Source organism: Rhinolophus sinicus, chromosome 16, assembly GCF_057876585.1.
Source record: "Rhinolophus sinicus isolate RSI-liver-muscle chromosome 16, RSI-T2T, whole genome shotgun sequence".
Classification (NCBI taxonomy): Eukaryota; Metazoa; Chordata; class Mammalia; order Chiroptera; family Rhinolophidae; genus Rhinolophus; species Rhinolophus sinicus.
This window is the reverse complement of record NC_142516.1, coordinates 179,021,400-179,165,578: the sequence shown is the minus strand read 5'-3', so window position 1 is coordinate 179,165,578 and position 144,179 is coordinate 179,021,400.

The window sequence follows — 144,179 nt, the reverse complement described above, 5'->3', positions numbered from 1 at the left end:
AATGAAATCTGTACATCAGAAACCATCAAGAGCTTCGAAGCCATTCTAAATAAACCAAATTTGAGTGAGATAAGAAGTGGTAGAACCAAAATATGTGTTATTACATCTGAATTATCCCAGGCTTCCCAAGTTTCAACCAAAGTCGGAAAGCTAAGAAATATTAGTACCGGTAAAGGATGTGAATAATTTTGCCAGGTAGAGCTGATTAAAGACTTTCCCCGAGGAAAGACTGATATTGAGAGAAAGCTAACACTTTGAGGCAAGCAACATAAATAACAAATTTATTCAAGTAACACTCTTTATTAGGGACTCTATTTGGTCTGTTTGCACCAGTGCACATGTGTGGATGCACTCAAGCATGGAACACTGAGAGCCAAACCACACAACAGCCCACCACACAGCACAGGCAAGGAGTCATTCCAGAGGCAGGAACAGCCAGAGGGAGGAAAAACCCATTGTTTCTCTCAATCCAGCTGCTACTCACTTTCCAACCTAAACACAAAACTCACTTAACGGCTGTTGAATTCCCTTTTAAATGACAATATAGATACCTCAATCTCAGCTAAATCTAATTTTATGCTCATTTCACTTTGCTGCAGCATTTTTTTTCTTCTGTGCTGCATTTTTCTTGAACAATCACCAAACTGGCAGATTCTGAGTACTTTGTCAAAAAGGAAAACAAATTTGTTTCATAGGAAATTAATCTACTCAGCAGAACATTTATAAGAAGACCAAGCCAGGCTAGTTTACAAATGAACAATACCTGAAGGGGAGAATTTTTAATCTCATTAGAATATGACCTTCCAAAGCCTAGGACACAAATGTTTAATTCTCTCTGTTAACTCACTGTGTTTAAAGTTTACTGTGTCTTTTGGTTTTCAGGGAAAATAAGGAAGCTGCAAATCACCTTATTCCAATAAAATAGGAAGCGGGAGGTAAACCAATAATAACCTTTAATACTGTGATGAAAATAGCCTTCATAAAACAAGGATAAACAACATTGCAGTCTAATTTACCTCTGCATAAAATGTAAGCTAGAATTCAACATGCAATAAAATATTAGTATCTTTACTGCCAGCATAATCTTAACTAATCATTTCTTATGTTATTTCTGTAGTTACAGTAAGTCATCTGCATGAAATTTGACTGAATAAGGTCAGCCCAACAACTGAGACTTCTGTGGTTTTTCCTCTCTCAGATTCACAAAATCTTTTTTCATTAATGTCCTCAAACACCCCTAAACTAGTCCAAACAGGATCAGCCTCTACTCTTTTCAGAATGTCACCAACCCCAAACAGCTTTCTTCTTAACAATCCCCTTCTTTGTAATCCATAAACACATTCTTCAGGGGCACTGTAATTATCCAAAATGAGCTTTAGTATTGCAAATTACTTCAGCAACCCTATGATTTATCTGTTGTAAACACACTTTATAATATTTATATTCCCATTAAAACTGCCACTAATAATGAATCTACAATACGTAAACATTTATATGATACAACGTGGACAAATACCGGATGCCCCTATAATAGTTATATTCCGTGCTCTTCCTATCATGTTGGGAAAAACCAAACCTTGGCATTTTGCCGTATTTATGAAAATACCTTTGAAAATGGCTCAGCACATTGCACTTCACATTTCCAACCATTTCCTTTAAAAAGATGGCATTTGTCCATACTTATGAGGTCTGGGTTATTGCATTTTCACATTATGCATCATTACTCTGAGTAGGTGTCTTATCAGCAGCTCCAGTTGCTGTAGAGAAGATTGGAATTAAGCACTGGAAGCTTTTTTTATTTATTTTACATGTTTTATTCCTACAAGATTTTCTGCATATAAGCTTCTTTGTTCGGCTGAGAATTGGATACATTGCCAAAGCATTGTAAAATTTACATCTAGCTTTTTCTCCTGTATTCTTTCCAAAATTGGATTGAAAACAAAGTATAGTTTTTAATTAAAGCTCTGACCGACAAAAGGCATTTTCCCCTAAGCGTTGGCATTTCTGATCAGTGGTGAGGTTTTATAAAAGCCTAATAGGAGATATTCACTACTTATCCGCAATCAGTCTTCAGGCAGTTTATGTGTCAGCTAAAAACTGCGGTATTCCTGACAATATTCATTTAAAAGTAACCATCACCAAAATTGATCTAACTATGATCAACAAGGGTATGGAGAATTCTGAAGCAGATTGACTTAATCCAGACTGATTCTTCTGCTGACTTTAACAGAGAAAAACTGAAAGAAATTTCTATTTTTTTCCAAGCTATTTCAGAATAGACTTTTGATTACTATTTTATTGCTTATTTCAAATTACCATTGCCTATTTTATCTTGAAGTGCAGTCCAAAAGTCATCTTTTTTTGCCTCCAAAATGTCTTAATGGCTTCAATGCCTTCAGTAAGGCCAGTAACCTGTTCATCTGAACATAAGATTAAGAAATTAAAATATCATAGTAAACACTGCAATGTGATTGGAATTTAAGTTAGTCAAGAAAGAAGGGGCTCTATCTTCTCATTCGTAAAATGAAATTAGTAAACACTACTCCAATATGGGGGGGAAAAAAAAACTTTTCTTTTTGAAACGCTCTGGTCTTTGGCTCCTACAACATTATAAATTTATTTTATCCTGCTATACCATCGGCCTCCTGCACTGAGCATTTAGATGTTAAAATTCCTCAGGATTCAATCTTAGCGCTCTTTATCCTCTTGCCATACCTGCCTCTGAGGTGATCTCATCCATTTTCACAGATTTCAAGACACCCAATGCTGATGACACCTATAGTTTTATGTTCTGCCCAGGGCTCCACTGAGATCCAGACTCCTACATCCAAACGCTCACTTGACCTCTTGACTTAAATAAACATCACACAAACGTAACCCATCCAAAATTGGAATACTAAACTTCCCTAATTTGTCATTTACAGTATATTTTTCCCTAATCTGGCTCAGTTAATAAACAACACCATTTTTCACCTGTGTCTATAACAAAAAATAAATAAATAAATAAAATTTAAAAATAAACAAATAAAGCAGGATTCATCACCATTAACATTAGCAAATGTTGTGCATTCAAGCTCCAAAGTACATTTAAAACTGGTCCAAGTATCTTCTTCATTTCTACTATTATCAAACTATTCAAAGTTACCACCACACTTATCTTCCAACTTCCTTGTCGGCCTTTCACCAATTTGTACTCTGTGTATCAGAAAAGGTGATCTTTCAAAACATAGTGAACTTCATGGCAATCTCCTTTTTAAATCCTCCAACTGCATCCCAAAATATTACAAATAAAAGTTAAAACTTATTGCCCAAACCTAGGAAGCCCTTCATTATCTGACATCTGCCTAGCTTATGGAACTCCACTTTCTTCTTTGCTCACCCACTCCACCTTCCTTTCTCTCCCACAGGAGGCCATCTTACCAATAGCCTGAAGCTGAGCTCTAACCTCTATTTAGAATACTTTATCTTCTACTCTAAGCCAGCAGATCTCCTCTTCAATAGGAACCCAGTCAACTCCTCTGAGATGCATTTCCTAACCAGTCTAAAGTGGATCAAAACACCCCTCCCACTTTGTTCTTTCTCACAGTTTATTTTACCCTTCATAGCAATTACTACAATTATGTCGCTTGTATTTCTGTTCCTTGATCTCCCACTTAATATTTTAAAGTTCCTGGATTTTATTCTTAATCCCTACCACGACACCCAGTACATTATAGGTATTCAATGATCCTGCACAGCTTTTATGTTTTGTTTCATTTAGGTTGGCCCCTGAAATATGAAGAAGTTATTGGCAATCTGTGATTGTTATCAAAAAGTCTTATTATTCCAATAAAGGAAATGTCTACAGGAAAGCAAATAGGAGTTTCAGCGGCAGAACAAAACTGATGCCCCCCAAAAAGGTTGAGCTGCAATAAGAAATGAAGGGCAAATAAAGTGGTGAAATCACAGGCATCTCTGAATAAATACCAACTGTGTAAAACAATTAATTTAAGAATTCAATTAAAATGCATGACAAATATACCAATTATTATACTAAATGTAAGTGAACCAATAATGATAAAATAATCACCAAGCTTTAACAATTTAAAATATGGATGAAATTAGTAATATGACATCAAAATGTATAAATTTAAAAAATAATAGGACTACAAGGAGAAAGAGCCAGGGGTACAGTCTGGTGAGAGATAACACATATAAACTCAAGAAAGATATAGAGGAAAAAATTTACTTAATGGATATCAGAGTACCCAATGCTAGGTAAGTTAAATTCTTATAAGAACAGTTAGAACAATTATAAAAATTGAACAATATTCCATGTCATAACACAAGTACCAGTAAGCATGAAAGGTAATCATAATGTTTATGCTCTTTGCCAATGACCAATAATCAAAATATAACTAGAAAATCCCTATATGAATTATGAAAACATATGACATAAAGAAATCAATAGAGAAGAAAATATATTGAACTGACTGATAATAAAAAATACAACATACAAAAATTTGAAAAGTGCAGCATGTAAAAGGAAATGTATAACACACATTTTTTAGAAAAAAAAAAAGAAGAATACCTTAAATGTAATGAGTTAAACATCCATCTCAAGAAATTATGGAAAGAACAGCAAAAAATAAAATAGAAAGAATGGATATTAAAGAAAGGAGTGAATATTGATAATGATGAAATAAAAGGTTAAATGTAATAAAGAAGACAAACAAAGCCAAAAATTAGAAGACTGATATCATTTAAGAATATACACATGAGAAGACTGATCAAAGAAATAATAAAGAAGGAACAATTAACTCATATCAGGGATAAAAGAGGGAAGAGAACATAAATAAGATCCTACAGATATTAAAAAGATAACAAGTGTATGTTATTAACAACTTTATTTTAGTAAACTTGGAATTCAGATGTAACCTCCTAAGATATTCCTAGAAAAATACAACTTACAAATTTACCAAAAAAATAATAATAAAATGAGATTAAAAAAATATATTGAATAATATAAAACTTCCTCAAAGACAAACTCCAACCCAAGTCATTTTACTTGGAAGATCAAGGAAAATTTTATTTTAATACTAGACACTTCCAGAGAACAGAAAAATAGGATAAACTCTAATTCACTGTATCAGACTGGCATTTCCTTGATATTAAAACTCAATAAGGAGAGTATAAAAAAAAGAAAAATATATTCCAATCTCATTTTGAACACAGATGCAAAAATCTTAAAATTTATTGGCAAATTGAACCCAGAAATTAAAAAGGTAAAGATAATTCATCATAATCAAGTTGATTTGTAACAGAAATGCAAGGTTAGTTGAACACTGGAAAAGCAATGTAATTAAAACCTCTTAAAAAAAAAGGAAATGAAAATGAGAAAAATAAGTATATAATTTTATCCCAAAATGCAGTTAAGTGCAGATGATATTAATTATTACACAGTGTATTTGTTTTTTAATAACTTTTTTTAATTATGGCAAATAGTCATGGTTTTATTTTTCATTTATTATAATGATATTAAGTTTTTCATTTCTAATACATTAATTGTAGTACAAAAAAGTAATTGACTTAAAGAAAGGTAGTAAATTAAAGAAGAAGATAGTACCAGTATACAGAGGCATAAACAGTGTAACTGGTGGTAAATTCTGAACAATGCAAAGAGAGAGAGAGAGAATTTTAGATAGATGGGAAAATGTGTGAAGGCCACATGAAAGAGCTTATCTTGTTGAGAGATGTAGAGAAGTCCAGCATGGACAAAGCTCTGAGGGAGAAAGGGTAAGTGTGGGAAGATGAGGCAGAGGAAATCAACAGGGCAGAACAGAAATGAAAAGAGAATGTTCTGAGAAACTAATCTGGGAGAGGTGGAGGAACAAATGACAGGAAACAAAGAAATTGGAAGGTAGGACAACCTGGGTAGTGCTGCATCACTGTAGCCAAGGGGAAAACGTTTCAAGAAGAAGGCAATGATCACCTGTGCCCAACAGCGCTAAACAGACAAGAGGAAATAGGCATGGCATTCACGTCCTGAGCAAGGGAAATGAGACACTGTGTCTACGGTTTCCGATGCATCTCTGCATTTTGGATGAAGGAAGAAAATGGATCTTAGGCAGAAGGTAGGCCTTGATATCTCCCCAGTGTTATGGCCTAATTTTCCACAGACTAGTATTCTTCAAAATGTATTTCCCTGAAAATGGATTGCATTAAAAGATCATAATTTCCATATATTTCCATTGTTAGATTATATGAACACACTACACACACACACACACACACACACACACACACACACATACACACTGAAAGCATTTGAAATAGGTGCTCTATTATTCTAAATGTACTCCCTGACTGAGACCTGGTACCAGCCCGAAGCAAATTATTATAACCTATCTATTAACTCCTAAAAGTAGGGAGCTATAATGGAAACACTTGGAGGCCAAAGAGTGTGCAAAAATACTGTCCCAATAATGATACAGCCCGGAGACACATTTGTCCAGATTGCCATGTCATGGTAGGGTGGTGGCATGTGGCGGCTATCCCTGACTTGTGGCACCAACCAGGACTTCTGGGTTTTTTTGTTTTATTTTTTCCTTTTACGGTAAATTTTTAAAATTTTTTGTTCACAAATTCTCTTTTTCTGTTCCTTTCTCTTCTTTCAACTCTGGCAAAATTCTCAATTCAGATTGGTCCTTTTTAACACTGTAACAAAAAAGGGAGGTGAGGGGATGTGGTGGCAGCGTTTGTTGAAGTAGAACCTCCAAGTTAAAATTGCTGAAGTGATCTGAAATGAAAATGCCGGGACTCTGACCCTTGGCAATTTCACAGGGTCCTTGCTGAGCGTATATGTGAGTGTGCATTTCCTATTGCAAACTGCTAGGTTCCAACCCTTCTCCACAGTCTAACACCATATTCTTGGAGCTTTTGCCAGGGCTACAATATACTGCCATCTAAATTTGTGTTGTAAGTCAGCTGTTTGTTATCTTGTTATTAGGTGGGTTAACAGAATTTGTTTTATATGTATTAGACATGCCTAAGACTTTAGGTAAATTATTCTGTATAGTGCAATATTGTTACAAGAAACTAGTAAAAAAACAAAATATTCTATTTAGCCTGCAGATTTCAAATAAGCACAAATAGATAACTGCAAATTTTATTTGAAATCACAAAGGGAAGAGAAAAAAATCGAGTGATCCAAGATGCACCTCTATTTTAAATTCAGGTATAATTTTACACAATAGAGTGCAGACACCTTAAATGTTATAGTTTGATGAATTTTGACAAATGGGTACATTCACGTGTGCAACCCACAAATCTATTATAACAAGGAATACAGTCATCCTTTGGTATCCACAGGGAATTTGTTTCAGGAGCCCCTGCGGATACCAAAATCTATAGACGCTTAAGTCCCTTACATAAAAAGTCATAGTATTTGTATAAACTGTGCAAATGCTCTCATGTACTTTAAATTATCCATGTGTTTACATGTATCAGTAACTCTTTCACTTTACTGTTGAGTAGTATTTTATTGCATAAATTCAAATTATTTAGCCATTCACTTGTTGATGAACATTTGAGTTATTTCCAGTTAGAGAGAGTCATAAATAAAACTGCTAAGAAGGGGGCCGGCCCGGTGGCTCAGGTGGTTAGAGCTCCGTGCTCCTAACTCCGAAGGCTGCCGGTTCGATTCCCACATGGGCCAGTGGGCTCGCAACCACAAGGTTGCCAGTTCAATTCCTCGAGTCCCGCAAGGGATGGTGGGCTCTGCCCCCTGCAACTAAGATTGAACATGGCACCTTGAGCTGAGCTGCCTCCCAGATGGCTCAGTTGTTGGTTGGAGTGCGGGCTCTCAACCACAAGGTTGCCAGTTCAATTCCTCGACTCCCGCAAGGGATGGTGGGCAACGCCCCCTGCAACTAAGCTTGAACACGGCACCTTGAGCTGAGCTGCCGCTGAGCTCCCGGATGGCTCAGTTGGTTGGAGCCTGTCCTCGCAACCACAAGGTTGCCGGTTCGACTCCCACAAGGGATGGTGGGCTGTGCCCCCTGCAACTAGCAACGGCAACTGGACTTGGAGCTGAGCTGCGCCCTCCACAACTAAGACTGCAAGAACAACAACTTGAAGCTGAACAGAACCCTCCACAACTAAGACTGAAAGGACAACAATTTGACCATTGTTCCCCAATAAAATCCTGTTCCCCTTCCCCAATAAAATCTTTAAAAAAAAAAAAAAAAACTGCTAAGAAGATTCTTATACAATTATATTTGTCAATGTATGTTTTTATTTTTCTTGAATAAATACCTAGGAATAGAATTGCTGAGTCATAGGGGAATTGTAATTTCAAAACATACTGTCAGATGGTTTGCCAAATTAGTTGTATCATTTTACATACCTATCTCCAATACATGAGAATTCCAATTACTATCAACACTTGTCAATATTTAATCTTGTCAGCCTTTTAAAATTTAGTTATTATAATAAACATATACTGGTATCTATTGTGGTTTCAATTTTCATAAGTTTAACAACTAATGATGTTGAATATTTTTTTATGTGCCATTTGTTTATCTTCATAAATGTCTGGTCTTTTGCCCATTTATGAAAAAGTGTGTGGTTTGGGTTTTTTAAAATTGACTTATAGAAGTTCTTTACATAGTCTGACATAAGTCCACTGTCAGATATATGAATTGCAAATATTTTCTCCCAGTGTTAGGCTTTCGATGAGCAGAAATTTTTAGTATTCATGAGTTATAAACTGTCAATTTTTCATTTTAGTTATTGAATTTTTCTATTCAGAATTTCCATTTTTTAAAGTTTCTATTTCTCTACTGGGATTCCCATCTGACTATTCATCATGTCCATTTTTTCCTTTAAATTCTTAAACATATTTAAATTGCTGTTTTCAACTCTGACTTCTGATTCCAAAAATCAGTGCCATCACTGGGTCTGTCTCTACTACAATTTTCCCCAATTATGAGATATACAATTTCTTCCTGCTATGCCTAGGTAGTAATATTTTAAGCTAAACATCCAGAATGCTATGTTGTTGAGAGTAAGATTTTTAAAAATCTTTCTTAAAAGAGTGTTGAATGCTACTCTGGCAGGAATATATTTAATAGTAGATCACCTTAGTTGATAAGGTAGGTTAATATTATCCCATATTCTAAGTCTAGAGTAGCCCTACTCTAAGATATAAACTTTCAGTGACCTACATTGAATGCCCAATGTTCAGCAAGGCTCCAGCTTGTTGCACCTCCCAGCATCTCAGAAATGTGTGACCTCCACAACCTATATTTATTTTCCAGTTTATTTACAGTTATATTTACAGCTCCTCAGATTTCACTATGCACTCAAAACTTAGTATTTTGTGAAAACCTTAAAAATACTTCCTTAGCAGCTTTCCTTCTTTGCACAGCTCCTTTCTCTCTGTCCTTTGTTCTATAAATTCCAGCCCATTTAGCAGCTCTGAACTCCAATTTCTGCCTCTGAAACTCAGCAAGATCATCATGCTCTTTTTGGGTTCCACCTTCCCACTTTACAAGCTGGATACTGCCTCCAAGTAAAAGAAACAGTTTCCTTTTGGGGTTCACTTTGTGTTTCCTTCCTCTCACAGTCTTGTGTTACCTCTTCCCAAATGTCTAAAATAGCTGTTTCATATATTGTGTCTAGTTCAATCACTATATAGAGTGAGTGGGCTCACCCAGTACCAGTTGTGCTGGCATGCTGCAGTAAGAAGTCCCTCAAAATATCTTATTTATGAAAGTTAATATGCACCAGTAGCACAAAACATGGATGCTAATCAGTAAAAGTTCAAGACATATACGAGGTCAGGCAATTAAATTCACGAACTTGTTGCAACGATGTTGCTAACTTTTTTTTTTTTATATCAGAGGGGTTATTCATTATGAATTTGTACCAATTGGACAAGCAGGTAACCAAGTTTACTATTTGGAAGTGCTGAAAAGGCTGTGTGAAAAAGTTAGATGACCTGAACTTTTTGCCAACAATTCATGGCTCTTGCATCATGACAACGCACCAGCTCACACGGCACTGTCTGTGAGGGAGTTTTTAGCCAGTGAACAAATAACTGTATTGGAACACCCTCCTTATTCACCTGATCTAGCCCCCAATGACTTCTTTATTGACCCAAAGATAAAGGAAATATTGAAAGGAAGACATTTTCATGATATTCAGGACATCAAAGGTAATACAACGAGAGCTCCGATGGCCATTCCAGAAAAAGAGTTCCAAAATTACTTTGAAAGGTGGACTAGGCACTGGCATCATTGCATAGCTCCCCAAGGGGAGTACTTCAAAGGTGACCACAGTGATATTTAGAAATGAGTTATGTAGCACTTTTTCTAGGATGAGTTTGCGGACTTAATTGTCTGAACTTGTATAAGGACTTCAAAGATTTAATAAAAACTCCATTAAAATATTCCTGCTTCCATAAGTGTAAATTCCCTGGTTTCATCAACCCCAGTACATAACAGTTTCTTCTGCTTTATGCCCATCAGTGAAGTAAATTTTCAAATATAATGTAAGTAACTTTAAAAAAAAAACACATTATTACTTAAAAAGAGTTAAATATATTTATACTTGTACACTCTTAAGGAAAAGAAAACATACGAAATGTAACATTTGGAAATTGGATCTGAGTTGAACTCTACATGACATTTGATTTCACTTCTTTTCCTGCCTTGACAATCAGAGCATTTCTATTATGGGCATTTACACATTCAAAGTTGAAGGTGAATTCCGGACTCCTTACCCTGTGTTGCTTAAACTAAATATACGCCACTATTTCCTTCACTGAGCTCAAGCTGTTTTACATCCTGTTTCTGTGTGTACTCCTAACCCTTACCACACACACACACACACACACACACACGTTCACACAAATAGCCTTGTAAGGTCAGCCCCATCACTGCCTTTGCCAAGGATGTAGGTAAGCAAAAAGCACAACACAATTTGAATTACTGCTGTATCCATCATCATTTTTTCAAGATTTTATCATGGCTTAGTGTCAGCTAGTTTCTCTGATATGATATACGAGTATACACATTTTTTGAAAGCTGAGATGACAAACACTATTTTATTAACGTAAATTTAAACCATTAAAAATAAGATGACTATGGATACTAATATGAAGATTCAATGTGCAGAAATGTAATTTTTGTTGTTAGAGGGCAAATTCTGCAGCTCTATCTATAAACATTGGCAGTGGTGTCTGGTGGTGATGCAGTTGGATGTAGGGAACAGTGGTGGATGCAGAGAGTGTAAAAATGTTCCTGGACAGAAGACAGAAAATAAAACTGGATCAATGTTAGTGGAGAAACTAGCTAGAATTCAAAACTCTTTTACTAAGAAACCTTCAAAGAAAGCAAAAAATAAGCTAAAAAATGAGCAGAAGCAAAAGGGCATCTGAGTAGAGCACAAGAAAAAGAGATCAAGAATAAGAAGTTTCTTCATCCGGTTTAAAGTCAAAATGGCCCGTGGGAGAGTAGACCTTTAAGTTTATAGTAATGAAGTAAACTTATTTGTGTAGATGAAAGGGAGCATTATAAGGGTTTTCTTGCCTTTCACATACAGTTAACTCAGTAATATAAGCCTGATCACCCCACTTCAAGTTGCTATATCAAACACCATGTCTCTCCTTTTTCTGTCTGCAATCTTTATTTCAGGTAGTGTACCAGATATCCACTCCATTCTGTGGTCCATGATCTGTCCATGGTACTTTCTGACAGTCTTTTACTCAAAAAGATTGAGTGATATCAATTATATTTCAATTTTAAAATAAATAAAAATTTAAAAAAATTAAAAAGTTTGAGGACGAATGGAATTAAGAACTAAGGTTGAGAAAATTTAAATAATCTCTACACTAACAGAGCAAGGACGTGGCAGAGGCACATTTCAGACCTGGGGTCTGTGTTGTTCACATTTGTATTTATTTCGCCATGCCTTACTCTTTTCCTCAAGTTCTGAATATTTTGGAAGATGAGTAGGATCTGTGTGGTTGATCCTTTCCAAAACTAAACATTGACTATGTTTGCACAAATTGTAGTGTATGATGCAGGGAAATGTCACATTTGTTATTCATTAGATAGCCTTTAATCAAAGAGATGAGATTAGGTCTTCCAGTCAAGATGGCAAAGTAGGCAAATGTTGTACTCACCTCCTCCCACAACCACATTAAAACTACATCTGAACTACAGAAAAACCATCATTGAGAACCACCTAGAGGCTCAATAAGCAGAACATATATACAGTGTTTCCCCGAAAATTAGACCTAGCCAGACCATCAGCTCTAATACATCTTTTGGATTAGAATTAATCAACAAAAATTAATATAAGGACCAGTATTATATTATATTATATTATATTATATTATATTATATTATATTATATTATATTATATATCATATCAGTAAAATAAGACTGGGTATCATATTATATTATATTATATTATAAGATCCGGTTTTATATTATATTATAATAAGACCAGGTCTTATATTAATTTTTCCTCCAAAAGACACATTAGAGCTGATGGTCCAGTTTGGTTTTATTTTCGGGGAAACACGGTAGCTAAGGATACAAAGAAGAAGCCACATTGAGACTGGTAGGAGAGGCAGATATATAGAATGGGGCTGGTCCCACACCCAGGTATGGCAGTTAAAAAATGGGGAGGAATATCTAGCTGCAGAGATCCCCCCCACCTGAAAAGAGAGGAGTTCCAGCCCCATATCAGGCTCCCCAGCTCAAGGTTCCAGTGCTTGGAACAGAAGTAACCATAAATTCTGGCTATGCTAAAATGCAGAGATTGTGACTGAGTGGGATTGGAGCCTGGCTGAAGTCCCAGGAGATCCTCTTAAAGGGACTGTGCATGGACTTATTCCCTCACAGACTCATTGGCTCTGAGCTCCAGTGCTAGGGCAATAGCATGAAAGCACCAGAGACATACGGAGAGGAACTGAATTTTCTGGCTTCAGGACAAGGGCTGGAGGGACAGCTTCCTCCTAGATAGAAATGCTGACAGAACCCACTGTTCTTTTGTTGAGCCCTCCCAATACCCATCGTGTAGACACAGGCATCCACCATAACTGCGTCTCCATCAACCTGGCTAACACCATTCTCCCCACACTTGTGATTCCCTTAGACCCTGCCCCAACTAACTTGCAGGCACACCCAAGCCACTTCTGATGGCATTTGCATACACATGGCTTGTTTGGCTCACGGGATGGACTTCTCTAAAATCTCTCAAAGGCTCACAAACCCCAAACAAGCAGCATCTGGCCTCGGCGTGCCCCATATCTCCTACTAGGCATTCCCCAGCCTGATAATAGGAGCAGTCAATCTCAGTTTTCCTAGGCACCTCCAAAGCCAGCAAAAGTGGCAACCATCTGCAGATCACTGTGTAGCTCATACCTGGACAGCAGCTGACTTTGGCCTGCACCAGAGTCCCTCCCAAGAGGTGACAGAAAAAACACACTCAGTAACCAGCTTCAGACCACACCAGAGCATCACCGAACCACCTCCACAAGTGACACACCCAAATGGCAGATGTGGCAGGCACCAGAACCCTATTAAGCAAAGACTGCTTCATAGGATCAGCCCCTACACAACAGCTCCTCCAGTATAGTCATGATCAGTTCTCACCCATGACCCTGATTAGCCTGAGGGTCAATCCCTCATATTAACATACAAACAGCAACCAAAGTTCAACTACAATAGGGGAGCATACACAACCCACAAAAGGGACAGTCCTGCAGCAGTAAGCTCATGTGACCAGTGAGACTGTTACATTGTGCCTCACAGGACACCTACTATATAAGGCCACTCTACTAAGATCAGGAGACACAGAAGCTCTAACTAATACACAGAAAGAAACAGAGGAAGGCAGCCAAAATGAGAAGACAATGAAACATGTCCTAAATTAAAAAAAAAAAAAAAAAAAAAAAGCTCCAGGAAAAGAACTAAACAAAATGGAGACAAGTAATCTACCAGATGCAGAATTCAAAACACTGGTTATAAGGATTTTCAATGATCTCAGTAAGAATTTCAACAATAAGATAAGAAATATAGTAATAGAGATAGAAAACAAAAAAGAAACTGTCAGAAATGAAGAATACAATGACTGAAATGAAGAATACATCAGAGGAATCAACCATAGATTAGACAAAGTAGAGGACCGAATCAGTGTTTTGGAAGATAAGGTAGCAGAAAACACCCAATCAGAAAAGCAAAAAGATAAAAGAATCCAAAAGAATGAGAGTTTAACGGGCTCTGGAACAAAATTAAGCACACATATTCACATCGTAGGTGTACCAGAAGGAGAAGAGAGAGAGCAAGGAATTGAAAACCTATTTGAAGAAATAATGATGAAAAACTTCCCTAACCTGGCAAAGGAAATAGACATATAAGACCAGGAACCACAGAGTCCCAAACAAGATGAACCCAAAGAGGCCCACATTAAGACACATCATAATTAAAATTCCAAAGGTTAAAGACAAAGAGAGAATCTTAAAAGCCTCAAGATAAAAGCAGTTACCTACAAGGGAGCTCCCATAAGACTGTCAGCTGATTTCTCAACAGAAACTTTGCAGGCTAGAAAGGATTGGCATGAAATATTCAAAGTGATGAAGAGTAAGACCTATGACCAAAATTACTCTACCCAGGAAAGCCATCATTCAGACTCAAAGGACTGATAAAGAGCTTCCAAGACAAGAAAAAGCTAAAGGAGTTCAACACCACCACATCAGTATTACAAGAAATATTAAAGGGAATTCTTTAAGGAAAAAAAAGGACAAAACATATGAATAATAAAATGGTAATAACTGTAAACACTTTAAAGGTAAATACACTAAATGCTGCAATCAAAAGACATAGGGTGACTGAATGGATAAGGAAACAAGACACTTACATATGTTGCCAATGAGAGACTTACTTCAGCTTGAAAGACACACAGAGACTGAAATTAAAGAGATAGAAAAAAATACTTCATGAAAATGGAACAAACCAAAAAAAGCTGGGGTGGCAATACTTACACTAAAACTAAAACAAAGGCAATAACGAGACAAAGAAGGACCCAATAATTCCACTTCTGAGTAATCCAAAGAAACCCAAAACACTAACTCAAAAAGACACTGCATCCATATGTTCATTGCATCATTATTTACAATAGCCAAGACATGGAAGAAAAGTAAGTGTCCATCCATAGATGAAGGGATAAAGAAAAAATACATATATACACTGGAATATTACTCTGCAATAAATATCATGAAATCTTGCCATCTGCAATAACATGGATGGACCTAGAGGATATCATGCTGACTGAAATAAGTCAGACAGAGGAAGACAAGTACGATATGATTTCACTTATATGTGGAATCTAAAAAACAAAATAAGTGAACAAACAAAACAGAAACAAATTCATAGATAAGGAGAACATTTTGATGATTGACAGATGGAGGGGACTAGAGGAATGGATGAAAGGATTAAGAAGTTCAAATTGGTATTACAAAATAGTCATAGGAATGTAAAGTACAGCATAGGAAATATAGACAATAATATTGTAATAACTATGTATGGTGTCAGATGTTTACTAGATTTATTGGTGAGATCATATGTAAGTTATATGAATGTCTAATCAGTGTATTGTACAACTGAAACTAATATAATATTATATGTCAACTGTAATTGAAAATCTTTTAAAAATGTTTTTTAAAAAGGAAAACAAAAGATGAGATTAGATGAAACTGAAGATTAACAGCCTTTACTCAACAATGAAGAAATCAAGTGAAAGTGATGATTAGATCATATCATGTCAATAAAATATCTATTACTTTATTATCTGGTATCTTTATCAAGTATCCAAAATTCTATAGCTTTTGGAAAGTTTTTAGTGATGAAACATTACCTTCAATTCACCCATATTTTAGCACCCATAAAAAGTTAAGATGCCATTAATTATTTTAAAAAAAAAATAGCCTTGAAAGAAGTACAAAAACATCATACTCCAGAAGGATATCTTTTTATCACTGCAAAGGCAGTATCACCTAAGAGGGGCCACTGACCTGTTTTTGCTCTGAGGGGACCAAACTCTTGATGGTAATAATCACCTAGAATGCATGGTCCAGGGCTAATATCAGCCAGTACACAGTGTTATGGCAGTACTGATTGTTAAAATATTTAAATACTTTCATTCTGTTTGGTAAACGGCAGCCACAATAAGCAGCAACATGAATTAATAACAGGAATTACAGCACATGTGGTTTATTTTAGAAATCCAACATGCACTGCAATTCCAGGGCATTTTTTCCTAGAGCAGGCACTGTATGCAGAGCTGAAGGCCTGCTCTGAGAGTCTACCATTTATTTTAAATATTAGAGAGTTATTTCATGTTAAAAATATTTGGGGGTGGATGTTCTGTATTCTTTGATGTGATGGCCATTTAGGTGCAGCCACAAGAGGAGGCAAGAGAGGCTCAGGAAAAACCAAACAAAACAAAACAAAACACCAAAACAAACACTCACAGACTCTAAAGACAGAAGTCATTGCATGCCACATGAGAAAGCACCGGAGTGGTTACGAGGCAGAAAATAGGAGTGAGGGGAACATATAGACTGGAGCCTTTATTGAAGTTTTGGTGGGCTCTGGGTATAGGGTGTGGTCCTCATTTGCTTGTCACCTGGTCCTGGAAGGATTAAGGCAGAGGAACACTGCCTCTTGGGGTGCATGTAGTGGGAGAGTCAGGGCTCTGAAGTGATTTGTTTACATATCAAAGACATGCCCCTTGGTTCCTTTGTTATCTCTAGGAATTGCCTAGTCCAGCAGTCTCTGTTCAACCAGAAAATATTTTCAAGATGTCAAAGCATCTATATATATAGATGGGAGAGAAAGCTATGAAGCCAAACTAAGAACCTAGTTGATGAATCTTCACAAGAAATGGCTGCCCATAATCTGCCAAGTGGAGAAGCAGGGGCCATGCTCAGATAGAAAATTGTGAATCTGCTGGGACTATTATCAAAGTCAGGTGAAAGGTGGGCTCTCTCGTGGAATTTTTAGAGCAGTTCTTTTTTGACAACTTGTTTCCTGATGGATAGAGGCCATCCTTGTGAGTTATTAAAAGTCAAGTGGTGGTGGTGGTGGCGGGAATGAGAGGGGGGAGTTCTCTGAAAATCCACTGAAAAGACATTGAACAGCTGAAAGAACACATGTCTCAGGGAGTGACAGTGAAGCCCTAGATGTCACACTCTCCCAAATTTGTCTGATACCATCCTTACCCCTCTTCTTCTGCTTGCGTGTCAGTTCCCATATTCCTGGGAACATTCCAAGCCTGCTTGTCTGCTGGCTAAATAAGCGCTCTACCTTACTTGTCCATCAGAATTGCCATTTGCACTCTCTTCCTTTCTCTTCTTTTCCCCTTACACATATTTTTGTCTCACTTAATATTTGGCACCCATCAGTCACCACCTCACCTGCTGGCACTAGTTTCCTTCCGGTTCACCAACATGGTCTACAGCTCTTACATGCTCCTGAGGAGAAGAAGACAGAAGCCCAGAGTTCTGGCTTCAAAAACCCAGTACCATCCAATCTCTATCTACTTTCTTCCTCTTCCACTTCTCACTCCTCCTCTGGGTCACGTTATTTAAGCATTGGTTGGTTGACTAACACATCAAGGGTGGGAGGATCATGAAAAATGAGGGACAGAGATTTGAAGAGCAATGTGGGGAGTTAAAGCTTAGATGGAGAGGCAGCCTCCTTGTGTCTGAGAGAATTCCCAGTCACCCCGTGACTAGACAATTGAATGGGGAAATCACGGGAAGAGATTGAAGCATGACCTGACAAGGACTTCATTTAACTAGGCACTATACAAACAAATGATCCTATCAATAATTACTAACTCCAAGATTACTTCTGATGTGTGTGCTCTGACTGTTGTCTCTCTAACTGTCCTCTTGGTCTTATATCTATATGTTTGGCACAATTAGAGAAATATTTTCCACTCCATTGATGGAAGCTATCAGAGTCTAATTAGGCGTCATGTGGCAAATCTACTTGGTAAACTTCAGTGTTCTTGTAACTCGCTGAAGAGACTTTCGTCCCCAACCCAATAGTTATTTCTAGCCCTTTCCTCCTTTAGGTCAAAGCCCTAAAGATCTGATGGTGAAGATGCTAGAATCTTAATATACTTAATATTCTATTTTTCCTGGAAACTACTATAGACCCAAAAGGAAGTCTACTGGAGGGTGCCTGGAAACATTTTTCTCCCAGATAAAAGCCTATGTGCTAGGATAAAAGCTTCAGTACTCTCTCCCACCCCACTCTTCAATCACTCTTCCTATTTTTGATACATTTTAGCCTGAAGACTGAGGCTTGAAGCAATGGTAACCTTCTTTTGACTAGAAAGGCAGATCAATGATGAACTATGGATGACAAAACAGAAAGACAAGAGAGGCCGGGATCCTGAACAATGATGGAGGGAGAAAAGCTAACTAGAGACTTGTTATCTGAGACAATAAATTTCCTTTACCTTCAATGCATTTTTTTTTCTGGTGTTGTTGTTACTTGTAGATAAACATGTTCAAATTTGAAATAATAGCCCTTGAAATAACCCCACACCGACATGAGGCAAGGTAAAGCATCTTATTTTCATTCATTCTCAGTCATTGGTCTCTCTGAATACACCACCAATGGAAGATAACACTTACCCCAAAGTGAGCTATGGAATTTGAAATGATCATGGAAATTCAGAACAGGATTAGGTACTTGCCCTCTCTCCTACCTCATCAGTATTCTTTTTTTCTTTTTTAAAAAAAATTTATTGGGATGATATTAGTTTGTAAAATTATATAGGTTTGAAGTATACAATTCTATAAAATATCATCTATATATTTCATTGTGTGTTCACCAACCAAAGTCAGTTTTCCTTCCATCACCATATATTTGATCCCCTTTACCCTCTTCTACCACACCCCCTTACCCTTGGGTAACCACTATACTGTTTTCTATGTCTATGAGTTTTTGTTTGTCTTGTTTGTTGCTTTCAGATTTATATCCCACATATGAATGAAATCATATGGTTCTTGACTTATTCTGTCTGACTCATTTCACTTAGCATGATACTCTCCATATCCGTCTGCATTGACGCAAATGGCAGTATTTCATCTTTCTTATGGCAGAGTAGTATTCCATTGTGTGTGTAGATATATGTCACATCTTCTGTATCCAGTCATCTATTGAAGGACATTTTGGTTGTTTCAATGTATAAAGAACTCATACAACTCAACAACCAAAAGAAACAAACAATCCAATTTAAAAATGGGCAGCGGACCTGAACAGACACTTCTCCCAAGAAGAAATACAAACGGCAAACAGATATATATGAAAAGTTCTCAACTTCACTACTTATTAGGGAAATGTAAATTAAAACCACAGTGAGATACCACCTCACACCTGCCAGAATGGCTATTATCAACAAGACAATAACAAGTGTTGGTGAGGTTGCAGAGAAAAAAAAAACAAAAACCGTCATACACTATTGGTGGGAATGCCAATTGGTAGAGCCACTATGGAAAACAGTATGGAGGTTCCTCAAAAAATTAAGAACAGAATTACCATATGATCCAGCAATCCCACTTCTGGGTACCTACCCAAAAAAATCTAAAAATATTTATTCATAAAGATATACATATCCTGATGTTCATTGCAGCATTATTCACAGTGATTAGTATTATTTTCTATCATGTAGCTCCTGGGATGTCATTAAGTTTATGTTCACACTTTCTTAAAACAGAGGACTCATTACTGCATGAAGCAGCTCAACTTTCTCCTTCCCCTTTGTTTATATTATTTAATTTTCCTACCAGACTATAGGGCCACACATTGTATGAGAGAAGGTGAAATTTACTGACTGATTCTTTCACTAATAAACATTTGTGAAATGCATTGACTGGACTACAATGAAAGCATTTGAGACTTAGGGAAGATAACATACTGAATAACTTCATATTTTTCTTGTATTTTTATAAATCATTAACACATTTTAATTGATTTAAAAGTAAAGAAAGTCAACCAAGATAAACATTATGTTGTACATAACACAACAAACAAACAAAACATTGTTAGTAAAGCAGGCTTGCTACACTCAAATTGTTAATTAATGGGATGTTAACAACAGAAAACAAAAGCAAAAACAATATATACAATATAATAAAAATCACTATGAAGGAATTGGAGATAAATTGCTATAAAAACATCAAAGAAGAAAACTGCAAGAAAGAATCTGACTACATATTTAAAAATTCATATATCTAATGTAATATTAAACATAAATATTTGTTTAAATATTTGTTCAGAATTTGGCTTCACACAGCATTTTATAGTCTTACACGTTTTATGCATTTATTATTTTTCAAATGTTTCCCATTTTATTTTGACTCTTAATCAGAAATTCAAAATAAAATTCACTGAAAAGATTTTCTTGGCTCTGAATTTTATTTTGACGTTTGCTTAAAAGGCCATTAAAATATGTTCAGTTATCAGTGGGCTGATTTGGAATTTTTTATGTGCCTGTAATGTCATAATGAGATATTGCATTATTCTAAGATTCCAAAAAATTTTAACAAAACTTAATAGAACTCTTCCAGTGTTATTCCATCAAGTGTGAGATCGAAAAATTACAGTATATCTTTAGGCCATAGAAATGAATCATACTGTATGAAAATAGAAAACCCAAGAATTATATAGTATAGTCATTGATCTTACAAAAGCATCTGTCTGCCGGAGCAAAGCTGACTCCTGCACACCAAAACAGTCTTACACTTATTTAGTGCTCTCTCAATCTTCTAAAACACAAGCACTCATCTTTTAAGTCCAGAATAAGATTATGTCATTTCAGATTATAAAATTATCTCCACAATACATATTGGGAATTACCTGTTTTGGCAAAGCAATAGACAAGATAACTTGCATTGCATTTCTCTTTGATTCTTTACGTTTTGCACAAAACATACAGTTGAATGGGGCAGGGGTGGTGTGGAGTGGGGGAGAAGTAAACCACATTTAAGGTCATGTACCATTAATGAAAGTTTATTTTCTGAAACAAGTTGTGAACTTGAAAAATCCCACCGGTGTCCAGTAAGTGCCACAAACTATATTAAGACATCTGTTTTTCTTTATCTTTCTAGGACTAAAATTTTAAAGCTAAAATTTGCCTCTAGTGTTCTCTAATTGCAATGTACCAATTACCATGCTAAAGTTTAATGTATCTACAATTTGTTTTAGGATTTCATAGTTCACTTGAATAGAGATGTACTGATTTGTCACAAATTGTGTTGTTAGCTTAGAACTTCCAAAAGTAACATCTGTGAACTTTCATCTTAACATGATATGTTTTATGAGTATTCTATTTTCAGAATTTTTCTTGCCATTATTCCAAACAAAATTAATGATCCCAAAAAAACACAAAGTGAAATGCTTGTGCAATGTGGTATTTAGTTTTTGTTTGTTTTGTTGGCCATAATCTGAAAACTAAAAGGTTAATTTTGCGGTTAACTACTGCCCAAACTAACTTTGAAAAATGTCACCTTTTGGAACATCACTTTTCTCTGGTTGATATCCCTTTATACCCTAATCTGAAAGTCAAATGAGCATTTCTAGCAAGAGAAATAAGAGCTAGGGTGTGCCAGTGGGTTTATTTTTAATTGGAAAAAGAATTTATCTTTCTTAAAAGTCAGGTAATGATTTCAATGTGTTTCTAAGCAAGACCTGAATAAAATATTAGACAATCATGCTCAAAAACTATTAGTGGTTTTCTAATCTAATACAAGGGGAGGTAGTTTTGAAAGTAATTGGAGTTTTCCATATTTGTAGAACTTGTGAGAAATTCACCACGTATACCATTTTTTTGAAATGTCATCAGGCAAATGACTGAGTTTCAAGTTCTTTACATGTGAATAGGAAAAAATATTCCCATGTATTAACTGATAACTATAACACACTGAGAAGTTCTATCAAATATATAGATAGTATTCAAAAGATAAAATCTGTGATAGACCTACAGAGGGGAAAGATATGCCGTTTTGTTCTGTTTCATTTTCAACTACTAATAATATGTATTATTAGTAGAATCGTATTATTAGTAGAATCTTGTAATCATTTGTATATTTCTGGAGTCAACTCAAATGGTAGAATCTAATATGTTCTCAAATAAGGTGATTTTAATTGAATTAATCAACAGAAGTATTGACTTGGAATGAAATTTGGATCTATGCTTTTTCAACTCTGACTAAAAGTTTTCGTAAACCACACAATTTGCTTGTCCATAATGCAGTACATGGCAAAGGCTTGCATAGGAAATTACTAAGCATGGAGAGACAGTTAACTTTTATTAAGAGTTGTCTGACTCAAGCCAGAAGGCAAAAACAATTGAACTATTGTTGTGTGACAGAGCAAGTTGCCGTATTTCCCTCCTCTGAACACTTTAGTATTAAATGTAGAATTTCTTTGGCTTTGGTGGATGCCTGGTTTATCGGGTTCAAGTTTTTAGTTGATAACTTTAACAACTGTGTTGAGTTTCCGGATGAAGAAAGAGAATCAGACAAAGTGCCAAAATACATAAAATTCTAACCATCTTACCTTTACAAATAGGCCTCTGATTCCCCCAAAAGTAAAGCTCTTTCAAGAATATGAATCCAACTGTACTCTCAAACTATAGAGTTTGCATGGTAGAGTTTCAATTAAGGGAGAGTAACTAAAATGTATTTCCATTAGCATACCCAAACTCCGTTTAAGGAACATTTAAATGGTGACAAAAGTGTTGCTCCCCCACTGCATCTTTAAAAGGGCACTGGGACAGTATTTCTCGTCCTGCTGATAATCATTATTTTCTTCCTGCTGTTCATCCAGTCCCCACTTTTAAAGACTAACTGTCTTTTTTTTTTTTTAAGAAAACACATGAAATATTAAAATAAATCCTAATTACTTGACCGAGAGACAAATTATGACTACCATTTTAAATATCATAAACATAATCTAAAAAATTCAAAACTTGATACATTTTCATATACAGTGATGTAGTTTTCATCACTGGCAAGATTCATTAAAACATGTTCTCCTTAAGAGATTTCAAATTCATTACCAGACAGTTATGTTTTCACTTTAGTTTTAAAGGCAGAGCTGAGAGTGCTCTATGAATAAAAATGAAAAGTAAATTCCACAGTCAGAGTCTAGTGGCTGTGAGCCCTTACTCTGCGGAACTTGAGATTACACATTGAGCAAACTAATAGCCTGATGATTCAACCTCAGTGAGTGACAGGGTGGTTAAAATGAAGGGAAAAAAAAAAGCTGAAAATATATTGAGCTCTGGCTACCAAGAGTTTTATCAGCCAGATATAAAAATCAATATAAAAGTTTTGGATTCTCAATGCAGAGATTTTTTAAAGAACATATAAAGGGAATATTATTAGTCTTCCTGTTCATCTATTAAAATGAAATAGGGCTGGAGCTGTCCTCCTCTCCTGGCTAACTAAGTACAGTAAGAGAACTGAGTTTGGATGAGGCAAATGTTGCTTCAGATTCTTAAGTTCTGAAGACTTCTTCATTCATCACCATGTCAGACATTGAGTTAAGAATAAGATTGTGTCTGAATTTCAGGGCTGGAAGGGGGGTTGGAGATCGCTCAATTAAATGCCTAATTTTATAGTTGAGTAAAGACAACCAACACTTACTCAGCTATTTAGTAGTAGAGGCAGAGTAGAACTCAAATCTGATTTTCCATTAACAGTTTTTGTTGTTGTTGTTTTTGTTGTTTTCTCCCCTCCATCATACTCAACAGTGATGTTGTTTTGTGAACCCAAAGTCAATGGCTTTCAAACATTTTGAAGATATCGTGAGAAATATATTCCACATCATCACCCCCTCCACACATACAGAGAGAGAGAACTAAAACAAAAGTTTTTTGAAATAATATTATTAGATAGGATGCTCCAAGGCATTCTTGGTTCCTTTCTCTTATACACTGTTTACTTTTTAATGGTGATCAAGACACAGTAAAATGATTTCACTGCTCACTAAGGAGTCGTGACATACATCTTAAAACAATAACTGTCATCGAACTTTCCTATTTTGTTGTCTTCAAACAGGCATAAAGAACTTTAATTGCAACTTGAGAAATTTATGCCAACAATCAAAGAGGCAATGAGACAGGGCACATGCCTTCCAGATGGAAGAAGATGGAAGATGTAAGCAAAAGTGACTGCTGATTTTACTCATCAGACATGCCACTCTCATATCAATGTCCTCTCAGTCCTGTTTGTTCATGTAACACTCTGACCCTTCCAGTCAGGGAGAGGATGATCTGGAATAGAAGCTTTATTTCCTTGTTCCTGCTTCTACCTTCTCAATTTTTTTTTTTCCTGCACAGAAATATTTGCATTCCAACCACATATTACAGAGATGTTGGAAACTCAGAATAGTTTTCACTGTAATTACTATTCCTCTCACAAGTAAATTGGGTTTCCCACATTTTGCTGGATAATTCCATTTGAATAACCCTTAAATACATGCCCATTCCATGGATCGGGGCAAGCCATTTTTCGACCCCGTTCCTCGCACTGAACAGATGACGAGGAGTCCCATGAATACATACAAGGTGTTTGACTCTGTCTTGGTAGTCATTTGTCACCTCTGTACCCCGCTGTGCTTCCACCATCTCTTCCTGCACATTCCCATCCTCTCTGCCTTTCTCACACAGTCTTATTCTGTCTGTCGCACATACGAACATACCCAGGAGTCACTGAGTGATACAGGGACACTTAGCTGAATCTGGGTTAAGATGTGCAAGCTGACTCGGCTCTTCAGGTGACACACAGATGTACACTGTCCCCATCACCACACACCCCTGTCTACCATGCTCTCTGCACACACATACAGACTCCCCCCAACTACCACAGCCAGTCCAGAGATCAAGTGACCTTTACATGGCTCATTCCTTCTATTGTCTAGTTCTGTGATTTTGTTCACTTGCTTTCACCCAGAGCTGAAGCAAAGCTTAAAGTGAGGGGGGGGGGGAGGAATCCTTCTGGTTTAAGGGGATAGGGAAGGTTCAGAGGGCTTTGTCCCTTATCGGCCTTCCACCCTGCCCCCTCCCTCCTCTACCACTACAAGGCTTGGCTCTTTGGAACAGTTTCAAAACAGTGTAAAACCTGAGGTCTCTCTCCCAATCCTCTCAGATGCTACTAGAAAAAAAAAAAAAAAAAGAAGAAGAAGATAATATTCTGATTATCTGAAATGGGAATGCAAAGGAGAGAATAAAATTAAGAGAAATCAAGGCATATGAACACCTCACAAGGTGTTGGATAACACCTGAAAGAGTTAATCACAAAGCTATGCTGCAGTCTTCACCACAAGTATTATTGGCTATTTCGTATGTATTCGTCCTCATCTCAGTTTGTTTTTGTTAGCAGCCACACAAGTGGTGAAAGGGCCTTCAGAAAGATAGTACTTTATTATGACAAATATCACTCATGGTTAAGCCATCTCTACATCCCTGAAGCATTTACAGGCCCTCAAAAAGAACAAAACAAATTAAATTTAAAAGGATAAACACACATTGGACCACAGTGCCCCTTGGCAAACAAGACATCCTTTTCTCCTTAGTAAAATCATTTTTCAACCAGTAAGGGAGCAGACTGGTTTGAGGCCCTCTCTCTGCTCTGTGGAGCAGCTGCAGAGATGGCAAAGGATGGCATTCCAGCTCTCCAAAGGGTCAGCGAAGAATTTCTGCTGCTTCACATTTGACCCAGTGAATCGACATCAGATGCAACCACAAAATAAAAGCCAGTGGTCTCAAAATTTCCCTATTCCTCCAATTACCCAGTTGATCAGTCTGGTAACGTTGGTTAGAGGCGCTCTAAATTTAAAGTAAGCCACATAGCTCCCTCCCTGTAGTGGAAAGGAACTATTTAATTGATGTACAGTTCTTAGCGGAGACTTGTCATTGCAGGGAAAACTACATAAGCAAAGGTGTGGACAAAAAGATTCCTTGAAAATGTTCTTATTTCTTACATGCATTTCATTAAATATGGATGGAAATATTTGAGGCAAATTACAAAATCAAACCATTACCAAGATGGGTTCTTCTTGTTGAACATGGAGTGAAAGGCTAAGCATTAAGAAATTTGGCAAGTCTTCTTGGCTAGTCTCCGTCAACAATCGGTTTCAAAAGTTATCTGCATTCTGTTTTCAGCCTCACCATTTGTTTGAAGATGATGAGGCACCACTGAGACAGTTTAGATAAGGATGATGTCTGCACCTTCCTCAAACTCAATTCAGCTTACAAAAAAAAAAAAAGAAAGAAACAATAATGGCTGTCAATCTGAAGTGCTTCAAACAAGTTGACACTGGGCAGCAGAGATTTAATTTAGAACTAGAAACACTTAGAGAAATGTGGAACAGTCTCCCTGAATCACAAATTGTTTTCTCTAGAATGAGCCAGCAAAATAATGTGTGCTCTTAACTATGGATTTTTTAGTCTCCTTACCCAGCAATGTGAGTGCTTTGGATGTATTACAACGGCAAACTGGCATGTGCTACACACCTTTAAAGACTTTTAAATATCAAATCACTTCCACAAGACCAGCGACGTTTTAAAGCCAAAGCTTTTATGCAGACACTTCAGAATGTGTGCATTTAGTGTGGCAGGCATAATGCAATCACTTCATTTGAGAATAGCAATGTAATTTCCCCTCTTTTAAACGTATGCTTTATGCACAGATGATTCACGTGAATGTTTGGGGAAGGTTTGGTTCCTGAGCAATAACTTACTGGAGAGTAGGCAACTGATGTATCATTGCTTGTGGTGTTTGTGGCTACATCAACACTCCTGAGCTGAGCAATGGTTTCCGTTATGTGTATTGAAATAATGCAGATGTAGAAGATAACTACTTAGAAATCTCCTCATGCTGGTCTCCACTGACACTAATTCATTTTCCATAGGTACTCGGCGTCATGGTAGAACTTACAATTATTAATTCAAGGAAAACATATATGTATGTGTGTGTATGTGTGTGCATGTGTGTTTGTGCGCATGTGCATGTGCGGGCATGTGCACAAGTGTGTATTTTATGCCAAAGAGTACATAACTGGCGAGTGAGTTGATACAATGGATTAATGAAGACAAAATCATATTTGATCCTTTTTGCAAATTCCAAGTTCATGTATAGTTATCATACATGTGAAGCCTCATTAACCTTAACTGATGGGAATCCTATCATCTTACAGAGTCTGGGCTCCTGCACTTTCTGAAGCCCTGGCAGCCAGAACTGTGTAGGTGTAGAACACAAAGCTACTGGTACTGTCAAAACCCCAGCAGGATAAACTGAGATCACAATTGTTGGAATTGACATCAATCCCAACTGAGCCAACAGTCAAGTCTTTCAGCCTCTGAAAAAGTCACATTGTGACTAAATCTGTTATTTCCCAGCTCTGTTTTCATCAGCCCAGTTCCACTAAATTTCTCAGGATTTTAGACTATCAATATATATTTTTTTGCATGTTAGACTCTAACCTCTCACTTTTAACTGGTTCCTTCCCATCAGCAAGTAAGTGAGCTAAATTTGTCTCTCATAAAATAGATACCAAAAAAAAAAAAATCACAGATGCAAAATCCTCTATTGACTACACATGCCTTCTAGAAAACACTGTATCTCTTTCTTCACATCACAACAAAACATCTCAGAAAAGTTGGCTATAGTTCCTGTCTACATTTCATCTTCTCTCAATCTTCCCTCAATCCAGTGTAGCTCAATCCAATAAATATTTTTAGTGCTTACCTTCTTATAGGTCTCTTTTGATATTTACCCCTGATGCTCACTCCCTATCCTTGCCCCCCTTTCAGAAACTCTCTGCCCTCAGCTTCCATAATTTCCGAGTAAGTTCCCTGCTCTGTCTCCTTTATATGCTCAAACTTCTCTGCCAGATTTTTAAATGTTGACTTGGTCTGGATTCTTTGCTTTTTAAATATAATACCTTCTCCTTCAGGTGATTTAATTCATGCTGATACCTTTAATTATTACCCTACAATAATTTTATCAATTTGTGTCTCAAGCTCTGAGGGTTTCAGTGAACACAGCTTAACACCTCTATAAGGATGTTTAAAGACACTACAGAACCACACCAAATTCAGGACCTGCCACACCCACCCCACCCATCACCACTCCCCCTAACTTCACTCTATTCCTACATTTTCTATCTCATTTTATGGTACCACCTCATTACGTTGCATGCAGCATATATTAAGAATCATGCATAATATATGCTTCATTATTTCTTCAACCAATTCAATACCTAATCTGGCTAATTTTTGTCTCCTAAAATACATCCACTTCTTCCTACCTCTACCATATCTTGCCTGGTCTCTCTGCCTTCATTCTCACCTTCCTCTAAGCTGTTCTCCATTTTGCAACAAACATATTTTCAAAATACAAGTTTAGTCAGGTCATCTTTTGTTAGAAACCCCTGAAAGAAATTTCCATTATGTTCTAAAAACACCATTCACCTCTCCATCCCCCTCTAACCAGCTCCATCTGCTTTCTGTTTTCAAGGCATGTAACCTTTTTCCACATCTTAAACAAGACGTGCTCCGTCCTTCCAAAGTACAGGCTGCTGCTCCCCCCAAATGAAATGCTCTTCACCAAGACAGCTCATTGTTATTACTTAAATCTACTCGACTACTATATCTTAGTGCATGTATCACTTACTTTCATATGTCACTTATGTTGCCTTCTAAAACTACATCTCCCTAAAGTAGAACAAGTTGCATAATATCCTGACCTTTCTTTTGGGGCAATTCTCACATTTGTGATTTTAAATTGTACCCACAACCTCATTTACTGCCTAAAACATATCATAAATGAATAGATAATTAATCAATTAATAACTACTAAGCACTGAGGTGGCTTGAGATGCTTCCTTGGGTCTAGAACGTGCAGTACATGGAGGGTAGTGATAAGGCACACAGGAAGACTGGGATAAAATTGCCAAGGGTCTTCAATACTATGCAAAGAACTTTAGACCACACATTTTTTCTGGACATAGTGGGATCTCCTTCTCTCTCTCTTTCAGGTGATATGAGGCATAAAAAAAATTAAAATGGGGGGTTACCACAAGTAGAGAGTGGAGTGGGGAGTGGTAGCAATATAAGAGTCAGAGACACCAATAGATCGTCCAATGAAGTTGTACCTAGAGCTGTAGCAATAGAATATTGAGAGAATTTTGAAGGTGAGATAAATATGAACTGTTGACCAACTGGAACGTGCGGCAGGAACGTGATGAACAAAAGGAAGAATCACAGATGTCCAGCCTGGGTAACTGAGTAAGTTACAGGAGCACTTACTGAGACAAGGGACACATTAGGAGGAAAATGCATTGTGGAGATGAGCACCACATGTATCTGCCTTTGTGGAGCATACGATCTAGAAAAGAGAGACATGGTATCACTACCTAGACCATGAGAACAATATGCAGTAAAAACTTGTTTTTCTTAGCAGCTGGAGTAAGAGAGAGAGTGTCTTAAGGACAGCCCTCATTTGTTCATGAAGTGTTTTAATAAGTCAGCTTAGGGTCTGGGCTGACAGCTAGGATTTATAGACCTGGGAACAAACTTTGTGGAATTTTAATCCAACACAGAATGGACATGTAGGCAGTTTGGGGGTTGGAGAAGGTTGGAAAGAGGGGGAGACATAGTAACTGGCATCAGAAAACAGATGGCCACTGTCTGTTTCGTGGTGAGATGTCTGTGTTACACGTGGCATAGAATCTTTCCCACTTTCACCTATGAATTCGTCAATAAATTCCACATTTCTCACGAATACCTTGTGAAGTGTGTTTTGTTTTGTTTTTAAAGAAGAGCCCAGGTTTGTTTCATGTTTGATGCACGGAGAAATTCAAGTAGAGCCATTGATGGGCTTCAATGAGATTTAAAAGCCCTATAAAGTGTATAAGGGAGTACACAGAACCATAGAACTTATTAGGAACAGAAGTCTCCTGTTTGAGACGTCCCGATATGGAAGAGGACGTTCCATGGAAAGGGATGAAGCATGAGCAAAGGTGCAGAGACATAAAATGTTAAGTACCCTGAGATAAATAGTGGTGTGAAGGGTGAAAGAAAGAGGGGAAATGAATGACTGACTTCAGACAAAAATTTTCAATTCAAAAATACTCTATATTCAATTTTTCCAAGAGTTTTTGAGAGTGGATTTATGTGCTCTAGTCCACGTAAACATAGTATTCTGATTACTTATGAAAAGCATAAGGAATAAACAATAACCATCTATGAGGCAAACAGAAATTCAGCAAGTCTTCATCACTCTATTGTTGAAAAAAAGTTTTGAACATGTTAAATCTTGTAAATATACCACTAAAGAAAATTTTAAGACAATGCAAATAAGAAACAACCATGTACATAAAATCACTAAGCCCTCCTGGCATGCATAATATCATTAATTACTTCGTGATGCTTCCATGAAGAAAGCCACGTTCTTGCTAAAACTCAATCCTTAGCCATTAAAAAAATGGGTCTGTCTCTTGGCTGAGGAAAAATTTGTAGAATTTGTAGTACGAACACGTGCAAAGGTGGACTTCCTCTTTCTTCTCTCAGAATTGGGGCTAATGCTGGTATCAGCTTCATATGATTTCCTGCTTAGAACCGAAGTGAAGTCTCCTTCACCTCACGGGGTAGATGAGCAAATATGCATGACTAATTCTGAAAAGCTCTCATAAAAGATATAAAGATTTGTATCACTACATTTCCATTATTCTTTAATAATTATGAAAATGAAGGAATTTGTACTGTAAATGGCTCAGTGGACCTTGTGTTTCCTTCCTCTGTGTCTGTAATTAATCCAGCAGATTTTACACTGTCAACAAATCAATTGCTTTCCCCTAACTTACATTACTGTTCACTTTGAAAAGATGAAACATTTACTCTTGTGGGCAAGGTGTGATGACACACTGAATAAATTCGAGGTTTTTATGCAAAGTATTCATAGACAATAGGAAAACAGAAGCGTATCATTTAATATAAAAGTAGTATTAGCCAAAAATTTCATTGTTACAGTTTTTTTTCTCTCAAGTTAATTTTAAAGCCCAAGATTTTGAGCACACCTGTGGTTCTTTTGCATACATAACATATTTAAGGGAAAAACACTGTTCCATCCACAATTCTCTCTCAAAAAAAAATCTTCCACTCTTTTTCTAGACATCAAAAAACATGATATCAATATTTCATCTTTCCTATAACATGTTACAGGACTTCTTGACTGCTGTATAGAATTTTGGTGGTTCCAACACGTTAAATCTAGAGCCATTCCAAAATCCTCAGTGAAAGTGAATTGTGACTGTGTAGGAGAGTGTTTCTCTCACATTTCATTTTGGACTGTCTCTAGCTCCCACTAATATGAGTTGGCTTTTAAAATGATTTTATTAACATTACTTAACCAGGTTAAGGAAAATCACTTTCAGAAAGAATTTCGTCCAACCACACCAACCCTCTGGGAAGTCATTTAGTGAACATGTCAGACCAGGCTAATCATGGTTTGCTAAGTGCCTGTGGCCTTGTTCAAAACCTGCATACACTGAAAACAAACCCCACCCCACTCCCTCCCTTAAACTTATTGCTGTCATGAGACTGGCTAACTCAAATACCTGGGAGATAAATGTGGGGCTCACAGCTCTCACCAAATCTTAATTGATCCCACAGTTACAGTCAGACCACTACCAAGACAACATTTAAAAATAACAATAATAAAACCTTCCTGAATGATGATTGGTTATCCCTGCTGCTGTTTTGAATTCTCTTTGTAAACTTATTTTCATTGCTTTGTCAAGATTTATGACTTCCAATTATAAGTTCAACGGTAGTGCTATATTCAAGAAAACGCTATAGCCCTGGTTTGCGGTGAGGCTGCATTAGTTCAGTAAATCTATCCAAACACAAATCTAGATGCTTTGATGTGGTGCTCTATTTCTCAGTAGTAATATGTCAGTTCTCATTAGGTACACAATAACATTTATTGCAAGACCTTTTAAGTCAGCAACCATCTTGACATAACCTGATATCAGGATGAACAGCTGTTGCAAAGACGTGATTCTTAAGGAAAATAGAGATGTAATCAACCACTATTGAACAAGAAAATAATTAATATACAAAAAAAATTTAGTAGACATAAATTTCTATGTCCTTGACTAATTGGTTAACTATTCTATTTTGTGCAAATATTAGCAAATCTCGGAGTGTAATCACCCCCGTTCTAATAACTAATTTTCCTTCAAACCCTCCACCCACCACCTTCTCTAATAAAGTTTTTCAGTCATCCAAAAAGCAGTGAAAATATTGACACACATTGCATTTATCACACCAAAAGCAAAATTGTGGAAAAAAAAAAAAAATTAAAATAGAGCCAGGAAAAAAAGACTTGAACTTCTGAATCACAGTATCAGTTTTTTTTGTTGTTTTTGTTCTGTGTTTTTTTTTAAAGATTTCTACACTAATGCTCTTAACCCTGTATATCCCCAAACACGTTTGAATAAATGTAGCAAAAGATAGCTAAGCCACACAAAGTGTTAGGGAAAATGTCTCACAAAAGAAAAAAGTAGAGGACTAAATAAGGATGAAAAAAGAGAACAGGGAGACAGCACAAGTTATCTTCATAAAAACAACTCTGTTAATTAATCTTCAATAAATATCAATGTTTGCAATTATTTTTAAATGCATGCAATATAAAAATGGCACTTAAATAACAACTAAAATTACTATTATTCAATTAATTTCTGCAAACTTTTTTGTTTTTTAAATAGAACATACTTGCTTACTGTCAGTTTTTTTGTTGTTTTCATTTATACTCAAATGACAACCGCATCTACTAGAACAGCCTCCTATTTATTCAGAAAGCATTTTTGAAACTCTTGTATGTACCAGAATCTGTGCTAAGCACTCCTATCAAAAGAAATGTGAATAGCTACCATTAGTGTATTTTTGGTAAGGTTAGGTTTTGCATATTTGATTTCTTAAAGAGGACTCAAAATACATTAATATGACATATACCAGCAACAGCATTTGCTGAGATGGGCACGCAATGTGTGGATTTATTTATTGTGAATAAGAAGTAGAAGACCTGAAAAATATCAGCCTGGAATCAATTACGTATTAATACAGGCTGAATGGCCCGCACGAGAAACAAGACAGAACAATCAGGAAAGGCAACTGTTCTGCTCTGGTAGCAATACAATGATGGAAAAACAAAGTATTTTTATAAACATAAAGATACCATCACAGTCTAAAAGACAGCATTGCAATCATGACCGTTTGGTTTAATGTTGTTTAGACTTTTAATCTCTTGGCCTGTGCAACCAAAATTGTAATATTAGAAAGGTAAGGGGGGTGGGGGGTGGGGGGTGGGAGATGAGGGTAAGGGGGATCGAATATATGGTGATGGAAGGAGAACTGACTCTGGGTGATGAACACACAATGGGATTTATAGATGATGTAATACAGAATTGTACACCTGAAATCTATGTAATTTTACTAACAATTGTCACCCCAATAAATTTAATTAAAAAAAAAAAAAAAGTTGAGTTAAACACAAAATCAACTGAGCATCGTGATAGTCACTGGGTAAAGTATTTACGTTTCTTCAACAACCACAAATAACTCTTAAAAATTATCTCAGTGAATATCACCGTTGAAAGATTTTCCCTCCTTAGCCAGGGAAATTTGACCACCCCCTTTATGCCCCATTCAAACTACTCACATGACACATAACATTGTATTGCACGTACTTGGTAACCTGCCTCATTTCATATGCCATGATCATCTGGAGGGTAAGGACCTTGTCTTATGTAGCTTTGTACCCACCATGCATGGCACATAATAGAACGCCCTAAATAAGAAAAATAGAAATTTATATTAGAATCTGATTTTTTAAATAGCATCAGAAAGGGAGATAAAACCAGGAGTATTACCAATATTTTACTTTGGAAAAATCAGAGTTGGATTTTAAAATGTGATATTTCTTACTGGTATTGGTATGGTTCTATTGGTTAATACTGCAAAGCCTGTACCTTTAAATTCTGACTATGTAATTAGCTCTCAGCTAAGTGACATAGAACAAGTCATTCAATTATTCTAATTTGCCTTATAGGAAGGTTGGGAGAAACCAGCTATGAAGTAAATTTTAATATAAAAATCTATATAAAGATTTATGGGAAAGACTGATTTATAAAAAGTAATAATAATGAAATAAAATAATTCTGGATTTAACAGCAACTTATATTAAAATTAAAGCTGCTGTAAAACAACTTTGAATTTATGTCAATTACGATTTATCCTGACAGCATTATATCCAGATCATAGTTGATACTTTTTCTTATAGCTCCTGAATACATTTGAGATTACTTGTCTAATATGCCCTTTGTAGTAATAATTAACTCATTGAAGTTATAAAGATTGTTTTAAAATTCACAACTCTTAAATAAGACAATGAATTTATAAGCTACAAAGAGATATTACTTAAAGTGAGATATATTTTGAGAGATATGAAAATCCAAGGGTCTGTGGGGTGCAAAGATTCCTTTGTCTCAAAGCATCTTTTGTCCCTACTTTTTTATTTTGAAAAATATTAAGCTTATATAAAACATAGTACAATAAATACCATAATCCCTTTACCCAGATTCACCAATATTTATTATTTTGCTACCATGTTTTACATGTACATACACACATAAACACACACCCACTTTTTTGTTGGTTTTTTTTTTTTTTGGCTGAATCACTTGAAAGTAAGCTGCACAGATCATAATTTTCACCTCTAAACATTAAATATATGTTGTAACTCGTAAGAAGCGGGACAAAGACATTCTCCTACATAACCATATGCCATTATAACATTCAAGAAATAAAGCATTGATATAACAATAGAATCTAATACAGTGTTTCTCAATTTATCTTTGAAGGATCAGTATTCCTTACTTCCAATCAATTGAGAAACAATACTTTAGTAAAATAAAACAAAAAATCAATTATTAAAATATGAGCAAGAACTAGTGTACCACAACGTCAAAATACTACAGAATTTCCTAATTGCATACTCTTAATTTTTGTATTTATCTCTTTTGTATTTATCTCTAACAATAAATATCCATTCACTGATCAGCACTGAATTAACGACTACCCTTTCAGTAGCACTATTATGATACTTAGTAAATATTCAAATGTACCCAGTTACCCCACCAACTACATTTATGATGTGACCAATCAAAAAATCTTGTCTCTTTATTCTCTTTTAATCACTAAAAATGACACTTCCTTTTTTTCTTTTCTTTTTTTTTTTTGACATTTATGACAGTGACCTTTTTGAAGAATCCAAGCCAGCTGAATTGTAGAGTTGCTGAATTGTCCCCTTCTATAGTTTTATCTGGGGTTACCTCATGATTATTTTCACTTTAAATTCTTTGTGCCAGAATATGACAATAGACGATTCTGTGTCCTTCCTGGTGTGTGACATCGGGGGCACATGATATTGATCTGTCCCAGTATTGGTAATGTTAATGAAGCACCGTCAGATTTTATTATGGATATAGCTGTTTCCTTTTATAATTCACAAATAAGCTGTTTTTTAATATATTGTCATGGTATAAATATCTTGATCCCCAACAACACTTCACCCAGTGTTTTTTAGGATCTATTTATGAGTCTTGCCTGAATAATTATTAATATTATATTTTAGATAAAAATGATAATTTTTAATTCTATCATTTTCTTTATTTATTAGCTGGCCTTCTGTAAAGAAGAGCTTCCTTCACTTCCTTCATTTCTTTATTTGGAGGAAGTATCTCTGTGAACTCATGGATTCTTTTATTCTTTCTCATTTAATGTGTTATACTCCATTATCATCATAATCCATTTTGAAATTCAAATTGCTTGAAATTTGGCCCGTGAGAATTTCTTCAAGCTAGATCCTATGCCTTTGTGACACGTCCCTATAAATTGGTGAGTACTTCCTCACTTTCTGATAGAATAAGTCTTACCATGTATTTTTCCAGCCCCAGACCTAGAGTAAATCATTTCTCCAATAATACCTGTTTTTTTCTGAGTAGGGAATGGTACTTAGAAACCAAATCTGGGTACTAGGTATGCTTATGACTCTTGGATATTATACTTTTCAGCTAAGTACAAAGGAGCTGACATCTTTTTAAACCCTCCTCTTACTATCCCAACCAGTACAAAAAAGAAAAAAGAAAGGAAAAAAAGATTGTTTCACACATGGAAAGACTGAGGATGAGATCTATTAGAAAACATTTTTCTTGAGAGAGATTCTTGAATTAAAATGTCATATGCATTTAAACACTTACAACTAGAGCTGCAATGCCATATATTTTAGAGATGAAGTTTATTATGTATAAAGATGCAAAATCTTGTTTAGATTTTTTTCAGTAGTTACAGTTTCACACTTTCCAAATCTCCCCATTAAGATGTGATAGAACGCTTTCTCCCTATAACCCTAATAGCATATTTTTTCTTAATATCCCATTATACATAGTACACTACATCTCACACTGTGACTGTTTCTGGTTATTGTTCATGTAACCTCTTACTAAATTTGCACCTTTGAAAAACATGTTACTTCTCAAAGTATCCATTTTTTTATACGGAAATAGGAATAATGTTTCTTTATAGGAGTGATAAAGGAATGAACGTTCATAAAATGACCTCATAAATTTTCACCTTAAATCAAACAAAATCAAGGGAAATATGCAAAAGCTAGTTAGTGGTATTTTCAATATCCACAAATGCTTGGAATCCTGAGAATGCAGGAGTCAATCAAGTTCAAAGGTTTTTAGCATAAGGCAGAAAAAAAGACATTTGCATATCCTGTCAAGTTAAGACGTTGAGATCTATTCATTAAGGTATCCTAAGAGATTTTAAAAAGTGCAAGATCTAATAAAGTGATCAACTTGGGAAAATTGGCACACTTCCATGATTTCTAGACAGAAGCTAAATTGAAGTTTTGTGTTACTTGACCACTGGACTCTTAAAATATGAAACCCAGGACATGGTTTCTATTAATATAAAATACAGAGCACTATGTGGGGCAGTTAGTCACTACAAAGAACACCATGCATATCTGAAACTCCAGATCACACAATAGGCCGAATTCTCAGACACTGAAAAAAAACCTCAGTTATCTGAGACAGTAATTTTCTTTCTGGTAGTAAATGTCTTTCAAAAGGGACAGATTTAGCATTAAATATAGACATATTTAAAAGTAAACACAATGGAGGGTTCCAGTTTCTGCTCCAACATGAAAAGAAATTTAAAATAAATAAATAAATAAATAAATAAATAAATAAATAAATAAACAAACAAACAAACCTAAAAAAAGAGAGAGAGATTGGAAGTTGTCTTCCATTCCTATAACAAGAAATGTGGAAAAATTGTAAAGTAATTGCTCTTCTTGGATCTATAAGAGCACTGAGATTATTGGACAAACTGCCATCCTGAAATTTGGAGAAACAGGTACATCTAGAAAGATACATCAATCGAGTTCTACATAATTGGAGCAAAAGCCAAGAGCCATAAATTGGTGGAAACACTTACAGGGTAATTTAAACAAATTGCTGGAGTAGGCACTGGAACGAGAGTGAGAAACTCCTGCTGACCACAGTCATAAGAGGGCAGCCACACTTTCATGGAATCTACCTCCAGGAGCTCTACCAGGTCTCCAAGGGGCTTCCAAACTCTGGTAGTGGGAGAGGAAGAGTGATATTGTGCAACATGCCCTAAAACATTCTCTGTATAAAGGCCTACTTTCTAGGAAAAGAACTTTAACAAAGAACAATAATGAAAGCTTATCCCTCTGGGAGAAAGAAATTTCTTTCATTTCATCCTCCTTTAGCCTTCTAGTCTCTGTAAAGTAGGGAGAAAACATAACCCATAAGGGAAAAGATGGAGAAGGCTGCAGCAGGGGAAGGAGTAAGGACCCAGGGTTGAGGGGCGGGGAAGCTATATCACTGGAAAAACATTTGTGAAAGTAACAGAAACAAGATAGAAGTCCAATAAAAGACTGAGATTTAGTCAGCTTTAGCCTAAAGCAGGCAGGAGAAAACAAATAAGAAAAATTAGAGCAGAAATCAATGAAATTGAAAATAGAAAACCAATGAGAAAATCAACAAAATCAAAAACTAGTTCTTTGAAAAGATCAATAAAATTGATAAACTATTACCCATGCTAACCAAGAAAGTAGAGAGAAGACACAATTACCAATATTAGAAATAAAACAAGTCTTCTAAATAGATATTAAGATCACACTATAAAGAAATCTAGGGCCACAGATGTTATCACAGTTGAAATGGACCAATTCCTTGAAATACACAAACTGCCAAAACTCACACAGAACTAGATAACTTGAATAGGCCTATATCTATTAAAGAATTGAATAAATAATTAATGACATTCCAAAAAAGGAAGCATCAAGCCCAAGTGGTTTCACTCATGAATTCTACCAAACATTTAATGAAGAAATAATATGAAGTCTCCACAATCACTTACAGAAAATAGAAACAGAATAAATATTCCCTAAGTCAACTCAACGAGGCCAACAACTTTAATACAAAATCAGATAAAAACATTATAAGAAAAGGAAACTACAGACCAGTATTTCTCATGAACATAAGAAAAAAACCCTCAAGAAAATATTAGCAAATCAAATCCAACAATGTATAAAAAGAGTTACATACGAAGTGATATTATTCCAGGTATGCTAGGTTGGTCCAACATTTGAAAGTCAATTTAATCCATATATCAATAAGAAAAAGAAAAAAAAAAACAATCGTGTAATCATATCAACTAATGTTTGACAAAACCCAACACCCATTCATGATAAAAATACTCAGGAAACTATAAATAGGGGAAAACCCCATCAATGTGATAAAAACCATCTACAAAATCCGACAGCCAACAGAATACTCGATGGTGAGAAACTGGACACTTTTCTCCTAAGACTGAGAACAAGGCAAGGATGTCCTTTCTCTCTTCTATTGTATCTCACATTGGTTTTAATTCTCATTTCTCTAATGGCTAGTAATGTTAAACATATTTTTGTGTGTTTATTTGCTATTTATATGTCTTCTTTGGTGAAGTAGTCTGTTCTTTAGACCACTTTTTTCTAATTTGATTTTTTTTTTTTGCATTTAGGGAGTTTTTTTTTAATTAATATATTCTGAGTGTGAATTCTTTGCCAAACATATAACATGAAAATATTTTCTCCCATTTGACAGCTTGTCTTTTTGTTGTATTAACAGGATCTTTCACAGAGCAAATGATTTTCATTTTGATGAAGTCTCTTTTTTTTTTTTTTTTTTTTTTTAATGAATTGTGCCTTTGGTGTCATATCTAAGTTGTCACCTTACACTAAGTAATAAATATTTTCTACTCTGTTTTCTACTCTATCTTCTAAAAGGTTTTTAGTTTTATCTTTTATATTTAGGTCATAATAATCCATTTGGAGTTCAGTTTTGTATAATATGTGAGCTTAGGTCAAGGTTCACTGTTGAGGGTCATTGATGTCCAATTGTTCCAGCACCGTTTGTGAAAAAGACTATTTTTCCTCTATTGAATTACTTTTGTACCTTTGTCAAAAAGCTGTAACATCAATTTAACATGTGTAAACTTAATAAACTTTCAATTTAAAATCACAAGTCCAAAGCCATTATGGAGTATATTGAAACATTTAAGAAAACCTTAGTTTCACCTTACTTACAAGTTTTTTTTAGATTTATAAAAAAAAAAATTGGGGGGGGAGAATAATTTTATTTTTCTCCTATGTTTTTCTTTTTCTTTTTTTTTTTTTTTCACCTTTATTGAGATGCCTTATGTTCTACTGACAAATAGGAACTGTATAAATTTAAGGTATACAACTTAATGTTTGGAGTTTTAAGTACTCTAAAGATTTCGTTTGTTAGACATTTGATGTATTTTAAAAGGAAATCAATCAGATTAAGTGTATAAATTTAATTTAAAATGTTGAAAAGTGATTAACAAAATGTGGACATACTAAATATAATTATAAGGCCCCTCAGAAGTGACTGTGAACATTTTCTAGATATATCAATAGAACAATACTTTCACAAGCTGTACTCACATATTTAAAGATGAAATATGTCTTTTGAATTTATATGTTTGCTAAACTGAACACTGATTTTTAAAAACAAAATAACACCTATTAGAACAATTCAAGTAAAAAATTATGGCAATATCAAATTCCAGAGATGATGCAGAGAAAGTGAAACCTTTGTACACTGCTATCAAGAATGGAAATGATACAACTACTCTGGGGAACAGTTGGTCAGTTTCTTACAAAACTAAATATGCACTTACCATATGACGTAAACTTGGGCATTTGCCCAAGAGAAATGAAAAGCTATGTTCATATAAAAACTGTATACTAACACTCATAGCAGCTTTATTTGTAGTAGCCAAAACCTGGAAACAATCCAAATATCCTTCAACAGGTGAATAGTTAAACAAGTTGTGATATATCCACATCATGGAATACTACGCAACAGTGAAAAAGGAATGCATTACTGATAGGTGCTGCAATTCAGATGAATCTCAAGGGAATTATGCTGAGCAAAAATCCAATCCTAAAAGGCTACATAGAGTAAGGTTCCATTCATGTAACATTGTTGAAATGACAAAATTTTGGAGATGAAGAACAGATTAACGGTTGCCAGGAGTTAGGGGCTAAGTAGCATACATGAAAAGGGAGATCAAACACCTGTAAAGGGCAGCATGAAGAGTACCCATAGTGATGGAACTGTCTGTATCTTGACATGGTGGCAGTCTCACAATTGACACATGTGATACAACTGCATAGAACTAAATGCACATACATGAAAATGAGTACATGCACAACTCATGAAATCTGAGTAAGATTGGTGGATTGTATCAATGTTGCTATCCCGGTTGTCTTACTAAACTCTAGATTTGCAAGATGTTAACACTGAAAAAAATCAGTTGAAGTGTATCTGGAATCTCTCAGTATTATTCCTTATAATTGTACATGTATCTACAATTTTTTTTTTACACAATCAAAAAGAAAAATAAATATCTGAACACTCTTCTGTTCATACACACACACACACACACACACACACACACAAATTTATTTGAGGACATCAAAAAAACCTTACACTGGCATAAAGATAAATAAAATTGTTTAAAACAATGGATGAAAATATGAGCTTAATACTGGAACGTGGTTGCTGCTAGTACTGTCACCATTATTACTATTATTATCCTACAAATATTTTCATAAATTTAATATTTTGAACTGGTATTTGCTCTTATGCCTTATACTTGTTCTTCAAATATCTTCATAGCTAACTTTCTCACTTTACTTAGGTATCTGAGAATTTGACTAGAGGAAATATCACTTTGACCAACCTATCTCAAATAACCCTGCCCTGTTTTTATACCTTTTATTGATCCCACATCTTTTTCCTCCAATTGATTTTTCTTTCTAACACTTGTGATCAAAAGAAATATTGCATATTTATGTGTTTACTTGTTTACTGTTGATCTCCCCTCTCCCTTGAAAGGCCAACTGTGTGAGACTACGGCTCCATCTGTTTTGTTCACTGTTGCCTGCCCATTTCTTACAAAGTGTCTGACATAATAAAGGCTCAGGAGACACTTATTAAATAAGTAAACATTGCAATAAACTGATGAGGGAAGGTTGATATTAAATGTAATTAAGCAAAAATTAATTTTTCTCTCTTTTTTAAGTAACAGCTGCTGGAGTGAGAAGAACGCTGGAGAAGACGTCTTATAAACCTCCTTTCAAATTTTTTCATTAAAATACTCAAAACTATTTTGGAGAGATTCTTCTATGCACTTCAACAACACCAAAAACAAAAAGGGGGTGGAGGGAAATGTTGTGTTCAGAAGAAGAGTTTGCCACAATTCTCTGTATGCCTTATTCATGAGTTAGGATCCCTTTTGGAACCTGCTTTCTTAATTTCACTTCTCTGCTTCCACTACCTATTAAGTTAACTGGTTCTTTGAGTTTCACCTTTTATGGAAGCTCAGTTGCCTCAGATCAAATTTGCATTTTTGCCTTCAGGTTCCATATAAATCTCTTACTTGAAGTTTCTTTTTGCCTCTTTATACAGGAACTTTGGAATTCATCAAGATGCATTAGTATAAGCTCCCCCATCTTCATCTCCCTAGGATATTCACAAGTTTCTTTCTATCCCCTAGAGAGAAGAAATTGCATTTAAAAAATATCTACTATGCATCACAACTGTTTTAGAGGTGATATAATTAAGTTGTATCACTTTAGATCAGACAATTCAGTTCTCAAACTTGTTGCAACGATGTTGCTAACCTTTTTTTGATATCAGAGGGATTATTCATTATCAATTTGTACCAACTGGACAAACAGTTAACCAAGTTTACTATTTGGAAGTGCTGAAAAGGCTGCCTGAAAAAGTTAGACAAAAACAACTGAACTTTTCGCCAATTCTTGAAGAACACAAATAGCTACTATTTATTGAATATTCCAGAAAATGTTATACATGTTTCAAGATATAAGAAGAGCTGAGGCTCCAATAGGCAGTTACCAGAGAGCAAAGTGAAAGTAAAATAACTCCCAATCCAAATTATGCAGGATTTACAAAGGGATGCAGGAAAAACTATTTCATGACTCCTAGAGATCTTAAGCTTATCAAAAGCAATGAGAGAGGATTCGAGACACTGTGAGAAATATTATAAAATATAAGCCACACAAAGAGAATATAAATTCGCTACTACTGGTAGTTGGCTCCAATCCTCTATCTAGCTCTCCATTCTCAAAATGCCCAAATATGATGTCAGTTGGGTAGGAGATGAATAACTTGATCATTTGTGGCAATTTTATATGGTGTAAGTTTCACTATCTTTATATCCTTACCCAAAGAATTGTTTTGCATTAAACCTATAACAACATGACCTCACAGTTTATGCATCTGAACTCTGGAACTGTATCTTGTATTATTGTGGGAATTGTCCTATGGATCTTTGGAGGCAGCTGTTGTCCTCCAAGGAGTCCTTTCTAACTCCAAGCATAGTTGGAAGGGAAGGATTGTGTGAGGAAGACAGAACAATCTTCAGTAGGGCTAATCAAAATGTTTCAGAGTGTGTTCTAACATTTGGGAGCTCTGGAGGACCAGGGCCTGTCTCCTGCACACGGCAGACTGTGACTGATGTTGGGTCCTCCCCTGGGTGATGCTGATGGCGGGAGAAGGGCTGGCTTAACTGACTGAGTATCAGAGTGTTGGGATTAGCCTGTCTCCATGAGTTCACAGAGCCTTCCCATAGCACTAGATGTGGGCAGTGTTGGAGAAAAACCTGTCATGAGTTCATCCTGGGTCCTGTCTGATAATGCTGCCTGAAGATCTGTGGAGACTACATCACAAAAATGCAACAATAGCAAAGCTAGTTATCAGGTGGCCTAGAAAGAAATGCCAAGCCACCACAGGACTGAGATGCAACCTTTAGGAAAGTGTAGGAGAGGAGCCAGCAGGAAACCTCTGAAATGAAGCACCCATTAAACACATCACAAGAAAAGAAAGGCAACTTGGACGATCTACCAAGGCCAACGATTTAAGTCACAGAATTAAGCAATGCTGCCCCGTCCTCTTAATCGTTTCCTCCACTTAAACCCAGGAAGAGTGAAAGAGCAGCAGTGCCTACAGGTAGAGGACTTCACTTTCCACAGTTTAGGTCTCCAGCCCAAAGCAGGTTCAAGCTAACGGAGGGAAGATTAAGCTAGAAAAGTGAAGAGTTACAATTATTATTGAGAATATTTGTGACTTAAAGTTTCTGCAAGACTGTGTCTCATTTAAGAATCTGCCTTATTGTCTTTGGCTTGCTGGAGTTTTCTTCCAGGGGTGGGAGATGTTTACCCTGAAAGTGCAAGAAAATAAAATTGTACTGTGATCAAAATCTATGCACCATGCCTAGTCAATATACTGGCCACACATACGTAATTTAATTTACTCCTCACAGCATCTTTGAAAGCTAGGCATGCAATTTGGGCATCTGTGCAGGGCTGCAAGCTCAGAAGGGTGCCATGCTTCATTTCAGACTCTGTTCTTGCGGTCTTGAAATTCTTAAGAATTTTGAAACAAGGGACACCACATTTTTACTTTGCACTGAACTGTACAAATTACATAGTTGGTCCTGCAAAGAGCTTTTGGGGTGCTGGCTATGTTCAATTTCTTGCCCTAGATTGAAGTTATATAGTCTTAACTTTCAAAAATTGGTTGTACTGTACCTATATTCTATGCAATCGTCTGCATGTGTTTTATACTAAACAACTAAAAATTTTAAAAAACTACATCTTTCCCAAGAAATAAATTTATTCTAGGAAATGGGATTTTTTTTTTTTTTAATGAGGGTGCAGCTCACAGTGGCCCATGTGGGGATCAAACCAGCAACCTTGGTGTTATCAGCACCACGCTCTAACCAACTGAGCTAACTGGCCACCCCCTGGGAAAAAATTTTAATTTCTGACTTATAAGATGTAAAGGCATGCTTCTACCATATAGACAAAAATGAGAAAAGAATAAACCTACATTTTTAAAACTTAAGAACAGAAATAAAACCTCTATTGGAAGCACTAGACAGCAGACTTGATAGAGCAGAAAAAAAATTTTTTTAAGAAGAAAAGGATAAGCTTGAGATATAATGATGCAATTCAGAATGCAGACATATGAAAATGAAAGAATACAAAAGAACTGGGGGTTAAATGATAGATTTAGATTATAAATAATGGTCATTTCCAAAGGAGAAAAAAAGAATGGATCAAAGTTAATTATAATGAAAAACATCCTTCCAGAATAGAAAAGAACCGGAAACCAAGAAAAACTAAGAAATATCACTGTGTTCATGGTAAATGTAATATGCAATGTATTTCTTGATAACTTTATTTTTTGAATTCTAAGAAAATAAAAGTGACCTTGAAAACTTCTAAACTGAACTCTTCTAAGAAATAATGTATAATTGGGAAAGGTCCATGTATTTGTTCTTTTCTCTGCAGAAGACAACAGAGATATGTCTTTGAGTTTTGATAGTGGAGACAGAGGATGGTGATGACACAAAACCATGGCAACCAGTCAAGTTGGCATTCATGGTTGAGAGCAGAATGACAACCACAGAGCTTCAAAGTGTCAGAAAATGTAGTCAAATACTTCTATGAGAAAGATTACTTTAATGTTAATTAGTCCACTACAAAATGAAAATGAATCAAACTTAAAACTCTATCATTGAGAAGTCATAGTAGAATAGAAAAGAACTAGCAATAAACACTGAAAGTAGCAAAAGAGAAAACTTCAGAAATCACTAAAAATTATTAGAAGAAAGGTTGAGGCTGGTAAGTCTAAGTAATTGGTGTAAATATGGTAACTAACATGATAAAATACGCTCTAATAAAAGAACAATTTTTTTTTCTTAAATAGCAGGGCCTGCAACCCTGGGTTAAATGAATGAAATGTACATAAATCAGGTAGGGAAGACAAAGAGCACAAGACTGTGTTTCCTACTTTTCTGTAAAATGGAGTTAAGTTGTAATTTGTTGTTTTCACAGAAGTGTAGCAAATACAACAGTAAGAAATCTATCAAAATTGTCAAATTTGCCACTAGTAAAGTTAAAATCAAATTCTGCATTTACCAAATTATTCTAAAAGATGAAAATACACAGGGGCAGCTGGATGGCTCAGCTGGTTAGAGCGCAAGCTTTGACCAACAGGGTTGCTGGTTCAATTCCCACATGGGTCAGTGAGCTGCACCCTCCACAACTAGATTGAAGACAACAAGCTGCTACTGAGCTTCTGGAGGGGCGGCCGATGGCTCAGTTGGTTAGAGTGTGAGCTCTCAACAACAAGGTTGCCGGTTCAATTCCCGCATGGGATGGTGGGCTGCACCCCCTGCAACTAAAGATTGAAAATGGCAACTGGACTTGGAGCTGAGCTGCACCCTCCACAACTAGAATAAAGGACAATGACTTGGAGCTGATGGGCTCTGGAGACACTGTTCCCCAATGTTCCCCAATAAAATTTTTAAAAAATACTTAAAAAATATACACAGAACATTTTCTATGTAATCAAATAAAAAAAGAAAAAAACAGCTTAGCAAAAAAAAAAAAAGCATAAAATTAATACAAGTCAGACTCAGAAAAACAATTAGAATCAATTACAATAAAGTTAACTTCAAAATTAATCATATGTTTCAAACAAAAATATTGCTCACACTTTGGAGTAGGCTTAAATGACTTATTTCAGAGGAAATAATAGAAATACAACTAGATAGAAAAAAATACAACTACATAGAATGTTAAGAAACTACAATAATACAGTCCAACCTTCTTGATGAACATCAACACTAAAATTATAAATGAAGTAATAGGGAACAGAGGAGAGTCAAATCTATGAGCCCTAGTTTATTTTCTCTTCCTTTTGATAATTTAGTAGAAAGCTGGGTCAGGAGACCTGAATTTCCTCAAGTGAAGAACAGGCAGGTGTCAGCCACTATATTCCAGGGTTCTCCTTTCTAAAAACGGCCCTCTCCACACCAGGGAGCTTCCATTCTTACAGACTCACATAGATGCTTCCCGGTTCTATGTTTGGATACGTCAGGCAAGACTAGGAAGGGACTTCCCTCTACTGGCACATGAGCCACTGTGCACGAAGTGTACTCTATGCTCCCCTAAACTGTGGAACAGTGAGATTTGGGGTGATCTGCCTGTGCTATATTCTTCTCTCGTAGTCAGTCTCTTCCCATAAACACCATGTTAAATTCACCCTACTTTGCTAGTGATGTTGTTGTTCATCACTGCTTGCACAAAAAAGATAGAAGTGCACAATTTTTAATGCCAAAGATATTCATCTAAGGAATGAAAAGTGGATTCGGTTTATAAAATTGATTAACATCATACGTTATATAAAAAGAAAAAATTGTGTTATTGCTTTAATGGGATGGCAAAAAGGTACTTGATAAAATGTTATGTCCATTTATATTTTAAAGCCCTTTTTAGGACAAGAAGTAGGGGCTCAGAGTCTTTATTTCAAGATGTCTAGCAAGCTACTCAGTGGGGAAAGTGCTAACGTCTTTTTCTTTCAGTTCAGTAGCAAAGGAAATATGGTTTCTATCTAATTTAAAACTAAAGATATTCAAGTAATTCTTATCAATTTCATAATTTATAAGCCAAAAATAAGTGAAACCACAATAAAAATAAGCAGGAAATATTTCTGTTAGTTGCAGAAGACATGATGCAGAAGCTCTAGAAAGGGAATCAGTTAAAAAATGAAATTCATAGAGAAAATTCAGCAAAGTGGAAGACAAAGCATAGGTATGAGAAACATCAGTTCCAATTCTATATACCAAACTCAAGAATGCCCATTGGAAATAGGATAAAAAGTTAAGTACGAATTACCCAAATGAGAAAAGTGAGTGATCTATATGAATAAAACCGGCAACAATTATTTTATATCTAAGAAAAAAAGTATATCCATTATTCTTTTATATTTCTTGATACTGTTAAGATTCTAAATCTTACCAAGTTAATCAAAAGGTTTAATGTGATTGGAATAAAAATATAATGGGATCCATATTCAATATTAAGGAAATAATTTAAACTCCATCTGTTAGAATATCTTTGAAATTTTTCAAAACAAAAATGGCGGACCATATGTTTAAAAGAAATTATATAGTCATATTAATTAAAACATCAGTCTACTTGTCTACGTATAAGCATAGAGAGCACTTCAACAGAGAAGGTGACTTAAAATAAATTATATTATATATATGATAAAAAGAGGCATCACAAATCAAGGAATAAAATGCCAAAGGTTAAAGACAAAGAGAGAATCTTAAAAGTAGCAAGAGAAAAGCAGTTAGATAGGTACTTACAAGGGAGCTCCCATAAGACTGTCAACTGATTTTTAAACAAAACTTTGCAGGCCAGAAGGGATTGGAACAAAATTTTTAAAGTGATGAAAAGATAGGATGTACAACCAAGATTATTCTACACAGCAAAACTATTATTTAGAATAGAAAAACAGATGAAGAGCTTCCCAGACCTAGTAGTTTATTTTTAAACAACAAAAGAAGAAGCTAGAGTTCATCACCATCAAACCAGTATTACAAGAATTATTAAAGGGGCTTCTTTAAGAAGGAAAATTAAAAAATGATCAACAATATGAATAAAATGGCAAATACTACATACCTAGCAATAAGTACTTTTAAAGTAAAGGGATTAAATGCTCCAATCAAAAGACATAGGATGGCTAAATGGTGAAGTAAACAAGATCCTTACTTACATATGCTGTCTACAAGAGACCCACTTCAGATGGAAAGACACACATACAGACTGAAAATAAAGGGATAGAAAAAAATATTTCATGAAAATGGAAATGGAAAAAAAATTGGGGTAGCAAAACTTACATCAGACAAAACAGACTTTAAAAACAAAATCTATAAGATAAAGAAGGACATTCCATATACAACGGCCACAATATGGAAGCAACTTAAATGTCCATTGATAGACAAATGGCTAAGAAGAACCGCTACATATATACAATGGAATACTACATGGCCATAAAAAAGAATGAAATCTTAGCATTTGCAACAACATGGATGGATCTAGAGGGTATCATGCCAAGTGAAATAAGTCAAATAGGGGAAGACAAATACCATATTATTTCACAGATTATGTGGAGTCTAAAAAAAAAATAAACAATTAAAACAGAAACAAACTCATAGATACAGAGAATCAACTGATGGTTCCCAGATCAGAGCGGGGTTAAGGGGGCTGGGTGAAGATATTAAGAAGTACAAATTGTCAGTTACACAATAGTCACAGAGAAGCAAAGTACAGATTAGGGAATAGAGTCAATAATACTTTAGTAAATATGGATGGTACCAGGTGGGTACTAGACTTATCAGGTGGATCACTTCATAAGTAACCACTATACTGTACATCAAAAACTAACATAATTATTGAATGTCCACTATTATTGAAAAAAAATTTTTTAGGAAACTAAAAAGTAAATAGAAGATTAGGCTTACATTTATAGAGGTAATATCATTATAAACCTCATTACTGTTTTAATTGGTATTAATTAGATAACTATTGAGATCAGCATTTTCTTATATGTTTATTTAATAGTTGTAATTCTACCCTAGTGTACTATCTGTTTATATCATATATCTGTTAGAGTCTTAATATTTTTCTAATCATTTCATATTTGAGAAAAATATTTTTAATAAAAAAAACAAGCATGTTATGCTTTTAGTGTACAAAATTAATTTTAGAAGCACTAAGCTCAACTAATTATCAAAGAAATGTTAAATCAAAGCTACAATGAAAAATGTTCACCTGCCTTTCCTGTTGAATTAGCAAATTAGCAATTTTTTTTGAAAAGATAAAGCCTAAAATTGGCTTGGGTAAAATAAAAATCTTCTCTCATCCGTATTTGATACCAGTGGAGGTTGAAATTATAATTCGGAGAGTGATTTATAATTATAAACAATACTTACAAATTGTCATAAAAATATTAATAAGTCTATATCCTAAAAAAATAAAGAAAGAAAGAAGCAAACAACCAACCTTAAATGAGGAAAAGGCTATTAAAAACTTTCTAAATAGCCTGTATATCCAATAGCACAGGATTGAAAAAGCAAATTATGGCACTCATACAGGAAACTCAATATGTCATTAAAATAATGATTATGAAAATTACATAACAGCATGGAAATACTTATGATAATTTCATCATAGGAAAACACAAAAGCAAAATAGAAAATTGTGCACATGATAGCAAAAAAAAACAAAGGAAAGATATGCACTAAATTAATAACCTAGTAGTTCATTTTTAAACAACATAAAGAAAACCCAATTCCTTTAAATTATAAACTAACGGTCTCTAATCAGTAATTGAAAGTGCCCAGTTCAATATGTTAATCCACACTACATTCCTCATTCAAAGGTAAAACGCCTCTTACTCCCACGCCAGCCAGCGCTAGAGCCCAGGGATTGGGGAGGAAGAAGGACTTATCTCTGTTCCCTGCTCCTCCTTCCTACGTTGCTAATTTGGGATTTAGGCTCCTCTTACCATTGGTTTTCTGTCATCCTAAAGAACATGAAGTGTTCTTTATATTTTACTTTATTTTATTTTTTTAATAAACTTATTTTTAGAGGAGTTAAGACTCATAGAAAAAAATGGAGAGGGAAGGTACAGAGAGTGCCCATATCACACATATGCAAAGCCTCCCCCAGTACCATAGTGGTACATCTGCTACAACGAAGGAACCGACATTGACCCATCATAATCACCCAGAGTTCGTAATTTACAGTATGGTTCCCCCTCGCTGCTGTACATTCTATTGGACAAATGTATAATGTAACCATTACAGAATCACAAAGAGTAGTTTCAGTGCCGTAAAAATGATTCTGTGTTCCACCGATTCATCTCTAACCCCTGGTTAGGCAGAATTTTAATCAGCTCTTTCTCTGCTGGGGCCCCATGTGACCAAGGAGGAATGCACTTTCATCCTTTGCCCCATAGAGATCACAATAACAAAAGTGGCCCTCTACTCCCTCTGCCTGGCTCCTGGGCTTGAGGCAGGAATGGAAGGATGCCACCTAGAACACTCGGAGCTGCTGGAAACCCTGCCCTCTAGGCTTGACCCAGAGGAGGCAGCTGCACGCCTCACATCCCTAGGAGATCGGAGCCGTACAAGTGCAGCTTCTCTCTCCAAAGTCACTTCCTCTGTCCATTTTGTTCACTCTTTCACATCCTTGAAATGGTCAGGGTGTGCAAGAGCTGTTGATAAGATTCTTAAACTACCTCATGAGGATTCCTCTTAGTGTCTCATCGGTGGCTCCAATTTTAACAAGCTGTCACAAAGCCATGTGTAGCATAGAGAAGCCCGACAAGTCCTAAATGGTCACTGTTATTTCCGATTTATTTTAGTGATAACAAAGAAATGTATAAATAATGAAAATAAGAAAATTCAATCAAGAATCAACATGTCAAAATCCTTCTTGAACCCCTGCTACTTATATGCCTCAAACTCACTGAGCTGCTATTTCCTCATCTGTAATAAGAGTAATAAATAGCTGTTCTATGGATGTTATAATAAACGGATAATTTGTTTACTACAAATAGTATATCAATATAAGCCAACCTTATTATAACAATTGACTACTTCATAAATAGAAATATTCCTGTGTATTCTGTTTTCGTCTGCATTTGTGAATTGTTTTGCTTTTCTAAGTGGTGATCAGAAGTGAAATAATCAGAAGTGAACACCAAAGTGAAAATTTACTGTTACAACTCATTCATTAGGCTTATCAAAATACCCTGTTAATACGTGGTTACCAGCGGGTAAGGGGGTGGGGGGTGGGGGGTGGGAGATGAGGGTAAGGGGGATCAAATATATGGTGATGGAAGGAGAACTGACTCTGGGTGATGAACACACAATGGGATTTATAAATGATGTAATACAGAATTGTACACCTGAAATCTATGTAATTTTACTAACAATTGTCACCCTAATAAATTAAAAAAACAAAAATGTGAGAAAAGAAAAGTCAGCTTGTGAGAGATCTTTTTTTCTTTTTTTTAACCAAAATCAGCAAAATGAGATGCAAAGCATCTGGAAACAAAAGCACGTCAAAGGTTTTCTTTTAATAAGCACAAAAGACATATTGCTAGAGTTAGAAAACTAGTGAAATGAGTTTAGTGTTGAAAAATGTTTTTTGTTGAAGATTATTGCTTTTATTCAGATTCAGATAGAATTGTTTATTTTAATTAGAGAATTAATAAATAATAATCATTTAAATTAAAATTTACTTTAATTCATTTAATTTAATGAATTTCTTCCTTAAGAGTAATTTCCCTATAATTTTTATCAGTGGCAATTTATACCTAATGTTAAGACAATGATAATAGAAGCAGCTTTGTTCTAGGTTTTCCTGGGGTGGTTCCCTCAAGCTGGGAATCCCTGAATACCACATACAATGCTCGGAAAGCCTAGAGCAGAAGGAGCAGAAAAGCCTGACCTCTGCTGGCTGCACCCCCATTTCTTTTCCTTTATATTGTCCCTTCTTCCCACTATCTACCCCCCTCCCCATTAGCTCCCTAACAGATTTCCTGCAGGTACAGATATGATCATTCTTCCCTAAGGAAGGATGTCTATTCTGAAGGAATCTTCAATGCACTGGAGAGCAAATGTTTTCTGGGCAGCAGGACCTCTGGAGCTCCTTGCCTATTCAAATCTTAGCCCCCTCAGCACACGGGCCATCCTGTTAAGCAAATGGATTTGTCTTGTTTAGCAGCATTCAGCCACGCAGCATCACCCCTGCACTTCCTCTCAGCAATCTTGCTTTCACAGCTTAAATATGAGTAAAAACAGCATAACAAAAGAAAGCAGCATTTTAGTTTGGGTAGATTTAAGTAAAGCAAATATTTAAAGCCAATAACATCCTCCCCCAAAAGAGAAACTTTCTTACATATTATCCAATAATGGGAGAAATTATACATATGTACAGATATATTCTGAGAATAAACATATCTTCAGAAAAACATGAATGAAATAATTTTGAAATGTGAGTTGTTAAATTTAAATAATTACAGTATTAATAATGATGTGTGATAGTTACATAATACTAATGTTGAAAAATCATTCAAAATGACCATCATATCTTGTATGTGAGGACTTTGAGTGATGAAGTGACTTGTCCAAAAGATTTTGCAAAATCAGAATATGAGTTGAGGTCTCTTCACTCTTGGCCTCATGTAGGACTCCTGAGAAAAATCTCTAAATAAAATAAATTATTTTAAAAAAAAAGTTTGGTAAAAAAACAAAACTTTTTTTAAAGGCATTGAAAATCCTTTAAAATGTAAGCACAGAATTGATAAATAGATTATTTTGCCAACTGTGTTTTCTCTTTGATAAGAAAGTAGTAGAATTAGGCATTCATTGACAATTTACTTGCAATCTATAGACTGAGTGTTTAGTAATGACTTTTCTGATTTTCAGCCACCAAGTCAAAAAATAGCTCACCCTGGATTCCTGACATCTACAATCTAGGAGTTTAAAATGAATTGTGCGTAAGCATTTTACATGCACACGCGCACACACACGCACAGGAACAAATAAAGGAATGGCTGCCAGAATCTAGTAGGAAATGGGAGCAGGAAACAGAAAGATTTTGTTTGCAGATGTCTTTCCTGTCCTTTCCACCTGGTTTACTTACAATGTCAGACATTTCTTTTTTGGTCCTTACTTCCCCAAGTTATTTACCAGATTCTCAGACTGGGTCGTGTAAGTCACGAGGGAAGGGAATGCTGATTGCTAGTGCTTACCAGGCCTCACAGGCCAGGCTGAATCACTGTGTCCATGGTCCTGCAAGTATCCTAGAGAGTCTGGCATTTGCCTCTGGTTTTTGTTTTTTTGGGTTTATTTTGTTGGACAACTGCTATGCTTTTTTTTTTCCATTATTAAATGTTTGCTGATTCGTTTGCAAGTTTTCCATCTCATCTATGACACTGGTAAAAAATTATCTGTATTTCCTCTGCCTCATGGAAGTCCTTCCTTCAAGTAGTCATAGACAGGCTGGTGTCGAAATCCTCAAAGCCCCAACTGCCAACATCACATTGACAATAAAAGACGTGTGCATCACAGTTGAAAAATAGGAGGAACTACTCAGTTAAAAAAAAAAAAAGATCACTGTGCTAAATATCAACTTTCAATTAGTGGAATTCAAATTGTTGGCTAATATAGGGGTTTTCAACTACTTGAATTGAAGAACCAATTGAAGACTGATATATCTGTAAAATTCAACAAAACAAGTTATTAGAAAAATGAAAAAAACATGAAGGTATAAAAAATACAACACAAAATTTTATTATTAAGTTGATGTAGAGTTACTCTATCACATCGCTATAAAAAAAAATCACTAAACACTTAATTCTCAATTTCTTTACTCATTTCAGTCTAAGTAGTTGATGAGCAACCACTGGTCCACAAACCACATTTTGAGTAGCAACGAACTAGAGGACATTCTGTCATCTGCTCATCCTTTCTCATTTCCTTAATAATTTTCAGTGCTCACCTATAGGCCACCCCTTTTCACTTTCTTTTCTCTGTTGCTGCTCTTGACAAAAAAAGACTATTAGAAAAAGCCCCCAAGTCTCCACGGTCCTCCACATGTCCATGCTGGCTCACTTAAAAATGACAAAAAATAAACTGGCAAATCCAAGATTATTAAGCTTGATGCTTGGCCTTAACTTTCTTAATGGTTAAAAAGGACCTGTAACGTCGGCATTATCTCAGAAAAATCAAAGGAGGTCAATTCATGAGTATCAAGACCAAATAAAAGAAATCCAGATTTTTTTTTTTTCCAAAACTTGAATGTTCTCTGAACCACTTCTGTCTCCTACTGAATGTTCTAGGATTACTGTGCCTATGTAAATCACTTTAGTATGTAGTTGTCTGCACTTTCTAGCATAAAGAATTCAGTATATGTTTTAAGACTTCCTTCCATTGCTTTTTAATTATTCATGAATACGTTTCTTTTCTCCCCCAAAGTGAGCATACTCTCTCTGAAGGCAGAGACTTTACCTACTAATTGTTTATTTCTTCCACAGCATCTAGCACAGAACATAAATCAACATTCTTTAAGTAGGGAATAAATAAATTAGCATCAGTTCTCTTATTGTTAGTTGAAACCTTACAGATGTGTAATATAATGTTTTCAAAGAACACTGAAATAATACCTCAAAGCAAACGAAACATTTTCAGTACAGAAATAAAAATATGACAATATAATTCTAATTCTATTTGATGATTTAAAAGGCCTTCCAACATCTTAGAAATCAGTTTTCATTGCCTTGGCAAAATATATGTAACAGATCAGTTAAAGTTATTTGCTTTTTCCTTAATTTGGATCATTGCAGTTATTTAGCAAAACTTTTTGGAGTGCCTTGAAGACAGGGCTGAGTTTACCCCTGGTTAATAAGGACCTTTAGTCAATGATAAGAATGCCCCAGCTGTTAGACCAACCTCAAGAAGCAACTGATGACCCAAGTTGGATAGTTTTCCAATGTATCATCTTGGACTTGCTTCTCAGCTGACAGAATTCATACATCTGCTTTAAAAGCTTTGCACTTTTTTATTTTGCCAAAGCCTCTTTAAACATTGCCTATGCCCACTGAAGCTTTTTCAAACAAATCGGAGCTTTTTATATCTCTAAAGCAGCTGTAAGGACTTTATATTTTCACAAAGGGAATAAAAGATGGAGGCTATAAAGAGTGGCTGTGAGAGTTTTTGTACTTCCAAATAAAACGTCTTAATAAGCTTATTCATGTAAACAAAGCAGTGGAAAATTATGCAAATCATGAAAAATAATTTATTATCTTGACCAGTGTAATTATACAAATGGAGTCTGTCTACTCCTGTGGAGAAGAAAAAATGAAAATAAATAACACTAATTTTCTAAAATCTCACACATTAGAAAATTATACTTAGGTCCCTAATTAAGGTTCTAGGCACAATTTTAATGGATCGGGTTGACATTTCATTATATAATTCCATTTTTTTCCTAGTGTTCTAGGCAAACTTTGAAGTACCAAATCGCAATATTTACGAAAGATAAAAAATAAGGTTGTGGAAAATTATGATGAACCTATTACATCTTGATAATAGTCTCTTAATTCATACTCTGATCCTTGAGCACTCAAATTAAACATATATTTCTAAAAAAAAAAGTATGTTATTTTGCTAGGTATTTAATTGTACAGGAGACATTTAATCCCTACTCTCAAGATACGTGGCGACTATTTCCAATATATTCACACAGTGAATTATTTTATTGATAAAACGATCCCCATGATTCAGCCAATATTAATATGCCTCAGCAGTAATTGACCATTAAATTTTACATTTTTGATGGGGATGGAAAATTTATGACATCACACATATGTTCAGGAATATAAACATTTGAATTGATAACAAAATATAAGAAATTCTTTATAAGGCTCAATAAGTATTTACTGACCATATAATAGCTAGATATTCCTTTGTTAATTCCAGGTGTACTATAGCTCTTTCCAGATATAAATGCAACATTATTCTGCTCTATTTTTTATTATATGAAAGTGGATATCCTGTGGCTAACTGGCACCCAATGGGTTCTCATGAGCATTTATCAAATGAATGAATGAAGAAATGAAAGAGTGAATAGGTGAATGAATGAATGAATGAATGAAAATACAAACATAACTATGCCTAACCAGGACTCAGTAGAATTTATATTAGTTTTTCTACTTTTTCAGATCTCTTACTGTATCCAGCAGGGTAATTTCCAAACCCTAGGCATTTATTAAATAAGGATTTGCTGTTTTCATCAAGAAGACATGGTTAACATTCGCTACCCCTCCAAAAAATGCATAAGGAATTTGCATTTGTTCATTTCAAATTAGTACAGTCTCACTGCATTCTCTATTTTCATATTCAGAATGCCTACTCAGCTTGAAGGATTTCTAATTTTTTCTGTAGGCTTTCATAAATATCGTCCCCATTAAGCAGTAAGTCCATTTATTCCTCTTCGTTTTACATATTGTAATTTGAAAGGCTATGTTTAACAAACAACAACAAACAAAACTAAATAGAACCAGCAAGTATAAGTACAAGATGGAAGACTGCATCCCTCCAAGGCTGCAACAGAAAATGAGGAGCCGGGAAGGGAACATTATCCCTGCCATCACTAGCTTGAGCACAGAGGACAGGGCTCAGCTGTCACACTGCCTGGCTTGAATCCCAGCCTCCCCTTGTAGCTTCGCGCAAAGGACAAATGACCTTTCTGTGCTTCAGTTTCTCTTAGGTAGATAAGAGCACCTACCCAAGTTTATCTGAATTAAATGAGAACACGCATGCAGTAAGTGCTCAATAAATGTTAGCTACTATTATTACAGAGAAGCCATGCTTTTTTTCTGAAAAGCAGACGTTTTAAAATTACATGTCTTTTTCTAGTATCACTTGCCCTAACGTTGAGCTGTGAATTAAGTACTTTTGCTTTTCTAAATTTAATGTAGATTATAATTTAGTATTGAATTCTTGTTCTAGCATTATTTTAGTCAAGTTCATAGAGGGTGAGGGTGGAAGAAATACACTGAATGAAGATCCTTTCCTTGAAAAAATAAGTTACTTATTCTAGATGGCAAGAAGCTGGTATAGATACACTTTCATTTGCCCTTTGTCTCCTTTTGCCATTCCTCCCCTCCTTTTAATTTCTCTCCTTCCTGAAGATTCTTTGTGTCCTCATGATGTTACTTCAATATAAACAAAGTCATTAAAACTAATTGCCATTAAAGTATTAAAGGTATGTCACACTTTCCACAATGTTAACATTTTAAAAGAGGCCTTCCTTTTAATAGTCAGGCTTAATATATTGTGTAAGTCTCAACTAGTGAAATTTCAGTCACTGTGGTGTCAACTGTATAAGAGAGAGAGGTAATCTTAGAGTACATAAGGGCAAATACACATTTGACAAAAGGCAAGAGAAGTGAACCTGAAAATGATGGCCTGGTAAGTCTAATATCAACAGTAAAATAATAAAACAGGACCAAAGAGATGACATTTATCAGGATCTGGAGGATGATAGAATCCTGAGCAATATGCATCATGGTTTTATACACAGCAAATCATGCTAGACTCAATCAATAGCTCTTTTCATCAGAACGACAAAATTAGAGGATGAAGAGAATCAGGTAAATGTCGCCCGTTTGCACTATCACAATGCACTTAACGTGGCCCCTGCAAATTTTACATTCAACTGTAGATAACACTGATTCAGCAGTGAATGCTTTCTAAAAGGATGTAAAAAAATATATAAAATGTCATAGATAATGACAATGGAGGACTTCGCAGTGTGCTAGAGTCAGTAAAGCTCATTCACTGCGTTTGCTAAACTGATGAAAGGGAAAAGGTACATCAGAATTGTGTATAACATACATAATCACCTTTCACGCAAGCGCTTAGGCAGATTTTAAAATACAATGGATAATCTAAAAGGATCCTAGGTGAGATCCCAGAAACAACCATCTCTTGACTAAGACAAAACAGACTGAGAAGGAAAAAGCCCTCAGGACCAAGACTCAAGAAATCCTGGGTTGTGCTCTTTTTCCATCTTCCCTAGCTGCATCTTCTCCGACTCTTATTCTCTGGGCTTCATGCCTCCCCACCATGACTTTAAGACTAAATACCATATGATCTCACTTATATGCGGAATCTAAAGAAAAGAATAAGTGAATGAACTAATCAGAGACAGTTTTGGAAACATGGAGGAAAAACAGAGGGTTGCTAGAGGGACGGGGGGGTGGGGATAAGGGGAAGGTGAGAGGTTTTGAAAAATAGTCGGTAACCACAAGATGGTCATGGGGGTTTGAAAATTAATTTGGGGAACGTACAGAGGGATAGTGGATGGGGGGAGGGGGATTCACACAGTTGAGGGATATAAATGATAAACTTTTAAGTTTTGCTTTGTCTTGTGCACCTGAAACTAATTAAAAAATAAATAAATAAATTTGAAAAAAAAGACTAAATACGATGTGGCAGGAATCGGATCATTCCCACAGAATACACTGGCTCTATGACCAGAATTTGATGGAACAGGTTTGTAGACATTTTCTCAACTCTGACACCCCTGTTTTTACTTAGCTGAGAACAAAAGTAAATGCAGCCTTGCTTCAGAGATGCTCTCCTGATCCATCGTCTGACCAGAGAGATAGTGACAGTGACAAGTAATAAATAACAACAGGACAAGGAAATACGAGTAATAATACAGATGTGTAGAAAGTTCTAGAACAACTCAAAGTAAGAGACTGTCGGAGGGAATTGGGTAAACTTTCCAAAGAGGCAACATTGGAACCGGATCTTGAAGGCCAGGTAGAGGACGGGTGAGAATTGGGGTATATGCCACAGGGAGAAACAGCAGACACAGAAGCTCTTCTCATGGACATAGGGAGAATAACTCCCATTCAGTCTAGCTCAGAATGCTGCTTTGAAGAGGAGATAGAATACCCACATGACAGAATTGTGTAAAACCTTATATAAATATGAAAGATTTAAATTACATTATGACCATTTAGAAATTGCATTGAAATAAAATTACCTAGTATGAGAAAACCTAGGCGAGACTTAAGCCCAGCACCAGCCTAAATAGGGCAGTATCAGCATTCCCAAGCTCTAGCCATCTCTCTAACTCTGCTTCTAAATCGTAAGTAGGGTAGGGAGATGCCACAGGCAGAGCGGAGCCTGGGTTTGGTTCCCAGGTACAGTACTACAAACAGAGCATGACTCACACGTGTGGGATACGAAACCGCCTACAGATCAGCCTGGCTCGGCAGGCAGCAGCTGCCACGAGCCTCCTCTGCAGTTACGCTCCCTGCAAAAGAGATGTATCAGTGTCCCCATCATCCAGGCTTAAAGGCTTGCAATGACCTTTAACGCTTTCACTCTGGGTTGCGATTTCATAGTTACTTATCATGTTGCTTGTATGTATTTTTTGATTCCCTTTCATGCTGGCAACAACAAATCTACCTTCCTACTTGAATGATTACAAGACTCCCTATCTGGGCTCTTTCACTGGCCTATCGAGCCTCTGGCCCTCCTCTCCTCCATCACCCATGCCAAGCCGGTACATAAAAATACTGCCTCTGTCCTGTTTCATGCTTATTCACGATTCATCAACAACTCCCAGCCATTTACTTCAGTGATTCTCAAACTTCATCTGCATGCAAAGCATGCCTGATATTTGTTTAAAATGCAGATTTCAGTATGTTCCTTCCTGTTCTGATTCAATAGTGGAGGGGTCCTAGAATCTTCCTTTTTTACCATGCAAACATTTGGTGTTAGTTTTATTAAGTGCTTTGAGGACAGTCCTGTTACAGATTAACTATTCTTAGGGTCTATACCTGAATGATAAATACTGTTACCAAGTGTTATTAAGAGTCATTTATATGTAATTACTTTATTTAGGCATGATCAAAAACAGGAATATAATATATAATCTGTATATGTGCATAATGCATATCTATCGATCCTCTTATCTATCTATCTAAACACAATCTGACGTAAATAAAGTAACAGTTGAGATGCCTTTCTATTCCCCAAGGGCCGCTTACTGTCCCAAGGATATCTGTTGAAATGGCTCACATTTAAAAACAAAAGTCTCTAAATTCTATTTATACATGTTCAAAGGAAGCTTGATTCATGGTCCTGGAATCCTACAGTTCAAATAAGTCTCCAAAAAGTGACCTTTTGCCAGGAAGGGAGGCTGTCTTCCTGAGGAGAGTTAAGTCATGAAATAATGACTTTCCCCTTTTCTCCACAGGGTGAGGTTGGTAGTGATGAAACCTTTAACTTATTTCTGCCATCATGGCTTTCTATCCATCAGCCCCAAACTGAAGACTGGAACCTGCCTTCTTTCTGAAAGTAGTAAAGTGACCACGCAGTAAACATGCCCATGTGGCCAGGAAATGGTCAGAAGAGAGTGAAACTGAGAGACATGCTACAGAGGAATAGCTTACATTCCCAGAAATTAGCACTCCAGGATTCATAAATTGGACATGAGTCAAAAGGATGTCACGTTAGGTAATTGAGACTTACAAATCAACTTGCCAGTCAACAACTGGAGTGAGATGAGCCTAGAAGCAAGAGGCTTTAGGGTTTTTAGCCATTTGTAGAGACAAAGGGAAGAAGAGACAATATTTAAGCCAAGTCACCAGATCAGTGACAGAACCACCGAAGACCTCAAAGAAAACCACCAAATGAACCCCATGGAAGATTTAGCATTTGGAAGCTGCAATAGAGAAAGAACCAATGTCTAACTAATCACATTAGTTAGACAAATGTATGACAATCTCAGGAATAATGCCCCCTCCTGCAGCCACTAAGTGCCTAGGGCTGAGAAAAGCCTGATACTCTCCCAGGCCATCAGAAATTAACAACTTAAAATCAGCTTCTCCAGAGTTTTACAAGACCGCTGCTCTCTCTTGGAGAGAGACATCAAATTTGAGAGTGTATAATAATATCTAACGTTGACTGACCCAAAGTTCTAAAGTATTCTGGGATAACAGTAACACTTATCAGAAGGTATGGAAACAGAGTCAATTGGCAACTTTAAGTCTGAAACATAAACATCTGTTTATAATAGTCTATTTTTTAAAATGGACCATAAACGTAAGATAAAATTAAAGAAAATATAATTCCAAAGTACATAATTCTTCTCATTTGTGAATTATCATAATGCAGCATCATATGAAGAAAAGCTTTTGGATTGGAACCAAAGACCTGAATTCTAATAGCCACCATAATATTTAAAAACTGGGTGAGTTATATAAAAATTATGAACGGCAGCCACTATGGAAGGCAGTGTGGAGGTTCCTCAAAAAATTACGAATAGAATTACCATATGACCCAGCAATCCCTCTCCTGGGTATCTACCCAAAAAATCTGAAAACATTTATACATAAAGACACGTGTGCTCCAATGTTCATTGCAGCTTTGTTTACAGTGGCCAAGACATGGAAACAACCAAAATGTCCTTCGATAGATGAATGGATAAAGAAGTTGTGGTATATATACACAATGGAATACTATTCGGCGGTAAGAAAAGATAATATAGGAACATTTGTGACAACATGGATGTATCTTGAGAGTATAATGCTAAGTGAAATAAGTCAGACAGAAAAAGCAGAGAACCATGTGATTTCCCTGATATGTGGTATATAAACCAAAAACAACAAAAGAAGAAGACAAACAAATGAGAAACAAAAACTCATAGATATAGACAATAGTTTAGTGGTTACCAGAGGGTAAGGGGGGTGGGGGGTGGGAGATGAGGGTAAGGGGGAAGAAATATATGGTGATGGAAGGAGAACTGACTCTGGTTGGTGAACACACAATGGGATTTATAGATGATGAGATGATGTAATACAGAATTGTACACCTGAAATCTATGTAATTTTACTAACAATTGTCACCACAATAAATTTAAAAAAAATTATGAACCATAGTTCTATATCTATAAATTAAGAGTAGTAATTATTGTAGTACTTACCAAAAACAGGCTACTGAAACAAATACGATACATCATATTATTATTCATAATATTATTAAACTTTTTGAAGTCACTATTCAACTCTCAATTTTTGGGTAGAGAAGTTAAAAATGAAAACAATATATCACCAAATCTTATTTTACTCGTTAAACGTTTTTGCCAAAATGATCTCTTTCACAATATTTTAGAGTATTCATTTAACAGTGATATCTAAAGTTTCTTATACATGAATGAATTGGACTATATGTCTTCCAAATGTCCCTTCACTTTTTAAGGTTTTGTGATTCTATCTTTTTCCTTCACTCTCAGGACACATTTTATTAGAATCATTAACAAGTATGAGTATAGTCTAATTTCTGTTCTATACCAGAGCTAATGAGGAATAAAAATAATCAAATGGGAGCAGAGATCTGTTAAGAGGGAAAAGAAGAGGGCAAAATTTTGAAAAAGATTGAAAAATCAACTGAAGAAGTAACCAAGAGTTAACTTTCTGTTCATCTTAATACATTAGTCCATTAGATATATTTCACATACTTATCGGGTTGCCTAAAACAAACAAAATTTTTGAAAATGATTATAGTGAAATCTAAAATATTTAAGGATGAGACAGTAAGCAATAGTCATTTCCTGATTCAGATGTTACGTGAAGGGATCACTGGTCTGAAAAAAGATAGTTGAAGAACTTCACATTACCTGCTATGAATCTGAACTGTCTAGAGAGAAATAGCTTCTAAGAATCAGTTTCCTGGCAACCTGGTGCTGTGGCATAAGGAATTCTCCACTTTTTAGTTTTCCAGCAGGTTAGGCTGAAGCGTTGCTAGAACAAATCATAACAACAGAGCCTGATTCAGCATTTGTGATGTTCCATTCCCAGCAAGCTAGCTCATCCCGTGATTCAAAGGTTGATATTAGGTTACAAACACCTGGTATTGCAAGGGTTTTGTCCATAAACTGTAAATTACCTATGTATGAAACCCAAATACCTATGTTAAATAATCTGTAAAGGAAACATGGTAATGCAGAGATGGCTAAAGTAATCAGGCAGGAAGCAAGAGAGGCCAAAGAGAAAATTTCACATCAGAAACCTGTTCACTTTTCCCACTGAGGCTCAAGTCACCACGAATCATTTTAATTAATCTGCCATAAAATGTCACAGCCTAAATGAGTTCAAAGGATTTCAATTCAATCCATATTGCATCACAAATACCACCATGAACTAGAGTCAGTGCTGCAGCCTTAAATCTGAGAGGCATGCAGATAAGAAGACAGGTGTATGCATAAAAGAATAAAGTATAGTAGAAACCAATTACAGCAAAGTCATTTTTCTTCCATAAGAAAAAATTTTATTATAAAAAGAAAAATTACTACAACGAAGGAGACTGTGATTTCTCTAATGATAGAAGTATCTACATACTTTTTGATGAAATGAATTTCACAAAAGGTGAATTATAAATAAATTGTCCAGCTTGCTGTGAATATTATAGTTCTCCTAAGAATTACACCACCTGCACTGAAAGATATATTCACCACTTCATGTCCTAAACAGTCCGATGTAATTAATGGGGCAGTTATAATATGATGTTTTCATATCTAAGATTAAATATACAGATGGTTACAAAAATCTAGGGTACATCTGGTTCCAAATAAGAGCCTGACAAAGCTTTTCTTGCTTGATTTGTTACTTAAATATTTGACAGGGTACAGAGATCTAATATGTAATTTTGCAGGTGAACATCACCACCCAGCTAATCCTACTGTGGATATCTTTATATTCCAGATCCACAGCACTTTTTCTACCCTCAGCAGATCACGTTTGGTGGCAGCTGAACACTTCAGCACGGCAAAGATGTATTATTAGCAAAAATCTGGCTTATTATTCAATTATCAATGGCTGGCTGAACTCTCAAAGTAGACTAAGTATGGCTTTGATAAGTATGCAGAAGTTCTCAAACTGTTTTAAAATAGTAATATCACAAAACGAAGCTCTTCGGGATGTTTTTTGTATTTGCTAAGATATATCTGTCTTTTTCTCATTGACCATAACGAAGACCATATTGAGCCCAAATGGACTTTATGCTGTTGGTATTTCAGGAGTGCTCATTTATTATGTTTAAAATACAAAACAGATGAGGGAAACACCTGGATTTGTTTCTTTTAATCTATAAAAATGTGTTAGACAATACATTTATACCTAGCATTTGATTCAACAACATCGTTTATTATCACTACTATGAACTCAACATTGTGTGACCTTGGGAAAGTTCTTTAACTTCTCTGGCTTTCAGTTATGGTGATAGTGATAATGACATTTCATAACACTTTCTAATGATTAAATACGCCAGGGAGCCTAATACAGTTCCAGACATAAGAGAGGTTTGGGTTTCTTTCTGTTTCGAGTAAACATTTTCTTCTTTTGTCCTTTGCCTCCTTCATCCTCTGCTCCTTATTTACTATCTTCCTTCCTAAAAAATAAGGTTTTTAGACTTGCAGACAGGCCAAAAAAAAAAAAAATTAACAGAAATTTAGGCCCCTTCCACTTCTCCTAATACACCAGTCTTCTTTCATTCCTACATTATAAGCATTACCAAGTTGTACCATATTTGTTTGTCCTTGCTTGTCTATTTTTCCACTTGACTATAAATTCTGCCAAGAACAAGAACATGTATTTTCATCTTTATATGCGTAGATCCTAATACATTTAGAATATGTAATAAACTGCCAATAAGTAATTGTTGAACAAATCCACACAATATTGGGAATATAAAATGTGATTCCTTAACAGGAAGGACCCCACAGCCTTACTCTGATTTGATCTTCATCTCCAGACTTCATTTAATTTGAGAATCTGTTACTGGAAAAAAAGACTGGAGATAAAAAATAGTTGTATTTCCAAGCAAGGAAGTCCTCTATATGCCCTCTCAGTCAACTGGCCAATTTTTCTTTAGCTCATCTCTTCCTTTAGGTTACCTTATCATGTGCAGCTAAGAGCAACCAGATGACAATTTCAACGTTTGCCTGGAAATTATCTTGATCAAGTCCAAACTACATTAGAAACAGTGTCTATCTTCCAAATTACCACAGGCCACATTGTTAGCAAATGTTTTGCTCCTGCCTAACAAGGATCCAATAATTGTTTCCAAGTTCCACATGCCATGTGGCTGCAAAATCAATACAACGTATTTTGGGATTTTGTTATGGCTCTATTCTGCTTCTAGGTATATCAGTTTCTGTATCGGTTAGATATTTCTGCATACAAAACACTTCACAACTTAGTGACTTAAAACAACAACCATTTATGATTTCCACAAGTCTAGGGGTGGCTGGGCATTTCTGTCAACCAGGTCCATGCTTAGCTGAACTCATCTGAAATCGCTCACATGTCTGCAGTCAGTGGGTGGATTGGCTAGAAACTGGCTGATCTAGGATGAACCCATCAGGGGCAGCTCAGGTCTCTTCCACTCCATACCTTTCATATAATTTGAGAGGCTAGCTTGGGCGTGTTCTCATGATGGCAGCTGGCTTATAGAGGGAGAGTAGAAATATACACAGCCTCTTGAGGCCTACTCTCAGAACTCACTTCTGCTATATTCTATTGCTCAAAGCAAATCGAAAAGCCAATCCATATACAAGACATGAGGGTGTCGGTGTCAAAGATTCCGGGAAAATGGCAGAGTAGGAAGCACCAGGAATCTGACTAGACAACAATTGCACTGGCAGAATCTGTCGAACTATTTTGGAATTTTGGTGCCTTTAAAAGCTTGCAATTTCCAGAGAAAGGTTCAGAGGGTAAATTGTGGTTAATTTTTCTCAATCTCAGCTCTTAGTAGAAACTGGGTATCCACATGGACACTAGTAGCTATCCACTCCCCATCCCCAGCCATGTGGTAAGTATCTCTTCACATGTTCCTGGAGCATCTTGCACACAGCTTGTGGGAACTAGGATGGGAAATCTAAAAAGGAAATTACAAAAGCAATTCCATTTACAAGAGTAACAAAAAGAATAAAATACTTAGGAATTAACCTAGGAGCTGAAAGACTTAAACAATGAAAACTACAAAATATGGAGAAAGAATTTAAGAAATAAAACGGAAACACGTCCATCCCAGGTTCATAAATTAATAATAAGTTTAATATTGTTAAAACATCAGTATTACCCACAGTGATCTACAGACTCAGGGCAATTCCTACCAAAAGCCCAATGATATGTTTTGCAGAAATAGAAAAACCCATCCTAAAATTTATATGGAATTTCAAGGGGCCTCAAATAGCCCAAACAATCTTGAAAAAGAACAAAATAAGAGGACTTAAACTTCCTGATTTCAAAACTTACTACAAAGCTACATAATCAAAACAATGTGGTACTGGCATCAAGACAGGTATATAGACAAACAGAACAAAATAGAGAGACCAGGAAAAAACACTGACATATATGGTCAAATGATTTTTGACAAGGGTGCCAAAGCCATTCAATGGAGATAGCATAGTCTTTTCCAAAAGTGGTGCTGGGCAAATTGGATACCTACACGCAAAAGAATGAAAGAATGAAGATGGACCCTTATCTACTAATATCTTATATAAAAATTAACTCAAAATAGATAAAGGGCTAAATGTCAGACTTAACACTATAAAATTCTTAAAAGAAAACAAAGGACAAACCTTCACAACACTGGATTTGGCAATGGTTGTTTGGCTATGACTTCATAGGAAAGATAACAAGAGAAAAAAAATAGACAAATTGAACATCATATATATTTTTTTAAATTGTACATCAAAGATACTATCCACAGAGTAAAAATATAACCCACAGAATGAGAGAAAATAATTGCAAAACATGTGTCTGATAAGGGATTAATACCTAGAATACATACAGAATTCCTAAACTCAACAAAGGGAAAACAACCTAATTCAAAAATGGGCAAAGGACTTCCACAGGCATTTCTCCAAAGAAGATACACGAATGGCCAAGAAGTGCAGGAAAAGATGCTCAACATCACTAATCATTAGGGAAATGCAAAGCAAAACTACAATGAGATATCACCTCATACCCGTTAGGATGTCTATTATCATACAACAGAAAATAGCGTGTCGGGGAGGATGTGGAGAAACTGGAACCCTTGTTCACCATACATGGGAATGTAAAACGGTGCAGCCACTGTGGAAAATAGTATGGAAATTCCTCAAAAAATTAAAACTGGCATTATTGTGTAACCCAGCAATTCTACTTCTGGTTATATACCCAAAAGAATTGAAAGCTGGGTCTCAAAGAGATATCTGTGCAGCCATGTTCACAGCAGCATTATTCACAGTAGCTAAAACATGGAAGCCACCCACGTGTCCACCAATAAATGAATGGATAAGCAAACTGTGCTGTACACATACGATGGAATGTTATTCCACCTTAAAAAGGAATGAAATTCTGCAATATGCTACAACAATGGATGGACTTGGAGGACATTATGCTAAGTGAAATAAACCAGTCACAAAAAGACAAAAACTGCATGATTGAAAATATATGAGGTACTTTGTCAAAATCATAAAGACGGAAAGCATAATGGTGGATGCCGGGGGCTGAGGGGGAGGGGAAAATGGGAAGCTATTGTTTAATAGGTATAGAGTTTCTCACAAGATGAAAAGAGTTATGGGGATGAATGGTGGTAATTGTCACACATCAATAGGAATGAATGTATTTAGTATCACTGAACTGTACCCTCAAACATGGTCAAGAAGGTAAATTTTACGACAGTATTTTTAAAAAAAAAATTAAAAGGAGATGGGGAAGGATTCCACATGTTGTTAGAAGAATCTGAAAAGTCACATTGCAAAGGATGTGGCCATAAATGGGGGGTGGGGGTGGGCGGACTCGGCGTTACTTTGCAATCTTTCTGTTAGATGTGGAGCATCTCAGGGCAAAGAGAAAAGTCACAGCACTCCCTCCTAGCCTAAGGACACAACACATAGACAATTCCTCAACTCCCAACCCCTTCCCCAGTCTTCTGCTTACATAATGGGGGGCTAGGAGAGGGCGGACATAGGGAAGGGGATGTTTATGGGATACTATGTTGGCAATGATTGGGAACAGCAATATAGATTCAGAGCTCATGGAAAGCGGCCCCAATTTTGGTGTTTTGTTTCAAACAATGTATGTCATTAGCAGTCCTTGGACTCTGTGGGCTGTAGTTGCCAATTCTGAGGCAAAAGGAATACTCTCACTCCACATCCTACATTTAATCTGACTGGGTAGATAGACTTGTCATTTACCTAATAGACTATTAGAAGGGTTAAGGACCAGAACTCAAGGGCACACAGCTGAGAAGTGGCGGAGTTCACAACCAAAGCCAAGTCTTCTGATTTCAAGGCAGTGGCTCTATAATTTCTATACTTCACTGGAAGCGTTTGGGATTGACAACCAGGTTGGGAGGCGGAACTAGCATGAGTTTTCTGAAAGCTGCATTTGCATAGCACTTAACAAAAGACTGAAAATACCTCAACTGTCCACCTAAAAACATGGGTGGAGAAGTTGATGGAAATATGAAGAGAGCTAACCACCACATCCTCCCTCCAAGTCAACAGTTGGGGACACCTTTACAACAAACCCAGTGCTTTTCCCAGTATACAGCCTTTCCTCTTGTAGCGGGTGATATTGTGTCCTCCAAAAAGATGTGTTGATGTCTTAATCCCTGGTACCTATAAATGTGACCTCATTTGGATATAGGATCTTTACAGATGTAATCAATAAGAGGTCATCTGGATAGGAGTGGGCACTAATCCAAAATCCAGCATATAAGAGGAAAATTTTGACTTAAAGGGACACACAAGGACAAGTGGCAACAGAGGAAGAGATAGGAGTGATGCATCTACAAGCCTAGAAATGTCAAGGATAGCCTGCAACTACCAGAAGATAGGAGGGTGCCAAAAATGATCATCCTCTAGACCTTCAGAGAGAGAGCAGCTGACACCTTGATTTCAGACGACTAACATCCAGAACTGTGAGAAAATAAATTTCGGTTGTTTTAAGTCACCCAGTTCATCGTAATTTGTTATAGCAGCCCTAGGGTACATCTTTCAACTTCTTCCAAATTTTCACAAACTTCTTTCATGATAAATACTCTAGTGCACACCTTGTATAACCTACTGAAGAGAAAAAGAATCACAGACGAGTCAGCATTTTATATTTCTAAGAATAAAGAAGCGAGGAATCAGAAGACACAAAAAGACTTTGCTTTAGAATATTGTTTTCTTCTCTCCAAATCTCACAAGGTCAGACCCCCACCCCCACCTAAAACAGCCACTTGAAGTTAATCTCAAAGCTTCCAGTACAATTTTATTTGACCTTTACTTAAAGACCACCTCTACCAGGCAACTGACTTTGTTCCCTCCCCTTGGGCTGCAGCAGACAGAAGTAGGTTGCATAGTGTTCCTTTCATTGTTCTGCTTGGGAATCTAAAACCTGTTCATCCTAAAAGAAACCAACCTGAAAGTGCCAAGCAAGTAATGAGAAAACATATTTCATACACTTTGGAGAAAAAATATGCAGGGAAGAAAAACGAAGAGAATCGTCTGTTTATCTGAAAACGATGTTTTTGTCATGCTAAGTTCTGTGTTTACAGAGCCAATGTATCATATCCACCAACAAAGTAGAAGTGAAGCATGTTTCTTCCGCACGTTGTTTGACACCGAACGTGAGTCTTTTATTGGCATTAGGTAGTTTAAACTCACCCAGTGGTGTCCGGAGTATATTAGCAGCATAACATGCAAAGAATACATAGTTCAGCAATTTGTGTACCAGAGAGAAGCAATCCAAAGTAATTCGGGAGTGAGGTAAGAGAAAATAGTGTAGGGCAGTTACTTTATATCCGACAAATATAGCTGTAAAACCCAAGATGATAGTGATAAAACCCAAGCCACCTGGCACCCAGTTTGCGAAATACTGATTTATATGGCAGAGGTGCAGGCAGTGACCTGCAGCTGATCCAACCACATGCACACAGCTGGTACCTCCTCAGGTCATCTGTTGGACTCATTCTTCCTATTTTTTCTCCATCTCTTTTAGCACGTGAAGGGACACACACACAACAAATACACACACGTGCATATTTATTGAAATGGCAAACAGGGTGCATTGTGGTTAAAAGTGTTGGCTCTGGAACTTATCTCTCATATATAGTCCTGTGACAGACATTACAGGGGATAATGCATCAAACTACAAGCCCAGGCACAGAATGAAAGGTCCATAAGTGTCAGATACCGTCATCATCGTCATCGCCGTCGTCACCGTCATCACTATCATCACCATCATCACCACCACTATTATTATTATATGCATGCATCTGCTTGTAGTCAATGTATATTTATACAACTAGAAGCATCTATAGGTCTGTACATAAACTTAAGGGTCTACGAGCTTAAGATAGGTTAGGACTTTGGGGAAATTACATGACTGTTTCCTTTAAAACACCAAATGAGGATGTAGAGAACAGTAGCTCTCATTTGTTGACAGTGAGATTGCAAAATGGTTTCCTATAGAACTAAACACATTCTTACTATATGATCCAGAATGTGTGCCCCTTGGTATTTACCAAAAGGAGTGGAAAACTCATGTTCACACAAAAACCTGCACCAGGATGGGTATGGCAGCTTTATTTGCAATTGCCAAAACTTGAAAGCAACTAAAATTACCTTCAGTAGGTGAATGGATAGATACAGAGGGTGCCAAAAAAAATGTATACACGCTTTAAGAAAGGAAAAAACTGCATTAAAATTGTAATACTCAATATATACCGATAACAAAAGATGAATACAAGTCATGTGTATACATATTTTTTGGTACCCCCTGGTATATTCTGGTGCATCCATACCATGGAATATTACTCAGTGTAAAAAAAGAAATGAGGTATAGAGACATGAAAAGACATGAAGGAAGCTTTCATGCGCATTATTAAGGGAAAGAAGCCAATCTGAAAAGGCTACATATCATATGATTCCAACTACTCGTATAGGACATTCTGGAAAAGACCTGGAGGTGGGGGGTGCAGGATAAATGGGCAGAGCATAGAGGATGTTTACAGCAGTAAAACTGCTCTGCATGATATTATAATGATGAACATATGTCATTATGCATTTGTTCAAACCCTTAGAATGTAGGACCCCAAGGGTGAACCCTAGAATAAGCTGTGGGCTTTGGGTGATTATGCTATGCCAATGTTGGTTCATCAATTATAATACATACAGTATTCTGGTGGGGGATGTCAGTAACAGGGAGACTCTGCATGTGTGGAGGCAGGGAGCATACGGGAAATCTCTGGACTTCCCATTCAATTTTTCTGTAAACCTAAAACTGCTCTAAAAAACCATGTTATATTTCTATTTACATTTATATTTATATATAGCTCAGAAAAATGTCTCAGAGCCCAAACTTAATCAAATGGCCAGTTAATTAGTAGAGAAATTCTGCTCAATATTGACAAATCGTGTCAGCTAGTTAACCTACGTAAAACAGAGTTGTCTCATCTACCCATTTATGGACCTTTTGATCCACACCATGACAGATGGTGTAATATGATTAAAGGAAAAAGTCACTAAAGCCAAAGGGATTGAGGGAGACTAACCAATAGGTCAATTTGTCTGGATTAACAGGTGGCATCACAGAGTGCACTAGACCTGAGACCGACCCCAGTTCCCACCCACTGACCTGCAGTAGGTATGCTGACCTCTTAGAGCCTCACCAGGCTGGTTGATTTTCATATCAACTATAAGAAAAGGTTTATGTAGTATGAAGTGAGTAACTGTTATGTATGTTAAAATGCTCCGTAAGACTCAAAACTGAAAAATAATAAAATGTATTGTTAAAATCATTGTCAGAGATCACCTTAATATGAGGTTAAAAATAAATAAGGCTAGAAATGCCAGTCCAGAACGTTGGACCCTTCATTCCAGTCCACAGAAAGCCATTGAATAAATTTTAAGAAGTGAGATGCTCAAAGTGCTGTTACAATAGGTTGCTGTTGCAGCTGTGTATTGCCTTATTTTTATTGGGTCATGTTTTTCTTCTTGCAAGTCAGATGAGATCACAAATAAAGCCCTTTTGTTCCTTAGAATTTACTACACAAAGTATACATTAAAAAACAACATTTAACATTTATAAACATGATTTCCTAGCTACCAGTAAGCCATATAGTGCCACAAATGAAGATCCTTATAAGAAGACGGTTTTAAAAGCCTATGAGATGATCTTTTTCATGTAATGTTTGGCTTTGTTTTTAAAGAATCATTGTACCCCTCCTGTGCAGCTAAATACACTCACTGTATTGGCCATTTATGGTAATTTCTACCTGTGTAGTACATCCTATTATAGCTCAAAATATTTTCTGCCCCTACCTGTGTATTGATTGGAAGTTCTAATTAAGTTCATCTCTGTGATTTTCTTTGACCAATGGAATATGAATGGGTGTGACATGTGTCACTTCCAAACAGAAGTTATAACAGCCTACACGGAGTTTCAGCATATTCTCTTTTCTGACTGCCAAGGGAGCATGAAATAATAAAAGTTTCCATACTCCTAGGGGGGAAAAATGCCCTGAAGCCATGGAAACAGGTAAACACTATAATTCTTTAAATCTATTTAATCAATCAATGACAATTCTATAGCCATAGTAATAATCACAACTGCTTGGGAACAACAGCCAATCAGTGACAGCATTTTGCTTCTAAATGTCATCCAGTAGAGAGTGGACTTATAAAAGAAACAGTCTCTGAATGTCAATTAGCTAACAGCAGTCACACTGTAGTAGCCATGCTTCCACAGCTGATGTCAGCACACTCCCATCCTGAAAGTGGCCCAATTCCCAAATTCCATTCTTTCCTGAAAGCTCTAAAAACGTTTCTTGCTTTGCTGGAAGAGTGTATGCCTGATCCACATAGCTTTCCCTCACTTAAATAAGCAATAAATTCAATGTTCAGATTTTTATTTCAGATACAGAGTGATGGTCTTAACCTTTGACACATGAAATAATAATTTTTGAAAATGACCAGATAGGGGCTACTCTGTCAGTGCCAGTGCCCCAATGAAGAGAATGTGGAACAGAGCTGTGGTTGACACACAATGGACATGTACTGTGCTTCCCCGAAAATAAGGCCTAGCCTGACAATCAGCTCTAAGGCGTCTTTTGGGACAAAAATTAATATAAGACCCGGTATTATATTATATTATGTTATACCCAGTTCTATATTATAGTGAAATAGACCAGGTCTTATATTAATGGTTGCTCCAAAAGGTGAATTAGAGCTGATTGTCCGGCTAGGTCTTATTTTTGGGGAAACATGGTATATCATGAGTGAGAACTGTTATCTGTGCAAACCACTGAGATATTCAGGTAGTTTGTAAACAGAGTAACTTAGACTAAGCTCACTTACCCAGCCTGTAAGTGTAAGTTACGGCTATAGGAAATAACACAGAGGAAGCAGGCCGTTATGACTTACCTCTCACCACCCCTCCCATGAAAGATAAGTTTTCCTCTTAATGGAATCAAAGTTCTCTTCCCTCATCTAATATAATCATTATAGTTTCCACGTTTTAGCACAACCTTTATTTTGAAATGGTTATTTCATTAGAAAACTATTTTTCTGTCAAATATGCTCCTGTGCAAGACTTTGCCAAAACAGTAACATGAGTGAAAAATATAAGTCAATATAAAATTTGGCAACAAAAGAAATAATATACTTCATAATGCTTTACTCAGCTATACATTTTCAATTCTTAAGCTATTTTCCCCACAGGACTCTGGCTAGGTCTGTATTCAGTTTTAAAATGAAAACAAATAATGAAATTAAATTTGCCTTTAAAACATGTTCAACTTTACCAGATAGAACGTATTTATTACAAAGGGAAATATTATGTCTATATTTGTATCTCATTTGATACACAATTATTTTCAAATTTTGGTACTATCTCATGAAATTTATTTCGAAGGACAGTTAATTATAACAATTCAGCTATGGTAGAAACCCACCGAGACATCTAACAAATATGTGATGAAAACACATTACATGTAAAGTACAGGATTAAGTGCTGTTAGTGTTTCAAAATAAATAAGATACAGAACTTACTTTCAGGTCTAAATATAGAAAAGAAAAAATTTAATGTATTATCATAACAAAATGTGACCCTGATTAATGTCGCCAGAGAGATACAGATAAAATGTTATGCAAGAACTGAAGGATGAGAAATCACAATTGAGGAAAATCAGAGAAGGGTCATGGAGCAGGTGCATTTAAATAGGGCTTCAAAACACAGGTAGGAAATACTCCCTTGAGCCTGGCTGTAATCCATATACACCAGGCAGAATCCTTCATCTCTTCCGGGTTGCCCTGATCTAGCCAGGCAGAGCTCTTCTCCCCATCACATGACTCAGCATTTCCCCCCTGTGTATCATCAATACCCTCTGAGATTTGGCAGGAGGGAAAGAGGCAAGTTATATGTTGGGATTTGTTCTCATGTTTCTCCCACTCACTTAGGCAGCATAATTTAACCCAACTACTTCTTCTAACAAATCTTAGAGGAGATTTCAAAGCCTACAGGTCACCCTGAAATTGTTGGCCAATGAGGCCCAGCCTTGTCAATACCTTGAGTCAGAATCTTTCCCAAAGTAGACTACCTTTCTATACTTTATTTTTTCTATATGGGTCAGAGCTTTAATCCAAAGCACTGAACTCCAGCCAGGGATTAATAGTGGTGAAAATTGTTAGTTAACTAGCTTTGATGGAGCAGCTGACTGATAAGACTTTATTAGAAGCCTCATAATTCACTGGGAAAAATTCATTAGTCAACATTTTCCCCAACACTGCCTTCCTAGTAACTGTCAAAGTATAGTTCCACAGCCCTTTCCTACACTTGTTTTTCGCACATGAGAAATTCTGAAATGAAGGGATTAAAAGAAAAGAAAAACCTTTACCCCAAATGTCCTCTACAAAAATGGGCAGCAACATGATTTGGGGAAATTTCCTAAATTCACTATGAAATCTAGAGCAGAGCAAATGCCACCTGGACCTATTATTTATTTTGCAAAGCAAAGTAAGATCTTTGAAAACCACTCTTATTCAATTTTATTAAGCAATGTTAAAAGAAATAGAGCTTCTAGGAACCCTGGAATATAGTACACATACCATTTACATGCAGTTGTGCATAAATCAGATGAACAGAATTAGAACTTCATGGCACTTTCAGAAAATACCCACTTAAGAATAACTCTATAAAATAATGCTTATCAAATTCCCCAGAATAAAAATTGGGCCTAAATATGAGATTTTTATACAGACATTCTTCAACCCTTTGACTTAGTGAGTTAATTTCATTGACATCATTATTACTTAAAATAAATGGAATAATGGCCATTTCCTGGGAAAAAGAGTAAATTAACTGACAGAACCCATGAACATAAATGAAGCTAAAGTCTCAATGTTTAAAAAAAAAAAAAATTAAAGTTCCCTGGCTAAAGAACATTGTAATCAGCAGACACTTTCTAAAAAGAAACAAAAGCAGCCACTCAACTCCCCACATCAGCTTTACTAATGGGCCAAAGTAGAGGAAAAAATACTGGGCAATGATTCGAAAGACCTTGGCTGCAGACTCAGATACACTAGATGCACAAGTTTACCAGTTGACATGAGGTCACTTTGTGTTCCTCAGATTTTTCACCTGAAAATGGGAATCAAATCTCATCCTAGGATTATTCAAACATCAAATTCAAGAATATATGTAGAAGTTCTCTGTAAACTGTAAAATCACAATTATCACACTCACATATAAAGTCGGTATGAACTCGCGTTCTTGAACACATGGCTCAATAATTGACCACATGGATATTTACTTCTAGACCATCTTGGCATTGACTTTCCGGGTACTGCTAAAAATGTCCTTACCTGCTCTTTTTCCCAATCTTCCTGCCTGTAAAACTGAGTTGATCTCCACTAGCCACAAATATCTGTGAAGCACATAAATGTTTCAAAAGTTTTTTCTGAGAGACTCGGAGCAAAAAGCAGACTGCAAATTCAAAGTGCTAGTAAGATTTTCATGACACTAAAGTATTACCACATCTCTCTGGAATTTGTAGGGCTTTTCTATCCTTAGGACACAGCAGAATAAATTGGATATGGGTTACTGGGTCCTTGAGAGCAGTTCCAAACAGCCATGTATGCACACAGGCTATGGCCAAGGCTGGATACAGAGCCTCCGAATTTCCTTACAAGACTGCTGGATGAGGCTGTTTTCCATACATACATACATAATAAATGATGATCTCAGGCTTCCCGACTGTTTTGAAACTAGACATGACACTTAAACTTGGGGTAAGCAATTACTAAAACACTGACGATCGGAGACGACAAAAAGAATTCAGAATGTTCCCGTCTTCGGCAGCTGGGTACATTTAACTATGGGGAGAAGAGAAACTAATCTGTGTTTCAATGAGTTCCCAGTGACTCCAGCCAGGGTCCATGGATTAATCAAATTCTGGCTTTTAGGGGGAAGGATTTACTTAAAATCAAATTGATCTGTTGTTCTCATATTATCACTGGTAAATCTATATTTACTCTGCTTTAGGGCTTCTGAAGAGTAATAAATTGTCACCACTCCTGCAGTCTGCCTGAGTCTCCAGTCACACTTGAAATGAGTTTAATATTTAGAGCCCCTTTCAAAGTACTGTTGCTTGCAGACACTCAGTCGTAAACTTTCCAACAACAACAAAAACACCACGGTAGAGGCAAGATTTCATGAAGGCAGAGTCAGGTTGTAAATTTTCTCCTTGACTTTTAGGGACTGAGGAAGATGGTTTCACCAAACAAAAGCAAAATTCAAATGAAAAGAGGGTGAGAGGAGAGGGAGAGAGAGAGAGAATGAGTTAGGGGGGGCCGGCTGGGGAGATCATCTGATTGCTTTCTGAAATAATAATATTCTGATCCACTATTGTTCCCACTTAGAGCAGCATTTTTCCTAGGCTCTGCCTTTCCTTTCTTTTCAAAGACACTGACAACAGCCTTCCCTGCTCAGAATACACTCTCCAAGGGTGGCTTAGAAAAGCATGCACAGGACTCAGTCTCCCTATCATCTCCAGGTATTGTTCTTTGTCCCTCATGGGACAAAGGCTCTGATAAACCTCAGGACGCTGGTGTTTAAATACAGATTCCTGCATTTACAGAGCATTAGCATGGCTCTTCCTACCAGGCGAGCTGGATTGCTAATTTCGACACAACAAATGAGCCTTTTGGACTGCAAGGGGTTAACCCAGTCTGATCACCAAGCCAGGGGAAAGGAGTTGACTCCCAGATGCCACTGCTAGCAAAATTAATCCTGGAGCTTAGCATCTGGATTCTTCACCTGCTAGGCGGGCCGCAGCAGGTCTTTCTCATCACCGGGCCAGATTAAAAGCGAATGATGAGCAGAAGCCGTTCCACACCATCGGTGACAAGGAGGGAAAAATGTCCTCTACTGAGAACGAGCCTCCTGATGGCCTCCAGGTACTAATGTCCTGGAAACAGTGAACAGAAGTGCCGTGTTTTGTCCAGACCACCTGAGCTGTCTGCTGCTGGAGAAAGATGCCAGAACATCAGGAGCCACAGGGTAGAGCAGTCTAAACTAGTCGGCGCTGCCTTCAGGGTACCACCTGTCAGGTTCTCACCTGAGGAGGAAGGATTTTGCAGTGTCTTCTCGGGTTTGGGGCTGCTGACAACATTTATCAGCAATGCTACCCCACCCCCTGCTGTTTCCCCTGCCTTGTTTGTTTTGCTCCTCATGGAAAATCCAATTTTCCCAAATCTCGCCTTAAGACATTTTTTTAAACTCCAAACTCCTCTTGTCTCCATAGGTGTTTGTTTTTTTATATTTAAAAAATCTAGTAGGTTTAACATGAACTTTAGAAATACAATCACATTATCGGGAAATTTGCCAGAGCTGGAAAAACAGTGCATTCCATGTAGCTAGGTGAATTCAATGGGAGAGCAGAGGGTGAAAAAGGGGGAGGGAGGGCCAGGAGAACAGACCTGATTTGCAGGGTAAGAACCTCAAAGAAATAATGAGGTCTCAGGGGAGGTGGAACTCTGATGTAGGGAACTGAATCCTTTTCCAAAGCTTTCATAAGATGTATTTTTCTTCCTATTGCCCGATAAAGGTCTGTGTGGGGTAGAGGGGAAGAAAGAAGGAGGGGAATGGAGGCATTTGATGAAAACTGGGAGGGAATGGTTCAGTGCTTTGCTTAGGTTTCAGATAAGATTTCCTTCAAAAGTACCACGAGCCATTTAAACAGTACAAGTGTCTGCGAATTAATGAATAAACCAGGATGGAGACATGTATTTCCAAGAGCCACTATTGGGGATAATATTGTTTCTATTTAGCAGCCACAGCTAAAAGTGGGTGGTAAAATAGCACTTTATAAATTAGATCTTTGAATATGAAGCCATATTTTCTAAGTTTAGGAGCTAATATTTTTACAAATGGAATATGTAAACTCCAGTATAAATTTCTTGAGTTTGTATGTATCCTCTGAAGGAGAAATCTGGTAAGCCCAATTTCAAGTTTTAGATTTGTGTTCTCATAGCAAGATAAGATAACTGTTTCCAAATGGGAATGTGAAAATGCTTATGAGTGATTGCATCTAAGCATGGTTAGTTGACTTCCACAGAGGTGACTTTTTAAAAATCAACCGTTCTATGAAGAATTGACACTCTCAAGTTCTTCCCTCTTGCCATTCCTACATGTGAGTCTCTTATCATTTTGGAAACTATATATCCCAGTGTGCCTAGGACAGCTCCAGCTAATTCTTGTTAACTTGGTGAAGTTAACTCCGCTACCTTCTATTCTCATAAGTGTCCTGGTTTGGATCATTGATTAGACTGTCTGCCTATGTAGAGAGGACTGCAACGTTCTGTGTACGTAGATTGAGGCCATAGGGTCAGGACCAGGGAATGGCCAGAACAGCAGCTCTAGGGTGAGGCATGGGCCTCAACATAGGACCCACAGGGGACCCAAACTGAGCTGAAGTGGGTCTAGTAAGCCAGGGCCTCCTAACTCCCAGTGTATCCCTTCACAGCTAAGTTACGCAGAACAAAGCGAATGATCAGTGCCCACTCTGGGGGGCCTGAACATAAAGAGGAGAAACACACCCCAAAGTCAGAGCTTCCACGACAACAGACACCAGTGAAAACCACCAGGGAGGAAGGGATCTACCTGCAGGCAGACTTTAAGGTCCCATGGCTCTTGCACACTTCCTTGGCTGCTGGCCTTACATCATCTGACATTTGTTTTATTAAAGAAATCAGTAATTTTTTTTCATACTTCTACCAAAAAGGAAACATGTGCTCTTAACAGAAATGATGTTTAGGCATTCTATAAAAGTTATTTTTCTTCCCTTTATGTTCCAGAATGCCTAGGCTTTAAAAACAGCAATAGAAGAAGGAAACAAGTGTAAAACATTTACAATAAACGAAACTTGCCATTTAATATTGATGAGATAAGCAATAAATGAAATAAGTATAAAACTGTGTCATAAGTGTATACTTATTTAAATAACGATGGTTTCATAAATGATAAGAAAAATATCAAGAATAATTGAAGAGCATTAACATTACTCAAAATAAATACATGCATTTGAGAAAACCTCTATTTAAACATTTCTTTCTGTATTTTATAGAACTTACCTAAAAATCAAGGGGAGGAAAATTAAGTCCAGTCATTTAAATGCAGGCTCATAAGCCCAAAATGCACTCAGTAATGAACAAATATGTCTAATGCCTACCGTGCACAATGCACTATTCTTTAAGTGCTAATCAAACATATAACATCAGGGATGTTTAAACCTTACAGAAAATATAAAACATATATGCATTCATAAACAACTAACATTACAAAGATACAATGTACATTTTATCTTTATAATAATTGGAAATTATAATGTACATTGTGTCTTTGAAATGTTAGTTGTTTATGAATACATATATGTTTTATATTTTCTGTAAGGTTTAAACATCCCTGATGTTATATGTTTGATTAGCACTTAAAGAATAGTGCATTCACACCCTTTATTTGGTCTTCTGGATAGCATATTTGCAGGTGAACAAATTCAGAGAGTTTAAATGAGTCCTTCAAGATCAGACAACTGAGTAAGTTTCAAAGGTGAGGTTCAAACCTATAATTCCTAGCTCAAGTTTCTCTGGCAATAGTTCTATCTTATATAGGATCAGCTGCATACAGGAAAGTATATGATACAAGATTTCAATGTGGCAGGAGGCAGAAGAACAAACGCAGTAAGGGTCCTAGTCACAGGCCATGTTTATTTAGATGAAATTCTTGAGTTTCTATTTCCTCCTTTGTAAAATACATTAGTTATGATACTCCATGACTTTTCTTCCTCATCATACCCTACAATGAAATACTCTTAAAAACTTGTTTTATTCCCATTAGAAATTAGACATAATTAATGACTTGAACCATTACTATAACAACAAGGAATTTTTCGAAGGAAGAAAATGCTAGGTCGGGAGCAAGAGGTACCATGTTTCCCCGAAAAATAAGACCTTACCGGAAAAGAAGCCCTAGCATGATTTTTCAGGAGGTCATCCCCTGAACATAAACTCTAATGCATCTTTTGGAGCAAAGCTTCATATAAGACTGAGTTTTATTTTCGGGGAAACACAGTGTATCGGAGATGTCTATACTGGTATAGCCATACGATATTGAAATATATTAAAATTATATTGAAATTATTTCAATATATTGAAATAATTCTCAGCTGCTTGATTAATTGCTCTAGTCCCTTGAGTGTCCCAGCCCCTCCCCTGGGGTCTTCAAGGGCTCCCCATGAGTCAGACACTCAAGGATTAGCATTGGCAGACTCATGCTTCGGTGCTAAGTCTAGTACCAGCCTTGCTAGTACTTGACCTCTGCCTGCCTCATTGGAGACTTTGCTGACCAATAAGGGAAGATTACACCTATGTGTTTGCAGCTTACTTCCTGGCATAGCCAGAGTCACGTCGCCAACATCTGCATATCATGCCCATGATCAATGCCCATGTGAAAATAGTGCCACTCTTCCTACCCACTGCAAGACAATAATTCCCAGAAATATTAAACGAGGTGGCCAGCATGGGAAGTATATCAAAATGTAATGCTTGACCTCCAGGGGCATTACTGCAGCTGTAGAGAAGGTCTAAGCTCATGAGAGAGACCTGGGACCAGTGGGAAGGTTGTTGATTATTTATTCACTGTCTTTGGCAAAAGAAGAACTACAGATTGCTTCAGTTAGCCGAAAATTGATTCCCCAACTCACCGCAATGTAGTGCAGTTGGACCAGGAAACAGATCCCTCCAAAGCCAGCTGCACAATATTATAGAAAGGAAATCTAAACAACAACTCTTGCCTCCAGGTTGAAGAGAAGCTCCAACAGCTGTCAAATGGACAGTGAGACTAACCCAAGAGTAAGCCACCAATACTGTTTGCAGGCAAATACCACAGTAGGACCCACTCTGCTCATTCAGGGAAAGAAAACATCAAAACCAAACAAAAATAAGCATGGTACTTATGAAAATAGTCCACACTTTAAAAAAGGGGGAGGACATAAGTACTAAAACTGCAAAAGAAAAGCATACATTTGAAAACAGATCTATTGTAGAAAATAGTAAAGGAGTAGATTCTTTTTTGCAGAAACCTGATTTTTTTCCCAATGAAATTGAAGAAAATATGGACTCTAGGAAATAATGTAATGTTAACAGTTAAATAGAAAAGAACTGACTGGATGTGGGAGCTGGATTTTGGAAAGACTGTAATGATATAAAATTGTAATAAAATTAAACTACTCATTTAATATGTCTTTATTAAGAGCAAGGCGATCTGGGGATAAAAAGATGAGCAAGATATTAGAAGCAATATTATAGAAAATTAAATAGATCCAACAGGCAACAAACTTAAGAAGCACTTAAAGAATGCAGAATGTGTTGGTTCACAAATTGGCCCCCATACACAAAGGGCAAGGAGATACCAAAAACAGAGGCAGGCCACTCCAAATTAGTAGGTGGCACTTCTAATAAGCAAGGAAACTTATCTTGGGCAACCACAAGAGAGTAGATCTCCGCACCCACCCACTAGAATCTTAAAAGTTCATATAGAGGTCTTACCTGGATTCCATCACGTACTCAGCCCAGATGGTCGAAACACCACATTGCTCTCTCAAGGCTGCATCCTTGAAAATGGCTCCCACTGTGGGAACAGAGAGGACAGCGTGCGACCAAGGATGGGGTGAGGGTGAGGGGCCTCCTATGACCCAGATCCAGCTCGTGAGTTAACCAGGAATCACGTCCTCTCGATGACCACCTCCAACAAAAAGACAAGAAAAGAAAAATTATATGACTAAAATGGAGAACAGAAAATAAAGATATAAGAAATGAGATATAAGAGAGATATAAGATATAAGAAAGATATACGAAAATAAAGATATAAGAAATTAATTTCCTGAAACACACACACACACACACACACATACACAATCATGACATAATAAATAAAAAATACAAAAGAGTAAAGCTTTCCTAATAAAGTAAAATGTTCTCATGTTTTCACGAAAGATTAAAACATTGCTAATCTTTCCTTAAGTTATGTAAGGGAATCCAGGAAACATCTCAAGAAAGACCTGAGGTGTTAGATCAAAAGGCCTTACTTTACCTTTTTATTTTTTCATCATTTTCTGGTGAAGTTGTGAATTTCAAGAAAAGGCAAAAACAGCAAATCACACATCCCTAAGGTTGCGGGCAGGACACACAGGAGTTACCACTCTCAGAAGAAAACCTCTGAAAGTGGCCCTGGGCTTCTCTACAGCACTAAAGGCCATGTTAAAAAAGGTGAAAACAAAACAAAGCAACTTAAAGATGTTTTGAAAATGAAAAAGGTTGCCACCAAACCCTGTGCTCAGCCAAATTATCATTCAAGTAATAAGACAGGAGAAAATTATTCTTTCGTAAAGCACAAGCTCACAAAGGTATCTCCCAGAGTTCCTCCTGCCAATATTAGCGGTTCAAAAGATGAATCAAAAAGAGAGCCAGGGATGGCCAGTTACCTCAGCTGGTTAGAGCGTGGTGCTGATAGCACCAAGGTTGCCAGTTTAATCCCTGCATGAGCCACTGTGAGCTGTGCCCTCCTTAAAAAAAAAAAAAGAAAGGAAAAACAGGGGCCGGCCCGGTGGCTCAGGCAGATGGAGCGCCATGCTCCTAACTCCGAAGGCTGCCGGTTCGGTTCCCACATGGGCCAGTGGGCTCTCAACCACAAGCTTGCCGGTTCAATTCCTTGACTCCTGCAAGGGATGGTGGGCTGCACCCCCTGCAACTAACAATGGCAACTGGACCTGGAGCTGAGCTGCGCCCTCCACAACGAAGACTGAAACGACAATAACTTGACTGGGAAAAAAGTCCTGGAAGTACACAGTGTTCCCCAATAAAGTCCTGTTCCCCATCCCAATAAAATCTTTTAAAAAAAGAGAGAGCCAAGAAGTGAGACTGTGGCATAAAAGAATGCATAGAACACAGTTAAATGTGATAATAATTGTAAAACAAAAAGAAAACATGAAAAAATGATATAGATGGAAGGAAAACTGACTCTGGGTGGTAAGCACACAATGTGATATATGGATGATGTTTTACAGAATTGTACACTTGAAACCTATGTAATATTACTAACCAATGTCACCCCAATAAATTTTAATTTAAAAAAAAAAAATATATATATATATAAGTTGTATGAATAAAGATTGATTATCGCCTCGCAAAAAACAACAACAACAACAAAAAAAAAAACGATATAGAAAGAATAGCTACCTAATGTTAATATATAAAATTTCATCATATCCATTGATTCGGAAATCCAAAATCATATGAAAAAACCTGCGAAGAAGAAGGGGTGAATAAAAGTAGGCACTTGGTTAGCAGGAGGGTGGCAATTGTTTCTGGTTCATTCATGACACTGATAATCAGTAAACTGTATGTTCAAATAGGCCATTCTTAAATTTTAAAGCTAACTTCTAAAATACTGTTTTCAGGAATTTTTTTCTTCCAAATAATTAAGCAAAAAAAGTTAAAATGAACACATGTCATCTGATAAAAAAATTAAAAAAAAAGAACTGTAAAAGAATCAAAACATACAAACTACAAAATACAGAAATTTCCAAAGATAACAACAAAATCAATCATAACATTTATAATAACAAACACATTTGCTAAAAAGAACTCTTAGACCTAGGTACAAAACAAAAGCTAGTGATAATAGGCCTCCCTAAAACAAACCTACAAAGAAATAAGAAAAGTAAATATTTGGACAAAATGTAGCAAGCCCAAGAAAAAAGAAACAGCCAAATTATATTAATAACAGAAAAGTAGCCTTCAACAAAAATTAAAATATGCATAATCTTATTTTTGTATGATGTCACAATCTATAATAATGATACTAGAGTCATAAACAATTATACTTTAAAATATAAAATACGTGAAGCAGAAACTGTTAAAAATACAATGAGACATAAATAGAAACACAGTAGGAGGTGGCGATTTTAATACAATCATCTTAGGCTTTAATAAGTAAATAAGATTTAAAATGATATGAAAAATCCTAAAAATGCTTAAAATGTTTATTTAAACATTCCGGTATGCCTGGGACAACCTCATTTTTCACCTATTCACCCAGCATAATTAACAATAATTTCATCATTCACTTACAGAAGTACCTGTGTTTGGTGGATAAATTATTACAGTCATTCTTCATGGGTATCATAAAGGTGCCCCAGGGACCATACAGGGGTAAGGGGTAAGGGACAGTCTAAGCAGGGGAGGCTGTAGCCCTTCCCCCTGACTCAGTTGGATCAATGTCACACATTAGGACCCTGCTGAAGAACAAGTTCTAATCCTTAAAAATGGAAATGCAAGTGGAAAATCATTGAATGGTTTTAACATGCAGCAGCATGGTCAAACGGACAGGTGACTGATGGCGCTAAATCATTCACCAGCTGTGTAGGCTACGAAGTGGGAGCGTGGCTAAGCCGGAATAGGAAGCTGTTCAGCTGTCTAATGGAGGATTGATGGAGACCCTAATGTAATGAGAGGATGGGAACTATTTGAAAAGTTTCAAAAGTGTCATGACTTGGTACTTAGTTTTATGGGGGCAAGGTGAAAGAGGTGGGTAAGGTATGCATGACTCCCATGTGAATATACATCACTAAAGAAGAGACCCTAGGATACATAACTTGAATGCTCTATATTTCAACAGCTTAGGAAAATCTTCTGCAAAGGGCAAAGAGGGTTTAGTGAGAAAGGCCAAATCTCTTACCTACATACACGATAATAACAGCATTTTATTCCATTTATAAAAATGTTCCGTGTCGTTAAACTTTACTGAGCATTTTTAGATTGTCAAAGTATAGTCAAAAATAAAATAATAATGCTGAGATCCCGAATCACAGTGGAGTCAAATGTACTAATGTTTTGTATATAAGTGTTTAATCATAATTCTAAACCAGATGAATCAAGTTTTACTTAGGAAAATACAAAATATAAATTACAAGTTTTAAAAATATCACAAACAAACCCAGAAAATGTAAGATAATATGTTTATTAATTACCTGCTTTACCTCTCCCTACAATACTTTCCCTTATAATTGGCTATGTACTCTTTAATCACCTCTTCATAAGATTTTATATCATTTTCAATAGCAGGGTTGTTCAGGTTTAGCAATCTTGGCACTACTGACATTTTGAGCTGGGTATTTCTTTGTTGGGAGCAGGTGGGGGGAAAGGGGACACGGGCTGCCCTATGTACTCATTGGAGGAATTTTCTTTCATCTCTGACCTCTACTCACTAGATGCCAGTAACATCCCATCAGCTGTGACCATCAAAAATGTCTTCAGACCTTGCCAAATATGTGCTGGGAGGAAAAATATCACACCCAGTAGAGAATCAATATTCTGTAGAAAGATAGTGTCTTAGTCCGCTCCGGCTGCCATAACAAAATATATAAACTGGGTGCCTTAAATAAGAGAAAATTAAGTGTTCCCAATCCTGGAGGCTGGAAAGTCCAGCATCAAGATTCTGGCAGGATTTGATTTCTGGTGAGAGGTCTCAGTCTAGCTTTCAGGCAGGTATCTTGTCATTGAGTCCTCACATGGCAGGGGAGCTTTCTGGTGTCTCTTCTTAGGAGGTGTCCTCTTAAGAGGACACTATCAGCACAATCTTATGACCTCATTTTATCCTAATTATCTTCTGGTAGGTCCTATCTCCAATTATAGTCACATTGAGGGTTAGGGCTACAACATACGAATGTAGGGGGAACACAATTCACTCCATAGCAGATAAATAATTAAGCCTTTTTTCTAGTATGGTTATCAAAACATTAGTAGTAGTAATAGTATTTTGGTATAAGCTTCACAACCTTTATTGATAATATGTAAATTTTTAGGATTGTCATTTTTGATAAAATATCAAATTTCTTTCATAAACGGCCTATAAGATTATCATACATTTCAAGTTTTCTGGAATGATTCAACATAATTGCTCTTTGAATGAATGACACTCTTTACCAGTTTGTCACAGGTGTACTCATTGTAGTGGCATATGATGAGTTTTATGTCACTGCTGTCAATGTCAGATTTTCATGTCACATCAGCAAGAAATTAATGAGATTTTCACAGGTCTCACTGGGCAAGGCTGTTTAGACAGGGGAGAGGTCATAAGCAAAGGTCTGTCCCAGCAAGACAAAGAATTTGCTTGGGTAAAGTATAATATCTGGATAGGGCCACAGTGAATGAGAACACTAGAAAAATGCTCTGTGGTCTGGAGGTGAGGTGGGAAATACTGTGACATGCTCACAAGTGACTGAGAACAGTTGACCAAGTTTGAGTTAAGGAATCAAAGGTTGGTTGAGGAACCACTAGGCATAGAAAGGCAGCATAGTACAGTGTGAAACTCATTAGCATCAGAGTCAGACAAACCTCAGTTTACACAAAGGTCTGCTACTAGCTAGCCTATAAAACCTTTAACTCTGTCAGTTCATGTCCTCTGAGAGTCAGACACCAAGATAGAATTAGATGTGTGAGAGATTTATTGAGGGACATATCCAGGGAAGATAACAAGAGGGGGAACAGAAATGTACAGAAATTTTCAAACGTGATGAAGGTCTGACACCTGTGAAAGGAAAGAGAAGGAAGGACAGTTGGGTGGGAGAACCCTCAGACTACCATGCAGCTCTGAGAAATTCTCAGCTGCTTGGCAGACTTCCATCCGTCATTGGGCTGAAATGTCCTGCTCTAGAACCCTGGCCAAGCGCAGTCATTACCTGAGAGCAGTCTAGGGACAGCATGGTCTTGGACTAGGTTGTATTCGACCTCAAGGTGTGGCAGCTGGAGGAAGTATGGCCACACGTTCTCCTGACAGGATATCTGAACTGTGCGCCTGCAAGGCTGCTTTACTAGCCACAGCTTCCTCATAGAAGTAATAGCTAAGCACATAAATCCATCTCAAGATGCCCAAACTAGATGTATCTCACTAACATTCGCCTTAGCCATATCCAAAAAAAAAAAAAAAAAAAATGCCCTGGCCCATTCCAACGCTACGGCATGTGAGTGGAAACATGACAGAGTGGAAGTCAGAGTGAAAACACAGTGGTTTTCATTGGTTGCAGCTAAAGTGTCTTACTTTTGCAAATTTACAAAATCATATGTTTATGAGAATATATTGCTGGAGCCCCTGTGAAGTTACCGGAAGGGGCCCATACAAATGAAGACCCTGGAACTTAAGATTCTTTAGCTTCACATAAATCCACTTGTTTCTAGAGGTGGCAATGATTTCTTTTTACTAGACATGCACTGCCATTGAGACTAGTCCAACTCCTCAATCGCCAAAGCTCTCAGCTAACTAAGACCAGCATAGGATGATTGGATCTTCAAAAACAGAACAGCTGTTCCTTTCCTCGTGTGCATAATCACCAGATTCAATGGGACCAGGGAGCTCTCATTTTTTGACGTGGACCAGAGTCAATATCTAAGGGTCTAATCCAAGAGGGAAGGGCAGGTACATATAGGGTGAGGACGTTCAAGGTGGGGGCCATTCTCAATGTGAATGAAAACTCCAGATAAGGGAAATCCATACAAGACAATGTAAAACAACAACAAAAGATCCAAAGCAGGTTAAAGGGCTGGCAGACTCTAAAAGAGGGACTCAGATCCCTAGACAACTGTTAGGGCTAGCCTCTAAACTTAGGGGAGGTGGCAGAGGCTTGAGGAGAACACCTGGAAGCCAGGCCTCCTGTCCTCAGACTGACTTTATTGGTGCAGAGTGAGGATGGGTGAGCCAGGTAGTGAATTCACTATCCCCAGATGTCCCTGCTGAGGAAGGAGCTGTTGAAGCATGACCACGGGTTCCACCTCTGCCTCAGGAATGGGCACAAGAAGCTGGGCCTTTACTAACCCACATCTAGGCAGGGCAGGGCAAGGAAGACTGGTCATGAATGGAAAATGGCATCCATGCTGGGCACGAGTCTCTACAAGGCATCCCAGCCTCAGAGCTCTAAATGTTCTAATCACCATCTCCAAGCTGTCAAGATACCAATAAAAGGAAAGCCTAGCCAAGACGAGACCCTGAGATCCATAGAAAAGGAGTTACCAGAGGAGGATAAAAAGAGCTACAGTGTGTGTGTGTGAACATTAGCACGTGCACTTCACTGGTACAAAATGAGATGCAAGCAAGTCGGGAAATAATCTTGGAGGGGAGATAATCAGCATAACGAGAGAAATGGCTGAGGTCCTCAGGAGGGCCACAGAAAATTGACCCTTTGCAACTGGAGCATTTGTATAAAATCCAGGCTGAAGCAGCAACACTGGCACATCTTCAAGTTTAAAAACCTCTTCCTGAAAAACAGAGTTAAGTTGTGTCCCAGGTTTCTGGCTATTGGTCTCATGTTTCCCCGAAAAAATAATTTAGAACCTATGAGTGGGCGAGAGGAATTAGGGATTCTCTCCAGCTGATAAATTATTTATCACCTTATTCCACTCTATCTTTACCTTCATTGGGATGCTTCCAAATTGACAAAGAAACCTATTTACTGTTAATTGATTACCACTCTAAATTCATTGGGATTGCAGCAGTAACAAGCATCTCAGTAGTTCAGCCGAGATTAGCTGCATCACATCACAGGAGAGGAGGCAAGATGTGGCTACGGCAGCTTCTCCTCTCTGACAGTGGGCTTTCAGTCTCAAGTGCACATGCTTCGAAATTCAATACGACACTCTCAGTTTGTCTGAAAGACAAGCTGAAGTGCAGAGCTTCATCTTTGTGGCACAAACAATGGTCAATGGGAATTAAGTCAGGAAAAAAAGAATCCTTACTTGTTCCATAATGTGTCAAAACTTCCTAGAAATAGATAAAATATCTTGATAACATATCTGTTAATAGCATGGGGAAAGTTTTTCATTTTTATGCAGTTCTAGCTCCCCAAATAGAATAAGCATTAAATTTTAAAGAAAGTAAAATAAATGCAGCAGAATCTAGTGTTACATGGGAATAAGGAAAAATTCTACACACAAAAAATGAGCTCTACGGAGATATATGTTATTTCACAATATTTTTGCCAGAAATGAGTTCATATTATCCAGTCAACAGTAAAGGTTCACTATAAACATTGCTATCCCCTCAAATTGGGAAGAGTTCTTGTCAAAACAATAGTTAATTATTACAAAGCCTGATGTGAGCAGTTATGAGAGCAATAAAAAAAAAAAAAATAGTTAAAATACACTTTAGAATTTTGACCCAATCTACAAGAATGACAAGCTGTATCACAACTGTTGACATCAATTTATTCATTTAACAAATAAGAACGGAATTACTACTTTAAGTGAAGCTATTCAAAGTGTGAGCAAATCTGAGAGCAGGTTCCTATCCTCATGGATGGTACATGCAAAGCAGGCTGGGGAGGGTTGTGAGCAAACAATACATACACCGCAGTAAGTGGGATGAATGCTGTGGAGGAAAGAGAGGGGCAGTCTGGGGAGATGCTACCACTTTATGATGCGTGATCAAGAAAGACTTCCCGACAGAGTGATATTTTAGCAGAAATGGCAAGGGAGTGTGGAAATAAGCTGTTGCCTAGCTGGGAGAAGAGAGTTCTATGCAAAAAGAATAGCAAGAGCAACAGACCTGAGATGGCAGTTTGTGGGCACATTTGAGGAACTGAAAGGTGGCCAGTGTGGCTAGAGCCCAATGAATGTGAAAGGAAAGTCGGCCATAATGTCAGAGTTCGGATCGTGCAGGGTGAGGGCAGCCACTGTATAGACTTTGGATCTTACACTGTAAATGGCTCTGAAGAGAATGGGAACAAGGGGATAAGAAGGGAGGGGGAGGAGACAAGAGGACGACTTAGGAGGTGACTGAACTAGTCCAGGCAAAATATGCTGTTGGGATGTTGTAGTGGAGGGTGTGACAACTGATTGCCGGGACTGACATACATCTGGATGTCAATTTCCAAAGAGCAAGAGGAGTAAAGGACAAATGAGGTTTATGTCCCAGAGTTGCCATTAGTTAAGAAGAGGGAGACAGTAGTGGATGGTGGGCAGATGTACGGCAGGGAAATTAAGAGTTCTATTTTGATCAGATCAAAATTGAGATGAGAATTTGATATCAAATGGGAGTTGTGTGTGTGTGTGTGTCTGTGTTTCACTGAGAAAAATTATTGTTGCTGCTAATAAGGATTCAATCATGGATTGAAAAAAAAATCTGAGGAGGAGTTGCCTGAGGCACCATGGAAATACCGAAAGACTATTGAATTGAAATAGCTAAAATGCCACCAGTTGAATGATCTCAGGGCATCAAAGAACCTTTCAGAGACTCGGAAGTCTCTCATCTCTACAATAAAGAAGTTTGGCTAAATTCCATCAGTGAATGACTCCACTTTTCCAAACTCAAAGAGAATCCTTCCAAACTATTCCCTTCTCAAACCACAAGACATACTTCCTTCCAAAATGATAGAGCTCTCTTGTCTGCCCCAGGGAGAAAAAACATTTTTTTGGTAGATGATGCCAATTTTCTCCCTGGGGAATCAGGACTTGTTTTTAAGGCCTAGGAGTCAAAGTTCAGAACGGCCTGCCTTTTTCAGAGGCTGCACAACATAGAGAAATAAATGTGCAAGCCTGAAACCGAGCATGTTCCAATCCTGGCAGTTCTGGCTGGAGCTCCATAACCTTGCGCAGATCTCCAAAACAGCTGACGTGTCCTTTACTTATAAAAGACACCAAATGATACTGTTCTCATAGAGTTGCTGTGAAAATATAAGAATCAAAGAATATAACACCATGGCATACGGTACATAACATAGTATGAATTAGACCTTACCATAAGATTTAGAGGATACCATGATTCTCAGTCCCATCTTCCCCACTCCCCACCTCACAGCTTGAGGGGAGCTGGACAAGAACCAAGCCCTTTAGTATCAGGATGTGATTAGTCAGGTAGCTGAATGAATGAGAGCGCTAAATGATATGAATTAATTTACACAGTAGGGAGGCCAAGAGAACTCCATTTTTAGCATCTACTATATGCAAGGGATTCTGTAAACATTGCTTGAATTAATCTCCATAACAAACATACAAGGTAAATATTTTCATCCTATTTTATAAATAAGGAATCTGAGGGTCTGAAATGTTAAATAATTCAAGCAACACACACACACACACACACACACACACACACACACACACACGATCATGCAACCAGTAATTGTTTCTCAGTCGTGCTTGTTTCTGAAACCTCTTTGCACTCCATCGCTGTGTCTCCCTTGACGCTGCTCCCCACCCTGCCTCGGTTGCCTAGCACTGTATTGAAACATGATGGTGAAACCAGGTCTCTAGACTAAAAATAGCCTGTGACCATGACCTGTCGAGACTTTTGCCTGTCTGTGCCTCTGTCTTCTCTGAGTCCCACCTGCACTGTGCTCTGTCTGTACTTGAGTTTTTATGATCAAAACCCCCCTTTAAATCAATGTTATTCCGGACCTGTCATCTAGGCATGTCTCCAGCCAGCAGCCTGGTGTACAAATCGAGCCAGCAATCTCCTTTGACCATGGTGACTCGACTTTGTAGAAACCTAAAGTCATCTTCAAGTTTTCCCTCTAAGTCTCTCCTTACATCCAATCCACCCCCAAGTTCTGTTGTTTCCATATCCAAAATATCTCTTCAATCTTCCCACTTCTATTTCTGTAACCATCCTCTTCCTCCAGGCTGCCAATCACTTCTCACCGGGATTTCTATAATAGCCCCCTTATTTTTTTCCTATTTTCTCTCTTCTCCAACCCCAATCCATTCTTCACATGACAAAGTAAGATTTGTGAAGCCAAAACTAATAACGTGCCCCCTTTGCCGTAAAATGACTTCTGCTGCTCCCCACTGCACTTTGGATATAATCCTTATCGTTTTTTTAGGTAGCCTACCTTCCCCAGAAGCCTGCATGACCCGGCTCTCTCTCTCTCACCTTCACACTCCATGCATCAGCCAGAATGGCCTCCTTTCACTTCCAGGAGAGACAAAGCTCCTTTCTCTCTGAGATGTCATGCCACTTCCCCTCCTGCTCAAGTGCCCTGCTCCTTCTGATCTTCTAGTTTCTGCATAAATGTTACCCCTCTATCTCTACACTCATTTCCATTGCTTTATAATGGTTGACCGTTTGCAATTGTTTATAGTTGGCTGCCAAGAGAAAGGAGAAGAGCCTTCCAGGCAGAGGTAAGACTGAATGCATGCATGTGCAAGGGTTCTAATCTGAGGTGGGGAACAGAAGTATGTGTTCGAGAAAATGAAAAACTTTTTAAACACAGCCTTTGCGAGTCCCTGCAAGACTGCAGACCCCATGGAAGCAGGGCCATATCTGCTTTATTCACCAGTTCACCTAGCCCGATACACACAGTCCCCTGATATATAGGAGTCGCCCAGTACACACACAGGGCACAACTTATCCCCTTGGAAATCAAGTGTAACAGTCACTCTGAACATTACTGATTAGCTCTTATTCAGTTTAATCTCTTTTTCTCAACAGCACAGAAACTATGTGGCATTTTCTACAGAAACTTGTATCTAACTACCTCACATACACATGGTTGATTTCTAGTCACTGATGCTTATCTGTGCATAATTTCATTATCTTGGTTCAGACTTATCTTTCATTTAATGAATCCCTGACCCATGTTCTCACTACTGTGTCCCTCCCCCTGCTTTGTTCTCCATTGGCTATGGGTTGATTCAAAGTGAATGTGCTCGTCTTGACTGACATGTCACTCACAAAAATAAGTATTGTAGCATTTCTTTGTCTGACCTGCTGCCTTGACAAAGGCCTTGTGAAAATTTACTGATGGCGTGATTAAAAACATGGGACCTAATAAGCCTGACTTTTTTTTTAATGAAATTTATTTCCAAAAGTCTGCATTGATTCAATGTAAAATGATTTGTACAATGATATTTGCATCAATTTTCAAAAAGCCACAGTAAGGACATATCATAAAGTGGCAAACAGTACATTTAAAAATTATGCTAACTTAAGAATAAATCCATTAAATAACAGTCATTATTCCACATGTGTCTTAAGTGCTATATAGAAGATATCATTGTCCAAGTTATACAAAAGAGAAAACTTGGGCTCACAGCGTAAGAAAATATTTCAATGGCGTAGAGACGGGAAGCAGCAGAATGACAATTACCAACAGACTGGGTCAGTTTCATACATGAAGATCTTGGATTTCCAAATAATTGTGTGTATGGGACCAGAAAATAAGTAATGAAATCTAGTTTTAAACTTATCAGATCTATCATCTATTGCTCCCCTAATGCTGCAGAAAAACAACTCCAAGGTCTCAGTGGCTTAATTGCACTGAGCATTTGTTGTTTTCATGGGTCTCATTTAGATTCTTCTGGGCTTGACTGGACTCCAGCAATCGGTCAAATTCAGGTCTGTTCTACATTTCTTCATCATTCTGAGAAAAGAGCTACCTGGGGCAGGTGGCAGAAGCACAAAAGACTAAACCAAATGGCAACACATTTAAAGTTTCTGCTTACTTTCACATTTCTTCGGGCAAAGCAAGCCTCATGGCCAGGTGCAAAGTCAAGTATGCAAGGAATTACATGTCCCCTAGTGGACTACATGAGATACTATGAAGTCGCACAGTAAAAGGCAGGACTGTATAAACCTGTAATGTGAAGAGAGTGAAGAATTGGGAACAACAATACAATCTACTACAGCATTCATACCTCCAGTCTTTGAGTTCAAGGAGCAATCTCGGATCCAGTTCAAGATGAGATAAAATAAATACATTAGATCAACCTTTTCAAAACTAACTTACTGACAAAAATACTTATTCTGAGATGTGTGTGTATATAGAAACTTAAGGATAAGCATACACAACTGTTTTCAGAATATTATTAAACAGCATATATCAAAAACAGAAGTTGTCAGTTCCCAAACTCCCATATCGAAAGAAAAATTGATTAACAACAAGAATCATTTTTAAACCTGTCATATCAATAGCCATTAGCTGCTAAAATTTATCATAAGGTGTTAGTTTTGGTCTCACTAGTAGAAAGATATTAAAGATCAATGCAAACATAATAACATTCTATTTAATATAATAGGTTGGAAGAAAATGAAATTCATGAGTACAGGAAAGGCTAGGAAATATCTTGATAAAGTTATTTTATTGCAGTGTCACTGAAAAAAAATAAGAAAGCTACAACTTATAAAAAATGATCAAAGATCTTGGGCAAAATTTTTCCATGCTAGAAATGGAGTGAGAAAGAAAGAAACAATATACAAAATCACTCAATATCTTAGGCCCAAGAAGGTAAAAGCAAAACTTACAACAGCAAAAAGCCCACAAAATATGAATGTGAATAACACAATTGAATGACATTTCATACCTATCATACAACTAAGAATAAAACAAGTAAATAGCAAATGAAAATGTCCATTATTGTCATTAGGTGAACATCATTCCGCCTACTGTTGAGTTTCACCTTTAAAAAAAAAAGTTTGGTTCACTTTTTTTCTTTCTTTTTAACCTTGTATAGTAACTGCTATTAGAATCTAGTATTCTTGAAGAAAATTGATACTCTATTATAATTCTCATATTATATATGATTAGTTTCAGGTGTACAAAACAACAAAGTGATCAGAGATTTTGCAATTTCCTCTTAATCTATGCAATGACAGACATTCTCCTAAACTAAACCCATGTTGGGATGCAGAAGCACAGCTTTTGACTACTGTTGATATCTTGACTCTTTTTCTCTGTTCTGTTGTTTCCCACAAGCAATGAAGCCCTGAGATTTCTTCCAACATGGACTAATGCATCCCAGGTGATAGATACCATGTCTGGCAACTAAATTCGCAAACTTGTTACAACAATGTTGCTAAACATTTTTTTATATCAGAAGGATTATTCATTATGAATTTGTACCAACTTGACAAACAGTTAGCCATGTTTATTATTTGTAAGTGCTGAAAAGGCTGCATGAAAAAGTTAGACAATCTGAACTTTTTGCCAACAATTCATGGCTCTTGTGTGAATCACGACAATGCACCAGGTCACAGGGCACTGCCTGTGAAGAAGTTTTTAGCCAGCAAACAAGTAACTGTATCAGAACACCCTACCTTCTCACCTGATCGGGTACCCAGTGACTTCTTTCTTTACCCGAAGATAAAGGAAATATGGAAAGGAAGACATTTTGATGACATTCAGGACACCAAGGGTAATACGATGACAGCTCTGATGGCCAATCCAGAAAAAGAGTTCAAAAATTGCTTTGAACTCTGGGTGGACAAGGCGGTAGCATCAGTTCATAGCTTCCCAAGGGGAGTACTTTGAAGTTCACTGTAGTGATATTCAGCAACGAGGTATGGAGCACTTTTTTTAGGATGAGTTCGCGAACTTAATTATCTGACCTCGTAGCTCAGATGGTGACCATACCACCCAAACCAAAGGAGCTTTTCAATCCCAAAGCACTTAGGTCTCCATGTGCCTGTGCTGTCCTCTGGCTGACAGTCATTCAGGGTTACTGCACTATCATTCAACAGACACCTGAATAGAATTTTTAATTACAAAATGCTCTAGAACTGGATTGTGCCTTGGCCCAATGGCCGGGGAGCCCAGCTTTATGCAATAACGTTTGATCTCAATAATCTAGTATGCGAAATTCACGTAATATTCTGCAACACTGTCAATCTCTGCATTAGAGGTGTTCCCACAATTAGTAGAACACAAAATTATGCAGAAGAAGCCACCATATTTAGTTACACAAAACTCTGCAATGACCACGCACACCACCCACCATAGGTAAGTGCACTTTCTATATTCACAAAGACCCTACTAAAACATTGCAAAACCATACGCTAAGGCACAGCCTGCATTTCCAAATGATATGTCCTACTCTTTTTATTCCTTTAAGTAAACTGTTTGCTACCATATTTATTCAATCATCACAGAAAACTAATGCAAGTATAGGTGTAGTCAGCCATGAAAAATAAATATCCAGGGGTGGACGGATGGCTCAGTTGGTTAGAGCGCGAGCTCTCAACAACAAGGTTGCCAGTTCAATTCCCGCATGGAATGGTGGGCTGTGCCCCCTGCAACTAAAGATTGAAAATGGTGGCTGGACTTGGAGCTGAGTTGCACCTTCCACAACTAGATTGCAGGACGACTTGGAGTTGATGGGCCTTGGAGAAGCACACTGTTCCCCAACATTCCCCAATAAAATTTATAACTAAATAAATATCCAACAGCCAATGTGGATTATATATTAAGATGTGGACTATAGCAAAGCAGGTTATTTCTGTGGGGTCTTCATCCCCACAAATTCCCAAGCATATAGGGTGTTACACAACAGATTGCTCTGTCAGGGCTTCTGCCTCTAAATTCCAGGTGCGCTCGATTTTGCATCTGTTACTTCACAAAGGCATCAGACCTGAACAGGAAACCATATGGCTTCCCTTATTGGACCTACTTTCCCTTACAACTATGCACAAATTACCAGTGCAGACGCTGTGCCTTCTGAAAATGCCAAGAGTGAGTGGTGTTGGGTTGGGTGCACAGACATAACTCAACATGAGTTTACAGCAGCCCTGAACGTACTGTCTCTTGCTTCCCAGCTGACCCTGATCTATGGTATCTGGATAACAAATGTGCACATTTAGAATATTCTGTTCAGTTACAGCTCTGTGCTGGGAATCAAACAAGTTACAAATAGCCCCAAGTCCAAATACAGTAGTGACATGCAGTAATGGTGTCATTATCAGGCAATAATTCTATGCCTATCATTGACTCCCACTGGGAATAAAAATGATAGCCTGTAGCAAAGTGGTCACTAACAGACACTAGCAAGGGGATAGCAAATTACACTGAGTATCATGATTGTATCTTCAATTAGCTTTGTGTGTAAATGTGAGAGTGTGTGTGTGTGTGTGTGTGTGTGTGTAAGTCCTAATGATACAGCTTGAATGCATGTGTCTGGTATATGCCACCAGTTCACTGGCAAAGAAAAATTAAGTGAAACAAAACAGGAATGTTCATTTTTCAGAATCATTTTCTGGCATCGTCAGCTGACAAGTTATCATGAAGTGTGTTTTCTCTGCACAGCACTTCTTTTTATAACACAGCTCTGGATCTCCAAATATTCCCTTAGGATGAGATGCTTCTTGAGAAAGGAACTCTCTGAAAGCCAAAAATACTGAAGTGTTTCTATAGTCCCTCAAGCAATGAAAAAGTGTTCAGAGAGGAAGATCTACTAGAAATCTCCAAGCAAGGAGAGAGCAGACATTGTTTGACCCTGCATATTCATGGAACCTTAAGGAAGACTTTTGTTGAGCTTATTGTTAGATCCCTTTTATCAAGGGTTTCTCATAAACACTGCTGGAAACAGTCTCAGATTATGAAAGTTGTCTTACTCTAGGAAAACAAAAAATTCATGCTGCCCCACTGGCACTTTTATAAATTCCTTGTTTATTTTGCAAATAGCAAAATGTTGATAGAGCAAAATTGTAAAAGACAGCCACAAATTAACATTATTTAACAACATTCAAAACCAGTCTAATTTTATAATGATTAGAAAAAGGTTACAAGTATTTAACTCAAAGAGAAACAAGGGATCTAAAAGTTCAAAATTGGAACCAAAGCTATCACTATGGAAGAAGTTTGTGTGTTGTTAACCTAAGCTTCCAAGTCCTTTGGCTGGCATTGCAAGTTCAGTGCTAAGAAGAGTAACAAATAACAGCACCAAAGTTTGCTGGGATCACTTGGCTTTCGCTATTTCTCTTTACTTCCTAGTGTGTGGTGAGGTTGGCTATATTTCAATGTTATTTATTTACTTGTTATCAATTTAGGCAATGCATTTTACAGTCAAGGGCATCATGTGCTTTCTTTCTTTTGGCCAATTGTATTGATTTAGTTTTTTTTCTTAGTGGTAGATAAATTCAGCTTATGTAGCAGCAATTATCCAAAGGGAACATTAATAAGATCCATAAGATATAAGGAGCCTGCTTAAGCCTCCTGGGCCAGTCTGAAAATCTAATGTTGAAACTGTTTTTTTTGTTGTTGTTGTTGTTTTTTAATTTATGCAAGACAAAAATCTCACTGGGCGTCACCTTGTTAATCTTGAATGCAAAGTCACAATTTACATTCCACAAATATAACTTTAATAAGCACAGACCCTACCTTTATCAGAGGGACTTAATGTTCTTGGTTTGTTCTTTTTCTTTTTAATAGCCACTTATGCCTGAAGATCAAAGTTTTGACAGAGATTCATGACTCTCATCCAGGCAAAGCTGTAAGGGGGACATGGTCCTAGGACCCTGGAAATTCACTATAGGGAAGCACCTAGAATATTGCTTTGTGACAAGCTGAGGTTGTCTCAATATTAATCGATTCTATTTGACTGCCCCACCTCCTGCCAATTTATTAATTATCATTAATTAAGCAGAATAGACTGAACAGAATAATACACAATAGACTACCAAAGTGATGACCAAAATAATGAGTTAAACCAAGGTTCAAAAGAAGGAATTTGCTGCCATATCCTTAATAATAGGTATCATCAAAGTTAGAACTCAATAAGTGAATATTTACCTCGTGTCTTAATATTGTCTCATTCCAAAATTGCAAAATTTATCATTTATTTACCTGAGCAAATTTTCTCTCCATTCACTTGGCTGTTTAAGAATTCCTTCTAGCAAAGACCTGGAGAATCTAAAACATTATGCAGCTTTCAACATAATTGGATCTCCTGTTACTAAATTAGAAGAGACATTATCTTACACAGGCATTTGACTTCCATGAAATTGATAGAATACGTCTTTGGCATTCTCAATGGATACATCCCCAGGACTCTATAATCCTCAAAATTATGAACTCAAATAACTGAGATACAGATGCTGGGCAGCCAGCTAGGTTTCCTCACCAGTAAATTGAATTCATCCCATTTCCAGCCTAGCAGCCATATGATTCAAATTCATATTGGTGTTTTCAAGGGGAATATTATTTAATGTCTTTAGGAAGTAGGTATGTGTTTCCTCATTCTAATTACAAACATTTGGATCCTTCAAAGAATGTCAGAACCATAAATGCTAAATTTGCTAATGCCAACAATTGCAAAAGCCCTAAAGTTAACATTCTTTGTGTTTGGTAGGAGCAAAGAGATTTTATTGTTAAAGCAATAATAACTTAAACCTGATGTTATCTTTAATGGATTTCCTTTAAAGCTTTATGGATTTCCACTGAATACCAAAGTGTAACCCTTGATGTTTAACCTATGAATGTATGTAGATTTTTGTGGTATTTTTCATAAAATGGTTTGGAATCTTTTAAAATAATTTGCAAAGTAAGAAGTGGATAAGGTTCAATTATAAGTTGCATGATCTAGAATGTAGTAGTTAATCAGGTCACACCTAATTTTACCTAGAGAGATGAAGTAAAGGAAACAAAGAGAAAACAGTCAAATAGATAATCATTAAGAAATACAAAGGATGCAAAAATTTCAGCATAATCATGTGCTAATAAAACGATCAGATAATAAGAACAGGTTTATTAAAGATAAAAGATAAAGGAAAGGACACCAGAATTAATGCATTGAAAATGTTAACCGCCTAATGATTGAATAATTGGGCTGTTGTTAGGATCCAACCCTTCAAAAATGGTGATTTAGTCTTCAATAAGAAGTGAAGACTTACGAGCTGGTGCTATAGTAATTGCTCCATATTGTCCAAAGTTCTGAGAACAATAGCAGTTCTCACGTGGAAACTGTTAGTTGCACCCAATAGCTGTTATCTTCTTCTTCCTCAATATTAACTTCTTCCAGATTTTTTCTGGATACCTACCCACCCAGACTACTTCAACTTTCTAGCTTCCCTTGCAGCTAAGTGTGACTACAGTCCTAAGTTTACATAATGCGATATCAAGAGAAGTCAAATGGCAGTTTCTAAACACTTTTTTTTGAGTCAGCAAATGCCCACCTTATTTTGATTTGTTTCTTCTGGAAAGCAGATGTGATAACAGAAGCTGAACTAACCATTCTAGACTATCAGGTGACCATAAGAATGGAAGACACAAATAGTAGAACAAAACAGAAGAAACATGCATCCTGGCACCATACCAGCCCTGAACCACTAGACTTTTGTGAAAATAAATATACCTCCATCTTGTCTAAGCCACTGTCTATTTTTTGTTTTATTCTGTTTTATTTTACCTTTAAGAGCTGAACCTAATCTTTTCTGAGGTGTGCTGATAACCATGACCCTTGAAATTATTGAAAATTAGTGATTTGGATAGTGGTCTCAAGCAAGTACATGGCTCTTGTTTAGGAAAAGGAGCCAGGTTTACAAAATTGTGGGGGTTTTTCCATCAAGTATTTATCTGTCTACAGAAAATATATCTACCAGCCTGCACTTTTCGGCTAATTTCCAGTGACTAATTCTGGTAAGAATCTGACTTGCACTGGCCACATTTATCCTTGGGGTGGTGTTAACACAGGAAGGGTCTCTGTTCATTGATGTCCTGGTCTCTTGGCTCTGTCTACCTGAAAACAATGGATATTTACTGTCAACCTCTAGGCTACCAAGAAAGAATAAGGTAAGTCAGGCACCTCCATCCTGCTCCTGTAACTGGATAGATTAATAATATAAGACGGTGAGGATGGAAGAGGGAGATTTAATTCTGCCTCAAGGCCAAGCCCAATTCTGCAATTGTGTTCAACATGAATAGGGCAGTTACATTAATCCAGATTCTGCCCTTTTGTGACCATTACCCATTTAGACAGAAGCTTTAGAAGAGGAGAGAGTGATGAGGCTACCCCAGGTATGATATTCTGATCCTCTCCATAGTGTAGCAGTGTAGAGTCAAATCAGAAATGTAAGTGACCCCTAATTCTGAAGTTCTATACATTTGCCCTTTATGATTCTATAAAAATTCTACAGAAAGCTTTTTTCTTCTTCTCTTTGGGTCTGTGGTTTAATATATATATATATATATATATATATATATATATATATATATATATATATATATATATATATATATATCTCCAATAAAACAACACAAAAGCATCCCCACTCTATACATTAGTGATCTAATGTATAGAGTGAGAACAAGCACCACAAACATAGTACCGTTTTCAACCCACTGAGCAATGTCTTCTGTGATGCTGATATGAAGAGATTGCCCAGGGAAACAAGAGCAAAACTCCAGGTGTTTGGCAGTTTTTGAAAACATCGATGCCACACCTTAGATAATCCTAACAAATGTGCCAGGGAACAAGCTTTACACAGCCGAGAGCAGTTAGATGTTATCATGTTCCAGTAGAGGAGGGCTAAGGAGGTCTACACCATTGCAGCCATATCATGCCAACCTATCCTGAAGCCTGACACAAGAGGAAAAAAATCACTATACTAGTGCTGTCTTTGTTTCAAATTTTGATATTTTGTTCATTATGGATTTTTGTACGAATTTTGATTTAAATATTGCTTTGAAATATCATGTATCTTGATTGCCAAGTTTATTAGCTCTTCCTTAAATTTGGTACTTTTGGGTCTCACCCTCATCTTGGCCTTGGATTTCAGAGTTCAGCACTGATTCTTTGTGTGACTTCTGAAAAATCCATCTCTATTTCTGGCCCTTTGCACACCTGAAAGGTAATACCAGCTGATGCTTCTTTGCTTCACATATTATTTGAAAAGCCTGTGCCATACAGGATTCCTGGAAAGGTGGCATTAAATAACCTCAAAGCAGCCTCGGTGTCCTCAGAAGTACAGAGCCCCTACCTTTACCAGGAAGACACATAAGAGTGGGTTGGAGCCACAAATCCTGTGAATAGTAAATGGTGAACCCTCTTGGTGGGATTTTCTTCTTTATAAAAACAAGGTGTGCAGAACTATGAAAACCTACAGATACTTAATAATAACCAGCATCTGTGCATGGCCTGCTTCCCATCACACAGTGCCAGCCTAGGACTTCTTCCATGCCCTGATGTTTAGAGCACAGCCATAGCAAAAGCCACCATGGACACTTTTCTTTGCCTCTAGCAACTGCTCAGTGTTCTGTTTTATTTTCTTTGGCTTTATTATTCAACTTTGGGTGGCCAGCCTGAATGACCAGCCTGCAGCGACAGTAAATGTGGTTCCCTTCCACAAGACCCAGGAGACCAATCTATTGATCCGCAGACGCTCTGCCTTTTGGGGGACACAAAGTGGGGTGAGTACCATCCAAGGAGCCACACACAAACACAGGCTGACACCCTCGCAGGATGGATGCCATCTGGAGTGTTGAGATTCTTGCCAAAGAACAATGGGTATCTTGAGGGATAAAAGTGTTACTTAAAGGTACAATTTTGTCAGGTAATAACCTCATGATTGTCATCACATCTCACAATTGCTGCCTAGTGGAGATTACAGGGTAGGGCGCACGCAGTTCATTTAGCGGAAAGGTCCACATTAGGCCATGAGGGAGGTAAGGTGTCTGGCAGGACTGATATACCATGAAAGATTTCAGAAACCTGGTTTCTCCAGCCTGACAATGAGAATAGTTAGAAAGGAACTTAATTGTACCGTTTAAGATTAGGAAAGGTACAAAGGGAACAAAGTTATCCATTCCACGCTTAAAATGCCATCACACAATATGAGAATAAGTACTCACATGAATGGCGCAGCAAGAAAATTTAAAAACCAATAAAATGAAATTTTTCTGCACACAGTGGAATTCAGGGCTGCAGGAGATCAGAGAGTCAAAGGCAGCAGCTGTATTTAAAAAGGAGGCTGACTAATTTCATGACCACTATAAAGAGGAGAAAGGCTTAAATTGCTATAGGAGGTTAGAAGTGAGGAACAACTTCCGAACTACAAAGGTAGGAAGACCTGGGCGTGGGCAGAATCAGAGTATTTTGATTTGCCACATTTCTGAGCTTTACCAGGGTGTGTTACTCCTATTAGCCAAACCGGGGATCTGCTCAACCTCTAAACTCATGACCTTTCATTTGGTAACATTACCAAGGCATTTATCATGAACTCTCTGGTGGTTCCCATCCTTGAAATTCATGCCCACCAAAGTAATTGGCCAAAATGCTGCTTATTCTGCACACAGATTCTTGAAACCCACTCACTCCTTCAGTCCCTCCTCCACTGCAAATCACATTATAGCCCCAAGGAGTTTCTGAGAGCAGACTCCAAACTGCACACAGCAGTTCCATTAGATTTTAGCTCTGTTGCCTTAACCTCTTATGCACCACGGACCACAATAATCCACCAGACAGTGCTGGTTTTTAACCACATTCTACCTCTCTCTACTAGCCAACAGTATGCCGCTAGATAAATTAGGATTTTCATTCTGTTAACTGTTGACGGCTTCACACTTCCTACTTGATCCTTTCTTGGTGGTTGTGCCCTGAAATAACCCCTTGCATGTGTGTAGCATTTCAGAAGCTATGGTACTTTTCTACATCCATATTGTTTAATAATCACAAAAGTTCACTATGGAAGTCAGGGTAGAGCAGATATTAATATCTCCTTTTGAAAAATGAGAAATCAATCTCATTTCTGCTCATATGCTTCCATCTTCTGACTCCTGGTCCTTTTCCATACACAAGATGATTTACTGTAGCTAAGCAAGGTGGTTATTTTATTTACAAATTCCCCTCCTTTCTCGGCCACTTTACTTAAATGTTTGCCACATCCGTAATGGTCTGCCTTTTCTTTCTAATGCTCTTACCTCCTAGAATGCTATTTACTCCATAAAAACAACCTTCGTTCACTTAAAATAATCTCATACCCCAAGCAATGGTTCCAAACACATACATTTCTCTAGGACTCTTTCCCTAGTCTTCTGAAAAAGCATGTTTGCATCCCTAAAATACCAAGGAATAGATAGATACAGTGAGTAAACTCCACAATGTTACTCATTATATATGTCTCACAGATTCTAGAACACCTTCCATATGGTGTTCATATTTTCATTCATTTATTCAATAACTATCTGAGCACCTTCTTTGTGCCAAGATACTGAGGATATGTAGCAGAGAATACAATAGACTGATATTCCTGCCCTTTCTGAGTTTAGATTCTAGTGGTGAGACAGACAGTAAACAAAGCAATGAAGACATTTATAGAATTGTTAGATAATCTAAGAAATATAAATTAGGTTAAGCAGGAAAGAAGTATCAGGATGGAGGCAAGCAGATGAAATTTAGATAAAGTAGTTAAGCAAAGCTTCACTGAGAAAATGCCTTGAGTGAAAATCTGAACAAAGCAAAAGAGCTAGTCATGCGGATATCTGAGGAAGAGCATTCCTGATAAAGAAACAGCATGTGCAAAGGCCCTGAGGTGGAGCCATGCTTGTGTTTTTCAAGCAACACAAAGAAGCCTGTGTAGTCAGAGTGGAATGCATGAGGACAATAATGGTAGGAAGTAAAGTCAGAGAAAACCTTGTAGGAGACGGGGAGCCACGTGGGCAGAGAAGAAGAACTAACTTTCACCTTACAACTTCTCTTTCTGCCTACTTTAAAATAGGCCAAAAGGACCAACAGCAGAAGAAGGAAGATCAGTTGAGTCCTTGCCCTTAATCCAGACAAGTGACTCAGGAGTTGTAATGGGGGTGGTTAAGAATTGGATAAAATTAGAATATATTTTGGAAGGTAGAATCGGTAGAATTTTTGACAAATCATATGCAGAGTGCCAGAGAATGAGAGGGGTTAGGATAACACCTATATTTTGCCGAGAAAATGTAAGTAGGTAAATTTTGTGTTAATAAAGATACAGAAGCCAGCTGTAAGAGTAGATTTGGTGGCGGGGGAGTATCAGCAGATCCATCTGGGAAATGTTAAGTGTGTGATGTCTGTTAGACATCCCCATGGAATATCAAGTAAGCATTGTGTAGATGGAATACTTGGATGCTTTTGAATATTAAGTTCAGGGAAAAGGTCTAGGCAGAAGATATAAATATAGACATCATAAGCATGTAGGTGATATTTAAAACCATGAAACAGAAACTGGGGAGTGAGGGAGAATAGAAAAGAGGAAAGTTTAAGGAGTGAACCCTGGCATAGTCCAACATTTAGACATTGGAAAGACAAAAATGTGTACAGAAAAGTACAGGGAAAGCTAAGTAAACATGGTGTCTTGGAAGTCAAAGGAAGGAAGTATTTCAAAGAGGTTGATTATCTACATCATATTTCTGATAGGTCAAGTAAGATGAGATCCGAGAAAGAATCTTTAGATTTATCAAAAAAGAAATCATCCACGACCCTGATAAGACCAGCTTCAGTGGTCTAGGCAGGGCTGAAAGATGATTTGCATGAGTTAGAAAGAGAAAGAAGAGTAATTGAAAACAGGACTGTCACCGAGCATACATAACTCTTTCAAGGAGAAATGGAAGAACATCTAAAGGAGAAAGTGTAGTCGTGAGAGAGCATTTTTTTTAATATTGGAAAAATAATAATATGCTTATAAATTAATTGGAATAACTCAACATAGTGGGAGATGGGTGAGCTACAAAAGACAGGAGAGAATCGCTGACATGTTGTCTTGGCAGGATGGGGTCTAATCATGTGTGACCCCAGCCAGGAATCTCAAGTTCACGTACAAAGAAGAGAAGGTAGGAGATATGGGTTAGGATGAAGATACGTGATGACAACATGTGGAATTTTCTTCTGATTGCTTGTATTTTACCACAGAAGTAGAAAGCAGGTTTGTCAGGTGAGATTTAGGAAGGGGTGGGGGAAGATTCAAAGAATGGCAAAAAGGAAGACGTGCACGTACAGCACTAAGGTAGGAAAGTGGGAGAACGTGTAGACTGGTAGGGTGGCTGGTAGAATTAAAGTCTGCCTTGAAAGTAATGATCATGTGTGTAAAGTGAAACCAATCATCTTGATTGTGCATTTTGTCCTATTTATTTCAGCTGCTGGGTTCAATCACAGAAGTACTCAGAAAGCTTATTTTAACCAAGGTTGTGATTTAGCCAAGTGAGTATAATAAAGGGAAAGGAGACAGGGGAGTTGAGAGTATTTGCAAGTGAAAGAATATAATAATTGACCATAGATTTTAAGCTTGAGAAAGGATTCGGAGGGGAGGTTAAGGATAGGGGAAAAGAAGTAGGAACCGGGGGAGGGGAATTGTCATTGACAGGTTCTGGCAATTGTGGTAATTGAGGGAGTGAGCTGGGAAGATAGGGGTGCAAGGTAATCAGTTAATGGGATGTTTGAAACTGAGGGAATGGATGTGTATATGGGTAACAAAAAAAATCAAGATTCTAGCAATAAAAGTGGTTGGCTGAGGTCGAGTGAAGGCCAAGAGACTGAGAATGCAGAGCACTGAAACAATCAGATACAAGGATTTTGAAATCACTGAGATGTGACAGAAGTGGTTTTGGAGTGAGCAGTAATAAGCTAAAATCTTTAAGGAATGAGGGGCCCTACCCAAAAGGATGGATAGGGCAGCAGATGGTGGCTACAAAAGGTGCAGTGGACGATACTGTAGTCTGATGAAACGGGAGTAAAAACTGAGTGTTTTTAGGGAAGAGGAGGGTAGAAGAAAGGTACGGAAGTGGTCAAAAGGAGCGAGGAAACTGCCCAACCCATCATTCATTCCTTTCTACAAGGAACGTGGGGAAGAAAACTGCCACATCTGAGGGACCTCCGGAGGGAGTGACGCCGTCAGGGGAAAGCCAGGCTTTAGTGAGGCAAGAAAAGTGAAAGGAACTTCCACAGAAGAGGTTGAGGACAGAGATGATTTTGCTTGCTGATCCTTTGCTCCAGAAATGTTAAAGGGGTTCAGAAGATGAGAAATGAGGTCATGGGGAGGAGAGTCTGGAATGATTCCGGATTCCTGGGCTTGTTTTGGTAACTGACCTGAACAAGAGTAAAGGGTACAATGAGATGAGTTCTCGTGGCTCCAAGCCACGTAACGGCCAGAACTCTCTCCTTTATGAGTGCGTTCTCACTCAGGCAAGTGGACTTTTGTTCAGGAGCTTAAAGAATTCCCGACGCCTAATGATGAAAAGATGGAAATGGCTGAGGGACAATAATATTCCAAAGGCACAGCCGTGTTCCTAAGTCCTGCTGCTGTGGGCCTGTGGAGAAGTGGCTATCCCTAGTGTTCTGGCTCTTTCTCCACTTATGTCAACCTGCCCTCCAGGCTGCAGAGGCTGCAAAGGTAATAGCGATGGCCCACCCTGGTCTCCTGCTCCCTCTGCAGTGGAAGCCAAGGGCATCCACAGAAAGTGAAACAGTGAAGGAAGCGTAGGGAGAGTTTTACAGGAAACCCGAATTATATACATCAGGTCTGTTGAAACCACATGAAATATTCATCAAAAGTAATTTTGGAAGGGGGAAGTATTGCAAGGCCAATAGCAAATGATGCAGGTGAATTCAGAGTCCTACCTTGATCTCCCCAGTCTCCTTTGGTTATTAAAATGTTCTCTGAGTAGTAACATATCAAGCACAACCTGAGGAAACTGAGGACAGTAGTCAACTCCAGAATGTCTCCCAAATCGGATTGCTAGATAGACTACAGGATGGCCAATTAAATCTGGATTTTTAGATACGCTATAAATTTCTACAGTAATCATGTCCCATGCAATATTTTCATTTACGGTATTTTTCCTTGCTCCATTTGGGAATCCTAACACTAAAGGAATTTTAGAAAAATGATTAGAGATATACAGATGACTAACCTTAGTCAGTTTAGAGTAACAAATCCTGTATGAATATACCTCACAAAATAGTGAAAGGTTTTAAAGCGTCCTTCTCCCAAGTTACCCATTCTGGGTTTCCCATGTCATAAATTGAGTTTAAAAAGATACATATAATGCTGAAATAAGTGGATAGTCACCTAAGTTGTCCCCTCTTTGCTTTGCCCCATACCTTCCATTATTCCCTATGTCCCCACAGTTACAAGATGGCACAGGGAATGGAGAGAGAAGCGGTACCAGAGGTTAGATATGGCAACCATTACAAGATGGTGTTACACTGGTGGTTGCTAGGGGTGGAGGATGGAGGTGGGGGAACTGGATGAAGGTGGTCAGAAGGTATAAACTTGTAAGCAAGTTCTGGGGATATAATGTACAACATGATGGCTACAGTTAATAATACTGTATTGTATATTTGAAAGTTGCTAGAGAACAGCAACTTTCATCACGAGGAAAAAAACTGCAATTGCGTGAGCTGATAGATGTTAACTAAAGTCTTTGTGGTCACCATTTCGCTGTGTATACCAAATCCTTCTATTGTTCACCTTAAACTTATCCAGTGTTATATGTCAATCATATCTCAATAAAACTGGAAAAATCAAAAATAACCGGTGGTGTTGACAAGATTCCTTGGGACAAATAGGAGACACCCACAGGCATGATCTGTAAGACAATATTCCACCCTTTCGTAGGTCTTTCATAGCACCGGCCTTCCCTGCTGAGTCCCTTGCATAGCCATGCATAAATATTCTACACCTTTTCATCCTATTAGGTATTTAAGAAAAAGGAAAGATGAAAGATGGAAGAAGTTCTCCCCGTGAAGTGTTTCAAAATTCCTAATTTAAATCTAAAGGATTTAGAAGAGCATATTAAGCATGCCGCTTGTATTCTCTTTATTAGAGCAGAGTTGGTGCGCCCTGGTGATTGAAGGTCAGCAGTTACCAGAGCACACCCTGTGTCACACTGCCTAATGACGTGAGGCCTATGGGTGGCTGAAACATGAAAGACATGCAGTATATTAAAATCTACTATCAATCTAGTAGGGAAGAGTGAGCTGCACACATCAGAATAGACTTCAAATAATCACTATATATGAACCTGCAAATAGATCCACACCCCTATCTCAGAAACTTACACATGCTGCATTCTTTCTCGTATTTACATCTAGACAAGTAAATTTCCAATATCCTTCAAGGATGCAGCTATTGATTTCATATTTATACAGCTCCTCCCATCATAGGATCTTAGGCCATTTTAATAGTACAATTCAGTATTTAAAATCATAAAAAAACAATAATTTAAGCTACATCATTCTACTGGGCAACTAGTCAGGAACACATTTATTTTCCTGGACATTTGGAAGTTCCTGCATTATCATCAAGGAGAAAAAGCAGCCAGATCCTCTGATCCCCAAAGGATAATAAAAAATAATTAAGGCCAGCCAACAGGACAAATGAGTAACATTTCCAAACAAATTCCTCTTGTGGGAACCGCTACGAAACCATTTCGTATGTTCTAGGAAATAGGACACTCGTTTGGAAAAGGGATGAAAAAATTTGACAACACTTATATAGGAAATGCCACCAAGATTCTTGCACAGATTCGGCTACTTGGATAAACTTGCGTTTTCAGATTAACGTGGCTACTCCCCAAAATGTGACTATAGGAAATCAACTTGGAAATGTGGTTTGCATATGAATGAATGACTGGATCCAGCTTCCTCTGTGAGCCCTGCTCCTAGAATATTTGATCCTCTCCCTACACTTCAAATTCTCACTTTATAAAACAATGCAGCCAGGAGGGTTGTTGGTGTCACTGATACCTGATGTCTGATGCACGGAGTGTTTGTTCCTAGAATCCCCAGTGACCCTTTCTCTCACTGGATAAATCTGATCCCCTTTTATTTTTCTCACCTGTACACCATTTACCGAGTTCCTTTCGCCAATATTTAAATGTAGCACCATAAGTAAAGGGGCTTTGGCACCAAGTACCAGTTCCGGAATCAGGGAATAGCCACTGAGAATTTATTTTAAATTAATGAGGAAAGGGGCGAAGAACTCCACATTGGAAAATGAGCAAGAGTGTCTCCTCTGTCTTGTAACCGACATGCAGTCCTGTGTACAAAGACTAGCTGGAAAACTCAGAAGGCTCAACAGATGCTGACGACAACTTTAGGCAGTTCAAACAACTGGGACAACCATGTCTCATGAAATGACCCTGTGCATGTCCAACGCCTCACAGCGTGGTTTATTTTGGTTCCCTCGCATATTGAAATCTTGGCGCTACGCAATTTCTCCCATTTTAAAATAAAAATCTCCTTTTGAAAGTTTGCTTTCTTGTGTTTAAAAATCATCCACACATCAGTCATGTCATTCACTCAAATCAGGTCACAAGACCAAAGCAGCCGCATGTTGGGAAGACAGGCTAGACACTGGACATTATTAGACACTATGGAATCACTTAAGTAGCTCCACAAAGAAACTGCATTTTCGTGTCATGGTGGTCTAAGATGGATTTAGGATACGACAAGGCAAGGAATAAGGATGTCTGTTGAATGTCATGAAACCTACTAAATCAATTATTTGCTAAGATATAAGAAGATTCTCTCTACCCTCTTCCTCACCCCCAGGGCTACAAAGGCCATGGTGTCACCAAGGACAGGGCACTGGAGTGCTCTGGCAGCATTCAGCTGCGGCAGGAGCTCCTAAGTGGAAAACTACTCTGATTGTGGCAATACTATTTCAGATGGCAAGCATCACTGGCAATACCGAACCTCTGTGCTGCAACTCAGAGAAAGGCCCAAGTGTTTATCCCATTCTAAAGACACAATTAGCTGAAGTTTTTCACCGCCACGTCGGAAAAGCCTAAATCAGACAAGTGCCCCGATGAGCGTTTCTGGCCAAGAAAGGAGGACGAAATCCTACACTCGGCTGGTGTCTTCCTCTTTCCATTAATTGACTTTTCCAATAGGCAGTAATTAATCACCCTCCTCTGCCAACAAAGAAAATTAGAGCTTTGTACTCTAATTTGATGAGCATTTAAAGTCAGGACTTAGCAACACGGCCAGCATCTTCCACCTAAAGCAAGAGCTGAGGCAGTGAAGTGACCAAGCAATGTTCTATCTCCATAAGAATAGGTCATTTTAGCACAAATGATTCTGTGAAAACAAGAACATTATTTAATCATCTTTGGAGGATTATATAGTATAAACAAATATATCGTTAGTGATTTTGTAAGACAAGTGCAAAGGACATACAGCCAAGAGCCTGTCATCCATTCGTTTTACTGTGAGAGGCAAGAATTAATCCAAGCTTATTGCACTGCACTGGACCTATTTGATGTTTGCTTTGGAATTTAACTTATAAATGAGAGTCTATTCACTCATTAAATATTTGTCCCTTGGTTGGCTGTGATTTCTGAAAACTTCCAAAATTTATGTGGAAATTCACTCTTCAAGTCTGATGAATGAGAGCCCCCAAAGAGACCACACTGAAAAATCACACTCCTTAATGAATAGCATGTCCATTTAGTTAAGCAACATTCATCGGCTAAGACATTACCACGTGTAGGTTCCCGAGATGCAGACATTCCAATAAGCATACATATGCACCCTTCCCATTAAGGAGTTGAAAGTGTATTGGGGAGAGAGAAATAGATACTTGGACAAGTACAGAACACCTTCAATGATTTATAAACAGTGCTCTGAGAGCACCCACAAAGGAATAATTAATTCCAACTGAAGTAAGTCATGAGTGGGTTGGTGGTGAAAGTTGAATTTGATCTGGGAGTTGAGCGATGAGTTTGACTTCAACAGGGGAAATCAGTGAGAACTAGGAAGGTAAGTACTTCTTAAACAAACGTGATAATGAAGCCACAGTACACGAGGAAGTGCAGAGTGTATTTATGGTACTACAGGTGTCCTGTTGTGAGTCAAAAGTTATTTGCAAAATATGAGAGTAGGAAAGTAGAAATGTGGCCATCAAGCTCTGTACAACTGGATAGGACCTGTGAAAACATCTAATTCTACTCCCTTGTTTTAGAGATGAAGACACAAAAAGTAGGTAGAGTAACTTTAAGGTCACAAGGATAACTAGATCCAGCCGGAACGGAACCCAAATCTCCTGGCATCCAAACCAGTCTCCTTCACACCACTCCATGGGTAGGTTGGCATCACATTGTGAAAGGTGGCTCTTGTAAGCAATAATGAGTTTGAAGTTTTTGGGCATCAGAGTGATATGATCAGATCTGCATGCACTAAAGAAAACTCTGAAAGCAGTGAGAGCAAACTGGAGAGAAAAAAAATGGATTAAAAAGCCTCTGCAGCCATCTCAGTTGGAAATAATGGGAGCCTGAACCAGAACTGTGATGACTGAAATAGAAATGAAGTGATGGACTCAAGTGTCATTTCAAGGATGAAATTGCTGCAACTTGGTGATGAGAGAGAAGAAAGAATTATAGATGATTTTAGAGCCTGTGTGAAGGCGGATGTTACCCCATCACCTGAGGGAGGAAAAGGGGGATAAAGAAAAGACTCAGAGAAACAAAATAGTTAACTCTGTGTTCTTCTATCTTGGTGAAGAGCACTCAATCACTCATTAAAAGCTGGGACCCAAGTCTCGGCTCCAAGATTCTGGGCCTTAGAAAATACATGCAAAGATCAGTGGCAAGGGGCAGGCCTGGTGGCTCAGGTGATTAGAGCTCCATGCTTCTCATTCCAAAGGCTGCCGGTTCGATTCCCACATGGGCCAGTGGGCTCTGAACCACAAGGTTGCCAGTTCAATTCCTCGAGTCCTGCAAGGGATGGTGGGCAGCGCCCCCTGCAACTAAGATTGAACACGGCAACTTGAGCGGAGCTGCCTCTGAGCTCCTTGATGGCTCAGTTGGTTGGAGTGCATCCTCTCAACCACAAGGTTGCTGGTTCGATTCCCGCAAGGGATGGTGGGCTGCGAACCCTGCAACTAGCAATGGCGACTGGACCTGGAGCTGAGCTGCACCCCCGACAACTAAGACTGAAAGGACAACAACTTGAAGCTGAATGGCACCCTCCACAACTAAGATTGAAAGGGCAACAACTTGACTTGGAAAAAAGTCCTGGAAGTACACACTGTTCCCCAATAAAGTCCTGTTCCCCTTCCCCAATAAAAAAAATTAAAAATTAAAAAATTAAAAAAAAGATCAGTGACAAATGGGGCCAAAACACCAACTTTAATATTGGCTGGTGAGAAGGAACAACAAAAAGTAAGCTTTGGGGCACTGCACAAAGATGTACCAAGAGAACTTTTCTTTTTCAGCCCAAGTCAAGTTAGAAACACAGTAATATGTCTACTGGGCAGACCCTAAGTCACCTTCCCAGTCAGCATCAAGAGCATCTTTACAACCCAGATGGAGACAGGATGCAGAGGAGAGCCCCTCCCCCTAAGAACAGACAAAGGAGGGGGAGGTCTTCCACCTGTTCATTTTGAGATTTTGAGACAGCCCCACCCCCTAATAAATCATTGTCCGATGAGTATCAAATCCTGATCTAGCTAAATAACCAATCCTCCTCCTCAAAGGAAATGAGAAAGAGAGAGACAGAGAGAGAGAGAGAGAGAGAGAGAGAGAGAGATGCTTCCTTCCCAGCATGCCCCTGCAAACGCCAAACTTTCATCACAATAAAAAAACAGAAGTCTTCCTTGCTCTATGTCTGTCCTAAGTCAGAAACCTGGGAGTCACCTTCTCCTGCAACATTCTCCTAGTGGTAAGCAATCCTCAAGTCCTATCAATGATCAATTCTGTCCCCAGAATGCAACACAACTGTGTCTCCACTTGCCAATCCCCACTGACATTTTCTTCACATCTAGGTCAGTGCAGTAGAAACTCCCAAATGATGTCTTAATCTCTGCCTTTACAACCTTCCATTTCATTCTTTACAATGCTGAGAGATACTAAAATGCAATGTAATGAAACTCTCTTCTCAGTTAAAACCACCACATGCTCCCAGTCATCTTCAGGAAAACATCCAAATACCTGTCAGTATTGAATTTATTGCAATTATTTGTTTTCATGTCTTTCTATCCTACTAAATTGGGGTTTCTTTTATTTCAGGGACTTTTTCTAATTTATTTGTGTATTGTCGATGCTTAGCAATAAATCTAAGTGTTCAAAAATATATTTTGTCCTGTAATAAACTCTTGCACAACGGACCCTGCCTATTCTCCAACTTTGTATCCTGTCTGTCACAGTCCTACCAAGCCCTACCAAACTCTCATGCAAGATCCAATTCCAGGTATACCAAACTATTTGCAGGTCTTTGAGTATTCTTTGCGCTTTCTCCTCACATGTGCATACTGTCTTTGCCCCCCTTCTGTCTGTTTCTCTTTCCCACTTAGATATGTTCCTGTATATTACCTACATTTCAAAATATTAGCCCATGCCTCCCTTCCTCCAACTAGTCTTTCCTAATCTTAATCCTTTCTTCTTACTCCATCACTGGGCCCAAACTGAGTAGAAGCCCCTTCCCATAGTATGTATGCATATCTCTAACACTGCATTTATCAAATGGCTTTATAATAGAAATTTATTTTCTTTCTTCCCATGTAGCTACGAAGTTCCTTAATGGGAGGCATGAGTCTTCATGTCTGGAGGTAGGATTCAGTAAATTGGGGTGGGTGGAGAGGAAGGGATGGATGGAGGGAGGGAGAGAGAGAGAAGGGAGAAAGGAAGGAAGGAAGGAAGGAAGGAAGGAAGGAAGGAAGGAAGGAAGGAAGGAAGGAAGGAAGGAAGGAAGGAAGGAAGGAAGGAAGGAAGGGAAAAAGAAAAAAAGAGAGGGAGAGAAAGCGAGAGGGAGGGAAGCAGGGAGGGAGAGAGAAAGGAAAGAGAGGGAGAGAAAAGCAGCTCAGTATATTATGTATTAAGTTTGTCCACAAGCATTAACTGAGAAATGTCCAGTGGACTCACAGGGTAGGGGGGACAGAAGGTTGAACGTCTCTTCCTCAGTCTTCCTGCTAAGTCCTTTGTTTTACTAGACCTTCAGAAACAATTCAATAACTAGAGCGTTCATTCTAAATTGTATTTTAAGTTGTTAGGAGACAGAGTAAAAACAAATCCTTTAGGAAAAGCCTTGTTTTATTAAATATTTAACTTTTTCTTACTTTGGCTTAAGGTCTATGGAGTTACGCAAGTCAGAAAAGGTCTACTATTCAATTAAAAGATAGAACTATAAAAAGTCAGTATCAAACTTGACTACATTTATGAAGTGTTTGACAAGTGCCTGTGCCACCGAAACAGTGTCCCTCTGATCACTGTGTGGCTGCTGCCTTTCCCCAGGCGGCAGCATTTCATGGCCATGGTCACAGTCATGAAATACAACATTCCAAAAATACAACTCCATCCTTTTTTCCTTGTGATGACCGTCAAAGGCCCTTCCAAAAATCCTTACAGGGACAAACAAGAATACATGAAGTACTTTTCAAAATTAAACCAGTATCGTTAAATATGTTCAAAGCTGGAGGAAGAGCCTTGGTGATAACAGATAATTATTTATTAAGACCAATTTAGAGCACTATGTAAGTAAGTTATAAGAAAACAAGCTTTATCCTGCAACGTTCTGCTTTTAGCACTTTCGCTTCTTTGGAGAAGAAAGCAGAACAAAGAAAATTAAGGTTCCTGTCAGTGATAGCAAAACACATTGTAGCTGACTTCCACTCAGCATCTGTTCTGTCTTTCCCTTGTCTGTTCTCATTGTCATGACAAACTTACTGGACTAGTGCTCTTCATTCAGTCAATAAATCTTTACTGCATGCCTACATAGGAACACAGTAGCGAACAAAACACATACCTTGCCTTGAAGCTTAGCAGGTAGATTTTTTTAAATCAATGATAAAGTCAAGGTGTGATAAGGGCTAAATTGAGGAAGCAGGTGAAAAGAAAAATAATCTAATCTGTGGGGAGGGCTTTAGTGAGGATTTCCAGGTGCAGGTCATAGCTAAACTGAATTGATCTAGCAAAGGAGGGTGGCAGAGCCATGGGGAAGGAATCAGAGGCCAGAGAGAGGATTTTCCTGTCAGAGGGAACAGCATCAGCAAAAGCAAGGAAAAGCATATTTGGAAGGCGTTTCCAAACATCACGGTATCTTGTAATATAGACTGATGGAAGAAGAGATAGGAGATGAGGCTGAAAAAATAAACAGCAAGATTATGGAACGTCTGATAGGACAAACTGTAAAGTTTGGATTTTATCCTGAGGACTGTGAGTTGCACTGAAGAGTTCTAATTACATAGGTTGGGTTTTAGAAAGACCATAGGTTATTATTACAGAAAAAAGACTGGAGACAGTTTGAAGATTGTTCTGATAACCTAGGTAAGAGATGATGATGGCATAGCCCAAGAGAGTGGTACTGATGTGAAAAGATGTGGATACATTGGAATGATGTTAAGGAGGAAAAAGCTGTAACAGTATCTGATATATAGGTATGGGAAATTAAAAAGGAAGATTACTCTCCAGGTTCTTTATACCATGTTTTTGTTTTGTTTTGTTTTGTTTTGTTTTGTTTTGTTTTGTTTTGTTGTGTGTGTGTGTGTGTGTGCGTGTGTGTGTTTAAACATAGTCTATGGAAACTAAGCAGTTAAACATCCTATGAAGTAACCCAAGGCAGCTGTATGAGCTACACCCAGTTATTTATATCAATAGTCTAAGAATACTGGTAGGGAGAAATGAAACTTCCTGTCCAATTAACAGGCATTTTTTCATTGCTCTAGTAAAGTGGAATGCTCAACATTATACCCATGAAGTTGAATGAAAAATACCCAAAAAGATGAACCAATGATGAAGTTATTCCCCATATAAATTACTAGCAGCTTATAAACCAATCATAAATGCCTCCGTGAATCTGATGTGTTTCTAAATTTAATGTTCCTGTTTCTGCTCAAAACAATAGAAGTTTCTATTATTATTGTTCCATATGAGTTTATATCCCATGATTCTTTCTTTGAACCTACAATTCAAACCTCAAATCTAATCATAAGCCTTTGGAGAATTTTATCCTCCAAAATCTGAGAATAGATTAAAATTCTTTTCACAACTGCATGAAATTTATATAGAAAATATAGTTCCCTATTAAAATACTTCTTAGCCAAGATGAATGTAAACAAATTTCAGAATATTACAAGTATCATCCAGTCTGCTTTTTATTATGTCAACCATGATGCCGAAAAGAAAAAAAAAGAAAGAAAGAAAAGAAAAACAATAGCAAACAGAGAGGAATAACAGTGAAAATCTAAACACACCATCCTGATAAGTCTTCCTTAAGAGAATGAAAGTAACACAGCCTTCTGAGAAGATATGAATGTCATAAGGTGCTAAAATTATAAGTATATAACAAGCAAGGAGAAGAGGAAGAGGGTTGTTCATAAAGAAAAGTCTTTCCCAAACCCCACATAACAAACTAACCCACAGAATACTCGAGGGAACCTTATTCTTTTATGGTTCTTTCTCTGAATGGTCAAAAGCATAAATCCAGTAAATGCATGCTGATAGATTTGAGTCTGGGAAAAGCAATATCATAACATTTTAACCCTTGGCTATAGCTATATGGCCAAACCAAAAAAAAAAAAAAAAAAAAAAAAAAAAAATCCAACCATTACAACAGAACTGCACAAGAGTATTTTAAGTTCCTCTGACTAGTGATCATTGGCACTACATCCCTAAAGAAATAAATTTTTGAGATGAAACTTTTTTTTAAAAAAAAGTATTTTTAGAGAGGGTAGAAATTAGATAATTACCTACATTGATCTAGAACTATACATTGGATGAATAAAGCCCCCTGTGAAAGTAACATTATGAGGTATGATCAAAACATACAGATAGGATAAATGTTTAAATAAAAAAATTAATTACAGTAAAAGACATATTGCCATTAATCCCCGTTAAAACACTCCCCCTCACTTTGAACACACTTATCCCATCATCCTTGCCACTTTGTGAAGCAGTTCTGGGAGTCCTCTTTTGTGAGTGTCTTTAGTTGAGCTCTCATGGCTGTCTCGATGTCCTGAATCGATTTTGCCTTTTGGGAAGAGCCAGAAGTTGCATGGTGCCAGATCCAGTGAATAAGGTGGATGAAGATACACGATAATGTTTTTGTTTGAAAGAAATTGCTGAACCAGAAGCAATATGTGACATGGAGCGTTGTCATGATGGAGAATGATTTAAGGCACACTTTAAAACATACCTTCTCTCTGGGGCGGCCAGATGGTTCAGTTGATTAGAGAGAGAGCTCTGAACAACAGGGTTGCTGGTTCAATTCCCACATGGGCCAGTGAGCTGTGTCCTCCACAACTAGATTGAAGATAACGAGTTGCCACTGAGCTTCCCACATGGCATGGTGGGCTGCGACCCCTGCAACTAAAGATTGAAAACGGCGACTGGACTTAGAGCTGAGCTGCACCCTCTACAACTAGATTGAGGGACAATGACTTGAAGCTGATGGGCCCTGGAGAAACACACTGTTCCCTAATATTCCCCAAAAAATTTATAAAAACAAACAAAAGAAAGAAAACCACACCTTCTCTCAACCGTAGCTCACACCTAACTGACTGCATCGAACAAGCTGAAACTTGTCACACACTGTTGCTAAGGTTTGACACGCCGCTTCCCGTTAGATGGCACTCAGCAGCAGCATTCACTGTAGTAGTTTTTGATCACACCTTGTATGTGGAAAAAGCATCTTTGCAGATGTGATTAAGTGAAAGATCTTGAGATGGGAAGATGATCCAGGATTATCCCAGTGGGTCCTAAATGCTGTCACAGTGCCTTACATTGAAAGGCAGGGGTAGGGTTAATACATTAGAGGAGAAGGTCATGTGACTACAGAGGCAGACAATGCAGTAATGTGGCCACATACCAAGGAACCTCCAAGTTACCAGAAGCTGGAAGGGGCAAGGAGTGGATTCTCCCATAGAGCCTCCAGGTAAATGGCCTTCCCACGTCTTGATTTCAGCCCAGTAATACTGGTTTTGGACTTCTGGCCTCCAGAATTATGAGAGAATAAATTTCTATTGTTTTAAGACACCAAGTTTGTGGTACTTATTACAGCAGCCACAGGAAGCTAATACAGACACCTTGGGTGTAGCAGGGGATAGAGAAATTGCTCATCACTTACTTTGCAATTCAGCAGTTTTCCCAATCAATGTGCTCATGGCCTTCGACGTGTAACCTCATCAAAGAGGCAGAGCTTTAGTTGCTTTACCTGCAGACAGTTGAGCACAGGCAGTCTCTTGGGTACCCTAACATCAAAGGAAATTCAACCTTCTGTGGAACCAGAACAGCCGAGCCCCGCTCCATAGCAGAGGAAGGCAGTGGGTTACAGACTACTTCCCTGACAATGCATTTTCTCCTGCCAGTTGCAACTGGAACTATCCCGGTAGCACGTCCGTTTGTATGACTCCCTGGTAGAGAGATAACAGAGGCCAAGTTTGGAGTGATGGGAAGGCTTCTGGGGACGGGAGTTTTCTCAGGCCCAGCATTCAGAAGCTATGTGACTTTGGGCAAGTTGCTAACCTACTTCACAAGAGTGTCACAGGGCACCTTTGCAATTAATTTGTAAATGCCCTTTGGCCCACAGAAAAATCCTTTCAGCCTGTGAGATTTGTATCTCCCAGAGCTACTGATTTGCATCCCACGAAGCTCTGCCAATGAAATAAGCCTCGGCCTGCAGTAAGTACACACGCAGAGTTTTCTGATGAACACACATTCCCTGCAAGGTCCAATAAAAATGAAAGGAATGAAGAGGGAGATGATTACATTTGTTTCGGTCCCATTGACTAAATCCTATTTGACGTATTCTGATCCTCTTTGGCAAACAGGTGTATTGGCAAGCGTTTATTTCCTTGGACACCGTGAGGCTGTCGCAAATTGTGTTCAGATGCTTTTAGACCCTCAGAAAAAGGGCATTGTCTAAATCCAGGGAACTGTTATGTGAGAGAGACAGAGCCTTTATCTCCTGGTCTTAATAAAGAACTAAGCATAAGGCCTAACAGGCTTCTAGTTCAGACACCAAATTGACCCCTCTGGGAGCTGGGAAAGTCTCAATCTACTTCTTGCCTTATATAGCAGTGGTAATAAAAGAGCGTGTGCTGAGGATTAACTAAAGTTCACACACTGCCTTGAAGAGAAAAGTCTTGATTTAAGTGGGCTGAAAATTTATATTAGGGGAAAGACTGGAGAATGGCAAAAAGAATGGAAAGTTACAGAAAGTTATAATGAGAAATATAAATTGAAGCAGGTCTAAGGGAAAGATGAGAGATCAGATGCAACAAGGTAGGGAGCAGGAAAGTCTGCCAAAACAAAAAAAAAAGAAGAAGAAGAAGAAGAAAAGAAAAGAAAAATGACTTCCTCCATTTGTGTTGGCTTGTATGCTCTTCACACCTTAAAGGGAAGCATATCCTTTAGGCAACAAAAGAATAATAATTCCAAGAGCAGAAAAGAGGGAAAAGAGCAATAAGATACCAGAAACGAGGGAAGGAAAAGAGGACAAAGAATAGAGGTTAAGAGAGGAGATGGGACATGATAAAACCATGGAGAATGAAATTCCTAGAATCTATAACAGGAGCTAGGAGAAGAGCCCTTGAGTCCCAGTTCATTTTAAGGGCAAGAATTGTTGCCTTGGTTTTATGAAATCAGACCTAGCCCTGACTATCACCTTCCTGCTACAAAAAGGACTTGGCCAAACCGAAGGAGATATGGCTTAGCCTCTTGGCATATGACAAAAAGAAACATTTTACTCACGTTCAGAATTCCTAATATAAAATACACTGACCACCAAAGCTATATTTGCATACAAACACACAAAAGCAATTTGGCAGAGTTTAGTTACAAAGTTGAACACAATTAAATTGGTTTCCAGACTCCTGTAATCAAGCAAATGGTTAGGTTTTTTTTGTTTATCTGTTTGTTTTTTAGTCCAAATCACCTAAGCTCTAATAGATGTAGCTGACAATGGAGTCTGCAAGAGGTAAACATTTTAAAATTTCCCTAAATTGTTAGAGACAAAGGTGTTATACCTCATTTTGGTTTCGTACGCAGACAATTCCAAAAGCCACCTCGTGGTTCTATAAAAACTTTGGCCCAAATCCATCAGATAATAGCAGCATCTCTCTTTGTGATGTGAGGTATAATAGGGAGTGGGGAGAAAAGTAACAAAATTGGATCACTCTAATTTCTCCAGCTCATGTAGGAGCAGATGTCAGGTTCCGTGTCCACTCTGCAGTGTTCTGTTTCTCCGTCCACTGTTCCTTTAGCCTATTCCAAATTTATGATTAAACCATATTGTTTGTGTAGCATTTTAAGACATAAACATCTCATCTTTCCAGCAGCATCCTTCATTTATTGGACAAAAGTATTGGATAAACCCAATTAAGGAGCAGAACGCAGACCAGTTATTTCAATAAAGAGGATTCATACAATAATTATTAATTAGGTATTACAAAACTGGAAATAAAGACGTATCATAAGGAAAGCAACAGCAGAAATCAACTACCTCCCTTGTGCCTGGAAAACAAGGGGAGATGTTTGGAATATTATACTTAGAGGTGCATCATCCAGCCTGGTAGCCACCAGTCACGTTTGGCTTTGGAGCACTGGACATGTCACTAATCTGGACTGACATGTACCACAAGTGTAAAACACACACCAGATTTCGAAAAATACACAGAAAATTTTATGGAAAAAAAAAAGTAGGTAAAATATATCAAAAATAATTTTTATACTGATTACATGTTAAAATTGTAATATTTTGGATACAATGGGTTAAATAACATATGTATTTCATCTATTTCTTTGTTACTTTTATAATGTGACTACCAGAAAACTTAAAACTTTTGTATGACTTGCATTTTCTTTTTTTTAGACAGTCTGGCTTATAGGCTTGGAAGACGGGGAGATGGGACTCAGTCTCCAGAAGGGTGCCGCAGGATGATGCTGGTGTGTCTGAGAGTGATGAGTCTGGTTCTGGCAGGGTGAATATCTGCAAATTGGAGCCAATTGCTGCTGAATCAACTGTCCCTGGCAGGGTGAAGAAATATTGCTGCAGTGACGCCAACAAGAACGACAGAAAAACAGAGAAGAGGAACTCTTTTTCTTCCCCAGCCTTGCAGTTTTCTTCTGTTGCCCCCCATTGGCAAAGCCTAAGAGGGATCCAACTCTAAGGGAGACATGTGATTGGCAGGGTCCCAGCCCCAGCTGAACAGAGCAGAATACAGAAAGATGAATTTGATGTCGAGAGGCAAATAGCTTAATAATCAGCACACACACAAAAATATTCCTTGGCTGTCAGGCATGGTATTAAATACTAGGGACGAAATCCTGAACCAAAGTCCCTGTCTGCATGCAGCTTTCATTCTTGTGAGACAAGGCAGACAATAAATAAATACATAAACAAGATGATTTCAGAGAGTGATAAGTGTTATGGAATTAGGAAAATAAAATCATGGATTAAAAGGTGATAAGATAAGAAGATCAGGTTGGGTACTGGTCTAGACAATGAGATCAGGAAATGCCTTTCTGAGAAGATATTTGAACTAAGGTCTGAATGGAGGGATTGGAAAAAGCAGGGGGAGAAGTAAGAGGACGTTTTCCAAGGCAGAAGGAATAAAATGTGCAAACTCTCTGAAAGAAGAATGATCTTGGATTGTAGCTGAAGCCTAATTGTCAGGAGGAAAGATGGTTAAGAGGTAGTTGGGACTGGATTATGTAGGGTCCCTGTAAACCATGGTAAGTAATACGGATTTTAACTTAATTGCTACGGGAACCACTGCAGGATTTTAAGCAGGAGAGTGGTATGATTTGATTTACATTTGTAAAAGGTCATTCTGGCTTCTGTGAAGAGGAATGGACTCTAGAGAGGCAAGCGTAGGAGGGAGACCAGGAATCTACTGTAATACCCGGGTAAAGGATGATGAGGCTGGGAGTGTGTTTGAAGCAGGGGAGAGGGTGAAAAGTGACTGTATTCAGATACGGATTAGAGGTTGACTCAGCAATATGTATTAAGATAGGCATGATTCATGTCATTCACTTGAATAAATTTTCCAAATAGCTAACACACTTGAAACACCAAACTTCTTCTAAAATATTATTATTTTTCATGGAAATAATTCAAAATTATATAAAATATTCTTTGATCTTATCCTATAGAAAATCCCAAGCAAGTTTACAAACTGTTATTTTTGACTCAGGATTCTGTTCTCCATTTTTGTCAGCCTCTGACACGTTCTCTGTCAATTTCTTGAGTTCATCAACTCCAATTACTTTCACTCCACATGTTAAAGCTCTGCTTGTTTTGAGGCAAATCTTCATTAGGATGAAAGCTGATTTTTCCAGATAATCTAATCCACACGTTGACGATGCCATTTAGGTAGAGGTGGCACCTGCCTGGCTCAGGTCAGCATCTGCTGCCCCAGCCTGTTCACAAAGCCTGTGTTTACCAAGGTTCTCATCTAACCAAAATTATCCTTGCTCTGAGACATCAGCCATGTTTAGCTGCTATGACCAACCAAGGTCAAAATCAACATGATCCGTACTTACTAAAGCCAAATAACCAGTCATTTAGCAAACTTTATCTCCATAACATTTTGAGACCCAATTTCTAGTCTTTTTCTACTTTTCAATATTCCAAGCCAATTCATAAAGGTGCTGGGGCTTTAAGAGGCTGATAAATGACCTTCCTTTTTTCCTCTTCTAAGATCTGAATGGGAGTCTGAGCTGGAAATCAAATTATCATTTACTGATGGGTCTAAATTACAAAATGTGGCTTGACTTTAAGGCCAAATGGCTTTTAAAATGTCCTACTGAACTGAACCCATCAAAGTACAAACCCACCATCTTCAGTGGAATGGTGAAGGAAAATCAGATTAGAGTGGGATGAAAGCACATAGAAGGTGAAGAAGTTGTGATAGAAAATAAGACTCAGTAATTCACAAAGTTGGGCTCTGAAAGAGAAATGGAGAAGTGGAGTGATAGCTGCCGGGATGTCAGCTATCACTGACATCTATCATTGTCATATAATCAATGGAAGATTATATTTTAAGACAGAAAGGAGTGGGACTGTTTATACATGCATAGAAATAATCAAGGCAAGAGGGAAACACTGAGGATGTAAGAAAGTAAATGTATATCAGAAAAGGTGATGGACAGTCAGTGCTTGGGAGTCAGAGCCCCAGTGGAGAGACTGGCCTCGACAGGAAAGGGGTGAGAACGTAACAGAGATGGGGCAAATGAACTTAATGTCTCTAGATTGAGTTGTGGGCCCATGGAGCTTTCATTCTATGTTTTCTGTTTTCTGAATGAAAAATAAAACCGAGGTATTAAGTTAAGAATGAGAGGGTGGGAGGTGTGAAAAGAGAGAAATTAAAATCGTATGGGGAAGCAAATTTACCGAGGAAAAAATTTCTGAATAGGGCTGAAGGTCCATTTGTGGTGTGTGACGATTTAAAGTGAAACCAGCCAACCCAGCCATGGAACTTGCTTCCTCCAGCAATATTCAGATGCTCAGAGATATCTAAGGAGAAGTTGGGTATGTGGTCGCAAGTAAACATGAATTATCACAAGGTCAACATGAAGGAGAAATGGAGGGCCAAAGGAACCGAAGCAACTTGCAAGAGCATCATTATATTAATTTATTGGCAATAATCATCCAACGCCTAACATATGTCAAGAACTAGTCAAAACTACCCAGCTGAGTGACATGGAGATGTAGGCACAGGCCATTATCAAGGGGTTGCCCCAGAACTGGGTGCAGAGTATTTTCTTTAACCAATTTTTCCCTTTTCTTTTAATTTTTCTTGAAAAACAACAATAACAAAAAAACAAAACAGAAACAACAACAAAAAATGCCCACATATATTTGGTACTTACCATCTGTCAGGTATTATGCTAGGTACTTTTCGAAAAACTATCTTAGTACTCCTTGTATCAGCACTATGTAGAAATCACTATAATGAGGGGGAAAAGTACGAAGATGTGAAGACCCAGTGCAGATACCTACACTGCATTCTAAACTACTGGCTTTAGAGCCCTGTGCTTCCATAGGTTAAATCTTCATCATTTGGGGCAGCGGTGGGGGAGAACCTGAATATTTTCCATTAAAACATTTTAAATTTCTGACTTTCACTTTAACACAAAAGCAACTGGTCCTTTATTTGGAGATCCTTTTGAAAGAAGTAAGAACTTACGACTCTGTTATAAAACTGAGTGAAATAACTATTCCAAATGATCTAACTTTACAAATTGAACAGCCTTGCCTACACAAGTAAAATCTCTCTTGTGAGTGATGTATACTTGTATACCGAGGAAAATATTTGTGATTTATTTAACACTTTCTACTTAAGAGAAATAATCTGAATTTCTAAATTTGGGCCTGGAAAATAAACAGAAGTTTTCCTCCTTCTCTTCCTTCCTTGCTTGCTTCCAATGACTACCAGGTACTATTGTTTGTTTGTTTTTTCTTATGAGAACAAGACTTAAAGAGGCACCCATCCTAGTCATCAAAAATCACAAAGTTAGCAAGAAATGAGAGAACTCGGACTTTAAAACAAGGGTGGAGTAGAGGCTGAAGATCACTCACATTCTTAATGCAAACAGTGTGACAGGGAAGTGAGCACTGTTCCAGGATTCCCTTGTTATCTAGGAAAACACACCATTCCTAACGTTGAATCTTGCAAAATTTCCTTTGGCGAGTTACAGTTTTTGAGACTATGTTTTTTTATTTGAATATGTTCAGCTATCACTATCTGGAAAGACAAATTCAGGTCAGACAAACGTAAAAAATGAACCGTGCTTCCCAAACAGCAAAAGTGATTGGTCGCGCATGACATTTAGCCAGGTTTGGTAATAGGTATCATTTGTTGAGAATTTACTACATCCTAAACCACAAGTTCTTAATCTTGGTCACACATTAGAATCACTGGAGACATTTAGTTAAACTTTTTATTTTGAATTAATTTTAGACTCAGGGAAAACTTGCAAAAATAGTACAGAGAGTGCTCATATATGCTTCACCTGCTTTTTATGACATTAACCCCTTACATAGTACAATTATCATAACCTGAAAATTAACATTGGTACAATATTATGAACTAAATTACAGATCCTTTTAGAATTTTACCAGTTGTTCCACTCATGTCCTGTTTTGGATTCAGGATTGCATTTAATTCGTATTTCTTCTTAGTTTTGTCCAATCTATGGTATTTCCTCAGCTTTTTCTTGACTTTCTTTCTGAAGAGTACTAATCATTTATTTTATAGAATGTCATTCAATTTGAGCTTCTCTGATGTTTTCTCGTGATCAGAATGATGTGATGCATTTTTGTAATAATCCCATAGAAGTGATTCACTCCTCTCAGTGCATTGTAACAAGAGGTTCATAGTATGAATATGTTATTCCGGGTGCTACTAACTTTGATAACTTGGTTAAAGGCATATCTTCTGGAAAGTTATTATCTTTCCCTTAATAGTTAATAAATGTCTTGATACTTTGAAACTATGCAAATCCCATTTCTCCTCAAATATTACCCACTAATTTTAGTACCATCAATAGATCTTGCCTAAAACAATTATCACTGTTGTGTTTGTCTAATAATGAGTTTCTATTTCCCTAGTTCCTTCTACATTTATTAATTGGAATTCCACCTGAGTTCTTAAAAATGCTAATTTTAAAACCACACCATAGACCAATTAAATGAAAATGTACTAAGAATATTATCCCTCATTTGCCCAAGATGACTAATAAGCAGATATTATCTGCATTGAAATATGAAGAAATTGACATTTAAAATGATAACAATAACTTATGTTTTCACAACTAGCAAGTGGTGAAGGCAAGACAGAAACTCTGAGCTACCCTATGTTCAAAATCCATACTCTTTTCACTGTCCCATCTTCCCTCCTTTTAAGTTCAGCTCATTGTTTCTGATGTCAAATGCTGCCCTATTTAAAGCCAACTCTTTATTCTAACTCCAATCATCTGTAATTTTGGCCTAGATCAGAGCAGGGTTAGACATTTTTTTTCTCAGAACCTTTTGACATCTACCTTCCACAGAGATGCCACTATTATTTATCTTCACGTCTTAGCACAGAGGCTCAAGCAATAACTACAAGCTTGAAAACAAACAAAACAACAAAAACACTGTAACCAGATTGCCTAACACGTGACAAGAGATGAGTGCTTTTTAAGGGAATTTTTGGGAAAAGGAGAAAGAGAGGTAATTTTGGAGGATATGGCCCTTTAAAAGGGGCCATTTCAGATGTTGTGGGCACACACAAAACTTTTGGAACTGCCATGCCAGTGGGGTGGATAAGCACTCTGATGGAGAAAGGGAAGTGGAGAGTGTGAACTGTCACCTTGACTAATTTCCAAGGTGGAGGCAACCATCAAATAGAGAGCTAGACAAAAGGCTGTGGCGGGAGGAGCAGCTGCCAAGCTGTAATGGCGGGTCCCTAAAACATCACGTGAAATGTAAAGAGAAAAATTTCCCCAGAAAGCCCCTCAGGAAGGATACTGCACGTGCATATCATCAGGATAAGGACTTCTGTCCCATATTCCAAGTGCCTAGAACACTTCCTAGTTATAGTAACTGTTCCATAGAGTTGTTAGAGTACTGGATAAATGAACATACTGATAGATTCAAAACACCAGAATAAGAAGCTCAGCTACTAAAAAAAAGGGGGCGGGTAGGTCTCATGACTTACAGTTCTTCTCTCTTGCTGAGAGGGGTAAACAAATGAGAGGGCAGCACTGATTTTTTTTTCACGTCTATAGAAGAAAGCTAGGGCTCACCTACCAGCTGCTCTCTTTTATCTCCTTCTTCCTCATTAAGGGTTCAGCATCTCCTCTAAATACTTATTGAATGAATAAAGAACAAACTTTTAAAGGATGCCAAATTATAAACCTGCTCAGGAAATCTAAAAATCTGCTTCACCTTGGCTCTATGTCACTGAAAATTATATAACAGCCACTAAGAAAAACAGTCATTGCTTACCCAACTATGAAAACATGAAATAAGATGCGAGGGGCACAGATTGGAAGTCACTTTTCTCCCCTTCATGCTTAATAAGAGGACCCTGGGAAGTGTGCCTAGCTGAAGACCTATATTTCCCAACCACATTCGTAAACAGAGGAGGACTGACATGTAAGAGACCTCTGGGAAAAGTGTTTTGCCCCTTGTCCTTTTCATCCCTGCCTGGAATGAAGACATGATAGCTGGTGCTTCAAGAGTCATCTTGTGAGTTTGAGGATGGTGAACAGAAAGACACAAGGAGACTGGGTCTCATGATTTTGGGGAGCTGCCCTACCAGCGTCTATCTTTAGTCTTCATTTGTGTGGGAGAAGAATTTCCATCTTGTTTCAGTGACTATAGTGAGGTCGGCAGCAAACACAATTTTAATGTTGTGCCCCATGAGATGAAGGGTGTGTATAGTTGAATCGGTAGAAATCAGATATGTGCATTTTGGAGAAAGAAGGCAATTAGTAGTCTTAACTGACAGTTTTAGTGATTATTAACAACAGAAAAAAATAAGGTGCACAATTTAAAGAAAGACTTGCTATGAGAGCACCGCTACCCTCACAGAGTTAAATAACCGAGCTCTATTGTAGCGAGTGTTTTCATCCGCAATTGGCACATTTCAGTAGTGAAAAGAATCATAAATCACCTAGTCCAATTACCCATCGATGCTCAACTTTTCTCTAGAATGTTTAGGTAAGAAGTCATCCAGCTTATGCTTGGCTACATCTAGTGATGAATAACTCGACTTCCCACGCCTGCCCATTTTTATCTTTGGACAGTTCTGAAAGTTCGAATATTGTTTCTTATATTCAGCTGAAAATCTGTTTTCACCTAGCTCCCGTCCACTCACTCTAGCTCTCATCTTTAGAGCTAGATTCAATAAGTCCAATCCCTTGTTCTAAATGCTGAGCCTTCAATTATTACACTCCTCCTTAGACAGCCACCCTTCCAGATTTTCAAGCCATGAAATCATGCTGACCATGTTTCTGAACAGGTTCAAATCTACTTTCCCAGAATCCAAGGAATATGTATGACTGACTATACCTACTCTTTCCTTTCCTTGTTATCATATACGTTGAGAGGATATGGCCATGTCCTCTCTAGTAATGTAACAACTTCTATTTTGCAAAAAAAAAAAAAAAAATCTCTTTGTGGTTATTCAAATACAAAGTACTCATTAGTCCCAGACATTTTCAATAACTGAGAGATATATTTTGAAACAAAGCAAGTAAACAACTTGTCAGATGGTCTACTATCAGCTGAATGAAAGTCCCATTATATATCCCTAAATTTTTGAAATTCCTCTTCTTAATAAATATTATACCCATGCAACTTGTATGACCCAAATCAGAAATAAATAATGTAGTTCTTACATTAGGCCCAATGACATTTAGCATATCTTCACAATAATATCTCATCTGTCCTTTTACTTTTCATTCATACTCCAGTGATCTCCTGTAAACTTCTAATCTTAAGATTTTGGATTTCTGAGCAGGCATAAACAATATCAGTATAGAATACTAATGTGTATTTCTCCACTAAATAAAGTCTACTACTATTCAATTGGAGCTATTCTCCCATCACCATATTTCAAACAGACCCTACCATACTTCAAACTTTGGTGACACCAGTGAGATAATTACCATCTGTGTTATAATATCTAATTCACTTGGGTACCCTCTACAATCAAATATATTGAACCACAGGATGTAACAATAACCAAAATCAATGTAACCTAAAACAGTTATGTTTAGAATTTTAGAAAAGGAAATTAAAATTTAGCCAACTAGCAAGGGCATTATAAATTTAATCTGAAACAAATCTCTGGGTTTGATACCTAAAGGCAGACATTCTGTAAGGAACTTTTGCCACTTTTCTCTGCTTCTACAACTGGCGTTATGTCAAAGAGTCAAAATAAAAATGGTCAGGAACTGCAGTTGCCCTAACCCAGGAGAGCAGAAGTCATTTTTCAGGCGAGATTTTTAAGCGTATAATGCCAGATTCACAGTTTAGGAGAAACATAGTTTCTCATTCACAATCTGTCTTCCACCCAACCTATTCTATTACCAATATCAGGAAGGTACAGAGATAAAATACAGTTTAAACTTCAAATTCCTCAAACCAGTCTGTCAGGGATGGGAGAGGTCAGATGCTGACATGCTGGAAAAAGGGAAGCTGATGATGACCACAGAGGTGATATCATTTTTTCCCCCTAAGAATAGGGATGGCATCAGCAGAAGATGAGAGTTGGGTTATTTGAGGTTAATGTGGCTGATGTTAGAGACAGATGTGCCTAGAGAGGGTTAGGGAAGTAGTAGCCAGGCAAAGCATTCTCGGAGTTGAGCTAAATCTTCTGCAAGTTATGACTCATTTTCTCCTCTAAATGCAATGAGAGATTTTTTTTTTTTTTTAATAACATTCACCCTGAAAAAGTCTTTTTCCTGGTATGAGAAATTTCCTGCTCAAGGCTAAAGAGGAAGAGATGAGTGTTGTCTGTAAGTTTACTCATGTCCTTCTCTGCCTTTCACTTCAGTATGTATCCACTTTTCTTTCTCATAACAAATAAACAAACAAACAAACAAATATCAGAATACATTAGTGGGCTATCATTTGAACCTCTTATTCATATGGCATAGAATAAATAATCACTTAAACTATACAACCATTACATGGAAGATATTTTCATTATTAGCTTTATGGATTGATTTTGACATTTCATGTCCAAGAGTAAGGATAAGTTTCTTCTGTCTTCAAAGACCCCCAAAACTAGGAGATGATAAGACATACATAAATACCTAATATATAATCTGTACTGTGGCATGTGCCTTAAGAAGGATGTAAAGAGTCCCAGAGGTGTAGATACAGAAGGGATTAATTCTGAACTCAAGAACACCACAAGCAAAATGGCTACTATGGTTTGAAACTTTATGTCTCCCCAAAATTCATATGTTTAAATCCTAAAGCCCAATGTGATGGAACCAGAAGGTGGGGTCTTCAGGAGTTGCTTGGGTCATGAGACTGAAGTCCTCACTAGTGGGATTAGTGCTTCATTAAAAAGGTTCCAGAGAGATCCCCAGCCCCTTCCACCAGGTGAGGACAGAGCAAGGCGGCACGGGGCTATGAACCAGAAGAGGCCCTCACTAGAAGGCAACCAGGCTGGCACCTTGATCTTGGACTTTTCAGCCTTCAACACTGTGAGAAATAAATTGCTCTTTCTTATAAGTCACCCGGCCTGTGGCGTTTTGCTGTAGCAGCCCGAACGGACTAAGACAACGGCTAATAGTGAAACAACAGGCTTCAAACGTGAGCACGGCTGAATGCCAATCTCAAGTTGCCTGCCCTGCCTTAGCCACATCATCTCACTGTGCATTAGTTCCTTCAACCATTAAATGAGAAAGGAAAAACGACATTCTTGCCCAAAGTACACGTATCCTCCGGAGATAGCTCTGAGATGAATACATCAGCAGACAGATCCCAAACCAAGCAAAAACATTGTATTGTTCATGGAAAGCTTCCCAGCGCTCAGAACAGAGCACAGGTATCGTTGCTTTCCACAACTGCCACCCCCCAAACTGTACATGCTTTATGACAGCCCCACAACCTGAGACTGTATTGTCAAACCGGAGTAAGACTAGATGTTCACATGCAGCCAGTCTTCAAAGAGGGTTAATTCGTGTTAGCAAACTGTCAAATAACCTGTCATATCTGATTATTTTTCTTTACACACATCCTTTTTTTCCTCACACAGTATAAAATAAATGAATAACAGAAAAAAAAATGTCTCCAGGATTATGTGATAGCTGATCTTTCAAGGCTACATTCTGGCTAAATAAATAAATGGAAAAAAGAAAAGAAAAGAAAAGAAAAGAAACATTGCTATTCTGAAGGACTTGGGTTTACTTTTTTTTTTCTCTTTGAAGACATTGCAAAGCAATAACAATGATATAAATTCAAGGGCAAATGCTTCATTCTTTATAAACTTGAATCAGTAAGTTGATCCTTTTCACCCAGCATGTTTCTAACGCACGGAGAGATAAAAATTGGTAAGTTCATGAAAACATTACATTAGTACAACTGAGAGGTGTTAATGCAGTACAGGCACCAAAAATGTATAAAACACCAAAATGTAGAGAAAGTGATGGAGTCTCTATTGTATATAAATTACATTGTTAAAATGATTGATATTATTGCTTCTATTTCAAAGACTCCCTTTATATAACAGGTCTATTGTAAAAACTGATAATAAGAAAATACTTTCTCAAGAGTATACCGGCCCATAAATTATTCTTATACAACTGTAGACATGGGAGAGTTACCTGAAATAATGGCATATCTAAAAATTACAAGTGGGGAGAAGAATTTAAAAGAAGAAAATGACATTGAAATATTTCACCTTAAAATGTATTTTTTTTAAGTACACTCAGCATAAGGTGCTTCAATATAGTCAGAAAGGGCATGCCAGATTACATTATTTAGATTTATATAGCACTCCATACTTTTCAAACACTATCCATGCATGAATTTCTAGCAGTGTTCTTCTGTGGTTACCTGATTTTACTCATATAATAGATCTCTCTCTCTCTCTCTCTCTCTCCCTCCCTTTCTACTTCCTCCCTCTTTTCTTTCCTCTTTCCAATAAAGAAACTGAGAAATGAGTTGAGTAACTTGCCTCAGCTCATATTAAATAAAGACAAGTTTCTGAACATCTAATAAAATAATTTTCAAATATGATAAAAAGGATCACGTCTGGCCAACTTAAAGAGAGAGAGAGAGAGAGAGAGAGAGAGAGAGAGAGAGAGAGAGAGAGAGAGAGAGAGAGAGAGAGAGAGAGCCTCAGCCAGAACTTAAACTTTTATAGGTTCCAAAGGACAGAGAGAGTTTAAGTTATTTCAAGTAACAGGGATCACTTCCAGTTTCCATTCCAAAGAGCCTGGAAGTCACCACTCTCATCCCCACAACAAGAAAACAGCTGAACAAGCTGAATGTCAACAACTCTTCTTAGACCCTTCATAGAACTCAGGTCATAGGACAAACAACCATCCTCAAACCTGGAGAGACAGGCAAATGCAGGGAATCACAGCTGACTGGGAGACAAAATTTCAACTAGAGCCAGCATCTGCTAGGAATACTTAAATGGTAATGGACCGATTTCTGAAGAGTGAGCACGGACTAGCTAGAGACATAAAAAACTGGAGAGCCAGCCTTGGGGGTGGCCCCACAATTTCATGAGTTTTACCTCCAGTAACCCTGCTTCCAAGCACTTGCTGAGAAATCAGAGAACAATTTCCTCAGGATTCTGGAAAGGGAGATGAAAAGTAACCGTTCTGAAATATGCCTAGAGCATTTGATTCTCCTTAACAAATACTTAGCGGAGTCTAACTCACTTGGGTTTTCCCAGAGCCTACGAGACCTAGGGAAAGGGAAATACCCAATTCTAGCCCCCTGTAGCCTTGCTGTCTCACCTAAGGGGGCGGGGAATCAACAAAAACTTAGACACAATAATAGGACTGCAGAATGATTCCCCCACTTCCACATGTACATTTTACCACCACATCAACAGGGCTCCTGGATAACAGCAGCAGGTTAGTTAAAAGTGACTGCATGGCTCAGACCTTATGTACAAAGGAGACTTTAGGGAAACCCAAAGATGGTAGAGAAGACAAAATCAAGGACACCACAAGAAATTTTAGCCTCTGATGTCAACAGCTATGGCATAAAGAGAACCTAACACCCAGCCAGATAAATATAAATCCTCATACAAACAGTCTCATTATCTCACTTCCTTTTACCCAATACATCATGTCTGGCTTCCATCAGAAAATTATAAAGCATATTATAAAGTAGAAAAACAGTCTGAAGAAACAGAGTAAGCAGCAGAACCAGACTCAGATACAGCAGATAAATATCAGACCTGGAATTTAACTATATGCTAAAGTCTCCAATGGAAAAAGGGGACAGCATGCAAGAACAGATGGGTAATGTAAGCGGAGAGGTGAAAACTCTAAGAGAGAATCAAGAGGAAATGCTAAAAATAGAAAACACTGTAACAGAAATGAAGAATGCCTTCACGAGCTCATTACTAGACTGGATACAGCCGAAGAAAGAATCAGTAACTTTGAAGATATGTCAATAGAAACTTAAATTGAAAAGCAAGGAGATTTATTTTTAACTGAAAAAAAAAAGGAACGGTATGTCCAAGAACTGTGGGACAAATACAAAGGTATAACATACACATAATAGCCATACCAGAAGAAGTGGAAAGAAAGAAATGGAAGGAATATTTGAAGTACTAATGACTTAGAATTTTCAAGTTATGGGGATTTGTTGTGAAGATACAAGGGGAAATTAGGGTGTGCGAGAAATCATCTTCAGCTATCAAGGAAACAAGTTTCATGGAGGATTTGAATGTCTTTTGCCCCATTAGAACAGCTCTATTGGTCACAGAATGTAATGTAGCAATCACTATTCTCACAGGTAACTTTTCCACAAAAGTGGGTTAGTCTGCTTTCTGACTATTTTCTTTCTTCTCTACCTCACGTCCTTTGCTTACAATGCTTCTACCACCTTGTCTATTGTTTTCTTCCTGTGTATCTCTTAGCTCTGTGATCAATTTATTGTCTGTGTTCTTCTGTGTACATCCCTATTCTACTCAATAAGAAAGAATATGAATGGGTTAATTACCCTCCAGCATCAGCATCACTACTGGACAGAATCCCTTCATCAAAATACCTGACAGGCTGCTAGCCAACCTACCTATAAGATGACTGTATTCGGCTCAGGTGCCAATTCCTGTACCAACCATCTCTGAGCTAAGCAGACAGATCATGCAATAAAATGGATTAAGAACAGGAAGCTGCTTCCCAGTTCATGTTTGGAAAGGACTACTGGCAAGGTAGGCTCTCAGTATGTTATGAATTTATCTGAAGTATCAGGCATTTTAGTAGCAGGTTGCAAAAAGCAAACTTAAGTTCCCAAAGAAAATAGCAATTTTGATTCAATATACCCTTTTCTCCTGGAGTACCATTTCTGATTTATACCATGTTACATATCCCCTTCCCACCACAATCACCAATGGGGAGACAGGGAGTGTGAAAAGTAACATTGCTGATGACAGTCCCAAGGTGAACTCTGAGAGTCTTTGAAACCAGGGCCAGGCTGCCCCTGCCCCAAAGAATTCTCAGGACAGACCAGGGCAGACAGCGACAAAGAGAGTACAGAAATTGATCTAATATCCCTGATGGTCCCATTCCTTGAGTAATTTCACTGTGTCACGTGCTCGAAATATTTTCGACCATTTTCTACTAAACATGTGACTGGAAGAGGCAGAGAGGAAAAAGTGTGTGCTAAAATATAGGGGTGTGTGTTACGTGTATGAGCGTGTGTAATTTTCCCCTCAAGAGTACAGCACGTTTGAAGAAATGTATTTTTCATCTACCTGGTTTCAATTTAGGCTGTTAATTTCCTGAAGCAGATAAAAAAATCAACGTAGGAGGAAAACACAGTATTCTATTTGTGCTACTTTCCACTTGAATTTAAGTTAAATATCAGGGTGCATCCTTTTCACTAGTTTTCAAGGACTCATATTCAACTACTCTATATCCGTATGACACAGCAGCAAGGGAAAGGCACCGGGTACCGGCATCATTCTTTTTTGTTCTCCACTGTGTTTGACCTTCAGGGGCGCCTTTCTTAGGGAGGAAGGGAGTGCTTTACTCTACTCCACGTAGAGGGCTGGGTATGAGTCAAGACTACATGATAGAAAATAAGAACCCAGTTCTTGTTCAACTAACTCTCTCTGGCCTCAGACTTAAAGAGGTGCCCTCATGCATCAGATCTTTTCTATTATCTTTGCCTTCTGTGCATACCGTTTCTTGTCAAGAAATGGAGTGATACCTTCAGTTTTCTTGGTAGAGATCTGAACTTAAGAAAGAGACCCAAACAGTGTGGCAGTGCAATGTTCCCATTTTATCAACCTTCTCTGGCCCCTCATACCCTACATACCCTATACGTTGACTGCTACATGGCTAGAAACAATGCATTTCATCCTAATCTGTTTCTTAGGAGAGTTGTTTAGGGGAGAAGAGGAAATATTTTTTCTCCATCACACCTTTGACTTACCAAAAAAAAAAAAAAAATCTGTCACGATTGTCACTGTTCAATTTGAAGAAAATACAAAGCTCATTTGTTCATTCATCAAATTGTACTGAGTGCCTCAAGACTCAAATGGCCTTTATACGTGTCTGTGGGAACTTAAAATGGTCAGATACTTTTCCCAATTTACCGATGAAGAAATTAAGTCAAAGATAGGTTAGATTACTTATCAAAACTAAGAAATGGAGTATAATTGCAAAATGAGGTCTTTTTTTTTTTTTAAATGAGGTCTTTTTTAAAGGCTAGCTTAGTTATTATCAGTGAAAGCATTTCACTTATATTTTCACACAACAGCTACAAATGTTACCGTACTTCAGGACCCATGATAGATATAGAGATAGAAATAAAGATAGAGATAAATAGAAGAGATAGATATAGCTATAGATGACATAGATATAGACATATAGACGGATATAGATATATATGTATAACATAAATATCATGTAACATGTCTCATGTAATATAATGCTACTGTTTTTCATCTCAGTTACATAAAATTTACTGTGAATTTACATTCAGTTTTCATTGAAAAGATGTTCAAAGTCAACTTTATTCTTCAATAGAAAAAAAACAAAAGCTAAAAAGTCCCTTAAATGAAAAAGAAAATTGGCCAGGCTTACTTTGTTCCCTCTCCTAAGGGCCTGTGGTCCATGAATAAGCATTAATGAAGGTCTGAGAGGAGTGAACCCCCACCTGGAGAGTACGCGTAATTGAGAGCTAGCGTACATACTGCATAATAGTATTTCTGGAGAGTAGTGAATTCTGTATTCAAACAGAGGTCAACAAATAAATCCAGAGTGTCTAAGTGTTTGATTTTTTTCTTTTTAAAGATGAGCTGCTCTGATGGTTGGAGGTTTTCATTTCCCAGTTCCAACACAGAGTAGTCACATATGCAAACATGGACGCTCTGCCTGCAGTCTCAATCTAGATTAGTTATTTCTGGCTGCCAGGAACCACAAGTGGGCTATGCTGTTTCTATGATCAACCCCAACTCTTCCTCACTGAGAGGCAGAAAAAACACACACATACAGAAAAAGGTGGAGCCTCAAACCACAGTTACTTCACCTTGAACAGACTTTCCAAAGGAAGCCCTTTCAATTTGCTTCCTATATTAAACATTAAAAACCAAAAAGGAATTTCAAATCTTATTTTTCTTCGTTAGTGTATCCCAAACTGCTAATTAGAAAAGATTTCTTTTACTAAATGATTTAGTTCTTATGTCTGTGTTAACACTTGAAAGGCTACAGCTTCAGGAAAAGAGGACAGAGCCTTAATTAAAGAATGAATTATTGAATATTCAGCTTTAATTGATGTTGCCCCATGCTATTATTTTGCATGTTTATAGATGTGTTATATAATTCTGTTATCAGAATCACCAAAGAGAGAGACATTAACTATTGAGCCTAAAAAAAGGGGAGGGCTTCTGCCTGATCACATCCAGCCATTTAAGTTCAGGAACCATCTGAAACATGGTTTCCATGACAACAAGTCACTAATTGCAAACATAAAATAAAAAATCAACCTTCCCTGAATGTGGCAGCCACATAGACGATGTCTAATTTTTTTGTATTTTTTTCTTTCTTTTTTTTTTAAAAATAGTGAAATGGCACTTTTCCTTAGGGAATTTCCTGAAACCAAGAAGACACTCCATTGCGGGGTTAACTCTGGTCTGGCAAAGAGGTCAGCCTAAAGCTGTCCAGATCTGTCAGGCTGTGACTGCCAACACCTACCTTCCGCTAGAGATAAGGGGAGATGGTTGTGATGATCAGTGAAAGGTTTTTGCATCTGTGAGCTACAGAACAGCTTAAAAGAGCTGCTAAGGCAGAAGAATGAACCAAAGAAATACTAACAATATGCTGGCTTGGAACATCCTTTAGATAAGGGGCGGGGGGTGGAAACAAATTGTGGGGGAAAGTGAGTGAAAACCTAAAATTGGGTACTTTCCATGGGGTCAGTCACCCATGCTTAATCAGGAGCAAAGGTGTCTGGGGTCTCTGCTTGGCAGATTTTTAAAAACAAACAAAAGAGTGAACCCTTTGAGACTTCGAAACCTGTTCAACCGACACAATGGCACCATTCAAAATTCACCAATTTATGAACTGCAGCATATCATTTGTAAAAATTGCTTCAGCCTGAGTTACCTTTCACCAGCTCTGTAAGTCTACTCACTGGGTCACTAGGAGTGAGCAAGAACATTTTGATAAATTCTGTTTCCATGACGATGAATTAACCAGTGGAAAAGGGGAGGTGTTGAAAGATCTGTATTCTGTAGAATACTCTCAAATGCTCGCCTGTTTTCATTTTTAGCCATTTAGTTCTCGTGGCTCTGTTCCAGGACTCTTTAATTTGCCAGTAGCTGTTTTTCCTACACAGATTACAGGAGTAATTCATCAGTGAATGTTTCACTCAGTGGTCCCATCTAATGTAAGGAAACATAAAAATGAATTTTTCCAATTATGTCTTTTTCTTTGTTTAGAAAGAATGTAGTAAGCTTTTTTCCCTTTCTTTCCTCAAAATCTAGCTTTAGTGTTCTTATTCTACCTTATTTATTGACCATTCCCTCACACCGACTACAACTGCAATTTGTAAGATTTGGGGATCTGCTTTTAAATACCAATAAATCCCTAAAAGGCAATGAGTTTTGAATTTACCGGACTGAAACCCCAGAGGGGGGCATAACGAGAAAAAGAACACTAAAACATGGAAACCTGGTACATGTTACAATGAAATAGTGTTCAGGAAAAAATTAAGAAAGCAACAGAGCTTTTCCTTCACTAAATTACTTTAAATTGGCTTATTTATATACAATGGAATCTGCTTATTTTATTTCAGCATTTATGCACTTTCAGAATTTAATGATAATACTACTATTTCCTTGGGGGGAAAAAGTGATTCCAACAGTTTTGTTTTCCAAATAATGAAAATAGCAAAAAGAACAGATCTATTTGTACCAGAAAAAATTGGATATGCAACTATTTTTCTGAGGTATGACATAAGAAAAATGTCTCCTCAAAACTATTTCCAATCTAGCCTTAGTTTGTCTCTCAACAAGTAAATCATTTAGTTCATTTTTAAAACTAAGTTCAAATAATGGGATTTTCCCCTTGTCTTTCTTTTCACGTAAAATAAGGAAAATTATCAATTAGCAATTTGCAACTGTTTGTTCTGCCATCGTGTATCCACAAACTTAAAGGATACTTACATTCTTTTTCAAATTCATTCATTCTTTGCTTAAAGCAGGAAGATATTTTACTGGGAGTTGTTCTAGACTGCTAACAATGAACAAACTTATCAGATATTATCTTAATCCAAGACTGAACGTGCAAAGGGTCAGGAGATTCACAAGAAGTAAAACTACTTCACATTTATTATGCAAAGCCCTGCCAATCAGAGCTTTTTTAAAATTTCAATAAATAATAATGCAATAACATATTTTTTCTGTTGCGAACTGTTCTTCAGGGTCGTATTAGCTCTGAGAGCTTAATTTCCTCCCAAGAACAAAGAGAACACTCACATTGAAAACAATATGGTAATTTTCTTTCCCTCCCTCCTTAACTCATACATACAAAAATATTAATATTAGTGGATCTCAGAGAATGAAAATCAAAGTCATTGTTTTAATGAGTAAACTCTAGTTCATTTGCAGCAGACATCTATACACTATTAGAAAAGAAAACCATGCCACTCCAAAGCAGTGTGTTGGTAGTCCTGAATTTCCTCATCTTGATTTACAATAGCCGGGACCATAGTGTCAGTTGACTGGATATAGACAAGCAGAAGTCTCATGACTTCTTTCATTCACCTGCCATTTGTAAGTCCTGCTTCGTATGAGCAATGTGCATGGGTTCTGCTAGCAGTGCCATACTTCCCTCCCTAGACCTGAGGTTCTACTGCAGGTCGCTGCCATTCTGTTCACACTGATGTTAATATGTGCGATCCCTCGGTCAGCTGCTTTCTGGGAAATAGAGATGGTCTGACCCACCCAGGAGACAGCTGCCTTCACACCTATGATGGGTAGCTGGCACCAGGCAGTGTGGGAGTCCACTCCTTAGTGCTGATGTCTCCAGTGAGGTAGAGGGAAACAGCAACACTGTCAGATTCAGTCAGCTCATCATTGAAAATGAGTACACAGAGAGGAATAATGATTCGTTGATCCACCTGAGTCAAGTTTGACATCCTTATGACACTATTTACAACTGTATAGGTGTCTTTCAGGCGTAATGGGAGGGATTTTTGACACAAGAAATAATCACGAACCTTCTTGAGATTTTGGGTAAAACTGGTCAATAACAAGTCATACTATAAACTCTAATATTTTGTAATACATCATTAAGTGATGTACTCAACAACTATTGCACATTTTGCATATGCCACAAAACATCTATTATTTAAAGTTGTTTTTAACACTCACAGGACATTTTATAAATATTCAGGACAATAACATTTTAAAAGTTTGCATTATATTGTGCATGAACATAACACATATACAAACACATAATCTTTATCATAAATGTGGTCACATTTAAACAACAGTGAAAAGGGATAGTTAATGGATATTCATACAGCAATATAAACACTAATAAGAAAATGTATGTTTATGAATCTAAAGAACAAGTGTCTTCTAATATTTCCAGTCTGTTTCTGAAAAGTTGTGTGAATAGTTTCTTGCATGGGTGTGTGTGTGTGTGTGTGTGTGTGTGTGTGTGTGTGTGTGTGTGTGTGAATAGTTTCTTAATCACATAGCTTTTTTAATTCAGAGACCTCACTACTTAAATAAATTTTGCAGTGACCATTTTAGTAAAGTCAAATATGTTTGTAACATAAAAAAACTATTCTCTCTATATCTGTTTTGCAACTTTGTATTTTTTATACCTATGATTTTAAAATGATGGATTTAGTATAACAAGTTTAAAGCACATACGTTCTGTTGTTGGCATTTCCCCCGCACTCTTTCCCCAGAGAAAATACTGAGAGGTATAGTTGCAAGGGCAGCATGTTGGAGCAAAGAGCTTTAATAAAGTGCGCTGACCCAGGATCCAACATCCCACTTTCCTACCCAGAATTTAATCCCACACTAGCCACACATTGCTCCCAATGGCGTAAGAGGTTTACGCCAACATCTAGTTTGACATCTCAGGATCTCTGTCACATGCCAAGGAAACGTTTACTAAAGGATGTTAGGTGAATAGAAGTAATAATCTCTACTTAATTTATGAGTCAGGGCTAACCCCCATCAGTAAGTCACATAAACATTTTAACAGTTTTCAGAGATAATTATATTAAAAGGCCCTTTTAATAGATATTGCTACCAATTCAGTGAGATAGCTGACACAGGTCTTCACTCCACAAACATTTCTGGAGTATTCATTATGTCTTTGCCCCAGAAGAACTGGCTGTGTGTGCACAGAAGATATATAGAGGTAGAGATAGAGCATGTAATCCTTATAAAGCCGTGTGGAAGAGTAACTACAGAAAGGCAACCAGAATAATGACATTGGAGGATTGGTTGAGGGGGATCTGAGTGAGAGAACAATAAAGTTTAACAAAAGATTTCTGAATGAAATTAGGGAAAGGGCAGTCTCTATAAAGGGGACAGCTGGTCAAAGGCAGAGTGGTGAAAATCCATCTATTAGGTATAGACAACTACAAACAGCTCCTGTTGCCTGAGTGCCCAGTGCAAGACAGGTGGTGAAAACAGAGAGTGACGGAGGGGGTTATCACTGTGTGAGGGATATAAATGATAAATGTCTAACTATTACTTTGTTTTGTACACCTGAACCTAATAAATAAATAAACAAATACAAAGAGTGACGGAGATAAACGGGGCCACTTCAAAGAGGTCTCTTTGTCACTGTTACATAACAACTTGCAGGTTATCTTGTCCTAAGGACCTTTTGAGAGGTAAAGGCAGTAGTTCTGATGAAAGATAATGACAGTGACAGGAAATATTTAAGAAGATGAATTGAAGGTATGTTTAAGAGTAGGGTTATCAGAACGTGGTGACTGATTGGGCATCTCATGGACATGAGAGACTGCAAAATTCTGGACGATACACAAGTTCTACTTGGAGCAACTGGGTGGAGGCGGTACCACCAACTGAGAAAAATGAGTCAATTTAGGGAGAACATGTTGACCACAAGTGTCCGTGGGACATTTCTGTAGAGATGCCCAGCTAGGAACTGAATAGACGAGTCTGAAGCTCAGGGCACATGCCTGGATTCCTGAATGGAAGACACAGACTAGGCCTCCACCGGCAAATGATGGTATGTGAAACCATGAGTCTGGTAAGATTGCTCAAAGAATACAGAAAGTGAGATGAGTTGTGAATTGAGAGCCCAACTCTGGGGCACAATAATTATTTAAGCGATTGCCAAAGGAAAAGTAGCCAAGAAAGGAAACAGCAAGGAGGTGACCAGAGCTAAGAGGAGAATCCATCACATATTAACATTATGGAGCCACAGAAGTGAAAAAACGCAGCAGAGGGCTCCAATGAGATAAAGATGGAAAAACACAAATTAATCTCCCTTTCTGCCTCTGCCTACCTGAATACAAATATACATCATTAAAAATAGAAAGAATTAAGATTCCTAAGTTGAAGAAACGTCTAGGAAAGGCCACAGTCAGCACACTCACATATTGTTTAGGAGTTTTCTGTTCTGAGTTTTAAAGCAAAGGAAGGTTTATCCGTTTATTTTATTTGTTTATTCTCTGCCTTGTCCTCAAATCACTACAAATGCTTTAGGTAAAAATCCTGAATTCATGCTTCTCAATTCATGCTTCTCAATTAAGGTTGTCAGAAATGTTAAGCAAAAGTCAGTTACTCTCACGGACAAGTACAAGTAGTGCAGATTGTATTTGTTGCCAGTTATGGGTGGAAAGTTTTACTTTAATGTCAAGCTGAGAGTGCAATTGATATTTTGTGAGAGGTGAGGAGTCCCACTCATCAGCTGGATCCTAATGGAAAAGTATAGCGTTCTTCAGTGCAGACAAGAACAGAAGCTATAAACAGGCAGGAAACAAGGCTGTAAAGCCAGATAGCATAAACCCACTGTAGGCGCTGGGGTAGGGAACAGCAGAAATGCAACAGAGTGTTGAATTTGGGGGCACTGTACGTAGGAATAACCCATCAACTGAAGGCATGACTCAGACACCATCAAAGTTTTGTCGTCAGGCAGTCAGAATCTAGTAACAGCTCAGCCCTTGTCAGCTATGCATCTCCAGGCAAATTTTATACTTACTGTCCCTAAATTCTACTTTTGTTTGTAAAAATGGAATAAGACTATTACCTACCCCATAAGCTTGTTTTGAAAATTTAGAGATAAAATCTATAAAGCATTAGTCTAGTACAATGGTTCTCAACACAGGGTGACTTTGCCACCTAAGGGGCAAGTGGCAATGTCTGGAGACATTTTTGGTTATCAGGGCTGGGAGGGGTTGGCTGTTATTGTTGTCTAGTACAGAGAGACCAGAGAGGCTGCTAAACGCTACAGTGCACAGGACTGTGCACAGAGCAAAGAATGATCTGACCCAAAATGT